This window comes from Aulonocara stuartgranti (genome assembly GCF_965226115.1).
Source record: "Aulonocara stuartgranti genome assembly, chromosome: 17".
In the NCBI taxonomy this organism is placed as follows: Eukaryota; Metazoa; Chordata; class Actinopteri; order Cichliformes; family Cichlidae; genus Aulonocara; species Aulonocara stuartgranti.
The window spans coordinates 35,554,893-35,699,071 of record NC_138953.1 but is presented as its reverse complement, the minus strand read 5'-3'; the positions used below and the strand labels follow the sequence as shown (position 1 = coordinate 35,699,071).

The window sequence follows — 144,179 nt, the reverse complement described above, 5'->3', positions numbered from 1 at the left end:
CTCCTAACGGGGGGTGGATCGGAAGACAGACAGAGGGGGGAAAAAAAATGAAAATGAAAGAAGTCTCCTCATCATTTTCAATTCATCACCTTTCTTCCATATTGCCCTGCAGATCACAGAGAATATTCACCTAATCAGATTTATGATTTATCCCATTTAAATTCAGTCGACTTTCTCAAACGCTGAGAGATGGCGGGTGGAGAAGAGGCTGAGAAAGAAAGGTGCAATTTATAATCTACAAAAGAAAGACAATATGTGGGTGACCTCTATTTGAATGAATAAAGATTGGCTTTTTAAAATGTTTCACTATTGCACTATTTCTAATGAGCTTAAATGATCAGCAGATAAGTGTCTCAGACTCAGAAATCACAAGTCAGTTTCTTCTGATATGTACTATTAAAGGAAGACTATGGGACTTCAAAATCAGCAATGCTGGTATAAAAGTAAAGCTATCATGCCATTATGTTATCACTGCTATCTTATACCACTGAGAATTTTATCATTGTGTAAATTCATGTTATCTCACAAAATGACTCAAGGACAACCTTCTACTATTTTAGATTTACTTCCTTCTAAATGACTGTGATTATGTTACAAAACTGTAACCCAGACAAAAGTGTCTGGGTTACACAATCCTTTAGCCAAATTCAAATAGAAACAACAATACATGAATAACAGGGCATGGTCTTTTTCAAGTCACTTTTATTAAATGTCAAATAATACAAACTTGACGCAGAAGAAAAATGAGTGTAATTTGACAAACTGAATGCACATCCATTACTTTGTGTACACGGCAGCACTTAATGTCTCGCGCACGTGCATGTTTTTATTGATTTGTAAATATCTGAACCATTTATTCAGCATGTGCATGAAATTCTAAAATGAATATGTAATCTCAGCCGCCCGCTGTAATTAATTTGTTTTGGACAAATCACTTCATCATGTTTGTTTGAAAGTAAAAAAGGAATGAATGTCAAAAACTTTGCTCCATAGTACCGCAAGTGGTTGAAAACTTCCCAAGGTAACTTTAAAAGCAGAATTCACCCAAAGAGGTTTATTTAAATCATCAAAATTAATGTGGTCTAAGGAGCTTTCTTAGGCCCCAGTCATGGCTACCGCTGGCCACTAGGGAATATTTGTTTTTCCCCACAGGTTATTATTGGGGAAGTTGTTGCTGGAAGTCACTGTGAAGTTAAAGACCAGTCAGTCGCCCCCTGATAAGGATTCAAGGATTTATTGTCATTCACATCACATGTTTACATGAGGTGGAATGAAGTTACATACACATGGTCCCAGAGCGAAAAGAAAAAGAATAAAGAAACAGAATTTTAAAAAGTAATAAATAAATAGTTTAAAAAATAGAATGACAAGTAATAAAATAATACAATAAATATTGTGCAACAACCCGAGTACCAGTATGAAGTATCCAGTTGTTGTTAGGTAAAAATTATGTATTGTTGGTGAGTGGCTGTTGGTTGTTGCAGGACATGCAATGGGTCAAAAGGAGGTATATGGTGGTGCAAAAAACAAAAAACAAAAAAAGCTCTTTGGTCGTTAGCAAGTTGCAGCAGTCTCCCATAGTTTGCATGGAAGATGCCAACTTGTCTGCAAACATTAGCAAACTGCTCACCAAGCAGTAGTGAAACTGCAAAAAGCATGACACAAATCTGAACTAGAGATTGTTCAACTTTAAAGTAAAAACTGTACATCACCACTGAAACAGACATGCTAGAAAAAGCACGACTTTTACTTCAAAGTTGATCGTTTTCTGTTTCCATTTGGCATCTCACTTTTTTCTTTTTTTTACAAGTGTCACTGCCTCTCGGTGGTTAGTTTGATGGTGTTTAGACACAAATCTGGATCTTTCATGCAAACTACAGGTGATCATGCCAACCTGATAGCAACCGAAGCGATCACAAGCAGGTTTGTGATGCAGCAACCTTTTTGCAACCAGTTTCACGCAGCAACAGCCTCATGCATCATGTTACCTTTAACGGCTCAAACTGAGGAATTGAAGAACTACCATAAAACTTTACAGGCACAGGCTTCCCAAATCTTTCTAAAAAGAATCACCTCTTTATATGAATTATTTTAAGAGCTGGTTTTCTAGCCTGATCGACAGCAAACACAAATTAACCAACTGGAACAGCTTTTTGTCTGCATTTGGGATCTACATCTGTGGATATCTGCCAGCTCATCACTGGCCTACCAGTCCACACACAATGGTTTGTTTGCATGTGTGAGACAGAATACCTGGATAATCAGCAGTAAAACACAGTGGAGGATTACCCCACGGATCATCATGGTGCAAGTCACCAATTTGTTAATTTGTTATTCATTGTAACTTGAGTACACAGACAGGGAAAAGCATAGGCAAAAATACAACAAGAGCATCCAAAGGACAACACACCTCTGGGACACTGGTGCTGCATTCACGGCTTTGCTGGCAACCAGTGGTGTTTCCACGATTTTTTAAATAGGTGGCACAGAGAGGGAATCACAATATTTCATCAGAAATAAAATGAGTGCAGAAAATTGGAGTAGAAAATATTTGGGCACAATTTTCAAACAGGCATTGCTGCATAGCATAATATAGTGTAATATTCAAAGGAGCTTGTGTAACATAGTTAAATAGAGTTGAAGTTAAATCCCGCTAAATGGGACATTGGCGCCACCTACTGTCGAAAAAGTGACCCTGCAATATTCACAAAGGGCAAGGGATTCTGGGTAATCCTCAGAATAATGGAGGATTCCTGCGAGGTAAGGAATGCGCAAATGTCGTGGGGAGGAAAAATCATATCGCAGGCTGTTAAAGTAATACAGTCTGACCCGATTATTTTTGTTGTTTATACATCATTTGTTGCGGGTCATTTCTCCAGTCTTTATGTTGAACTGAGTGCACGTTTATGTGAGATTTCTTTATTGGGAGGAGAGGAAACAAAATGGGAGCATAGTTAGCTAACTCTGTTGTTGCTTTCCCGTTTAGATTTTGTGCTGATTGCCCACGACATTAAAAAGAGAGCATTCTAACCATTGCCTTTTTGTTGTGAATGCAGGTATGTGACTGTGCCACACTGTTTAGAGAATTTACATTGTTTCATGTACAGCTTTAAAATATATTTCTATATTCCTTTCATTTGGGAAATTTAACATGCAATGTTAATGGTGTTGAAGTTTTTCTATTTTGGTTGTATAAATTTACCACTATACGATCACACTGCAAGTGGAAATGTAATCCTCAGAATAATGGAGGATTCCTGCGAGATTTTGTGCTGATTGCCCACGACATTAAAAAGAGAGCATTCTAACCATTGCCTTTTTGTTGTGAATGCAGACCAGAGAAGACACTACACAGAGGTCACATTGGTGCCGTGACTCGTTCGTGACGCTGCTGAATCGGGCTGGTGTCCTCTCGTCGCAGCATCATCGTGGAGCATCAGCTTCCTTATTGTTTAGTCTGTTGGGTAACGGAATCAAACTTTGGGGACTGTTGGACATACTTTTATATTGGCTTTGTATATTGCCATATTGTATTAAGTCCACCTTAGCTCTATTAATATTCTGCTAGATATGGATCTAAGTTACTCTGATGACACCCCAAATGTGACTCCCCTTGTTGTGGGTAGGGGCAAAGGGTTCACAACTGTTCCTTTTTCACTGGGTGACTGTCGGGTGGGGCATAGAGCAGCAGATAGTTCTTGTGAGCTGGTGGCTGAGTCGCAGTCAGTACAGTGCACTAAGTCATCTACCTCAGACCCCCCAATAACTGATGTGAGTCTAGTCGACCAAATGAGCGACATTGTGCAGCAAATTGGGCAACGCCTGGCTGATAGCATTCTGTCACACCTGACTACGCCACACACTTCGAGCCCTGCATCTGCTACATATACATGTCCTGAGGTGGCGCAGGAAACAACAGATCTCCCCTCCAGCCGCTCACTAGATCTCTCTCAAGTCCAGCTGGTGGCTCCACGACAGGTTAAAGACCCACCTGTGTTTCGGGGGGAGAGTTCGGACTCATTGTCTGTTGATGAGTGGCAGGAAGCCATGCAGAGTTACATAAAGAAGAGTGCCATTCTTCCAGAAAACCAAGCTGAGGAGATTTTGATGCATCCGAGAGGCAGGGCAAAAGATGTTGTGAAATTTGGTGTGAGGAATGGTGGAATTGATGTCCAGCATAATCCACAAGCTATCTACAGACTTCTGCACAAACATTTTAGTTCCACCCAGTGCTCGTCTGTGCCCCTGGCTGACTTTTATTCCACCCTGCCGAAGGACCGAGAGGATCCATATGAGTACTGGCTGAGGCTGAACAAGGCTGCTGATGTTGTTGGCAACTGTCTTAAGGAGCAGGGGAAATCTTTTGAGAACTCTGGTGTGGAGGTTGCACACATGTTCATCAGACACTGCCCCTGCAGAGACTTGGCTCTTATTTTTAGAACCAAAACATGTGATAAATGGTCAGCTCGTGAAGTTCAGGAGGTACTGGATGAGTATCACCTGGGTAAGGGGTTCCAGTCTCCTCCACAGACGGGTAACTGTGTCTATGTGAATAAGGCAGAGGTTAGCACAAATGGTACTCCTTGTTTGGCTGACCATGAGCAGAGGCCAGCTGTGAGTCAGGATGGCTCTGCTATTGAGAGGTTGATCAGCATGCTAGAGAAGGTGCTGCTTCAAGGCCCAGGCTATGCTCGAGCTAATGCCAGGCGACAGAGTGCCCGACTGCCGAGAATACCGGGCTTAGATGACACACCATGTTCCATCTGCAGAGATAGCTCCCACTCCACACTCACGCACTGTCGGGAAAACAGATTGTGCTTCATGTGTCACCTACCTGGTCATTCGAGACGTAACTGCCCAGAGGGCAAGTGTACTCCTTCCAGTGGTCATCAGGGAAACTGAACGATCTGCGTGGAGGGGAGGACAGCGCAGATCCAGCAAGTAAGCCTCCCATCTTGGATGTGACTGATATTAATGATTATGACACTTTGTATTCTACTTACAGTGGCATTGTCCCGCCAAATAAAACACTGATTGCACAGGGCTTGCATAGGCTCTCAAACACTGATAGTTTATTCTACTCTGCAGTGACTACTAGTGGTGGACAAGTTCTTAAAGCATTAGTGGACAGTGGCTCTATGGCGTGCACCATAAGTGAGACAGTTGATGAGAAACTTTCACAATCGATACCTGATATTGAGAGACGTTCAGCTGAAGACGTTGTCATTGTTGGTTGTGGGGGTCACCTCGTTACGCCTTCTGCTATGTATGATCTTACAGTGTCAATATATGGCTTTAAGGTGGTGATTCCTGTTCTGGTGGTTCCGGGCCAGGCTGATGACATGATTCTGGGCAGCAATGCGATAAAGTGGCTTATTTCACAGTTAAAAATGACTGTTGGTACCCAGGATGATGCTTTCCCTCATTTGGCAACTTTGCTGTCCTATTCTGATGACTGTGGTGGCAGAGCAATGCCTCCAAGTTTCGGCACTGCAAAGCTTAAGAGACGCATCACCTTGCAGCCCTTGTCTGAACATTTAGTGTGGGCTAAGCTGCCTGCTCCTGATGCCTCAGCGGTGGGAAGTGCTGTCATTATTGAACCCACTCAGTCTCGATCCAAACCTGCACAGATCCTAGTGGGGCGAGTTGTCACTTCCTTGTTTGGGGATGGTTGGGTCCCTGTTAAAGTGGTGAATCCCTCCGACAAGCCCCTCACTCTCAGGAGAAATGCTAAGGTTGCTGATGTGTCCCCCTGTCTTTCTGTGCAAGACTTACCTGAACCTGTTCAAATTCGATCCAGTACACAATACACACAGAACTCGTCGCCCGCACCGAGATCAGAAGCGGAGATGTCACAGCGCTTGTGTGATTTGGGCCTGCAGGACCTGGACCTCTCGTCCTGTGAAGTTTCCCCAGAATGGAGAGATAGGCTGCTGCGACTCATTGAGCAGTATGAGTCCATCTTTTCAAGGCACAAAATGGACTGCGGTGAGGCTGCTGACTTTGTCCACAGAATCCGCCTGGTGGATGACAAGCCCTTCAGACTGCCATACAGACGGGTCCCACCATGCCATTACGAGAAGCTTCGCACTGCCCTAGATGAGATGGAGGAGTCAGGGATAATCCGTAAGTCCCAGAGTGAATTCTCATCCCCCCTTGTCTTAGTTGTTAAGCCAAATGGTGACCTGCGCATATGCAATGACTTTAGATGGTTAAATGCAAGAACAGTTAAAGATGCACATCCATTGCCTCATCAGTCAGACGCCCTCGCAGCACTTGGTGGGAATGTTTTTTTTTTCTACAATGGATCTCACATCGGGGTTTTACAATGTCAGACTCCACGAGGACGACAAAAAATACACGGCATTCTCCTCCCCATTTGGCCTTCATGAATATAACAGGATGCCTCAAGGCCTGACAAATAGTCCTGCTACTTTTATGCGGATGATGATGTCCATTTTTGGTGATGAATCAGAATCAGAATCAGAATACTTTATTGATCCCTGGGGGAAATGAACTTCACAAGTTTGTTGTGTTATCTGGATGACCTTATGGTCTATGCCCCATCCGAACAGGTGGCTCTTGAACGTCTGCAGATGGTTTTCTCACGACTTTCTGCCAACAACCTGAAGCTCGCACCAAAGAAATGCCACTTTCTTCAGCGGTCTGTGAAGTTCCTGGGACACATCATATGTGGTGAGGGTGTGAAAACAGACCCAAGTAAAGTGCAGGCTATAGACAATGTGGAGGAAGCAGACCTGATGGAGTCTGACGGGGTGACACCATGTGCAAGGAAAATCAGATCCTTCCTGGGGATGGTTCTCTACTACCATCATTTTATCGAGCGGTGCTCTGCAAAAGCTAAGCCACTGTTTGATCTTGTGGCTGAACCAGCTGCGCTACACAAGAGAGGTAGAGGCCGTAAGCCTAAATTTAAAAGGGGCCACGTGAAGCTGTCTCCGGCTGACTGGACTGATGAGTGCAGGGAAGCATTCAAGGCCCTAAAACATGAACTTGTGCATAGTGTCACATTAGCCCATCCAGATTTTACTGTGCCCTTTCTCCTTGCAGTTGATGCTTCCTTTGACGGCCTTGGAGCCGTCCTCTCACAGTTGCCCCCTGATGGTAGCATCGCCAGACCAGTGGCATTCGCCAGTAAGACCCTGTCACACTCTCAGCTAAACTATCCAGCGCATCGTTTGGAGTTTCTTGCTCTGAAATGGGCAGTCTGTGACAAGTTTAGCCATTGGCTGAAAGGGAGCCACTTCACAGTGTGGACGGACAATAACCCGCTGACATACATCTTAACCAAGCCTAGGTTAGATGCATGTGAGCAACGATGGGTTTCAAAGCTTGCAGCATACAGTTTTGAACTGAAGTATGTCCCTGGCACCAAAAATGTTGTCGCGGATGCATTGAGTAGAGAGCCATTTGTCCAGTCGTGCATAGGCCACAGGCTAGTCACTGAACCTTATGCTGCCCTATTGAACCAAATGCACGGTCTGGTGGATGGGACTGTGCAGGATATGTTTCGGTGTGCTGCAAACTGCCAGTTGGTTGTGGATCAGTCTGAGGAAGGAGCTACAACTATCCTAGCTAACCCTCAAGGTTCTCTCTCGTCACAGGATGTTTCTGCTGTGTTGGCTGCACATGACACTGGTGGTATCAGCCATGTGAGAGGTGTGGGATCTGATATCCCTCAGGTTCCAACTATTGCCCGTCCACCCTGTACGCCGAGAAGTGAACTCGCTAACCTGCAGGAACAAGATGAGGTTTTGGGCAGAGTTTTCTTTTATGTCCGGCGTCACAAGAGGCCCACCAGGCATGAACGTGCTAGCGAGTCCCGTGGTGTAATGAAATTACTCAGACATTGGTCCAGACTCTTGATTAAAGATGGTATGTTGTATAAAGTGAAGAAAGACAGGAACATGAACGTGACGATTTACCAGTTTGTTGTCCCAGACACTCTGAAGACTGAAGTTCTCCGAGGCATCCATGATATGGCGGGTCATCAGGGCCAAGTCCGCACCCTGTCTCTTGCAAGGCAGAGATTCTTTTGGACAGGGATGGAGCGTGACATCATCAATCATGTGAAAGGCTGTTTTCGTTGTGTGGTTGGGAAAACCCCAGAGCCGAATGACCGTGCCACACTGGAGAGCATTTGTACCACTGAACCGATGGAGCTAGTCTGCATCGACTTCTGGACTGCTGAACAGACTGACAAGAAGTGCGTTGATGTTTTGGTTGTCACAGACCATTTTTCCAAATTAGCGCATGCATTCCCTTGTAAGAATCAGTCTGCCAAGCAGGTTGCTCGCCGCCTGTGGAATGACTTTTTCTGTGTGTACGGCTTTCCCAGACGTATACACTCTGATCAAGGAGCCAACTTTGAGAGTCAACTCATTAAGGAGCTCCTGGACATGGCTGGCATCCAGAAATCACACACCACTCCTTACCACCCAATGGGGAATGGTATTGTCGAGCGATACAACAGGACCTTGGGAAATATGATACGGGCTTTGCCCCCTCAATCCAAAGCCAGGTGGCCGCAAATGCTTCAGATGTTGACGTTCTGCTACAATTGCACTGAACATGAAACAACAGGTTTCGCACCTTTTTTTCTCGTATTTGGGAGAATTCCTCGTCTGCCTGTTGATGTTGTTTTCCAGCATGTTCTCCCTGATGGTGCCGTTGTTGACCACGGTGAATTTGTCGCCCATTTGAAGCGTGACCTGTCTGAGGCTGCCCGCATTGCCAGGCAGAACAGCCGTATTGCCCAGGCTCGCCAGGCGAGGAATTATGACCGCAAGGCTAAGGGTGCGCCCCTCTCAGTCGGTGACAGAGTCTTGCTTGCTAATCGTGGTGAGAGAGGAAAGAGGAAGATCGCTGACAAATGGGAATCCACAGTTTTTGAGGTGGCGTCTGTGAAACCTGACATCAATGTGTACCACATCAGAGACCCTGTGACTCTCAGGGAAAAAGTTGTTCACCGAAACCTACTACTTCCTGTGAGTTTCATTTCTGCAGGAAACGAGTGCATACCAGTGTCAACCTGCCCCTCGGTTGCGGATAGTGGACAAGGTGAACCAGAACTTCCAGGTGATGTGCAGGATGGTGAGACGAAGACGGTTCGCTGGCTCATGCAGATGGACCAAGCAAGTGACAGGGACTCTGCGGTTGGTCAACCTGGTTGTTCTCTTGGTGCGGCTTTCAGCGTCCCAACCTCTGAGGCAGAATCGACTGTGGCCCCGCCTGCTGGGTGTGACCCGTTGGTTTCCCGGTTGCCCTCCCCTGCCCCCTCTATTGAATCTGTTGTGTCCCGGAGTGCCTCCTCGCAGCTTCTGGCGGGAGATGCTCCACATGTCCTTTCCCCTGAGCTTGTGACTGACACACGACTGAGTACAGGGGACTGTGTAGTGCGTACACAGCCACCACCTCTTTGTACTAGATCAGGTAGACCTGTGAAACCTCCAACACGTCTCATTTGTGAGATCAATGAACAACAGGTTGATGATTCAGTGTCAACAGTTGACTCCTTGTTTTCATTTGTGCGAAATATGTTTTCAGGATAGATTACTAGCCGTTTTGCAAATGTGCTGTTACTCAGAACGTTTTGGGTAATACCTGCGTGGAGCAATGTTCACATCATGGGAGGTGTATACGGCATCTTTCATATCTGGGTTGGCAGGGGAATTGGCCGCTCTCTTGCTTGCCTTATTCCATATGGAAAGTTTTTTTAACTGACTTGAACTATCTTGTGCTCCCACGGTCACACTGTTATGTTTTATGCATTGGAAGTTTCTGTTTTTCTGTTGTCATGCCCCAATTTAGCAGGATTTAAGGGGGGTGTGTGTAACATAGTTAAATAGAGTTGAAGTTAAATCCCGCTAAATGGGACATTGGCGCCACCTACTGTCGAAAAAGTGACCCTGCAATATTCACAAAGGGCAAGGGATTCTGGGTAATCCTCAGAATAATGGAGGATTCCTGCGAGGTAAGGAATGCGCAAATGTCGTGGGGAGGAAAAATCATATCGCAGGCTGTTAAAGTAATACAGTCTGACCCGATTATTTTTGTTGTTTATACATCATTTGTTGCGGGTCATTTCTCCAGTCTTTATGTTGAACTGAGTGCACGTTTATGTGAGATTTCTTTATTGGGAGGAGAGGAAACAAAATGGGAGCATAGTTAGCTAACTCTGTTGTTGCTTTCCCGTTTAGATTTTGTGCTGATTGCCCACGACATTAAAAAGAGAGCATTCTAACCATTGCCTTTTTGTTGTGAATGCAGGTATGTGACTGTGCCACACTGTTTAGAGAATTTACATAGTTTCATGTACAGCTTTAAAATATAGTTCTATATTCCTTTCATTTGGGAAATTTAACATGCAATGTTAATGGTGTTGAAGTTTTTCTATTTTGGTTGTATAAATTTACCACTATACGATCACACTGCAAGTGGAAATGTAATCCTCAGAATAATGGAGGATTCCTGCGAGATTTTGTGCTGATTGCCCACGACATTAAAAAGAGAGCATTCTAACCATTGCCTTTTTGTTGTGAATGCAGACCAGAGAAGACACTACACAGAGGTCACACTTGCAAAGAAAAGCGTCTGGACTTCTTTAAGTTACTTGAAGACGTTTCACCTCTCATCCGAGAAGCTTCTTCAGTTCTAAGGTCAAATGGTGGGGAGTCCCAGATTTAAACCTAGTGGGAGTATCCCCCCACAGAGGGACAAAAGGACCCCCTGATGATCCTCTAATCGCCTGAGCCAAGGTGTGAAACTGGGTGTGGGTCCCAATCAGTCAGGTTTCACAAAGAGCGCACCCAAAACTCTGGCTGATTGGGACCCACACCCAGTTTCACACCTTGGCTCAGGCGATTAGAGGATCATCAGGGGGTCCTTTTGTCCCTCTGTGGGGGGATACTCCCACTAGGTTTATATCTGGGACTCTCCACCATTTGACCTTAGAACTGAAGAAGCTTCTCGGATGAGAGGTGAAACGTCTTCAAGTAACTTAAAGAAGTCCAGACGCTTTTCTTTGCAAGCTCCTTTGACTACGATGACCTGGATGACTGAGAACCTTCACAGACATAGTGTAATATTAATGTTAATGATTTAGGGGTAGCTTGAGCTAGAATACTTCAATTTACCAATAGAACGATGAGTAACTAAAATTTAAAATAAATGATATAGAGCAAAATGTCAAAATTTGCATTCAAATAATAATATAATAGAGTATAAGCTGAAAGTAATCTAACACAAAGCGACTTAGATACATATAAATATATATATTTATATGCATTTATAAATCTAAAATACCTATTTTTGATATATTAGTCTATACTTCAGTAAAGTACTTGGATAAATGTTAGAGGTGGGCAAACTGATTAAAGTATTGATACTATTAACTAACACTGGTTCTGTATGTAGCTCATTAAATTATGTTATACAGAAATAATTTTTAAAATATACTTATAACATGAAATATAAAAAAAATGACTAAACCTTTTTGTGTAGCTGGATAGTGTAGTGGTAAGACTACACACCTCTGGACCTGGAGACACCCCATGCTAAAACCCAAGCCCTGGAATGGCGTGGCTACATCTGCAGTTCAGACACAAGCATTTCACTACACGTTGTACTGTATATGTGACAAATTAAATTGAAGACTATCTCATATTTTTATAACCGTAGGTCAGATTTAAACAATTTGCTCCACAGTGCTTTAGAGGCAGGCACATTTACATTCCAGATGTGAATTGATGTATTAACTAATTATTATGGAAAGTGAAATGCTCAGTGATTTCGTGTTATTCGAAATTTGGCAAATTGATGATTCCTACAAATCACAACACACTGCCCTCTGCTACATATACTGCCTTTACCAGTTAAAATATTGATATCTGCATTGATATTAGCAATACTGGCCCTGTATTTACTTCGTGTTGAATCTATACCCAAATTTCTAATGTTGCACAGCTCTAGTAAATATACTAAGTTGCTTTCCTGCTGGAAGGCAACAAATCCATGCCCTCATTCAGTGTTGTTGAACATTGTAAGCTTAACAGTATTACTGTCCAATGCTATTGGTCATGGGGCACCACTGGAGCCAATCATTTTTCAGGGTTAGCCATCCTCTGCCCTTTGGACTGGCCCATACTACTGAATGTGGAGTAAATGACTGGGAACAAAAAATAGTGTAAGTATCTTCAAACATGAAAAAAGCCAGTAAATGAACCAAACCGCAGCAAAAACATCCTGTTTCGCTTTGAGATAAATGATAGATTATGTATCAGAGATATGTGACACCATCAGATTCTCTTTTTTTTGGACTAGTGATAACATTGAACAGCGTAACTGAGACACTGTGCTTATGTATGTGGATATATTCCCTTAATGATACAAAACTACCCTCTGAGCTGCAAAGCCCACTTTATGATTATAAAAGACACACTATAGAAAGACCGTGTTTCTTCAGTGGCACTGCATGACAGAAATCTGTTTTCCTAGTTCTAAATTGGATTAGTGAGACGTTCTCCCACCGAGTGTGGAGAGAGAAGCAGGCATGTGGAAAACGCTCCTCACTAAGATGAATCGTCTGTGCGACACAAATCATGCTGAAAGGCATAGCTGCTTTTATTGTGGGCCACCATGCGAGGATGACAAAACTAAACCCAGACACAAATTCATATACAAAAAGGAATACATGGGGACATGTGGCCTCCCCACGCAAGGAAAAAGGCAAACAGATACGGGGAGAGAGAAAAAAAAGAAAAAAGAGTGAGCGTCTACAAACTCAGTCACACAGAAATATCCCAAACTTAAATGTACACAAGCACAGCTGGGCTCCTTCACAATAGAAAGGGTGTGAAATTAGTCCAGGGCATGTTGCACTGTGGGAAGGCTTTTAACACATGCCTGGACACCGGCGAGAGGTCACAACCCCTTCCTGTGAGCTGGTCATCGCTGCTCAAAAGGCCAGTTGAAAACAATTAGCTTGGTCATCTCTCGCTCAGAACCACATCCCGAAGGAGCTTCAGTTCTGCTGGCAGAATCTTTGAGCTCAATGGGGAGCCGAACTTGGGTTCAGTTGAGTTAACGTTCACGTCAAGCACCAGAACGTGTATTGTGTTGGTGCCAGATGGGCCTATGTGAGTATTTCTGAAACTGCTGGAATTTTCAAGCACCACAGTCAGAAGCCACCTTGCTGATAAGAGGTCAGAAAGACTACAGGAACTCAGACGGTGGTGGTGGTGATGGTGTGAAGGTGTTGGGAATGGTTTCTTGGCACCATTTGGGTTTCACAAATTGTTATCTCCAGATGGCTACTTCCAGTTTGACAACACACCGTGTCACACATCTCAAAGGGTTTCATGACAATGAAGCAGATTTCAGTTCATGTGGCAGAATGGGAGATTGGCAGAATTTCTCAGAGATTGTGATCCATATTAACATGATAATATCTCATAGTTAGTTTTTCAGCTGTCCCAGATATGCTCTAATGGAGTGAGATCTGGTGTCTGTTGAGGCCATTTGAGTACTGCAAACTTTTTGTCATGTTGAAGAAGCCAGTTAAGGATGATTTGAGCTGCCATCGTTGGATGGGTACACTGTGGCCATGAAGTGATATGGTTAGCAGCAATACTCAGGTAGGCTGTGGAGTTTAACTTGTGCTTGTTTTGTACTGAGGAGATTAAAGTGTGCCAATGAAATCTCTCTCACACTATCATGCGAAAGTTGATAGTGAGACTCATCAGACCAGGCTACAGTTTTCCTGCCTTCTCTTGTCCAATTTTGTTGAGGCCATGTGAATTGTAGCCTCAGTTTCCAGTTCTTAACTGACATGAGTGGTACTCAGTGTGGTCTTCTGCAGCTGTAGCCCATCTGCTTCAAGGTTTGACATGTTGTGCATTCTGAGAAGCCCTTCTGCATACCTCAGTTATAACAAAGTGATTATTTCAGTTATTGTTGTTTTCCCATGAGCTTGTAGCATTCTCACTTGATATTTCCTCATTTTTGATCATTCTCTGTAAACCCTAGAAATATCTGTGTGGGAGAATCATACTAGATCACCAGTTTGTGGAACTTCAGCACATGATCTTGACATCTCAACATGGCCTTAACACATTGAGTGAACATAGCAGTTAAACAAGTATACCTAATAAAGTGGCCCTTGAGAGTATTTGCACAATGTATGCATTGTTTGCATACACTGTTAATATTTAACATATTGCAGATACAGTCTGTTTCTTATTAATAATCGGCTATATTATTTGATATATAAACTATTATAATGGTTATAAAGGTAATGGTTATAAAGAAATGATGTAATGGTAATGTAATTGTCAGTAAAAGACAATGTAATTCACTGCCACTGAAGATTCTGAGTATGAGATGAACATCATGTCATTTTTGTTCTGCTCCTCTCCTGTTAGCCAGCGTAATTTGTAAAATGCCACAACAAAGCAATGACAGCCATCAGCCCCTCTAAGCTACACAAATTTTATTAAAATCTAATCACTGGCATCCAAGTTATTGTGGGTGACATTTGGGTGAAAAGACCAGGGTCGATCCGTAGCGTCTCTCCTGATTTCATTGTGGGGGACAATTATGATGTTGATCTAATCCCATTTTGTGTCTTGCCTAGATGCATGACTGTTAGATTTAGCAAATGCTAGGCGTCCTTGAGGAAGGTTTTGAGCATCTACTTCAGGAATTCTCCAGAAACTAAAACCCCAGTATTGACAAAATAAAGTCACATGCTTTCCTCTTGACCCAAAAAACACCTGATACATGTTTGAAACCAAATATTCAGCACACACCTTTGAAGCTTAGACAATTCCAAATCACCTTCATTGAGTGAAGGTTATCTACTCAATCTCAAAGCGTAGAGTAGGGTTTTTTTTCCTGCACGAAAAAAAACAAACAAAACGTCCTGTCCTATTATGCATTTAGAAGAGGTGTTGGCTTGTAACTGCTGAACTGCTACAAAGAAGCAGATTTAAGGTTCAGATAAAAAACAGCAAAGGTGAACTTTGAAAACTAAAGTGCATAAAGAGAATATTTCATGCAAAGCTATCAAAGAGTTGCCTTCTTACAGTTCATTTGTGACGTTTAAAAGAGTTACAGTGAGAAGCCACGAAGTTCTATAAACATTTGGTTGTGGCTCAATAGTTTTTCCATTAGATTTAACACAAAGACTTAACATGATATGAGGCACTGTCAGCTGCAATACCAATCATGTAGTTTCACTATCGTGTTTGGTACACCGTTTACAGGGAGTTAATGAAACTTTTGAAAAGGGGCATTGAGGTGCATTGCTTTTTTTTTGTAAATAGTGTTTCAGCATAAATGTGGCTTTTTAATATTGATAATTTAGTTTTAGTCGCTTTTATTTTTGGAGTTTAAAGTTTTAATACTGGCTGTTGTTTAGAAGAGTAAATTCTCCTGCTTCTAGGTTAAATCTGAAGCTTCAGCCAGCAGCCAGGTTAACACAAAGACATTACAGTGCCTGGCATAGGACACCCAGCTTTAAGACTAATTGCTGTTGTTACATTTCGATTATGTATGGCTCAAACAAACCAGCTATAATGTGGTCGTTTGTGCTGTTTAACAAGTGGATTTTGTTTTTACCACTGGGTATAGCCAGGGTATTTTCTGCTTTTCCCATCTCTAGAGCTATCCAAGCAATTCTAACCACATACCACCTGCAGCTTCATGTTTAATATTTTATGATTTTATGGAAAAGCAGATTTTCTAAAGTACCATGCTATTTCTTTACATTCATAAAATGGTAAATGGTAAATGGCCTGTATTTATATAGCGCTTTACTAGTCCCTAAGGACCCCAAAGCGCTTTACATATCCAGTCATCCACACATTCACACACTGGTGATGGCAAGCTACATTGTAGCTACAGCCACCCTGGGGCACACTGACAGAGGCGAGGCTGCCGGACACTGGCGCCACCGGGCCCTCTGACCACCACCAGTAGGCAACGGGTGAAGTGTCTTGCCCAAGGACACAACGACCGAGACTGTCCAAGCCGGGGCTCGAACCGGCAACCTTCCGATTACAAGGCGAACTCCCAACTCTTGAGCCACGATCGCCCCATAAAAGGTTAAATGCTGGGTGCTGTGATACTATAAATGCACCAGAAAAGTAATAGTAATGCCTGCAGTTCACAAGCAGTATCAGACTCCTCCAGTGTTACCCACAATTGCCTGTTTGAAGTAAGTATCTGCCAGCTGCAAAGAGTAGAGTGCACATTTTGGGATTAAGAAGACAAGTAAAAGTCTTGAGTTGATAATCAAATCTCATTCAGCAAATTGCATCAGACTTGGCATGAAACAACTTTCACTATTTTTCTATATCTCAAAAATGGATATGTGTCTTTATAATGGGATATCTGAAGATAACTTATTGTTCAAAAGCTTAAAGTTTAACACTAAAGCTGCTTGAGCCTCTGTAGAAGCCATGCCTCTTATATTTCAACACAGTTGAAGAGACACATAAGCTACAGATATCTTAAACTAAGGCTATAAGATTGCATGAGAAAGGAAACTTCTCATCGTCACGCTCGCAGGAGATCGTGATTAGAAACAAATGATGGGACTGAAAACTTTAACAACAATATTGTCATTCACGTTTGTGCAGCAATATATACACAATGTCTTGCATTGCTAAACAAATGCATTCAGTGTAAAGCCTACAGTTCAGTTTTAATTTGAAAACACTTATAATAAAATGCATCAGGACACATTTGGGCATTAGAAAAAAAATTAAATAAATAAATAAATCTTAAAAACACCAAAAACACGCAACCTGAGCAGACAAAGAAATGTAAACCAGCCTAGCATTAACAAAAGCTGGATGGTTAGTGGTTTGAATGGGAGTGGCATTGCACATGAGATGTTGCCACAATTATGCTTTGTTTTTGACATAATTGCTTTGAAGACAGAAACCAGGTCTGCAGCCACTCGCTGTCAGTTGCTGTCCTCAAACTGACTTTGTTGACCATCTGCCATCACCTATTCAAAAGATCTTTTGTTTTACCCAAATCTACACTTGTATTTTTTTTTTATTTGTCTGGTGTTTTCTTTACTGTTAAATTTCTTCCACAATAAGAGTCTTCAAATTCTATTTATATTTGAGAGAATTACCAAAACTTGCACTTGAATATCTTAAAAGATATTCTCTTCCATTCCAAGAGCTGTCTGCCTGAGTCTATTAAACTCCAGACTTAGCAGGGCCTGTCTGACAGTGGAGGGCAGGTGGATTTAAAACCTCTCTATAACCCTGTCAATGAAGGAACTTCACTTTCCTTGTGTGTGCGCATGTGCATGTGTGTGTGAGGTTGTGTAGGCATAGGTGGTGTGTGCGCATTAGTTCCCATGTGCCAAGCGTGTGAGTGAATGACTCACCTCCAGTGACGGTCTGGGATTGCAGAAAAAGAAAGACAGGGCTGGAGGTTAATCTGAGGTTGGTACAGTTCATCAGATTCCTGAAGTGATGTGTGGCAGCTGCGGGAGCAGCAAGCGGAGCCTGGAGAGGTGAATACAGAACTGCAGAATCAACAACACTGACTAATAATAGCCATCCTCACTTTGCACAGAGGTAAACAACAAACTTAAGACATATCTGACAACTGGAAACACTGTTAAAGGTGCACTAACTACTCTGTTTCTATTTAAAAGGCAGAAAAACCACACAGGTTATCCAAGTTTTCTCTGCCACGTGAGCCTTTTGCAGGCAAGTACATGACTGGGAAGACAGTGAGTACAACAGTGATTTGACAGTTTCTGCCCAAACATTAATGCCATCAGTGACACTCAGCAATAGACTGACTATGGTATGCAGCAGCTTTTTTCTTTTAGCAGTGCGTTTCCATGAGGATCTTCAGGAAACAAAAGCAAGCAAAAGTTGAATGGAATCCATGAAATATTTTACAATTCAAAATCTACTTGCATTTTTTGTAGGAGGTTCCAGTTTTTCATTATAAGTTCATGACATGTAAATCCATTTGGCCTGCACAGTTTTAAGTGAAATAATGCAATATGCATTGCATTACATACATTATATAATAGCACTAACAAACCTAATGTTATTAGTTTTTAAAAAAAATAAAGTGTATATATATATATATATATATATATATATATATATATATATATATATACATACACATACATATATATATATATATATATATATATATATATATATATATATATATATATATATATATATATATATACATACACACACACATATATAGCCTACTTATTTTCTGTCTGTTTTACAGTATGTGACTGACAGACACGCACTTTGAAATTATTACTATGTTTATAAAAAAAATGGAACATTTCTGTGCTATTGAAATTAAAATTTAAATAATCATCCAGTTCTGTGGGTAAGATTGCTCATTCCTTAAAATCTTTGTTGGAATTATTTTTAAAAAATAAATCATATTGCTATTAAAAATATAGTCCTGTAAACACTTTTTAAATATACAGCTTTCTGTTCTCTTTCTCTTTATATAGTGAAAACAATTTTACTCTCTACTTACTCACCTTACCCACCTCGAGAGAGGGGAGGTAAGGAAAGCAAGAAGAGGCATTGAACTAGCTGTTTCTAAAAGAGGAGACAAAAAGGGAAAGAGCCAGCCTTTATGGGGCTGTGCTGGAGAGGCTAGCTGTGTCAGAGAGAAGCAGAAGGAGGCAGAAAAAAGTGTTTGCCCCAGAGTCAGAGCAGCAGCAGATAAACAACCTGCAAGCATAAAAGTCGGGAAGGCAGGAGATCTCCAGCATCACTGACATAGATCTTGTACGCGGGGTGGGAGCTTGTCCTCACTTGTACTTTGTGTTTAATGCTAATTATCAATGCTGGCATGCAATCCCACTAAAATACAGCGCGGGATGTGATAAACAGTATACAGTACCTAGCCTTTAGCTCAGAGCGCCTCTGTTTTTAAGTGCTCACAGAGCTGTTAGCGCTGTTGTTCCTAATCTTATTAACTGAATACTTACCAGCTAAACAACAAAAGTAAAAATCAATTATTACGCTGTAATATCAGGAGCGCACTTTAAGCCGAAAACCTCTTTTCACCATTAACCTGTAACAAAATAAAATAAAATAAAAAACAGGAATGCTGTTTGAACACTGTCAGCTTTTTGTTAAGCATGTGTGCAGCATTTATGGCAACAGCAGAAAATGAGCAAATGCAAAAAGCCATTCACAATAAGACTACTAAGCCTCCAGAAGCACAGCCTCTTTAGCCTCAATATGAAAAGACCCACAGTCAGACCTGGTATGTGCTCTTTTGGATTACAGAAAAATCCTAGGAAAAAAAAAAAAAAAAAAAAAAAGATTACTGCACCTCTTAGCCAACGTACATGCAATGAGAAAGCTGAATGAATGAATAATTATGGCAAAGAGGGCCTGAAGGAAGGTGAAGAGAATAATGGAGGGAGAAAGGGTGAGGTTGAAGGGGTGGTAGGACTGCAAAATTGGTATTTAAAGTGCAAACAACAGAGCATTTGTGAACTGTATGGTAAGATATGAGTTTGTCTCGGTGATGCATGCAGCTATCGAAACATTTCCCTTTCATATTTACTCAAAAGAGCCTTTGAAAAATCTGAAGAGGGAAGCTCAGTAAATAAGTTTTACAAGAACAGCAGTTGTGAGTGAAAAAAAAAAAAAACAACCCTCTCTTTATGACAAAGAATGAACACGCTGAAGTCAGTTTACAGTGAGATCAATGGAGCGTTCAAATAATTGACTAAAAGTTTGTGAAATAAACAGATGAACAAGGCTCATATTGAATTAAGATTTTTCTTCATTTTAATGCTTTGTTTACTTTTGGGCAGAAATGCTGCAGTGAAATCCTCGAGTTACAGTGCAATTCAGATTCCACAGGGAGCTCAATTATATTGATTTTACTGTGAGCAAAATGAAGAGTACCCCAAACACATGGTGGCATTCATGTTATGTGTATTCCAAAAGCGAATGTGGGAATAGTACATAAGAGCTTTTTTTTTTCTGTCATATGTGTACTGTGACAGTGGTCAGTGCTGACATTAAACATGGCTAGCCCCGCCCACCTGCTTTTTAAACCTTCTGTTTACTGGGACCAGCCAATTAGAAGAAAGTTGGCTTAACAGGAGGGGGAAGGACATTAAAGTGGCTTGTCTCAGATAATGGATGAACTGAAGGGTTGCACAAAGGCTCTGTACAAGATTGTTTTGAACTGCAAAGAGCCACACGACTAGAGTCTAAGAATAAAAATAATGAGCTGGGAAAGAGCATAATAACTCCCCTTCAGCAGCAGCAGCTGTGACTATCCAATTCAGCTGCCATTGCATACAAGTCATGAGAAGCAAGAATTTGGTATATAACTTCTACACCTTGTTTTGCAGACTTTATTACTTTTTTTCATTTTGATCAGATGTTTTCACTGATTTTATAAAATTAGCTTTTTTCCCCGACCATAAAATGATCTCCCTTATGAAAACTTCAGAGCTGAGCTGTCAATCAAAGTTATTTCAACAAGTGAAAAACAGTGAGTGCACATTCCAACAGGAAATGTTCAGACTTGGCTCTGTAATTACCAGCTTGTGAAAAATATACAGTCATGTGCAAAACTCTAAGCCACCCCTTATTTCTTAATATTATGCTTCCAACTAGGCCAGACTTGATGTGTTGTCTAGGCTTTCAAAGTGTTTCTTGGCTGTTTGTTCACTCAGTTGCAGTCCAGTCTTTGTTAAGTCTCTTAACACTGACCTATGAATCACGCAGGCATATAAAAGACACTTAACTCCAGGGATAAATCAGTATTGTGTCTACATGTAACACACAAGTTAGCAAAAGCATATCATTTTGTTCTTCAGTTTAATCCAAGTAAGACACAGTTTGCATAAATACATTAATATTGTTACTCCAGCAAGATTCTCAAAGTGCTATTAGTTTAAAAAAAAAAAAAAGGCATGATCTGCAGCATAAATGGTCTCAGTGGCTGTTAAGAAGCGTATTTTAAAGAAGGTAAACTGAGAGAAAAGGCTGAGGGATGCCACCTGAATGCAAAACACACTCATAAAATGAGTGGCAACATGTCTCATGAATCTAAATTTGAAATTTGGTTGAAATCAATATGTACAGATGAGGTAGAGAGAGAGGCGCAACAGCGAGTGTCTACATCTACAGCCATCTGTAAAATAGGGTGGAGACTTTCAGCCAGTGGCAGTGGAGATCTTGTCAAAGTTGATAGAATTATGAACACAGAAAAGTACCTTCAGATTTTTACCCACCAAGCAATACGACATGTGAAGCGTCTGATTGGCAGCATCTTCATTTTTCATGACAATGATCCCAAACAGTAAAGGCATACCTGAATAGAAAAAACACACACAATGGAACACTTTCAGTCATGGATCCTTCTCCCAGGAGCCCAAATTTCAACATTATTCAAGCAGAGAGCAAGTGGAACAAAAGGCAGCCAATATTTAAAGAAGACCTTTGAATGTGTTTCAAGAAGCCTGGAGGACTATTCCTGAAGACTACTTAAAGAAATGACAATAAAGGTTGGCTAAAAGAGTTCACGGCTTATTAAAGAATAAAGTTGGTCACCCCAGGTCTTTGCTTTCAAGCTTGTTAAGACTGTACAAACTCTGTCTTTGCCTTTTATACTGTGGTTTTATGTATGATTGTACATTTCAATAAATCTTTGCACCCGTTTCCTATCTAACCAAATATAAAGAAACATGGGTGGCTCAAGACTTTTGCACAGTACTGTATACTATATGAATAAGAGTATATATGGATGTAAATATTTGTTACCTATGCAGAGTTTGTACAATGTTGGCTCAATTCAAATGAACTGATCACTTCTAACACAATAACTATCAGTGCACTTCCTGCAATCAGCACGGCACACTGGATAATCTACTAAATGTGCAAAGCGCATCTTAAATGACAGGAAGTGTGCTTCCAGGCAGCCATAACAAATAACGTGCACAGTGCCAGAGTCAGAAAGCCTGTCACATTATATTCTAAATGCTCAGTAAATCTGCCTCTGTGAGCTTACGTCAAGCAATTGTAGATTTTTAACAGCAGCGTTATAAATCAATGACAGGGGCAGATCAGAGGGTTACCTTGAAGATAAAGGCCAAAATTAAAAACTGTTGAATGAATGAATCTATAGTACCAAATGGCAAACAATGCAAGCGCCCAGATTAGAGCCAACTTCCTCTGTATTTGTTTTGCCATAAGTGACAGCATAAATGAGTAATTGAGTTAGTTCAAGAGCTTTCGGTGCACTTGATATATAAACAAAAAAAAACTTTTTGAAGAGTCCACCCTTCACAGCTGGGAGCCTTATCTTCAAAAGAGTGCCAGCACTGGGGCGCCACTCTGCAGGGCAAGAAAATACCAGAACATCTTACACCCTCCACATCAAAATGCAACAAATGAAAGGCATGAAATTCTCTCTGTGAGGAGCCCCAACCCTCACAGACCACACCATCAGGTGAGGGTGCAGTCAAGCTGTCTGGTAAATACAACTCTGCTTCTCCTGGCGATCCCAGTCTTTCTGCCAAGAATCTTGTTCTTGGTTATTTTAATTCTGTTCCCTCTCCAGGATACACACCTCTTCCACACAAACAATCTTCACTTTTTTCTCACATTCACTCCCTCCGACACATGCCCCTCCTGTTTTTCTTTGCTTTAAAAAAAAAACCAAAATCAACCTGACGCCCCCCCCTCCTTTCTCGTCTATTTCTCTCTCCTGTGCATGCTGTAGTGTTTTGCCACGGCTCTTACCTTTTCCCCTGTAGGGCTGTGTGTCTGCTGTAATGAATTGTACTTAATTGCCAACTGGGACCCACAGCCTTAAATATAATTCTCAGGACACTTAACCCGGGTCACAATGAATGATAAACACACCTTAATAAATGGGCTTGTGCTCAGAGCAGAGAAGAAAACCATTTTTCTCTCAAGGCCCTACCACAGGTAGGCAGACACACAGAGGGTATTGTAAATAATTGCAGAAATAATTGGTACTTTTAAACACATAATCCAATTTTCACACTTTGAGGGCATATTCACATAACACTGCCATGCCTATTCACCTGAAATAGAACTGAAAATAAAGTGAACAAAGCTTAATTTAGCCCTCTGCGTTAAATCTATGTGGCGTCTACAACAAGAGCAGCTAACACTGTTGCCAACATATGCAGGTGCATGGTGTACCTGGGTTGCTGGGTGATTTTGCTGAGAAAGCCAGAACTGGTGGTGGAGTTCCTCTCTTTCAGGTCATGCCTTTCCTTTCAGTCAACTCAAAAAATAGCATCCGAAGGTGTTCTACCACTCATCGCCCAAAGAATCTGGAGTGTTTGTCATGTAACTGTGTGTGGAGCAGGCAGATAGGACCAAATGCAGACTTTCAGAGGCAACATGTGAACTCAAAAAAACTCCGCTTTATTGCTGGCACAAGTCAATACAGAAACTAAACTAGGACCAGAACACACAGCCAGGTATGAGGGAGATCGCAGCACTGGACAGAAGAAAACAAAGGGCTTAAATACACAGGGATTGACGAGGGAACAGGAAACACATGGGGAACACAGCTGGGGCAAATTACACTCAACGAGATAGAGGACGGAAAGCTAAACATAACACATGAGACGAGGTACCTTCAAAGTAAGAGAAGGAAAACAAAACCTGGTGCACACAGACAGGAGACCACCAAAGTAAAACAGGAAGTAACCGGAACACAGAAATGCAGACAGACACGCCGAGACATGACTGGGGAAACATGGATAAACATGACAGGCAGGGGGGAACAGAATGAAACATGAAGAGGGAAGCAAGACACAAAACTCACAAATACAAACACAGACACACAGAAAGAGACACAGAGGGCAAACACACGAGAGGGAATCTAATAAACAAAAGCTAAACAGAACAATATTGGCACTATAGAATAAACTCAAGACTAACAAAGTGGACTTAAACATAAATCATAATACAAAATGAGAAAAACACAAGAAAACTCTAAACCCTGGGTCAAATGACAGAAGACCACGACAGTGTTCACCTTTCCAAAAACCAAAAACTTTGTGAGCAAAGGAGCAAGAAATGGTTTCTCTGCTTTACCATAAGCCACAAATGTGAGCTGCCTACAAGTTATAAGAAAAAAATATTTAGTATTGAAAAATCCACTGCATTAGAATTTGATTACCTTAGCTTTGGTCCTGTATGCTATATTACACTCAATGACAGCTTCATTAGGTACACTTATTTAATTGGTTATTGACACAAATATCTATCAGCCCATCGCCCATGGCAACAACTTAATGCACTTAAGCATGTAGGTTCAAACTGGGAATTAGAATTAGGAAGGCGATCGATCCTAAGTGATTCTAAATATGGCATGTTTATTGGTTGCAGATGAGTTGGTCTGAGTATTTCAGAATCTGCTGATCTACTGGGATTTTCCCATATAGCCATCTCTAGAGTTCACAAAGAATGGTAAAAAAAAAAAAAAAATAGAAACTAGCCCTTGAGCAGCAGTTCACTGGGTGAAAATGCCTCGTTAATGCCAAATTTAAGAGGAGAATAGCCAGACTGCTTTAAGATGACAGAAAGGCAACAATGACTCAAATAACCAGTTGTTTTAACCAACATATGCAGAAGAGCATTTTTCAATGCACAACACATTGAACGCTGAAGCAGACTGGATACAGCAGCAAAAGACCAAACCATGTCCTATTTCTGTGATCTAGGAACAGGACCCCGAGGCTACAATTCACAAAACCGCACTAGAATTGGACAACAAAAGATTCGAAAAACATTGCCTGCTCAGATAAATCTTTCTGAATCATCCTTCAGAACGTAGGGTCAGAATCTGGAGTATTTATACACCACAGACTACCTAGTTATCGTTGCTGACCATGTTATTGTATGTCCATCCCTTTATGACCACAGAGTACCCATCTTCTGATGGCTGCTTCAGGCAGGATAACACACAATATCACAAATGTCAGATAATCTCAATCTGGTTCTTCGGACATGGCATGAGTTCACTCTACTTAAATGGCTTCCACAGTCCCCAGAGCTCAAGCCAATAGAGCAACTTTGGGATTTTGCTGAAACATGAGATTCACATCATTTCTCAAGTAACGTGGATACATATGGATTCAATGTACAAACAACAGAGCATAAATGTAGAATATCTTAGAATGATATTCTAATATTAGGAATAACTGTCTCTGTCCTGAAACAGAGATAATCCATGTAGCCTGTGTTCACTACCCACTATCTATCCACTATCCTGTGATGTCATGCACTGATTTGTTTTAACGCCTCCAGTTTGGCATTAGTTGCCCATCGCCATTTTATTTCATAACCAGATGAGGGGTGAATCTGACTGAAAAACTAAGGACTTGCCCATCACAATGTATCCAGACCCTGAAGCATACTTTGATTTATTAGTTATTTTATTAGAAAAGGGACAATCATTTACCTTAATGAGCATCATGCTCTATTGAAGTAGATGTGAATTAGCAATTGGGATCATAAAATTACTCTGAGAATGTTTTCTGAAGTATGGAGCAGTTGGTTTCTTTTTTTTTAAATCAGAAGTGTCATTGTAACCAGAAGTGATGCCACCTGCTGGCCATTAAAAGAGATTCATCTCACCTTCCAGAGCTCAACATTATGTCCACCATAGCTGGACTGGCCATCATGCCCGATGGTGATTTTTCGTTTTTATGGGCCGATGGGGGTTTTTTTCCGTTTTTTTCCGTAATGGTATAAACACTGAAAGGTGGTGGATTGGCCAGATGCTGGGAGGTGTGTAAAAATAACTCAATTGTTTGGTGGTGGCTATTGCGGAGCTTCCACAGATTCAGTAACATTAGCAAGTGGTGGAGGCCAGCAGATGCAACACGCTGGCAGGTGGATGACGGAAAGGCAGGAGGAGCAGAGACCCGAGGCGGTGAACTGAACTTCAGGTAAGAAGTTATGACCTGCAGTCTATCTGGGTCAGATATAAACCAAGTTTAGGTGGAGTTTATTTTCGTTATGCTCACTTTTTACAGTCAGTTACAATAACTCGTACTGCGTACTAGCTAGCATGACGGAGTTTATATACTGCTGGGCGGGTGCTATGATGTTATCGATGTTGAACTTGTTTTATCTTATTTTATTTATAAGGTTAGTTAGTAGAGTTTCCAACCGTCCCGTAAAAAACGGAATCGTCTCGTGTTCAGAGAAAATATTTCGCGTTTCGTATTGAGCTGAAAAGGAACACAGTTTGTCCCGGACTTCAGCTACAATGAAAAAGACACAAAGCTGGAGTTATTCTGTGTTTACGCTGCACAGCTGCCTCTTCTTCTCTCATTCTCTCCTCTCCTGTTTCTACTTCAATCATGAAACTGATCAATGATCAGCTGATCGGTTTTTCTCTCTTGTTTGTTTATCGCCCACTTTGCGCCGAAAGAGGAAACCAGCGGATGTCGCGCGAAACAACAGCAGCACTTTTAAGCTTGATCAGCTGTTGTTAGAATGTATTTAATATTAATTTCTAGTATCAGCTGATGTTTGCTGGAGCCACAGCTGTAAAGCTGCTGGTCATGATATCGGTTTGGTTATCTGGTGAGAGGGAAACATGAAGATGAAACCAGGAGATGTCCTTACTGAATCATCAGAGCTGAACAGGTGATGGAGAAACAGGTTTACCTTTTAGGTGACATGAATGAGTTGAAGGGAAGTTATGAACTGTTTCTGAGAGACAAATAACGCCAGGATCCTTTTTTAGGTAGCTGACAGCTGGTAACTGTGCAGGGGCGGGTCTAGCAAAGTTTTGCCAGGGGGCCAGGTAGAGCATTAACAGGGAAAGGGGGGCACAAAGAAATACTTTTCTTTCTTATTCTCATTTAAAATGTCTCGCTTTTAACAAATAATTATCTGAATCTTACAACAAACGTTTTCATCTGATGTAAAATGTATAGAAATCCATTACATACTAATTTTTTTAGGGCCCCATCATAATTTCTTCAGAAGTAGCTATGTACTGTATATGATGCCAGTATTTTCCCACATTTTCTAGATACTGTACCAGTACTGTGTGTAAAATGCCATCAAAAAGTCAATTTTTATTCTTTCTCACCTGTCTTTCTATCTCCTTTCACTTTTTAAAGGTTGCCATGTTAGAAAAAATATTTTGCCCTGCCATGCTGTTTATTGATGTGGCAAATGAATGGTTTATGAAAATATATCTAAATCTGTCATCAGTAATCAGTAATGATCATGTCTCCCCTCTAGTCTCCTCTGTCTTAATTTCAGGTTTTCACCATGTGTTGTAGATAGTTCAGGAGGTTAACTCGACCAAGCAGTCTACTTTCGGGTACTGTTTAGAATACCAGAATAGGGAGGATGGTGTAGGTTTAAGTTTATTAGACTGATACATACAAGTTTATTAGACTGTACATCACTGTGACAACAGCGTTTGTTTTCATTCAAAGGCTTTATGGTTTTTCCTATAATACCTGGTGGGCTGGTCTCTAGTGAAAATGCCCAGGCTGATTTTTTGTCCCAGTCCAGCCCTGATGTCCACCTGTGACATACAGTCTGTGTTATTCCAGTTTTCCTTCAGCACTTAAAGCTATATGACACCAAGCAGCAGTTATGTGGCTGTAGCTCAGGTGGCAGAGCAGGTCAGCCACTAATCAGAAGGTCGGTGGTTCGATCCCAGGCTGCATCCTGGCTGCATGCCAAATATTCTTGGGCAAGATACTAACCCCGTGTTTTCCTACTGGTGGTGGTCAGAGGGCCCGGTGGTGCCTGTGTCCGGCAGCCTCGCCTCTGTCAGTGCGCCCCAGGGCAGCTGTGGCTACAATGTAGCTTGCTATCGCCTGTGTGTGAATGACTGAATGTAGTGTAAAGCGCTTTGGGGTCCTATGGACTAGAAAAGCACTATACAAATGCAGGCCATTTACCATTTTATATTTCAGAAATGCGCAACCCTGGCTATGCTTTGAGTAGTTATCAAATCACTTTAAGATATCTCATCTTTCATGAATCAGATGACGACATGAAAGAAAAAGTAAAATAGAAGTAAGCTGAAAATGTAGATGTCAATAAGCTCACAGTTCTCTCTCAAGGCTGTTATTTGAATCTGTAAAAGCAAAGGAAGCTGACTGGAAATGAGAGGCACCGCTCTGCCTGTTGTCTTAAATGAAAGAAATACAAAAAGTCACCATGGATTTCTTTGATGTAACTGCCACTGTCAGCTTGAAAGGTGCACCACAATGCCAAATGACCACAACAACTGTAACAAAGGGGGGCAAGGTTTAGTGTGGTAATTATGAACATTTAGGAATTCAAAATCCTGTTGCTTCAAGTTGGCTTTTGTCCCTACTGTTAAAGTAAGCCCAATCAATCCTATGTGTTTGCTTTTCATTCATGAACAACCCCCTCAAACACACACAGACACACACTGCTTTGGTGAGGGTTGTGTCCACTCTGTATCTGTTGCCAGCACATAGATGTACTGGTTTTGACACGCATGCATAATAGAACGCACACTGGCCCAGAGGAACTGAGGAGCATAGAAAAGAGGCACAGGGAGCAGTTAGGATGTGTGGCCAGTAGGACAAGCTACCTCTGCTCTTCAGCCGCCCCGCTCTTTTCCCCTCCCGCCACCTCGTTCTGACACATGCTGCAAATGCAAAGCCAGATCAAAGTTAGTGTAGCCCTTATGAATAAAAGAGCACACCCCATCTGTGCAAGCTGCAGAAAGAGAGAGGTTCAACAGTGTGTCTGAAAGAAAAGCAAAACAAACTACACATGGGGTAGCGGGTACAGCCAATGCACTGCTGTGGCCCCGCGTCCATATGGGATGACCAAACCCTGAGAACCTGCCTTTTCTCTCTCTCACTCTATCTCTCTGCAGCCGGTGCCAGAATCGATTTGATTGTGAAAATACATGAAAAACATCTTCCTGATTTAATGAAGATAATAATGGTGCTATTTAAAAACTGGACATTCAGTGGATGAGCCGAGCAGATTGATTAGTGAAGTTTTATAGTTCACTGAAGGCAGAATCAGAGACAAGGCATCTCCATTTAACCATATAGAAAAGAAACTGACTTTTATGTTTTATGTATAGTATTTGTTGCACATTTTTAGGAGGATTTTCAGGGGGTTTTTCCCACGCGGGTACCCTAAATGGCCTTACTGTATATGTGTCTTCTATAAGCACCGCAATCTACTGTAACACCTGTAGCACATGGGTTTCAAGATGGTAGTGCAATGATCTTCATGTTATATCCTGTAATGACAAGTCACAGAAAAGTATGCATTCATCAGTCGATATTCACATGCTGTATTAGGTTTGCTGCTGTCCTCCACATCAAACTTTGCTTGCGCCTCACATATTTCTTGAAACCAGTATCTTTGAAATCTTCGCTGTAGGAACATGAGTTGGCTTCATGTTCGAATACCTCAAGTCCTTCTCCAAAGACAGGACAGCTAATACTCTGTCCAGTTCTTGTTTTGTAAGCACTATTTTTTTTTTTAAAAAAAAAGCATAGAAAAGCAAGATTTATGATGGAAAACTTAAAGCCACAAATCTCACACCAGGCATATTTCCCAAAAAGCTCTAAAAATTAAGCTCGACTAGACTTTGCCTGATTCAGCCTTGGCAGGAAATTCTCACGGTTGGCACAAATATGCCTCAGCATCAAAGCTATATTATCATTGCACGCCAACTGCTGAGGACACAGCAAGTGCTGGACCTGGGGAAGTTGTGTGAAGAATAACAAGCGAGACTGATGAAAGTATTATCAGTAGCAGCAGAGTTGTACACTAGAGTTAGCCTAATGATAAGGCTGGTAATCCTTAATTTGTTTTTTGCTGCGTTCAAACAGATTCAATGAGTATTTTAGTTATATCTAAAATATTAGATGTAAATGCTACTTTGCTCATTGCAATTTAGATCCATGACAATCCGGACTTGGATATGGAATGTAAACACATGATCAGTTTTATCCTGTTAAGCATAAGTATGAAATGTTCCTGAATTTTTTAATTGTTCAGTCCACGTTGACATTAAGAAGTGGGTAAATCAAGACAGTGACTTAAAAATATGCAGTAATAAAAGAACCTTTTATTGGAGCTGATTGCTCTAATAAATACTGCTGCCTGTAAGCTGCAAACACAATAAAGGGCATTTCCTATCATTCTTTTCCAGTGTGCTACTGTCATTGATGATGCTCAGCCAAACTTACAGTGTTCATTTCAATAACAAGAACTAAAGTCACTTAACATTTAGGAGTCTGCACAATATTGTTATATAATAAAACTGAACTTAAAATATTTTCTATCTGGGATGCTGTATCTTGCTTTGAGCTTTTTAATTGGTAGCGTAAATCCGTCTGTTTCCGTCTGTCCACTGTTTGGTCTCCCTTGTCATATGGAGCGAAGCTTGCAAGTGCTCCAGCGATGCCCAGTTCGGGGGGGGGGGGGGGGGGGGGGGATTAACTGGTGAAACAGGTTTGTTGCAGTGGTTGCTTCAAAGTCAGTGACAACTCATAAGTCACTGGCTGTCTTCAAAGCGACTTTGGTGCGTCAGGATGGAGTCAGTCTGCTATCAGTTTGTGATTAAACGGGGTCAGCTTCTCAATTACATACATTTTTTGCCATAATGCGATGATGAACTGTAATAAATTACCAACAAGAGTACTTAAGGGTAGGGGCTATACTAAAAACTTTAATTTTTTATGATGTTTTTATTACAACATGCTGATGTCTGACTTTTGACCTATGAACTTGAAGCATTACATGGTAAACTGGTGTATGCTATTTTCTACACCCATTTGACTGGAGCAAAATCGGCTGTCTCTGGCATGGATAAGCTGTAAAAACTTGAGATTTTAAGATGTATTCGTGCAGTGTGTGATTTTATAAAATGTTTTGGCGTCATAGTAAAGTTGTAGATTGCCATGTTGAAAAAATGAAACATGTGTTGTACACCTCTCTCCATGCCTTTTCATATGATATATTATTCAATAAAGTTTCTTAAAAAAAATTTCAAGGTCAACTTTGACTTTTGGCGCTAACAATGAAGGTCAAGGCGAAATGCTTAGCCAGCACAGGTACTCGTGTCCCTCTAAGACCTAGCATACTGTTGTGAAGACAATATACTAGGCCATAACAAATCTGGGTAATATAAAGTTTTTACTGATTTTCACATTTGGCATGTCCTTCACCAAAAAAATTTAATGCAACTTCCAGACAACCACCATTTTTTCCTAGTCACAAGAATGCTGGTAACCGACTTTTATTCTATTTGACTGAGCCATCAGCAGGAACAGTGTTCTTCCACATTTTACACAGTATAATGCTTTGTTGGAGGTCTGGCCCGACACACTGCTCTCACTCTCAGACATATTTGGGCTTGTTTCATTGTTATGCACTCTAGGGAACATAAATGCATGGCATCACTATATATCACGGTATTGTGAAACGACATAAAATCAATATTATTAAAAAAAATTATTCCGGTACCATTGTGGTTGGTGTGATATAGCATAGCCATGCTTGACATTTAAGTTAGATGTATGAAAGTTCCTCAAAGGCTTTTCTCTTATATATTGTTCTCAAGAATGAGACAAATGTCAGGCAGTAGTGACCTTTCACCACCAAAATCTAATCAGTTCATCATTGATTCTAAGGAAGTGTTTTTGCTAAAATTGTAGAATGTACAGTGTAAGAGAAATGCGAGCCATTAAAGTGCGAGAGATTGTATGTTGGTTGGGATATTTCCTGCTGTACTTCAATTTACACTGTATTGTACCTTTTATATCTGTTATATCAAACTAGAGTAGGTATACTTGTTTCATAGATCAGGATCAGTACATAGGGCAACTCTTTTTTAAACTTTATTTGTAACTTCATTTTCTAATCCTACCTTGTATGAAGCTAAAACGCAACTGGACAAACCTCAAAGTACTCTTGTGGTGTCTTCACTTAATGTCTTCAGTTAATTAAGATGACAAAAAGTTATTTTTAAAAGCATTAACAAACAAAAATAAATAAACAAAGTAGCCAACACCCCAACTTTTTGTGATATCACAGGATTTCTGGTACTTCTAAACTAAACTTCAGAATCACAATTTCTAGAAGTAGCATGGGTACATCTGTACAAACAAAAACCATTTGTTCTTGTTTCAGTGTTCTATTCAACGGTGCTTCCTCCAGGTAAACACCATTACCACAGCTTTATTCTCTTAGTCTTACCCTGAGGAAACGGGCCGAGGCAACGAAACACTCTCTGATGTAATATGCCCGGCACAGATGCGTTTACAGTGTGTTATTAATCACAGGAAGATCATTTGCTCCTTCGGGCCGCCCAGGAGCTTAATTTCATTTGTTCCCATCGATTTAACGGCCATTTCAGAAACGGGAGGAGGGGTTGTTGTGGTGAGCGTAGGCTCAATACAAACTATTGATCACAAACTGAATGACCTTGTGTACACAGTGACCGTGGTAACCAAGCAGGGGACGCAGAAGGGAAACGCATCATTCAGAGGTCTCGGAAGGTTTATCGTGGCAGTGTTGACAAGAAGCCCATCGGTCAAAAGGTCTGCTTCTTTACACATTTTGTTAGCCGAGACGGACCAATGCTGCCCACATACAAATGAGCAACAGACTACATAAACACTTGCCAACACAGTACTCAGCCCTCCCCTTCTAATTCCTGTTAACATTCACTCTCGGCATCACTTCACCCCCAAGGAGCGCCGTGATCGCAACCGCTTCCAGGCCAGCGAGTTAGTTTCCATGCTCATTTCTGTTTGGCACAGGGACTCAATTACCAACACCTTGTGACCTTTGACCCTTTTGCACACAAAGTACTATTCCCAGGTACAGCGCCACATCATAGCTAACTAGAGCCTAGGGGGGAGGGGGGGCTCTCTTGGTGCACAAACAAACATTGTTTACACGAATTACATGCTATAGGAGATGATTAACTACCAAGCTGAACCCGGGCTCCGCTTTGGCAGCAGTCCCACAACACAATTTATGAGCTTTTGTGCATTTCTGTGTGTGTTTGTGTATGTGTGTGGGTGTGGTGGGGGGAGGTTGGGTGGTTAATAGAATAATGAGACTGCTATTCTGTGAAGCCACCAAGCAAGAATAAGTGGCAGTAAATGAACTGCTCTTTTGTTTGAGGCCATTTGATTACTTGTGTGGCAGCAGAGGGTGTGATTTCACTCACATTTCTAATCCTAATCTTGTTATAACCCCCCCCACACACACACACACACACACACCCTCATAGGTAAGCATGTGTGCACCTGTGTGTGCGCGTGTTAAGTAGGTGAATGATGGATATATCTCGTTGCCTGGCTTACCTTATCAGCAGAAGGGCCAGTATGGGTTTCATCAGGAGGTAGATGAAGCTGGAGATACAGGTAAGCCAGGCAGCTTTTGAGGAAGAGAACACACACACAAAACAAGATTGGCTTGTCTTCACGGCAAAATAAATGGTGTTGCTGAAGCTAAGATAGTTAAAGGAGAAAAGGAGAGACTGCTTTAAAGCGCGGCCCACTTGATAAGAGCTCCGCCGTGATTAAAAAAGGGAAACGTGAAGCTCAATGCAGTTCTCCCTGATGGAAAACTGTCAAGAACTTTCTTAAGTGTGTATTCTTGGTAATTAAACATGTCAACAAACGTTGATACCCAGATGCAGAAGGTGTGTTGTACAGAAAAAGAAAAATAAGCCATCTGTTAACCGCAAATGCCCCTTCTTCACTACTAGACACAGGATATGAGTTTATATGAGTTTCTTCATTTTATTAATCACCCAGTTATTTTTCTGATGCCCTGCCACTAGACTATTCTGCAATCTTCTCCTGCTTTAATGTCTGTACTTAAAACAAAGTGCTTGTGACTTGAACTATAGGTCCAAAAAACCTCTCCTTGCCATTACTGTCCTGGTAAAAGAGGCTGGTTCCCAATTCTTTAAATCCCCCAAATAGAAAGCCAAAGTGTAAAACAGATTTTGAAACTTGCTCAACTATTTCCATCAGTTTTGGACCAAGAGCAGATCTTTCACAAAAGATCCCCCCACCCCACTGGTTTGACTGCAATGCATGGTATGATCTACGAGGTAAGCAAAACGCAGCGGACTCCTGAAGAAAGACCAGGTAGGCAAGGTGTTTTAGGCAGGAAAAGGATTATGGCCTGTCAACACATAAAGCAATTTATTTGTACTTCCAAGTCATGGATGACCTGCAGCTCTGTCTGAAATCCTTCTCTGTGGACACACGCAGAGTATCAGAGCTGCTGCTGCTGCTCTGCTTATGTGCTGTGAAGACAGGGCTTACAGCAGCACGCTTTTTGCCCCGCTTTCTAATACTGCAACAGTAAAGATGACCGACACAGAGCTTTGTTTTAGACAAGCATCTAACATCTTTTTTTTTTTTTTTTTTACAATTGTTCCAGGTGATTAAAGATACTTTGGCGAGCCTTTGCAAAAGAATGTGAGCAATGTATTGACTAGACGAGGGGCTTATCCTGACGGTAGGGCATAGGGTGGTACCGCCCCCACTGAAATATTATTAGCTTCCTCTGGTGAACCACAAAAATGACAAAAACCCATTCAATGGCAATTTGAGCTTAAAAAGCATTCTGTAAAAGTCACAAAATAACAGTCTTTTTAATGAGTGTAATAACTAATTAAGTCCCTACAGACCAGCAAGAATTTGCATCAGTTATACTATGCAACAATAGTTTAATTGGCAGCAACTTAAAGATTAACATGTAAAAAAGCTAGCAACCACAAAGACATCTTTTTAGGACATGCTTCAGAAAGGCATACCACTTTAACGAATGGTATGCCTGATCACCTAAGCTGTCTGTATCTCCAACCTCACCACCATTTGAAAGACCAAATATTTGTCTCGGGACATCAGGGACAAGAAAGCTGCCCTGCACATGACTGGAAAGAGAACATCAGTAAGCAGCTTGGTGAGAAAATGTTGAGAAAATAATCAGTGTTGGTGTGATTACTGGAAGAAAGACAAAAATCACTGCCAGTCATACTCAGTCTGGGATGACGTGCAAAATAGTTTTTGTTGTTTTGTGCAACATTAGTGAGAGTAAAAGCTACATAATAAAATAAATGGGAGGAGCTTTCTAATGACCTCAAAGCAGCCGGGAATACAGTCACCAAGAAAGCCATGGGCTATATGTTACATCATAAAGGTTTGAAATCTTCTAGTGCTTGCAATGCTTCAGGAAGGTCCTTGTTCAGGCCTTTCTGAAGTTTGGCAGAGAACATCTGCACGATTCGGATGAGAGTATTTAATGTGATTACATGAACCTGAAACTGAAACTGAACTCAGGCCGCTCTTCGTATGTGGAGTGTGAAAGAATGCTGGTGGAAGAATTATGTTTGCTGGGTGGGTCTTTTGGGTCAGAGGGGTGTGAGTCTAAGCAGAGATGCCAGACTCACACGGCCACCTCTTTAAGCTCATCAGGGGGAACACTGAGTCATTCCCAAATCAATTAATACTCTCCAGCAAGTCCTGGGTCTGCCCTGGAGCCTCCTCCTAGTACAACATGCCCAAAACACTCTGCCCAGGAGCCGTCCGGTAAGTATCCTAGTCAGATGCCTAAACCACCTCAAGTGGCTGTTTTCAGTGCAGACCAACAACAGCTCTACTCTGAGTCCCTCTCGAATAACAAAGGTACTCACTCATCTCTGAGGTAGAGCCCAGTCACACTTTGGAGGAAAACAAATTTCCTTTGCTTGTATCCTCTGCCTCATTCTTCCGGTCACTACGCAGAGATCATATCCATAGGTTATGGTAGGAATGTAGATAAATCAGCGGTTTTATGCTCTCTCTTTGCCAGAACAGGTCAGGCCAGTACAGCGTCCACATCACTACGGACACGACCCCAATCTGTTTGTCAATCTCACACTCCACTCTCCCCTTATTTGTGAACAAGACCCTGAGATACTTAAACTCCTCCACTTAGGGCAGCAATTGTTCCAGACTTAGAGTCGACATGTCACCCTTTACCACCAGATGGATGGATGTTTTTTTCTGGTTTGACTGCAATGAGGAAAGATACAGATAGAAAAATCTTGGATGAGAGCCTCCTTCATACAACCATAGCATTGAAAGTGTACTGTGGGCGAGTCTCCTGGCAATGAAAACAATGACCAAGTGCAAAGGAGGGGCTCAAAAAAAGCGCATTGAGATCAGGGATTGAGCTAGCCCTAATCCAACAGAAAACTAGTAAAAATAGCTGAAATGTTGTGTATCCAAGTAACATTCGTGGAACCTTTAATTTGGAGATGACTTGCAAAAATGGCAGGTTGAAATTCCCTTCTTAGATATGTCAAAACCTGGCAATCGACTGTAGAGAACATCTGACAACAGCTACTCCACATAACACCAAATCAAAGGGATCAAATAGATATTTCCCCTAATAAAATGCCTATTAATTTGTTACAGAATGCTTCTAACTTTATTTTTTTAATAACAAAGGTAGAGACAGTTTTTTTTTTTCCAATTAATATATCACTTAAGATGAATGTTTGGAAATAAGATTATCGGAAAAAATTAACTTAACAGTCACAAAAGCAAAGTTTGAAAATAATAATATGAATTATCTCTACCTTTGAAGACTTGGCTGTCAGGAATAGGCAAATATTACCCAGGAACAAGAAAAAAATGTTACTTAGTTTCTTTATCTGTGTTTTCCTTGTTGTAAATATCTTATTAAGTGACCAGTTGTTGGTATTATTCATCATATCACCCAACCTACTCACCACCAAGCCTAAAACCCCTTCATTTTACCTTTACACATAGATTCAACAAAAAGGTGCCACCTGAGAACCTCTAGAGCTGTCATGACCCAGAGTTAATGCTGAAATCCAAGGTGTAGACAGTGAAAAGGAAAGGTGACAGCAGTACTCTGCGGGGTGTCCTCTGCCTTTCTGAAGCATGTCCTAAAACGGTGTCTTTGATGCAGACAAATGGTGGCTTATCAAAGAGATGGTCCATAATCTGGGAAACCAGGCAGGTGTTGACCACCTGCTCTATTTTTGTGCCAGCCACTTCAGAGCTGCCATTCCAAGGACTGAAGAAAGAGCACCGTATGAAAGGAAGGACAGGAAGGGGGGGGGGATGAAACAGAGGAGAGGCGACAAAGAGCAAATCAGTAAGCAAAAAGACAAGAGCGATGGGGGGAAAGAGAGAGAGGAGAGGGAAATAAGGTGTAAAAATGGGAAGAAAGATACATAAAACTTGAGCAAAAAGGTTGGCTTAAGAGGCAAAGAACGAGTGAGTGAATGAGTGAGAGTAAGACTGTCGCACATGAGCTGACACGACGTCTCCTCATCTTGTCACGGGGATAGAAAGGCCTGGCTGGGGGAATTGGGAGGAGTGGTAGACGCGGGATACCAGGCCCACCGTGCCCATCACTGTCACTCATGTCTGGCAGTACAACGCATTCTGGTGACATACACAGTTCCCCTGAGTCTGAAATGGACAAGAGACCCTTTCTTTTCTTCCCCTTCCTTCACAATACTTCCAGTCACCCTCATCCTTTTCTAAGTCCTCCATCTCGCATTCCTCTCCTACGTATTTTCAACTTGATTTAACCCCTTTTTCTTATGCACCTGCTCACTTCAACACTTACAATATCAGCACCGATAGGCAGAACATCTTTGACTCAGCTTTAGTTCTTAGGTGCACTAAAAGTTCTTAGGTGCACCTACTACAGATTGGGAATTTCTGTTCAAAGTTTAGTTTTAGTCAGGACCACTTTAGTCAAAAGAAGATTATTATTTCCATCTGGAGCTGCACCTTATATTTCAATAGGGAGAGATCATTTGGAAAAACTGCACATGATTTATGGATATACAGAATTCATTTCAAGCTGCTCGGTGATTAGATTTCAATGACCCAACATAGCAGAACAGAATTTCAACAGGATTAGGACAGGACGCCCTGAAGTCTCGATGCTAGTGTTAATGAAGATGAAGACAGAGGCTTGGATGAGGCTCTGAGTGACCAGGGTGAGGAGGAGATGGGGAGGATGAGGGTTGCACGATTGAAAGTGTGAAAGATCAAATGAAGTCTGGCAAGAAAATGACTAGACAAGAGAAATTATGTCAGGACTGAGTTTGACAGCATCAGAAAATGTAAGTGATGTGAAGAACAGACTAGCACCTGAACACCCAGGAAGCAGGCGGATGAGTGATTACAGATCTTTTTTATTGAGCTTACGTATAGGCTTCATTTGGCAGCATGTCTAGGATGTCCTGGAAAGCCTGAAGCAGGAAGAGCCACAGCAAGACCCCCACTACTGAATAGCACAGGCATCAGTGGCAATAGATATGGCATCGATTGAGTCAGACAATGACTCAACCGGGAGGACCCGGGGTAGAGGTGGGTTGCAAGGTAGCTTGCAGGTGCAAACTCCTTAAACAGTATGGCTGTATGAGATTTCCTAACTGGATGCAGATGGTAATATGGGCTGGTACTGGGTTCAACTGTTGTCAGTTGATCTACCAGGAATCAAAAAAATCAATACAACAAAAGTTCTTATTATATAACAAGGAGTATATGATGAAATTACAATTACATTTAACAGTCTAAAGTAAAACCTGACTGTTTTTTGTATTGTAACTACGTAATGGTTTCTGAAACAAGATGAGCTCTCAACTCAGTGGTTATTGTACGGTGGCCGGGAGAGGTCAAACTTAAGAAAACAATATCATTGAAAAAGGCTCCAAAAGCAGAAAAAACAGAAGTTAATAAAGCACAATGAAAGTAGGAAAAACAAAATCACACAACAACCTTTCTTGGGGAGACAATAAAGTGACGGACTAGCAGGAACCAAAAAATGCAAAGAACTGTGACACGCAAAGGAAGAGGAGGACTCATCTGTGTTGTAAGGGAGAAAAACATGCAGATTGTGCAGATCAGTGGGACTAATAAACTTTTATGCATTTTTGACAGCTTGCATTAAACTGTGCTTATCATTGCACCATTTTATCATTATCTTCACATCGAAAAAAGAAAGTTAACTATAAAATAAACAAGGCAGTTCCAGTTAAGTTAAAAGAAAATAAATATAGTCAGTGATACGTTAAACAGCAGGCACTGACACATTGAGCATGAATTTACTCAGTTCTCTTGCTGCGTTCTCATCTCGTGCATGGACGTGAAAATACTCGTAAGCATGCGGCGGCCCTCCTACATCCACAGACATCACGGTTCGGCCGACCAGTGGCTCCAGCCTTATTAGAAGCCCACTAGATTGAAGAACCCAGACCTGACCCTGGAGAGCGGGAAAAGATGGCGAGAGAGGATGACGAGTGCAGTTAGAGTAAGAGCAGAGTGAACAGCCACATTATCACATTTCCTGCCGCTATTTTCCAATTAGCTCGGTATCGATCAGCTCGCAAGCCCCTTGACGCACTGTGCCTTTCACTGACTGGGCTCGAAGCCACTTTCTATCCAACTTGTGGGTGGATTTCACCACACAGTGAAGGTGAACAGGCAAGCTCGCCCGACAAACTGTCCAGGTTATGCCAGTATAACATGGAGAAGCTCTGACGTTGCTTTTATCCATTTCTACCTGCCTTTATAATGAAAGTTGGGCAGAGCAAGCAATCATTTTACCAATAAAAAAAAGCAGCTCTTTAAAAATAATCCCAGATGTACTTTTCCTGGAATAATAACAAGGTTACTCAAGGTTGAACACGCTGCATGATGTGAGGATGCTTCTTTATATAAAGTATTCACATATGTAGGGCAGCACGTGCTTTTTATTATTTGCATCTGAGGAGCCATTTCTCATAGTTAAAATAACTGAGTATTTCATCATAACTGTTCAGCACAATTACTGATCAGCTCCCAAAATGACTGTGTATATGTGACTCAGAGCCCATGAGTGATGTATAAGAGGAAGGGAGGGTTAAAGTCCTAGTGATCAAAAACAAAAATATGACAGTGCTGGAGATATCTCTCTTTAATCTGCTGCCTTTCTCTATCTGCACAGTCCATTACCCAGCAGCAGAGAGATTGTTCACTGTTGATAAACAACTTTATATAGAACTCAGCATCAGTTACATTTCTGGCCATCTTGTTGCATTGGCACAAGCTGTGAACCCCTCAGAAAGTGCATAGCGTGGTGTTATAAACAGGAACTATGTTAGCCAGCAGCATTTACTGATCACACACAGCAACATGAGCAATAATTTGGAGTTTCAAGTGTTTCTGGACAGCTGACAAACTCTAGTTCAGTTTTCAATCTACTTCAGGCTTCAATCTCCACCAAATCTGGCAGAAATACCTGACACGCCAGCCTCAAAAAAACACAAATCTTTCCTCACCAGCCAGCCACTAATTCTGTCTATCTGACATTTAGCACTGGGTAAAAAGTGTAAAATGAGTTTATCAGCATCTTTGCACTGAATGAAAACGGGGCTGATGAGAGAGCCGCGTGAACCAAAACAGTAAAACCAAAACAAATGAAAGACAATATGAAATTATGATGATTATAAAGCTCGGGCAGCAGAGTCTGGTGATAATTCTCTGTGGTTCATCTGGGTTTATTTTTGCTTTTTTGTTTTAATTTCTCAAAACCATAAACCACTTTCCAAACTGCATTCACACACCCTCAGTCGCTCCTGGCAAAATCAAACAATCACATCAAACCAGCTTTATCAAAACCAAACAACATTTTCAGTGGTACAAGTGACAACACTGCTGGGAATTCATTACACACACTGCATCAAAAAGAAAACAGTCAACTTGTAAATCTACAAAATTAAAAACAGTGACTGATAGAAGTTATTTTTCACAGCCTGGCGTCTGTATATGGCCAAAGTGATTTACTGCAACATTTGTAACCCAGCTCGTCTGAGGCATGCTCACATTGTTGTGTGTCCCATGTACCTCATTCCCAGCAGCCTTTACTGTCAAAAAGGCATTTCGTATCACTATGGAAGCAACAAAACATACTTGACCCTATATTGAATCTTTTAACAAGCAAATCCCTGCAGTGTCCCGTATATGATTATGCAATTTTTATTACAGTGATACATGTTTTTGGTAAGATTATATTGTATGATTATACTTTAATTTTTAAATTAGTTTATATACACTAAAAAGGCAACATTTACCAAAAAATATTCGCATGTGTAGGACTACTTCAAAACTGAATAGCTTTTTTTTTTGCAAATGAATCTGCTGTCAACAGGTCAGTTTGCATAAATGAATCTATTTTCCAGGTAACATCTAACAGCTTTAAAAATAGTAGAAGAAAAAAGCATTTGCTGTAATTTTGGCTAAGGACCAGCTGCAGGTCGAGCACACGAATGAGGTATTAGTGTTTGAGGCAAACAAATCTGCCTGCATACAGTTAAATTCTACATTTCCTCAGCAACTTCACATTTAGGTGTCCTGTTTTTGGGCTGTGGAACTGGAGCATTGATGGAGGCACAAGGAAGTGGCCAGCTGTAAACATCTGACTTTTTACATCGACAAGGTGAGGACTTGGAGGTACAGGCAGTGCACTTCGAAAAATTTCACTTTTATAAGTGAAGAAATCCAGGAATTACTTAAAGCATTGATAAAAAAAAAAAAAATTAAGTCTTAATGGGCAAAGAGTTGGTCAAAAGAGCCAAATGAAGCTCTAACACTAAAGTTTGGAGATCCGTGATGGTTGAAAAAGAAATTGTTGTAAGTTGTTATGTGGTAGGTGCAAGTCTCATGAGACTCTATTTTCATTTTCTCAAGCAAAAGAGGTATAAATAATTAACTAGAAATTAAACACGCATGTTATATAAGTAAAAGCCAACAAAAAACAGTTCATGAGATATAAAGGTTTTTTTAAGCCTTCTAAATAAAATGTAAACATTTATTAAATTCAGATTTTTTCAATATTTGATTTCTAAATAGGCCAGGCTGTAATGGTCACAGTTGCTTAAAAGTTTTCGTTCTGCACTCATATTTGATTATAATTTTAAAACATTCTGAAAATGAGGCAATGCTTGCTTAAAGGTAAAGTGTGTAAAATCGTATCACTCATTGGATGGCAGATTACAGTCAACTGTACTGACTGTTTCTTACCCATCCCAAATCAAGTGCGTAATCCTTGAAACACTGGCTGCCGTTCGTCTGTTGTGAGTGTAGACTGTCAGTCCACTGCCTACCTCAGCTGGCAGCCACGTCTTCTGTTGGTAGACAGCACAGTCAGGAGAGCTGTTGAGTATGTGCTGAACTTTTCTGTTGATAAGCGTTGCTGTTTTTGTCGCTCTTAGCTGCTGTTAGTCTCTGTTAGCTGCTGTTAGTGAAACTTTCTTTAAGCGGATCAAACATCACGTAGTAGATAAACTCTCACATGATGTGAGAATATAATCAAGCGGTTTATCAGTGGGATTTTTGGAGACTTAGCTGGCAAACGGCTTTTGTTGCTATTTAGCCAACTCATGATCGGAGGGTAACATGTCTAATATGCTGACAACGAGGAATAAGGAAAACTTTTCATGACACAACATTAGTTTTTCCTACTAAATAAACTAATGTAAGACTTTGGTTCACTGACACAATAAATGGGTTTAGGACACAGAATTTGAGTCACCAGATTGTAATTAGGTGTTTAACAATTCAGTGAAATTCTAGCAGCTCTCCTCACGTTACACAATCACTTTATGTCACTGCTAATATCAAAAGGTTTAACTTTATTTGATTTTAGTGATACTATAAGGAACAGTTTCACTGTTGATTTTCAGTGCTTAGGTTTTTACTACCACTGTCACGGTTTGCGGGGCAAGCCGTGTGGAGTTGTAGAAAAGGACCCAAAAGGCGGCAGCTCTGGTGCAGGTGAATATTTATTTACAATGGTGGGCACAAAACAGCACTGGTGGAAAAACAAGAAACCGGAAACCTAAACTGGATAAGCTAATAACACAAACCAGAAACGAGGATGCAGGGAGGTCCGGGGAAATACACAAGAAGAGACGCAGGGAGACCGAGGGGAAACAACACAGACGAACCAGCGATTACTAAGACAGAAAATACAACTTAAATACACTCAGAACACAGGGAGATTACATACAGGTGGGAGACACAGCTGGGAGTGATTAACATGACGAGACCAGGGAGGCAAACTGAAAACACTCACATAAGACGCAGACCTTCACAATAAAACAGGAACCCACGGGGGGAACAGGGTAAACACCAATTAGAGAACAGAACCAAAATCGCGAAGAGAAAACACAAAACGCTGGGTCAAAAGGACCCAGGATCATGACAGTACCCCCCCCCCCTCAAAGGCTGGCTCCAGACAGCCCAACAAGAAACAAAACAGCCAGAAAAAACAGAAAACAACCCGACCAGGGCGGGCGGCGGGGGCCCAGGAAGGAGGGCACGAAGCAAAACAAAACCGGAGCACCAGGCACTGGAGCTACTGGGGCCTGCGCTACAGGCGGCACTGGAGCTACTGGGGCCTGCGCTACAGGCGGCACTGGAGCTACTGGGGCCTGCGCTACAGGCGGCACTGGAGCTACTGGGGCCTGCGCTACAGGCGGCACTGGAGCTACTGGGGCCTGCGCTACAGGCGGCACTGGAGCTACTGGGGCCTGCGCTACAGGCGGCACTGGAGCTACTGGGGCCTGCGCTACAGGCGGCACTGGAGACTGAGCTGAAGGGGGCACAGGAGCTGAAGGGGGCACAGGAGCTGAAGGGGGCACAGGAGCTGAAGGGGGCACAGGAGCTGAAGGGGGCACAGGAGCTGAAGGAGGCACAGGAGACTGAGCTGAGAGTAGCACTGGCTGCGGGGGAGCTAACCGAGCTGAGAATGGCTGCGGGGGAGCTAACCGAGCTGAGAATGGCTGCGGGGGAGCTAACCGAGCTGAGAGTGGCTGCGGGGGAGCTAACCGAGCTGAGAGTGGCTGCGGGGGAGCTAACCGAGCTGAGAGTGGCTGCGGGGGAGCTAACCGAGCTGCCGGTAGCTGCACAGGCGATAAGCAGCTCGCGTTGACATCCGCCACACAAAACGCAGCCCCTGAATGAACAGTCATGCAGTCTGAAAATGAAGAGTCCTCACTAACCACAGCCGGCGATTTAGAAGCCCGAACGTCCGGCTGTGGGGTGGCGCGCTTGCGGCGCGATCGGCGTTTCCTCCCCGCAGACGGCTCCGACGGGCCGGGCAAGATCACATCCGGCGAGTCGGGCAGCGAAGCAGGAGTGGCTGAGAGAAGGTGAGGTGTGTGCCGGAGAAAAGCCTGTATGGTCGGAGGAAGTGAATTCAGTAGCCATGGCAGGCCGGAAAAGAGACGTTGTAGCCGACCTTCCACGGCGCGGCGAAGCTCGTACGGAGGATTCTCCAGCCACAGCCCGAGGAGGATCTCCACATTGTAGCCGATGTCTTCCTGGAGCTCCTCGGACGGATTGACTGCCGCTGGGTCCATGGTGGCTGGTTCGTTCTGTCACGGTTTGCGGGGCAAGCCGTGTGGAGTTGTAGAAAAGGACCCAAAAGGCGGCAGCTCTGGTGCAGGTGAATATTTATTTACAATGGTGGGCACAAAACAGCACTGGTGGAAAAACAAGAAACCGGAAACCTAAACTGGATAAGCTAATAACACAAACCAGAAACGAGGATGCAGGGAGGTCCGGGGAAATACACAAGAAGAGACGCAGGGAGACCGAGGGGAAACAACACAGACGAACCAGCGATTACTAAGACAGAAAATACAACTTAAATACACTCAGAACACAGGGAGATTACACACAGGTGGGAGACACAGCTGGGAGTGATTAACATGACGAGACCAGGGAGGCAAACTGAAAACACTCACATAAGACGCAGACCTTCACAATAAAACAGGAACCCACGGGGGGAACAGGGTAAACACCAATTAGAGAACAGAACCAAAATCGCGAAGAGAAAACACAAAACGCTGGGTCAAAAGGACCCAGGATCATGACAACCACTGCTTTGTCTTTGATTTCATTCCAGCAGCAAAAGGTGCCTCGCTGCAATACCCATCTGTAATGCAAATGAAATTACAAGGTTTATTTCAAGGCACAGTTACTTGAAAAACTCTCCTAACAAATGCATTTGCATTTGAAAGTAGTAAAAAAAAGACAATAGCAAACACTCAGGTGTTTGCACTGTTTTCCTATATATTAAACCAATGCCTGCACTATTACTGTGATGGACAGACAAACAAAGGCATGAATGGAGTCCAATCAATGCTCCCTCCCAAATACACACACACACACACACACACACACACACACACACACACACAACTTGATTATGGAGAGGGCATTCATCACACCACATTAGCACATTTTCTGTTATGTTTTTTTGTACATCTGTAGAGCAGAGTACAGGATTTGGAAGAGACAGGGCTTAAATAAACAAATCTATCAGATGCTATCTTTCTGTTTTATGTACTGCACCAAATTTTTCCTTCAGTTTTGTGGGGGTTTTGTACTTGTGTCACCTAGAGAAGCATAAAGCTCATGAGAATGAGGAAACAAAAGCTCCTGTCAGTGAGGATCTGTTTGTATGTCCTGAACGAGCAGCACACTCTTATCTGAGCTCAGCAAAAGTTCCCATCGATTGGCCCGCTGATTGTGCGTCTGTCAGCCTACCTGTCCACTCCTCCCTCCCACCTTCTCCCCCGCTGGCCTCTCTCCTCCATCCATCCTCCTAACTCCTCCTCCTCCTCTCTGCCCAAGGCCTCATTGATCAGTCGTGCCCTGGCTCCTGCCCGCTGATCAGTCAGCTTGATGTCTTTTGTGTCTGGGTGAAGTGAATAAACTATTGGGCCAATCGAACGGGAAGCAAGGGGCCAAGAGAGTCGGTGCTTGGCCCCTTGAATGAGAGACTGAGAGGAAGGTGAGAGGAAGAAATGAAGGTGGGGATAGAGAGATGAAGCGGAGGGCAGGAGAGGTGAAGAGACAAGGATGAAGGGATGAACTGCCTCCCTTCTGAGATCAGAGAAATGGCACAAAAAAGGGTGGAAATTGAAGAAGTATAGGATAACGGATAAAGGGATGGAAGGCAGCATCCCAACCCACAGGGCCCCTAAGTTCAGAAAGCTCAGCAGTCCTCTTCCACCAAATTGAAAGCAGAACATCCATCTCCAATCCACACACTGATGACAAGCTCCTCAGATAAACACTACGAGTGGCAACCAATCCTTCTTGAGACTGTCAGCGTCCCCGAGGCTCTTCAGAGCTGTGGACATACAGAATAATTGCATTCATGATGCTGCATAAATTAGGCACCACCATAGGTGAGTGGAAAAGGCCTGACCACGAGGACCACAAATTTCTGAGCCTTCAAGGCTCAGATATGCCAGATTGACACTAAATACCAGGATAAGCAATCATTTCCATTTCATCCCTGTCAATAAGCATTTGATAAAGGGGTAAAACAGGAGGAGGGTATTTGTTATTATAATGAGTGAGGCTTTTATGATCATATCTTGTAGCAAGGTGACAGAAGATTGCACTGATGGATGCACAGATAGATGATGCATTTGTGGGGTAATACGGACACTCGGTGGAAGAAAATATTGGCGCTTATCAAAATAAATGGTATCCCGAAGTGCTGTGTGAAGGCATCAAGCATATATTCACATCCGGAAAGTTCCAAGAATTTCTGCTGGCAAAAAAAGGCAATACAATGATTGTTTTCGTTTAAATATTCCCCAAAGAGAAAAAAAATATCCAAGCTAAAAAAAATCTAAGGCACGCAAATAACTTGAGCACAAAATCCACATCGTTTTTAGCCAACTCATAATTGTGGCTTGCAATGACAGCTGATGCATTTTTAATCCCTCTTATAAAAACTGAAGACACAAACAAACATTTACCCTCTTTGGAAGCCCCTGGTTTGCTTGGGAATTGGTGCATTTTCTTTCTGTCCTCCATGTTTTCAGTCAATCGGTCTTTAGATAAAAAGAGCTTAGAAAGATTATCCCCCTGGCTTGAATGCCATTATCATTAATCAGTGTGTTATTGACTGCTCTGTCCTTTCCTGTTTCAAGTTCAGGCCTCCCTTAATCCACAGATTTTGCCCAGAAGACACACACTCAACTCTGGGAGGCTCAGTGCAGCTTGAACCATGCCCACCCTCGCAGGCACGAATCGATTTGCGGCGAGGCTTCTCCTGCCTTCCAATCAAAATGACCAAACATTGTGACTGGAGATGTAAATTCCCCCCTTATGGTGTCTGGAGGCTCATTTAGAAAATCTGTTACAAAGGCTAAAAGACTTTGAAGTCCTTATGTAACATTCAAATATATTATTGCAGACTGTGCAAAAACCGCACACATACATCTTTTAATGTTAATTAATACAAAATGAGCATCCTCAAATATTTTCAGTAAATACTTTTAAGTTAACTTTCAGTTATCTCTTGTGTTGTTTCCTATTTCATTTATCATTTAGCTTGATTTACCTCCTACCTCTCCTTGCTGTGTTTGATTAATTCATTGCATACATTTAGTCTTTCTCCTTGTTGTCTGTCACACTGTCTTTCACCACTCCCTGCTTGCCCCTTTGAATTCCCCAAGTTTACTTTCCCTGTTTGGGCCACTAAAATTGGGGCTTTAATTTTTCTTTAGAATTTACTGCCTGCACACAGCCTTTGTTATGCTCTTTTCATTCAGTTTTATCAAATGTTTTTCCAGTTTTTTCTACCTCCAATCTCAATCACACAACATAATTCTTTGTACAAATATCCATCTTTGTGAGGTTAAATGCAACGCATGTTAAAAATCAACTGAAATTACATTGTACTGATGTCCAGTGCTAGAGCTAATCTCTGCTTACACAGGCGTGCCAGACAAAACCAGTAGTAGAGTACTGCTTACTGTACAACAATGATGCGCAAAACCAATTTAAACAAGAATACAGTACTGCCCAAAAGTCTCGAGTCATTTCTTTACTTACTTTGCTGAAAAAATGGGAGACAGATGCAGCAATTTATTGAAACATGGAAATACAGTGTATAAGTCAAAACAGAGTTTGTTCAGTTCTAACAAGGGTAAATGTACATTTTTTGAACCACCACCTTTATTCTTCAACATTCCAAGACAAGCTTTCTTTTCATTTCTTTAATTTGTCTTCAGCAGTAGTTCTCCAGGCTTCTGCAAAGACATTGAAAACTCTTATTTGGATGTTGGCTGCCTTTTGTTGCATTTTCTGTCGAGATGATCCCACACTGCTTCAATAATGATAAGTTCCAGGCTCTGATAGACTGATAGTGTTCCACTGTGTATTTTTCAGCAAGCACTGGGAAGATATGTGTGATCATTGTCATGCTAAAAAATTGATGTTTCAATCAGACACTTTTAGAAGTGGTATTAACCCTTTAAGACCTACCATAGAACCAAGTCCGCCAGAGCTTATATTATATTTTTACATGTTGTGGAGCCATTTTTGGGAGCATTTCAAGTTGATATACATCAATACAACCATTATAGCCCAAATTGTAATAATATGTATGCATTAAGTGTATAGTAATTACATAAATTGCAAAAAAGTGCAATAAACTACCAAAAAATTGAAAATCGTTTTTGTTTTTTTAACATATATTTCTAATTAGAGAAATTTAAGAGGCTTATCCCTCAAAACTGTAAATACAAAAAAGTTGCACAAAATAGTTTCCCACCACAGGAAATTAATTTTGAGTGTCTTCATATTTTTATTTTTGAAATACACCAATTTTTATATACTGCAGGAAAAACGAAAATAAATATTATAATGCAAATTTGCAAAAAAAACCAGCATATGCATCAAAATAAACTATTTCCAGCAGTGCAATTTGAGTCCTAAGCATCCCAGAAACGATACAGTTTCCCTTCCTTAAGAATGGCTTCTTGACAGCGACCAATGAGTCCATTTCTGATTAGGCGTCAGTGAACAGTAGATGGATCAGCTGGAGGGTCAGATTCATCTCTTAGTTCCTGTGCCATGTCTTTGCTGATTTCTTTCCTATTTCTTAAGCATATTACTTAAAAATATCATTTATCTGCTATAGATAGTTTTTTAGACCTGTCACTTCTTTGGTCTTCCACTTGTCCAGTTTCCTCAAATTTTTTTAAGTACACACTGCACACCGTTCCGAGATAGCTCTCTGGAAATCCCTTTTCAGTTGTAAAAATACAATTTTATGCCAAACTGTGTGGTAGTTGGCATTTTTTTTAAAGAATGGGAACAAATTAAGCGATTCATTTTTACTCTCAATCCCTTAAGATACAACTTTAAACAGCTTTTTTGCTAAGTTCTCTGTTATGTTAGATACAACACTGATTCATCCCGTGACTTAGATTCCTTTTTAATGCTTTAATGATACAAAGGTTAATGCTAATTCGCTTAGAAAAACAACACAAACATTTTATTGAAAATGGTCAGATAGAACCTCTGGACTGAAAATTAGAGAAAACTTTTGCAAAGACTTTGATTTGTGGTTACCTAGGCAAACACAAACCACATTAAAGTACCAGGAACTTATATAATCCACAGGGGAATGGATGACAGTCATAATCAGCACTAAACAAAGTGCACTTGAGTGAGGCGTTGAACTCGCAGCGGCTCACCAGCTGCGCATTGTGCTACAGTTTAACCTAAAAATGTAAAACACACAGTCACGGGCAATCCCAGGCGCTTCCCAGTCATATCACGGGAATTGATGTTGCCAGGCATGTTTGTGCTGGAGTACAAATCATGCTGTCAGTTTCAGTGCGCCTGTCAAAGAAGCAAGACATCAACACAGCCAGACGGGGACGACAGGAAACACACTGACACAGTATGAGTCAATGGGGAGGGAAGTAGCCTTGAGCGACGATTGGAGAAGCGTGTGTGTTTGTGTATTAAAGGAGCTCGTGTGCAAGCATTGATGTGGTTTCAGTTGTGCCGGACTGGCTGTAGGGGGTATTTATCTGTGCGAGCACATATATCACCTACAGTTCACAGTGTTGTGTATCCATCAGTAAATATGAGCCGTGTCTGATCAATAACCTCAACCGAAGAAAAGCTTAAGGCTTTACTTTATTAACTTTGCCCAGTTGAAATCCTGTGCCTCCCTTGTGTTCCGGTGTGCCTGCTCGCATGTTTTATGTCCGCAAACATGTCTGTGTGAGGATGTGTGCAGGCGTGTTTGCTTACAGGCAAGGCGTGTTAGCTTAACTGTGTTTGTGTGCGCCGTTGTTTACATTGTTTAACACGCGTTGGGTGAGGCTGTGTGCGTTTCAGGCTTTCGCCCGCTCCCTGCTGTTGAATACAGCTATTTACAGACTGCACTTTACTGACACATACAGCCTGGTCAAATAGATGGAGATAATCTATGCAAATGTAACACAGTCTTTTCTCAATCAAAAGCTATTTAGCTGCCTGTGTATCTTCCTGTACGTGTTCATTGAGAACAGTTCCCAGAGGGCTTCTAGTGAAGCTGGTTTGGTAATATGAGGCTGATTAAAAACATTACAAATTGGTTTGTTTAGTTGCAGGAACGCCAGACAAATTGGTGTTCTTTTAATGTCACAAGCTGTTTTTTTTTTCATGTTGTTGTTGTGAGTCACAGAATGTGTACCTGCAAAAGCAAAAAGGATCCCAGGTAGGCAGAGTAAAACAGTCAAATAGATGCTGTAGTCAACAGTTCTGTATGGGGGACTTTGTGTAAGGCAAAAAGTGTTGCTTAAAGTGACAAATCCATAGATAATTCGACAGCTTTGCAGCCCATTTTAACCAGCAGGCTTGCTTTGCATACCTGCTCTTTTATAGAAACACCTTGTTAACTGTCGAAAACACTTTCGACAGAGGAGGAGTTGGCCGTCCGACTGCAGTCTGGAGTGTGGGGCCTCCCTGCTGCTGCGGAGTCGGGGCGGTCTGCCTCCCCCCACCGCAGGGAAAAGGGTAACACCACCTGGGTCTGGGTGCAGTTCCCCCTCCAGGGGCAAGGGTACCTAGACCCGGTTTGTAGAGTACGCTTGGGGAGTGTGATCGTGTGTACAGCGTCTCTTTATGTCTGTCTCCACGTTGGTTGAGTGTGGAGTAAGTGCATATGAGAGCATGAGGGTGGGAATGGATGTTTGTATATGTGTGTGCCTGTATTTCTGTGTCTATATGTCAGGTTGGGTGTCAGGCGCCACCTCTCTGGGGACATCTCAGGCCCTCCAAGGTTTGGAGGCCTATCTCCCCCTACCACCACTTCCCCTGCCAGTGGCGGACTCCCTCAGACATCGGTGCGTTGGTGGTTCTTTGTGTCCGGGGGTGGGCGTCCAGGTACACACCGGCTCACTCCTTGGCGGCCGCTTATCGGGGCCTGGAGCCTGGGGCTCACTCGGGCCACTTCGGAGGTGGGGTGCCCCCGGCCTCTCGGCCTGGGGCTCGGTCACTCAGGCACGGCTGGCTGCCAGCGGAGCTCACGGGCGCGTCACTGCAACTCCCCCTGGCTTCTGCTCCGCGGCTGCTGAGTGAGCCCTCATCTGGGACTCTCCTCAGCTCTTTCTGGGACAGTGGCGCGGCTGCCCCTCTGTTGGTCTTCCTTGGTCTCTTGTGTTCTGGGGGCCTCTGGATGTCTGGAGTTTTGATCTCCTCCATACCTGCTTCATGCCCTGGAGGACGGGGCTGTGCCCCCCCCCCCCCCACACCCTCTAGCAGATCATTACATGAAGGAACCTTTTAAAAAAACAAAAAACAAGCGCGTCCATGCTCACAGGTGTACACACGGGTGATCACACCCACAAACTACACCCTTTTTGGCTCCTACCTCAAAGCACACTGTGTTCTGTTGATCTTATGTGCTGCACAATAATGTTTAATATTTAGTATTTACTGTCATATTCCCATATATCATTGTGATGTTGTTTATTCTATTACTCTTGTTCTCTTCTGCTTGTTTTCTTTTTTTTCTCAGCAGGTGATCCAGGTGATTGATATATGCATTTTTTATTTCTTTTTTTTTTTTCTGCTCATTCTGTTGGTTTTTGTCTTTTGCCCTTCTCCCCCGTCCCTCTTCTCAGCTGTTTCTCTTTCCCTCTTTCTTTCTCCCCTTCTTTCCCCCAGTCAAGTCTGTCCCGTATTCAGTAAGTGAAAATAAAATAAACAATAAAAGGTGAATCAAATGGACCATTATGGCAAGGCTGGGATGGTCAATTTGGTAAAGTAAATCCGTTGGGCATCTTTCTTTGCCTTTAGACAACAATTCTGATGGCAAAAGAGCCAACCGGGACAGGCAAAAAAAAAAAAAAAAAACTGTCGAAAACACTTATCAGCCACCTTATTATGTTTGTTTCTCATTAACGCAAATATTTAATCAGCCAACCTGCTGAAGTTAAAACTGAATGTGTAAAAAAGTACTTCAGAAACTGCTGATCTTAAGGGATTTCCCCACACAACCATCTCTCTGGGTGAAAATGCGTTGCTGGTGTTCAGAGATCAGATGAGCTTCCTGCTTTTAAGAACCTAATAGTAAACCACTCGTTACAACTAAGGTATGTACACAGTAAGAGAATTTCTGAATGATGAACACATCAAACCTTGTAGCAGATGGGCTACAGCAGCAGAAGACCACACTGGTGCCACCCCTATCACCTATGAGCAGGAAGCTGAGGCTATAGTTCACATTGCCTCGCTAAAATTGGACAATAGAAGACCGGAAAAACAGTGTCTGATCTGGAGTTTAATTTCTGCTGGGGACATTCACATGGTAGATTTCATATTCATCATTTGGCATAAACAAAATAAAAAGCATGAATCCAGACTGCTTTCTTGGTTTAGGTTGTTGCACGTGGTGTAATTTCTAGACACATTTTAGGCCTTTTAGTACCAACTGAGCAATGTTGAAACACCACAGCCTACCTGAGTATTGTTGCTGACGATGCCCATCCTTTTATGAACACAGGAGGATGTCACAAAACTCGAATCCTCTCAAACTGGTGTCTTGAACCTTTGGGGAATTCTGAGGAATGTTTCCAGCAGCTTTGAAAGCAGGCATTCAAACTGGTCTTAAAGTTACACAGTGTTACAGACGGGCTCTGAGCTTGATTTTGGTTTTTTACTTCCAAGTGTAAGCAGGTCTAATAATCCCAATAAGTAAGTCAGCAAGTAGACGATGAACACATTGAAGCATTTGGCTCCTAAAGTGCCAGATCATTTTCCTATGGATTACGTGAGACCAAAACAGAGTAAAAAGAGTAATGGCTTTAGACATATTTATCAAACCACCTGGACCACAATGACAAATAAATGATAAAATGCCCATGCACTTCAGTAGATGGCTGTCTGGTAACACATTAGCTGTAAAAGCACCGCTTTAAAAGGTGTTCAGTGCTATAGAGCAGCTTTACAGCTTGTTTAATTGCTCATGGGTCTCCACAAATCAACAGATGCATTTTGAAGAGGACAAATTTGTATTTCACTCTTACATGCAATGTGCAGGTTGAAAGACATAGTAGCTGTCCCTGTTTTCAGTGCTGGCCATGAAGGAACCCTTGTCAGGTACAATGGAGGATATAGTAAAGATTATAATTGGTTAATATGTAACATAGAAAGACTACCTTAGGTATCCTTTTCACAGAAATAGCATATAGGCCTGTTAGTAGTGTTTTCTCTCTTCCAAATGAAAAATGAAGAGGAACTCTGGATTTAAAAAGAATTTTTAAATACATACAACTGACTTGGGATATTAGGCCTGTCCGTCATCTCTTACGCTGGACCTAAATTAGAAAAAGATCACTGTTTAGTCCCATATGGCATATGAATACTGCTGGACTAATGCATAATAAAGCTGCCTCATGCCTTGTGATATTTTCATTAACAACAGCGTGTGATTTAATCAGCTAAAGTCAATGAAAAGCTATTCTGTTTTTAACATATTGCTCATAGCTGTTATGGATTTGGTGTTTTTATTCAATAAACATTTGATCGTGATGATACGGCTTTAACCCTAAGTGGTAGTGGTTCTGTAGAGCAGTTTTCTAAAGTAACCTCTATACATGTAGTGATTCGTTTAGTTTGCACTATTTTTAATTTTCATTAACTGTCATAGTCATCCTGAAAGATTTTTATTGATTGAGGTTCAATGTGTTGCTCAAGGGCAATCTGACAACATCCATGGCTGCTGATGGATACGTACTGCGTAACAGGATAGTTTTTAACTACCACAACGCCCTTCCGCATGTCCATGTCTTCCTTGTCTTTGCCGCAGTCCCCTCTCTGTCTGAAACCCATCAACACCATTCCTTTATGCACGCAAAAATTATTATTTTTTCATCCTACTTTCTGTACAGATTTCCTCTAGTTAACACATGGCTGAGTTCAGAGCCAAAAACCTGCCTCTCCCAAAAAGACCCCCACCTCCCCTCGCCCTGCTGTTCTCATCTCCCTCTCTCCTTCCCCACCTCTACTATCTCTCCGTCTCCTTGCCCTCCTCCTTCACTCTCCCCCTCTCCTCCCTTCCTGCTACGAACTCCAAAGTCTCCTAATTCCTGTCATGCTAATTGGAGCTGACAGACACAGCTAATTATGCGCAGATAATCTGCTGCATCTGACTAATTATAATTCCCATTAGCTGCCGATAATGCTCATTAGATTAACTTTCTCCAGGAGAAATTGGAAATAATAGGCCTGGCTCTATGCTGCATCTTTCTGGTAATAGGGGTGCATGTGGCAGGGAGGACCAGTGTTTGTCAAGGAGACGAGCTGTTTGTTCTCAATGGCCATGGTAGAAATGGATGCACCGTCTGATCCAAATGATATCTGATACATCTTGACTGCTGCTGCTGAAGCTGAGAGTGTTACAGAATAACAACATGTGTGCCTGTGTAAGGTCAGAGAAGAACAAGTGCACAAGAACATATATTTCTTTTCAGATATATAATCTTTAAGACACTGAAAATGTTTATAGAACACATCTGCCTTACTTGCTAAAGCTTCTTACTGATGAATCAAGTGATGCAGAGTAAGAAGTCTGTGTAGCACTGCTGGTAATGTCACTGCCACTGGTAATCATAACATAGTTGTACACATCTGTGATGATCCGTGAAAGTTCAAGACGGAAACTAGCTGGCTGCAGTCCATTAGCCCCTCTGCATCATGACTACTATAAACCACCAATCACACGCACTTCCCCATGAACAGGGAAAACTGTTTATTTCTTGCCCACTCAGTTTACCGCTGGGTGAGCCACCCTCACATTTGCTGCATGATATGGCAATTATTCTTCTTTGGTTCACTCAACACCAGTTATCATCTGCTTACATGTGCTTTTATGTACTTCGAAGAGGGATATTATTTACCCCTTGGAAAGTCATGCACCAGCATCAGCATGCAAACTGTAAAAGCAGGTCTATTCACTGCTGCAGCTTTAGTGGTGCCATCAGTTACACACAACACGTTCTCACTCCCAAAGCGTAACATTTTACGCTAGGTGACAAATTGTCAACATATTACGTTTTCGGCTACCCACCACGTTCCTAAATGACGACCTCGGGAAAATGACGACATATGAGAACCGCCTGGACTCAATCTACACATGTTCGCTCTTTTTCTTCAAATCGTGGGCTGCATTGACCTGACGTGTAGTTACATTTCTCTTGAGATGCACGTCAGGTTACGTGAAAGGTTACGCGTAGTGTTAAAAGGAGTTAATTCTTACGTCGTAAGTTATGATGTCGGTTTACCACTGAAGCATAATTCAGGTATCACTGTATCACTCCCTGCATTTATGTAGTGAAAAGAAGACCTATACAGTTTTTTTAACCAGTTGCCCATAAAATCTAAAGTGTTAAAAATATAAGAATTTTTTTAAACTAATTTTATCTGCTTTTGGTTCATTTCAGTTCAATTTGAAAGTTTTTGCCTATTTGCCTCTGCTCCCTATTGCACCACACCTCTCTACTGCTCTGCAATGAATGTATCATGGAGATAAAAGATGCACACAGATGAAGTGGACAAAAGGTGAAAGCAACCCAGTAAGAGCACTAAAAGACCTGGTGCCAGGAGAATAACCTCCTCCTAAACATCAGCAAGACTGAGGAGCTAATCGTGGACTTCACTACAAAGCAGGCGAGGAATTACAAACCCCTCATCATCAGTGGCCCGCCAGTGGAGAGAGTGGACAGTTTCCGATACCTGGGTGCCCACATCACTCAGGACCTGTCATGGTCCTGCCACATCAACACCCTGGTTAAGAAAGCCCGTCAGCGTCTCTTCTTCCTCAGAAGACTTAGAGACTTCCATCTGCCACTGAAGGTGCTCAAGAACTTCTGCTCCTGCACCATCGAGAGCGTCCTGACGGCAAACATCTGCACCTGGTTTGGGAACAGCACCAAGCAGGACAGACGAGATTAGCAAAGAGTGGTGCGCTCAGCCGAACGCATCATTCAATCAGAGCTCCCTGACCTGCTGTCCATCTACACCAAGCGGTGCAAGTCCAAAGCTAGGAAGATTATGATGGACCTCTCCCATCCCAACAATGGACTCTTCTCACTGTTGAGGTCTGGGAAGCACTTCCGCTCCCTTAAGGCCAAAACAGAGAGAATGAGGAGGAGCTTCTTCCCCCAGGCTATTCGGGCCCTGAACCAGGTGTAGGACTGGACTCTCCCAAACACGTCACTATAAGACTGGACTCTCACACACGTCACCACACGCACCACCACACATTTCCTATAATCCTATAATTCCTATAATTTATAATCTTTATAATCTCTTCTGCTATTTGCACATTCTTTACTGTAAATTCCTAAGTTAATTTGTAAATTCTGTAGTAAACTGTAAATTGTAAATATTGTAAAACTTGTAAAGCTTTTTCTTCTGTCATTTAATGGTCGGGCATTGTACAGCTACAAGCATTTCACCCCCATGTCATACTGTGTATGGTTGTGTGTGTGTGACAAATAAAATTTGAATTTGAATTTGATTTGAAGGTTCCCAAGAACTGTTATACTGTGTATGTGGGGACACATACATGGTGTATCTGAAAATCACGCCAAAATATCTGAATATGAGTTGGTTTGACTGGTATGCTAGCTTGTTTCTGGTCTGAAATGCTTCAGTTTTAGTAAAACATCCAGCTGCCCTGTCTGATAGCAAAGTGTACTAACAATGTTAATTTTTTTGTTGAATTATCAATCTGTCATAATTCTGGATTCATACATTGGTTTCTTTTGCCTTACAGTGGTTTCTGGTATACTGATGCATCACTATACATGGAGATATTTTCTTTACTTTTACAGCTGATGAAATAACGCGTTGTTTGAATTAAATCTCAACAAGAGGATGCTATTGAGTTGGCATCAATGCCTTTGGAGTACAAGAAATAGAGAAATCCTCTGTTATGGTTGCTAAAGCTATGAGAGCAATTGGACACAGAAACCAAATGTAATTTATTGATGCAGTGTGGGGCCGAGGAGCCCAAAGCCTGGGGAACACACAGGCCCTAAAACCCACAAATGGGATATTGATCGCTTTGAAAGGCGAGAAGAAAAAAAAAGTTGTATTTAACCATGAAGGGCTCACTTACTCTATCGAGTGGTTAACATTCTCTCTTTCTGCCTCTCTTTTTCTCCCATAGCAATTTACACACACATACATTCAACAGAGTATGTTCCTATGACAACCCATCAATCTGCCCATCGGGAGCTGACAGCACCTCGGGGTGTATAAGATTCTATAGTGAACCTTTGTCTACTGTACTCTTCACTGGTATGGGACAAAGGGAGAGCTCAGTATCCTTTGCTCCAGTTGTGTGTATTCATCTCCTTACTCAGCCCCTGGGGACAGCTATAATCCACTATGTGTGTCTGCTGCCCACATGCCCGCTCGCCTCTGGATGTGCACTCACATTTGCAGTGTCCTGATTTTGATTATTTTCCCCAAAACAAGTACACATAATAAGAAAATAAGCATCAAACAATGAGGAAAAAGAACATCCACTTTGTGCGAACTACTGCCAGCTACAAGCAAGATCTGTTGGCTAATCGCAAGCTTTGCTGCATTGCTCGCTGCCATATATTTTAAAACACAAGTCAGGGCTGAAACCATAGCAACAATGCTTAAGCAACAAGGGAAACAAAACCACACTTATTACCTGCATGAAAATGTTCAAACCTACCGAAACTCTGCTGTCTCCCTGTACATGTGCAGAGAAATGCCCCTAAGTGGTGTTTTCCAGAGGGGGGGGGGGGGGGGGGGGTAAAAAAGAAACAGGGTAAACAATAAAAGTGTGATTACAGGACTGCTAAGTCAGAGCTTAAAAAAGGAAAGAAAGAAACAGCACACAAAAGGAGTTCAATTTCATTTTGTATTTCATGTTTGGGTAGCTTCAGGCTGTCCAGGTTTCTGTGGTGCAAAACAAAAACAGATCTTGAAAGCCATCCGGCACATAACTTCTACTTTGAAGTGAAGATAAAAAACAAACTACACTTATTCACCTTAACATGTCATGTGGTCACAAAAGTCATGTTTTTCTTACCTAAAACAGATGAAGCCATGCCATACGTGAAAAAGAAAGTTTCTACAGGAAGTTCACCCTTACTGTTGCCATAGGAATTAAGAGGTAGCAGAAATATATTGCTAATCAAATGCACTTGATTAACTGATCAACAGGAAGTGTGAGCACCTCTATAAAAGGAGAGGTATCTGCAGTTTGTAGGTCTTGCAGAAACCCTAGCATGTCCATTATTACAGCCAAGAAGTTCCTTGGAGCCGCAGCCCTAATCTACCACAGTACACACGGCTACACGTCCCTACAACCTGGTCTTGAATGCAGTAGCTAACGTCATCTGCACAGGGATCCAACAGGCCAAGCACCAGATGAGATCACAGCTGGGTGATGCCTTTATCGAGGCAGGGTCCAAACCTCCATATCAGCTCAAGTGCTGAACAGGCTTACTAGCCTTGGCTGGTGATTGGAAGCTACAAGTGGACCTGGGGAACCAACAAAAGTTTTTGGAGTATATCACCACAGCAACACTTAGATCAGTCTTGTTTTTATCATCTGTCTCTCCCAAGCAAGTGTTGCTCTTGGGACTCACAATGCTCTTGGAAGACTGGTTTCAGGAAGCCCATGAATGAGAAAGAAGGCAAAAGACCAGGAGCTTGTTGAGATCTGCAGGGGGAATGAGTGGACGGCCCACTGTGAACCCACTGAGTTAGGCTGCAGGGTGTTCCCGGGCAGTTTCTACGCTGCACACTTGGTACCAGAGGGTTGCATGAAAGCCAAAAAGAGAGCTTCCAGGTAGCTGTGGATCAAAAGAGAGGGGAACCATGGTGTAGAACGCTACTTGGACTCAAGCCGGGACCTGATCAACTCTGGTTGGGTCACCCAGGTGAGGGTGTCTGAAGATCAAAGACCTAAAACACCTGATAACCCTGGGATCTTCACTGATGATGTGTCCAAGCTGCCCATCTGCGCAGATGGTGTTTTTTTTAAACTTCTTTAAACTAGGAGTGTGTTAACACAATGCCAAACTCTCCCAGGAGTTGAAATCCCAGAAAATCCACTATACAGGGAGTGCAGAATTATTAGGCAAATGAGTATTTTGTCCACATCATCCTCTTCATGCATGTTGTCTTACTCCAAGCTGTATAGGCTCGAAAGCCTACTACCAATTAAGCATATTAGGTGATGTGAATCTCTGTAATGAGAAGGGGTGTGGTCTAATGACATCAACACCCTATATCAGGTGTGCATAATTATTAGGCAACTTCCTTTCCTTTGGCAAAATGGGTCAAAAGAAGGACTTGACAGGCTCAGAAAAGTCAAAAATAGTGAGATATCTTGCAGAGGGATGCAGCAGTCTCAAAATTGCAAAGCTTCTGAAGCGTGATCATCGAACAATCAAGCGTTTCATTCAAAATAGTCAACAGGGTCGCAAGAAGCGTGTGGAAAAACCAATGTGCAAAATAACTGCCCATGAACTGAGAAAAGTCAAGCATGCAGCTGCCAAGATGCCACTTGCCACCAGTTTGGCCATATTTCAGAGCTGCAACATCACTGGAGTGCCCAAAAGCACAAGGTGTGCAATACTCAGAGACATGGCCAAGGTAAGAAAGGCTGAAAGACGACCACCACTGAACAAGACACACAAGCTGAAACGTCAAGACTGGGCCAAGAAATATCTCAAGACTGATTTTTCTAAGGTTTTATGGACTGATGAAATGAGAGTGAGTCTTGATGGGCCAGATGGATGGGCCCGTGGCTGGATTGGTAAAGGGCAGAGAGCTCCAGTCCGACTCAGACGTCAGCAAGGTGGAGGTGGAGTACTGGTTTGGGCTGGTATCATCAAAGATGAGCTTGTGGGGCCTTTTCGGGTTGAGGATGGAGTCAAGCTCAACTCCCAGTCCTACTGCCAGTTTCTGGAAGACACCTTCTTCAAGCAGTGGTACAGGAAGAAGTCTGCATCCTTCAAGAAAAACATGATTTCCATGCAGGACAATGCTCCATCACACGCGTCCAAGTACTCCACAGCGTGGCTGGCAAGAAAGGGTATAAAAGAAGAAAAACTAATGACATGGCCTCCTTGTTCACCTGATCTGAACCCCATTGAGAACCTGTGGTCCATCATCAAATGTGAGATTTACAAGGAGGGAAAACAGTACACCTCTCTGAACAGTGTCTGGGAGGCTGTGGTTGCTGCTGCACGCAATGTTGATGGTGAACAGATCAAAACACTGACAGAATCCATGGATGGCAGGCTTTTGAGTGTCCTTGCAAAGAAAGGTGGCTATATTGGTCGCTGATTTGTTTTTGTTTTGTTTTTGAATGTCAGAAATGTATATTTGTGAATGTGGAGATGTTATATTGGTTTCACTGGTAAAAATAAATAATTGAAATGGGTATATATTTGTTTTTTTGTTAAGTTGCCTAATAATTATGCACAGTAATAGTCACCTGCACACACAGATATCCCCCTAAAATAGCTAAAACTAAAAACAAACTGAAAACTACTTCCAAGAACATTCAGCTTTGATATTAATGAGTTTTTTGGGTTCATTGAGAACATGGTTGTTGTTCAATAATAAAATTATTCCTCAAAAATACAACTTGCCTAATAATTCTGCACTCCCTGTAAGATAAATTTTCTGGGATGTCCAGAGAAACTGCAATGGATACTTTAATCCTTCTGTTGGGAAACTGTATTATTTCTCAGTTTCAGAATTTGAGGTTCTCTTTTTGTATCGTTTTCAAGTAGGTACACAGTTGAAATTTTTGTTGAACTCTTTTGAACTGGGTTATGAAACAAATATCTCCCGAGTCCTCACGACTAGACCTTTCCGTTCCACCTTTTTTGACTGACCGCCTTTGTGTCCAAGATGGTTTTTTTTAATCAGCAGTTTGAGGGCAAGCAGCTCATTCTCCAATATCATCCCAAAATTCAACGCACAATTACCAATGTTCAAATCTTCTATATTTTTCACCACAGAATTATGAAAAAAAAGCACATCAAGTTTGACACAGAAAATTTCTAATTTTCACAAATATGAAACACTAATTTAAGTCTTTTAGGTCTGACATAAGTATCTGGGCTTAATCAGCTCACTGAAAAAGGCAAGACTGTAAATTAACAGGGCAGATTTCCCTAATGGAGTACCGGATCACAACAGCTATTTCAGCATTGCTTAGTACAGAAACAGATGTGTCAACTTGCATTTGAAAGGCTATGATACTGTAGCACTCTCTAAAAATCAACTCTTTAGCATCTTGTTTTTCACCAACATTCCCATCCAGACTGATAAGAGTGCAGGAGGAAGTGAGATGTAAGCGTCTTAGTCAAGGGCAATTTCATGGAACATGTGATGGATTCTGTTGTTTCCTGTAAAAATGGCTAAACTCACTGTGTGTGTGTGTGTGTGTGTGTGTGTGTGTGTGTGTGTGTGTGTGTGTGTGAGTGAGTGAGTGAGTGAGTGAGAGAGAGAGAGAGAGAGAGAGAGATTTGGAGAAGGAGTGTGTATGAAAGGAAGAAAGGATTTTGCTTTGTTGATCATACAAAAACACTAATAAAGCAACTCGTTTTCAAATGAGTGGAGGTCTGGTGAGAAAGATAACCGCTGCACTGAATGTGTTTTGTTTACATCTTCATCAAACCAGCCAAAAGTGTCCTGTGGATGAGGAAGTCACATCCCCACAGACATGCAATATGTGCATGTGGATCATTTTTTAATGTTTGAACTGAGAAATTCCTTTTTTCTTTTAACAGATCGCTGTCATTTAGAAGCATCAAAGACTAAAGCGATGTCTTGAAATTTCTCAACTTAAAATAGTCCAAACCAAGAGGTAATCGGTTTAAGGCTTCTAATACACTTTTAACAATGTTGCAATGTTCCCTGGGAGCCCAGGATCGCATGAAATCATTGTCATGTCCCCAAAACAAGCAATTAACATATCGATGAGGTGAACAGAGAGAGAGAGCAGTTTTGAATCGACGCAACAATGGCGGAAAGTTTTGAAGAAAACATCTTATTACAGCTGTGTCATGTTGCCACTTTCATTTTCTTTGCTGCGTTCTCACAATGCACAATGTTCTAACTACACAAGTACAACCGTGACTTCCATTTACCTCGCGCTAAACCAAACACGCATAAACAAAGTACTCTGTTTTCAGCAGGAATGATTGGGTCGGCTTCAGACCCCAAGTGGGAACAGAATGTGAAGCTTTGTAATAAGGTGTTAATACCCATCAATTCGTATTTATGAATAATAATAAATATTATTATTATCATATTTATTAATTTTGCCCATTCCAGCAAGAGAAGCAGGAGCCTATCACAGCTGTCATGAAGTGGGAGCTACGGCACACATAGAGACAAAGAACTTCCAATCAATTTATAATATAACATATACAGATGAAAGTAAAATTATTAGCCCCCCATGAACATTTCATTTAAGCATTTATTAAATCGCTGTTAAACAGAATGAGGAATTTGGAAAAAAAAAAAAAAAAAAAGGTTTTCTAAACATCCTAATTTTATTTTGGATGTTTGCGTTATTTACTTTGCACACGGAGACAAAATGACCACACAAAACTAGTATTTAGAAAAATTTTCTAAAGTAAGCTGCCATGTTTAGTGCTAATAATTTTATCATCTGTATGCAGCAAGCCAGAGTACCTGGAGAGAGCCCGCTCAGATAAGCCCCATCTTGGATTCAAACCCAGGTCTTTCTTGTTTTGAGGTGCTAACCACCGTACCACTCTGTGGGTTAATGTGGAAACAGAAAAATACTGGAACCACATGGAGCACAAAGCCCAGTCCTCAGCATGAAAATCACAGAACCAACAGCAGAACAAACGTATTCACATTTAATACTGCGACTGTAAAGAAAACACTGTTTACTGCATGTTTCAAATCTGGATAAAACATGCAAACGCACCAGTGTGGTCATTTAAGTTTAGAAGTATTCCAAAGATTACAAGCAGAAGGCCAATACAGTGACCAACAGAGAGGCCGCACTGCTAACAGACTGAAATACCAAACTATTGACAGGAAATGCAGAGAAGGTTTGCAGACAGAAAAATTGACATTTGGTCAGAGAATCAGCAGACACATTCACAATCCACTTATGTGGCATTCCTATTCTCATAACTGCCAGATTAGAAGTATTTAACTACTGTGTATCTCGTTGTGGCTGCAATTAAAAGCTACACAGCAACACTTTAAAACGCAGCAATCATTTTCACATCCCCTTAAAGAATAGAGCATGAATTCAGCTTTTATATGTGCTACACCATGAGTTCCAGTTGCTGGTCATCACAGGGGTGGTATCTGAGCCTGTCGTATAGGGGAAACTGTCAGTTTATCAGCAGGGAGGGTCCTCTGTGTTCACGCATGATTCACATCTAATGAGTATTCCCGTCTCTGCCTGGCTCTCGTCCACAGTCGCTGCGTAGTCGGCACACTGCGCTAATGAGAGGTACAATAACCACCTTGAGAGGTGCTTAGCGGCTCTAACGACGAGGCTGACAGAGTGCCGCAATAAGAGGACAGAGAGCAGGCCGTGGGAGTGAAGGACTCTAGCCATCAAATCTAAGTAGACCCCCAGCCCCTTGGTGTTGTGCAGCACGCTTTCAGTCAAACGTGCATACATGCATGGACGTGCAAGCACTCAATGTCAAACTTGCTCTTCATCAAGAAGGCCATTTAATTTTTCCTCAATCTGTCCTCTCAACACTCCATCTTCCTCTTCTCTTCATATTTCTTCTTTACTATCAACTTGAATGTAACAAGAACCGTTTCACACTGTCCAGTCAATCTGTCTCTTTTGATGTGTTCCTCTTCCATTTGCCTCATCTCCTGATCTGGATCCTGGCAGGGAATGCTGCAGGAGAGACATGGAAATTTTCAAAAGGAAGCTCAACTGTCTAAAATTAACTTCCAGCAAGAGAGAAAGGACCATAGCGTCCTATGTGCTTGAGCAGACAGAAGGTTAATAACACGAGCCCTGCTGTGGCAAAGGAGAAAAAGAACATAGAGCAGGTAGGAGGGATGGAAAGTGCTGATCCTCCACTTCCTCCATCTAAGACACAGGGGGAGGGGCATGGACGTAATTAGAGCCCTGGATATATGATGGGTTCTATGTACATCATCACCTCCCTTTTTTCTCTGTGGCACCTCATATCCCAGAATACACGCTGAGATGGGGCGGCAAATCACAAATTTGCAAATGCGTGCGATTTCAAACCAAAGCTACAATCGCAAACTGATGAATTTGTTTTACTTCATGTTTTTTTCAGTGCACTCTCTGATTAGGACATCAAATACTGGCATGTTGACAGAAGCTGCAGGCATCACACAAAAGGTGTTCTTTGGCATCAGTGTGATGACGCGCTCGCTGCGATGATCTGTTTTGAAGAAGCCTCATTAGGAAGCACAGGCGCAACAACTCTGTGATAGGCTCCGGGGCAGACAACTCTTTGGGCCGTTATTGCCACGGTGTACCAGCAGCATCTCTCTCTCTCACACACACACACACACACACACACACACACACACACACACACAAACAAACACTGTAAATGCAAAAATAGCACACAGCAGAAATCAGTAATATCGAAAGTATCCAGCTTTTGATCAGCACCATGGACAGCAACTGCAGTCTGAGACTGGGAGCATGGACACATTTGAATAAGCCTATGCTACAAATTCATGTTATCTTCTTAAGCTAGGCCCCACAAGCCCAGAACAGATTGAACCTTGCAAGAAAGAAGGAGCCAGGTCAGAAAGTATAAGTAATATATTTCCCAGCATGCCCCTACATCATCAAAACTTTTCAGAAAAGGTGCCTATTTTAATCAATGGAGTCGAAAATGACCAAGTAAAATATATATATACTGCATAAAAAACTAGGTTTTGGTTCAGAAAATAGAACCAAGACTTAAACATATAAATCAATTCAATTTTTCACAACAGCAGTCACCTGAAGGCACTTTACATTGGAAGCTAAAGACTCCACAGTAACACAGAGAACAAACTCACTTTTAACAGGAAGAAACCTCTGACAGAAGCAGGTATAGGGAGGGGCAGTCATCTGCTGATATAGTGGAGAAGTCCCTGTCAAAGTCATGTTGACTGATCCCCTCCTGGCTTCTGTGCCTTGATGTGCTGTCCTGGCTGCATGCTTTAAGTTTCATAAAGTTTCCATGCATTGCTTGCAACACCTGCGGTAGTTTAAGAAAATGTAAGTATCGGTTCTGGTGACATGCCTAATATGGAGTGTGTTCTAAAAGTTCTTGATAAAAGATTACAATTGTTTTAACATTTTTGAAAATTTATTTTTAACATACTTGAAGTGTGGTAGGTGATGGATGTGTGGGCACCCAAGTGCATCTGATACCGCTATAGGGATATGTTAAATACAAAAAATAGGAACCACTGTTTTACATGATACAGGGGAAACTGATGAAAGTTGTTCTTGGTGGCAGGGAAAAAAGCGAGTGTGACAGGGATGCGGTAATGTGGGAAGTGGTATCAAATCAAATGTCTTTTTTGGCTGTTTGTTTTAGGGTGGATACGGAATTACTTCTCGACAAGAAAAGGCTCTTCTAGTCGAGGCCGTCAAGTACAGTTAAAGGAGAAGAAGGGAGGCAACGAAAAACAACCAAACTAAAAATCTGACATCTGTTTATGCAAAGCGAGCTGTGACTGCAAAGTTGGAGGATGTTCTTTTATCCTCTGTTTTCCTGCATCGTGGCTTTAGACTGCAGTTCAGAAGTCACCAGAGGGAATTGATTATCAACAGGCAGGGGCTGGATCCTTCTCTGCTCCGGCATAATGAGGCGCTCTATTTCAGGAATATCAGGTGTTTTTCTTTTTTTTTCTTTTTTAGGCTTCTTGTCGCTACATCTAGGCTCACTTTCCTCTTCTCTGTATCCTCAGATAACACCAGCCCAGATATGACTGCACTGGGAATACAGCATGAATACTCTTTTTTTTTTTAAACTCTAATTCAAAGTTAGAGAGATTTTTTTTTCCTGTCTGGCGACAATGCATTGTGACTGAATCCGCACTGCAATAGTTTGGCTTTGACAGTATTTCGACTGCGCGACGGAAACAAACAAGAGAGGGGGGAACAAAAAAAAGGCGTGTATGCAAACACGTACACAACTTCCAACAATTAAACACACGCACACACGCTTACAAGAAACAAACCCACACAAAGACACGCAAACAATCTATAAATAGCAGAGATCCATGGCAACCTGAGATTTGTTGTTTGCCGTCACATGCTGCTGAGAGCGAGAGAAGAGCTGGGACTTAAATAACACTGGGAGATTGGTTTGTGTGAGAGGCAAAGTCAAAACAAATTACGCCTTTTCTATCACCGCAGGCCCGCCGGTAAAGCATCTGAAATAGCTTTGTGCCTGGGGACGTTTTACCACTGAAAGAATATGGCGGCAATATCCTCTGAGGACCTTTAAAAAAAAACAGAAAAAACAAAGGGATGAGGCGAAGGAGGAGAGGATGGGGAATGAGAGGGTTTAGTTTTACTGCGGATCACAGGTGGCGACTTGACCACCTAACTCTTTTCGCTTTATTCTTGGCCGTCCCTCCTCTGCTCGCCTGTCCCTTCCCATCTCAACACATACGCACTGCTGTCACACTGAAGGTGTCCTCTGCTGAAAAATGAGAAACAGCACCACTCTAACTTCTCTCCTTTTTTTTCTGTTTTTAAAGGTGGTAAGGGCTTGAAATTACAACATTCAAGCATAATGAATATGGAATTCATACTCTTGAGGGGCAGCCCTGAAGGTTTTATCCAATTTCTATCCACTCCAGCTTGTTGATTTAAGTTGTTTTCTAGGCAAACACAAAGTTTTTTCCCCCCATCCTTTTCTCCATTTACGCTGACCTTCAGCAGACCCTCCCCTTCTTCTAATGCAAATTAAAAAAAAATACATGCTTTGCTCAGTTCTCCTTAGCAACACGAGCACTGTAGCAGCATGAGGTGTATATCGGTGCTTTAATTGATTTTTTTCATTTTCCTTGGTTGGAGGTGGGGGTTATTCCATAGATAAAGCAATCTGGTGCGACTGTTTCGTTTTGGCGGTGTATTTGCACTCGCTCTCATATGCTGTTCATTAATTTGCAGCTAGTGGGTGATTTATCAACCCATTACACTTGGGCCTGCGCCCTCGCCACACACAGACATGCAACGGCATCTCGACAAGGCATATATGCGGCATCGTGTTGGTGGTTGGTGCTAAAAGAGTTGGGAGTGAGCCAGTGCGTGACAAATAGCAGCTGGATGGATTCACCAGCTGCACCTGCACACACACACAGGGTTCCTGCCCTGGTCTAGACTGGACTGGCCTATTTGGGAGCAGCAGCGAGGCTAAGTGGGGCAAACAGGCCCATGAGTAAAGTGAGATGCTAATATCATAAGATTAAAATCACTCCAAGGGAAAAATGTGCCCCTCTGCTGTGGTGGGGAATACTTAGTGCCCTATATTAATTAATAAGCCATGAATAGGTGTTAATGAATTGAAAAAGAAGTAATTTCAGGCTGCAATCTTGAGATGCTCATGAGCATTCATATTGTTGCTTTCATGATTGCAAAACAATAATCAATGTGGAAAAAAGAGAGTAGAAACTGTTGGAGCCTCCTGGTGTTTCCACTAAATACACACACTAACATGAAGTATGAAGCAGGAGGGAGAAGGAACAAAGGTTTCAGGCTCCGAGACAACCGAGACATAATTTGTTAAAATTGGGTGACGCGGCTCAATAACAGGACTGTGGTCTTAATATCACACGGCTCTAATTATATTTCCAAATATATTTCATCACCGGTGACGTGTATGGCATTATGTAGTGCTAACCACTGTGCTAAATCCCATGCTGTTGTTTGTGAGAAGCGCTGATAAGGGAAGGAAAACAATTCTGTAATTGTGATTGCTTTGGAGAGCCCGCAAAATGAATTGTTGGTGTTTTTCCTCATTTTTTTTGTAAGTGGCATTTATAGAATTGCACACTGAACAATAAAGCTGTCCCTGGCTGTGATGAGTTTCACGGGTTTGCAGAGTTTCGAAACATGGCGAGCGGTGGCTTTTCAAAAGTGTGTGACACGGCAGACGTGTTTGTTGGACTGGATATCAAAGCCGACTGCCAACAGTTTGCAACAAGTTTTGAATCTTGAAACTAAAAAAACAAGCATCATATGATGGAAGTAAAAGTTTAATTGTGTTATTTTACTGTAAAGGCCTCAATCTTACCTTTTGAGCCGGATGATGTTTCCATAGCTGCTCTGCTCCTGAACTCCTGAACTCTGTCTTGAGCCACTTTCTGTTAATTTCACTGCAAAGACAAGGTTTAATGGAAATATACTGTAGGCAGGTGTAGGTTTGTCAGGTTTATTTACATATTTCTTCATCGCATTGTCATAGTGGTATTTCCAACTGAATCATCCAAATTAATAAAGCAGGAAAATGTATCCATACATGGACTTGGATATCACATCGACTTCGGGATTAACCAAAGCTAAAACAAACAAACAAAAACAAAAAAAAACTGCTGAAAAACAGTTCTAAATCCATGCATTTTTATTAGGGATATGTGCGACTAGCCCACTAGCCAACAATTCGTCGCTGTTGTCACTGTTAAAATTTTAAATTAAGCCCAATGTTAGCACATTATTGTGTCCTACATGTTATGCCACCAGGTGGTGGGTGGTGCATCATTGTTGAGAAACGCCTTTAATGTAGGCCCCATCTTTTTGTTAACATTATTAGATGAGATCACAGACACTGCAGGCTCAAATGAACTTTCTCCAAAAAGCGGATGGGTTCTCTCTTAGCGACAGGGTGAGGAGTTCAGTCCTTCGGGAGGGGCTCAGACTAGAGCCGCCACTCCTCCGAAAGGAGATGGTTCAGGCTTTCATCTCCTGGGCAAGGTTTTCCGGCCATGTATGTCTTATCGGGAGCAGGCCCCGGTGTAGACTGGGACAGATTACATCTGTCGGGTGGACAGGAAAAGGCTCGATGATTCCCCAGATAAGCTGAAGCTGTGACGAGCGGCAGGTCTAGGTTTCCCTGCTGCTGCTGCCCAACTTCAGTTAAGCGGAAGAAAATGGATGGATAATTTATTGTTTTGTTATTTTAGGTTTTAACTTCTACTGAAGTGGTTGTTGTGAAATTGCGAACAGCACCACACTTTTCAGTCGCAAGTTTTTCTGATGGTAATTTGTGAAGTAATACCTGAACATCTTTGTAGTAGCGGGTTTTCCTATCATACGTAACATCATATATTTTTTGAAGTGTTTTTCGTCTTTGTCTGTCTAGAGCATAACGAGGAATTTTAATACACAAGATGTGAGGTGCCACAGAGTGAAGTGCCACGGTTTACTATGATTTACTGAAGAATGTGATAAATGGTTTAAAAAGCCTTTGTTATTAGTTTTTGACATTTTCCACTAAACGGTTCTCAAATGTAACTTAATATCTGAGTCTTTCTTACTTTTAGACTAGCCAGGAACAGAAACATCGCTACTTTTTATAGTATATATTTTGCCTGTTTCCTCTTTTTATGGCTTTAAACCAATTTTCAATAATTTACGACAAATTTATTTGTTTGACAAATTCCTCATTAAGCAGTTCGTTGTCCTTTATAGTGGATGTCTGTATAATGGGAGGAGAAAAAAATAAATTGTATACTCTTCTTGTTTAGGTGCCTAACTTACTTAGGGTTACCACTAGACACTCCCTAGTAGGCCTTGTATCAGATGACGACATGCCCAGCCAATCCATGCTGGTGTTACACTGGTCCATTGGTAAATTTACTGGATGTAGACAACTGTGGAATTAGACTGGGTGGATTGGTGGACAGGTAAACTGCACACACATGATGGGTTTATTCAAATCTTTCCTATTAGGATTTTTTCCCCCTTTATGTTAATGAAAGTCCTGTATATAATGCAATTTAATTCTCAATGAACCTGATGAAGACCGAGACATGCTGGTCTTATGATAAAACTGTTCTATATACTGTAATTGTGGCTGGAGCTTCAACCTCTGAAAACAATCCCAGTAAAAAGATTTACTACACATAGTTCCCACTAAATTTAACTCACATATTTACATAAACAGTCGTATGATACTAACCACCAGACTCTGGGCCTGATGGCTTGTATCACAAATCAAAGTTTGTTTGGAAGATGAGGTCCAAACTTTTTAGACAGATATTTTAGAAGAGCCAACCGACAGTAGATCGTCAGATAAAGCCAGAAAGAGTTGAACACTGAAGCTAACAAAAGGCTAACAAAGCCACCCCTGGATATGACTGTAACATCTCCCATCTGCTGGGCCTGTTGATTAGCAGGGCCATAAGGGTGTGATTTACATTCAGCCACCTCTTCCGGTTTTGTGTTTTCAGGTCACCCCCCAGGCCCATTTCTGAGAATCTCAAGATGGCTCAAAGCAATTTCTTTTTTTCTGTGCATTGCTCTGTCTTTTTTTCCTGACGCAGTTGTAGAACAGACGGAGGACTTTCTGAAGATGGAGCTGCTATAGGCTCCTTTGTCAAGTTACTTTGAGAGCTCTTCCACAGACACATCAAACACGGAGCTACAGCTGTGTCCCGATGCATATGCATAAATCTCCACGTGTCCGTTCGCAAACCTTTGTTTGGTTGCCCGACGGGAGCAGAAGATTCCTGCAGAAAGCCCATGCTTTCCAAATCAATGGGGGAAAAAAGAAAATGATTCAGCTTTTTTCTACTGAGACAATCCATCAAATGTAATGAAAGCATTTACTAGGATGAGAATCCTGTCACTGCTGTATTGTGTGTGACAATGAATAACCTTCAGGTAAGTGCAATGTACATTCTCGGCGAGACTTCTGAAAACATGAGAACCAGCAGAGACACCTCCTGACAGATTGCAGAGAGCTCCACAAGTCATTTCATTCTTTCCTGGCACAAGTCTGGGTCTGAGGACATGTTTGCTGGGTCCAAACATGCCATCTGCCTGACAATGGTGTGCTCATGGTGCTTGTCTTGCATTTTCTGGACGATGTTAGCGAAACAGTCCACACAGTCTCTTCTAAACTCAAACACAAGAAAAAAAGCTTGGATTTTCTGTACACAAGCAATTGTGTGATCTTTCTCCACAATCCCTTTAAGGATTTTAAATATTTCAGGTGAACATTTGGCTTTTACTCGTTTTTGTCCAGCTTGATCATCTACATTTGAATGTAAATCTATTAATATTATAATGGTTTCTCATGTTGCAATGTTTCATCACATTTTAAATCAACTTCGCTGTGATTACCGAACTGTGACTTTGCATTACCTGTCTGAAAAAAACTGCAGTTGGATATTTCCCCCGAAATCACCGTTGACAGTTATTGAAATGGAAATGTACTTTATATCCATGGTGAGTTATTCATTACCTTCTTGAGCAGAGACAGGTCTTTACTGATGAATATCATTACAGGCTCATCTGTCCTGGAGATGCCATAAAGAAGAGGGCCAACTCATGCCTCTTCAAGCAATATGTTCTAGGATTTGTACAGCACTCTGTAAAAGTCTTCAGCCAACCCTCGTTTGCTGCTAAATATTTTGCTTCCAAGGTGCAAGACTTTCTTGTACTTTTTTTAAGTTGTGCAATAGTTCTCTGCGCTATTTTCAGCATGACAATGACCCTAAGCACACTGCCAAATCATTAAAAACACACAGTGGAACACTAACAGTCTGGGATTGACCTCCCTAGAGCTTGGACCTGAACATCACTAAAGCAGTGTGGGATCAGAGAAAAAAATAAAAGAAAGCCAAAATCCAAAGAGAAGCTTTGAACAACCTTTGAGAACAATATTTAAAGAAATGATAAGAAAACTTGCGCAAGAGACTTTAGGCTTTGCTGAAAGATAAAAGTGGTCAAGACTCTTGCACTGTACATCGACATGGCAGGCAAAAGCATGATCTACTTCCTTGCTGATAAGGGCCACGTTTTCTATTCAGTTATTCTCAAAAAGCTGTTGAAGAATCAAAAATTTCTTGAACAAAGTGCACAAAATCTTGTCCACTAGCAGGGGTATTAAGGAAGATTGCACGCAATGCTTTGAGCACTTTCTCCAGCTATGTGGAGCACATGCAGCCCACAGCTCTCGAGCACACACATACAGCTGAGCACCTCCGAACGCCTCTGCATGTTCCTGCTGGAGCAACTCAAAAACCTCCAGCTAACACTGGGTCTGTCTTTTGAGACTAAACTCATATTTCTCAGGTCAAGTAACTGCAGACATTCCTGGTATTAAAAAAAGATTCAGACATTAGTCATACAGTCAACACATCTCAGCTCTGACATTCTACCTCAAATTAATGTTAGACTTAAATAAATGCCATCACACACATAAAGCAACACGATCAACTTATGTTATAAGGAAACAAGAATTGCAGCTTTCGATAGCTATAGTGTGGGAGCCATTACCAGACATACGCTGTTAAGCTTCTCCAGGGCTGTTTATATACTCTATTTTCACACTTTGGCAGGTAAACAACCAGACTCTCTTAAAATGCAATTTAGCTGGTAGACTAATTAAAGTGTCTGGCGAATTAATGAATCTACCAACTACTGATGCAGCTAAAAATTCAGTTTTGTGCCCTTGCAATAGCTGTTCATCACTTACCTAATTAATCAAGCTTGCCTAAGCAGTACACTAATGTACATAAGATATAAGTTAATAGATAGAGTGATGAACAGCAAACTTACTGTGAAACACTGAAGTCCTTTGTGTAGTCTTGTAAGCAATGACGTACATGCAGGTCCAATCATGTGCCTTTAACTCTCCGGTTCAGTGTCTCGTTAAACATGTACTGCTTCTATTGACTTAAACTCTTTTTTTTTGTATACAGGGCAAATCTGAATGTATCTCCAAATACGGTCTTGTATTTTCATTATTAAATATCTGTACAGCCTCTGAGCCTGGAATGTTTGACCTGCACGAACAGTGGCTTGTCATAGTACACATCACCCAAATGACCTCTGCCCTGAGAGCTGGCATAGAACAAAATGTTCAGACTTTGGATTTTCCAGTGTAAAATCTGCGGTAGCGTCCGTGTTAGTAGAGGAACAGTGTGTAGCAGAAATGAACATCTGGGATCTGCTGACAGACCTTTTCATACTGTCAGTGCTTCCTGGTCTGTATGTGTGATACCACCGCCGTGATTCGGATAGTTCCATTTCTGAAATACATTTAACACGCAGCACAGAGTAATTGAGCGAAACAAACACCAAGAGTAATAATTAAGCTCAAGTCATTTGCTAAGCCTGTATTTTAACATTCCCATAAAGTAATGATCAGTGTGGATGCAAATGCCCGCCTATTCCCTCTCCAACAGCCTCCTCACCAAGTAGGTGGTGAGGAGGGATTACCATAGCAAACATTCCACTTAATTGGGGAATCATCAGCTACATTTTTTTTAGGAAGGGGCACAGTGGAGGAGTCCAGGATGAAGCTTTGTCATGTCAATATCTTTTCTTAAAAACCTAAAACAGTGCCGTTACAGAGTTTGTCTTTTGTTATCAGTACTCTCAGCACTGTCTACAGCACATATATTTGGAATGTTCTATTTGAGTTTAGTTTTCTCCTGAAAATATTTGGATTTGCTGAATGAAATTCTAAATCCTCTATTGCAGGGCAGTTCTGCATTGTTTCCAAGCACCCTCTAACAACTAAAGAGCCACCCCCTGTAGAGCGAGTTGCTGCGAATGACTGTAATATCAAATCAAAAGTTTCCCTTCGGAGAATCTGAATCAGACATCAGAGCGGACAAATTGCAATTATGTGCTCCATGAAAAAGAAAAATAGTGTAGTGCAAATACCTCACAAATGTCTGAAAGTACACAAAATCCATTTTGACGCTTTGGTAAATCAATCTGAAATTGCAGGCTGTGATCATATATTCTTATTACCTCAGTGAGATGGCCTTCCTTCAGCTAAGCAACTGGACATTGATGTTAAGCCCAATAGCATCCTCCTCCACACTACCTTAAAAACCTTCCAAGCCAATTCATACAACACAAAATGCTTTAAATGCTCAGGCAAAGATACCTCTAAGCCAAAAGTTCTTTTATTCCTTTCTGTGTAAATTACTTGCAACAGTTTAATGAGCCTTTATTATTTTTGGGGTTTTTTAAAGACAAAATCTTACGCCCAAACAACTTCCTTGCTGGAGAGTACAACCTGTTTCACATGTGGGTTCTAGTGACAAGGGCTTCACTTTCAGCTCCTAATGCATTATATAGAGTAGGATTAAGCCTCCACCACAGATGTATAGACACAGCGGCCCAGTATGCAGATGGAATCATAACTGACATTAATATGTAAACACAACAAAGTAAATAAACTCCATTAAAAACCTGGCATGTTTCATTTAACCCAGCCCCCCCGCATCATCTGTTTGGCTTGTGGAGAGAGGGCTGGTGAAAGGATGTGAGTAAAGAGTGAGGACAAAGCACTGCAGGTAATTATACTCTGCACACTTGTAATGCGGGGGTCAGCCCAAGTCCCTCCCCTTTGTTCTACAATCAATAGCCACGAAGGAGGGTGGCAAGCAAGGAACGTGGACAGGGAGAAAGAGGTGGGGAACGTGTTGAGTGAGAAAGTTGGTAGGTCCTTATATTAAGTATTAATCATTTAACAGTATGAGTGTGGGCTGCTGGGAGTGTTAAAACACAGTAGTACACAAACACTTAAGGAGTCAGGTGCAACGGGGAAATATCTAGTGGCGTTAACAGGTCCCTACAGGAAAAACAGGTAGTACACTCTGCAAAAGGATTGGCTGGAGGAGGGGTACAATAAAAGAGCTGAAGAGGGCTACAAAAAGAGAATGAATCACTTTGACTTAATCCAGCAATCTGTGGGAAAAGAAACCGCAGTGGCTTTATTGTTACCATCTAGCAAGATAACTTAGTGCGCTTATTTGACAGGAGAACGGTGCCAGATCCAGTGATAAAAAAAACAACAAGCAGAGCATGAAAGAAAGCACATCGCTGGTCCTTCTCTAACGTGTCCGACAGACCATCCTTTATTTTTTAACAATCTCTGACCTGAGCACTGCATTCCCCTGAAGCGGCACCCTGAGGATTGAAAACCAGTGGACATTCAACTTATAGCCTATCCAAAGTATAAAACCTCACAGCGTAGCCCTCTCTAAATGCCTTCCATGTAGAATGCAGAGTTGTTTTCTGATTTTCATGGCCCAAGTCCTGCAGTAGCTTTTATTAAAAAAGAAAACCAATTTTTTTTTGTCTACTGTTAGATTGTCTCAATAATACTTTTGGGTCAAAGTTCTTAGTAGCCATTAACTAGGCCCGTTGCATTACAAATCATAATACGAAAAGTGATAATATTGTTCAAAAATTTTATATCATTGCGTTTCCTCAATTGTACAAACAAGTCTCTGATGATGATTCAGTAAAAAGTGCAAAAAAACTGTTCCAGCTAAAGGAAGAAACACAACTTACTATTAGCATGTTCCAACAGGTGTATTTGCATCACACAAACCTAGAGAACACTCAGCAACCGCTAACAACCGTTGGTTTCTAGGGAAAGGTTTGTATTCTCAAACTAGTTGGTAAGTGGTTGCTGGAGGTTGTTTGGTGAAATCAGTCACAAGGGGGATGCTGCACCAAGAACCTCCTTTTGATTGCTTTGGTTGTTAGCAAATTGCTGTTTGCATGTAGCAAATGCCAGTAAGACTCACCAATCAGACATTTTTTCTCTCACAGCTAGTTGCTAGATAGTTGTTGACCAGGCTCTAGGCCTGCGTGGCTGTGGTCTAAGTCAACCTTGGTCCTTAGACCACACTGTGTAGTGTTATGAACAATCCAATTATTTTCTTAGTTAAATAATTCAAAATAATAATATCTTAAAAGCTAATATACACAGTAGCAGCAGATTTAATGTAATAACATAGAAAAAAGAAAACAAGATCTTGGTGAGTAATAAAAAACAAAGTCCAACCAAATTCTTCAAAGAATGCCAGGTTCAGTTTTAATATGAGCTTTAGGCTTCTTCTTCATCCTGCCGTTGTTCTCGCTGATACAGGGTCCGCTCTTCCGCAAAGGTTTCTCCATTTGGTTCTGTCCAAGGCGTCCTCAGGTGATGCGTTGACAGTCTTAATGTCTTCCTTAATTTTGTCCATCCACCGTTTCTGTGGTCTGCCTCGAGGCTGGCATCCTTCTGGGTCGATCACCATAGCCGTTTTTGCTACAGAGTTCTCATAGCTTCGAATTACGTGTCCATACCACCTCAGACGGGACTCGAGTATATTTTCCTTAATTGGAGCTACACCTAGTCGCTTCTGTATGTCTTTGATTGTAACACGGTCCCGTCTTGTAATTCCCAGGCTCCATCTGAGCATGTGCATCTCCATGGTGTTTAGGGCCTGTTCATGTGTGGTCAATGCGGGAAAACATGCGGAGCCATATAGGGCTACTGGGTAGACCACCGTTTTGTAGATTTTCAATAATCAATCTGTGTGAACCGTCCTCCACTGGCGTAAGTTATCAGGTGAGATAGCCGCTTTTTGAAGTAGGTGTTCGCTACGATGAGGTTGTGGGCTTTGGCAAAATCCAGGATTCTGCAGCCTTCTTCGTTTCGCATACCGTGTCCTTGTCCACCATGGTGTTGTTCATAACCATCTCTTCTGGTCCCACATGACCATTCAGGTCACCGCCTATGACCAAGCATTCTTCTGGCCGGACTGAGCAAAGATGATCTTTAAGTTGTACCCAAAATTCATCTTTGGACTCATCTGAGCACCGCACTTGTGGGGCGTAGCAGCAGACCACTCGCAGAGTTGTCTTTCCAGAGTCTATTTCAATGAGACATGAGACGATCACACAATCGGTTGACGGTCACGACGCTGCCTTTGAGTTTTGCAGCAATCGCGATACCCACACCATTTTGGATTTTTGTTTCTCCATTGTAATAAAGCTTGTACCCTTCACCAGTTTCCTTGGCTTTTGCTCTGCTCCATTTTGTCTCTTGGACACAGGCAATGTCGATGCAGCGGGTCTTCAGGGCAGCAGTCAATTCACGACTTCTTCCAGTCATGGTTCCGATATTGATTGTTCCAAAACGAAGATGGACTCGTCTCTTTAGCCCACTCCGTCAATGAGTGGGTAGCCCTCGCTGATTTCCCATGTCGTTTGGGCGACGCCTGTGGGGGACGCCCTAGCATTTCCCGAATTTTGACATTCCATTGCCATTTGATGCGACAATTTGAAGCTTTGATCAACTTGTCACACCGCCTGACATCGAAGACCATCACCATTGGTTGGTTATCCAGGAGGCACCGCGAGGAGGTGGTGATTGGATTTTGCCTCCCTTAATATGAGCTTTAGGCTAATGCAGAGAAATGTGGGGCTATACCTAGTTTGACCTTTTTTTGTGCCAAATTGCAGGTATTTAAAAAACATCCAGGCTCCTAGAACTTTCTAGTTACATTGTTTACATGGAAATTCCAAAAGACCAATCAATGTATGTATGTATGTGTGTGTGTGTTTGCTATGCTAGGACGCAAACACAGATTAAAAACAGCTCATCACACTGTGCCTTCATACATGAGAATGGATAAAAGATGGCGCTTCAGCAGTGCCTACACATGAAACCATTGTTTCTTTTCTTTTTTTCCCCCAGATGAAATAGTAGTCTGTCTTGTTCTGCATTTTCTTCCTCAGCCTCAGAAACAGATAAGAAGGGACACTATTGCAGTAATGTCAGTCTTCAGCCAAATGGATAAACCTGGATGGCAGGCTTTTTGCTGCAGATAAGGATGTTACCACCACAGATCTGCGGGAGACAAGAGTCAGCTATCTAAAAGCCGGGGAGAATGGGGCCCCGCTGGTTTGCTCACAGCTTCACAACATGGAGACTCATGAACTGATGCTACTATTGTGTATCTAAGCGGTATCACAGTGACAACAAGCCCGAGGTATCTTTATTCTCGCCGTCTTCTGGATTAATGATAGCTTGGTATAAAATGTAGATTATTTACACATATGCTGACAGCTAATGTGAATGTGGAGACAGTTCAGATGCCTCAGACTCAAGCATGGCTTTATTTCACATACGTGCTGCCTTTTATGGATATGATTAGGCCTTTAGGTATAAAGAGTAGGGAAAAGTTTTTGGCTGGTTATGCAACCAGTTGCCATGCCAACTCACCCTAGACAGAGTGGGAAGGTGTGGCGTTTCCGACAATCACGCCCCAAATCGACGCTTTTTTCCATTTCATCGGTGCTTTGAAGCACGATGCGCCAGCAGGGAAAGCACGATTATTCGGCTAAATTCTGCGAGGGAAATTACAGCTTTGTGGCAGCAGGTGCATCTACGATTCCCCCCACTCTTGTCCCCAAGTGTAAACAGGCATGCAAACGAGTACAGGGAGGCACATATTCTACAACACACACCTGTACATAAAATATATACGCAGGCGTCAAAACAAGCTCACAGAGTCACACCTGCTCTTTGTTTTCTTGCTTGCCTGTTTCCACACACAAATCCTCCCCTTCTCCTCCATTGTTGGGAAAAACACACAAAGCACTCGGCGACACAGATCCGTACATGATCTTGTCACAATGCAGCAATCGAACAGGCGGGAGCTCCAGAAGAGGCAATTCTGCTTCTGTTTGTTTGACACGGAAAAAGAGAGGGGGGAGATAGAAGTGTGTTGGGGGTGAGGGTGGGGAGTAAATCTAACATAGGGGGGCCTCGTGGCAGAGTCCCCAGGATCAAATCCAATTCTGGCAAGATACACATTAAGCCCTGTCTATCACAACAGTGTCCTTGGAATGTGGCAGGATGGTGATCCCAGCAGTGGGGGGCTCTGTTTTCCATAAGAGCCAGGATGAACCTGCTTAAATGTGTGCAGGCACATCCAAGATCCTGCATCACCTTGTAAGGGTTCTTGTTTCTAAAGGGTTTGTAACACTCTGTGAAACAAAGTTTGTGACCTTAACATTTCTTCTGATGGATAAAGAAAACCAAATGCTCTATTTAGACTCTTAATACAGTGGCGACAATAGTCAACTGGCTCCTTTAAAAGCATCAATAGAGCTGAGTAGGTAGCAGCCTAATTTTAGCAGAAAGTAATGTTTTGACAGCAGGAAAGTATAACAGGCTTTACCTCATCCACAGCATGAGCAGTGACACTAACACTGTAATCCTGCCTGCTGGTAATTTACAAATGGCTACAGCACGTAGCTCGTCCAGCAGCGGGCTTCGACTCTGAATTTTACAATACCTTCAGCACGTACTGCTTCATATGCAGCAGGCACAAAATCGCAGCCGAGAAGGTCGTGTGAATATTGGCCCATAAATCAATACCGCTTTTGTTTTACTCCCTAAAAATGGATGAAAATTTCACAGACAAAAACTCAGCGTTGCTGTCCATACTTTGCATAGGATGGAAAGCTAAGGAACAACACCCAAAAAGAGCAGAGCCTGTGATGCAGCTCGTGTATTGATACCAGTGAGATTATCGAGTCGACTTAAAGGTCAGATTCATAGTCGATTCCTTTGTTGATTCCCAATCAATTTTTCTGTTTGGGAGCAGAGGAGAAAAAAAGGCAACTTTTTTTTTAATCATCTCAAAGTTCGCACACAGGGTAGGAATACGGTTGAAAAAACATATGCACATAAATCCTGGGTGCAAAGGCTCCACTGATAGATTAGGGAAAAGCTGCTTTGCGATGAGCAAGTGTCATAAAGGAGTAACAGCATTGATAAAGTAGCTCAGGAGCCTGGAGGGCATAGAATTTCAATGGATTGGATGATCTGAAAACTGTTCTCGATCCTAATCCTGACATGGCGTCTTCTTTTTTTGTTGTTTATCCCTCAAATGTTAAAACACGGATAATGCATGACCCACCCTGCAACCCTATTCCCCATATAACCATCAGATGTGCCAATAATGGCCAACAATCAATTTGTTGAATTTACAGATTCTGCCCCAGCTGAGGTGACTCTAAATAACATCACCTTCTACAACTTTTATGCAGTTTCAAAGCACGCATCCAAAATGCAAATGCACACAATACACACCGCACAAAGTCCGAGTGCTCGTTCCGAATCTTATTTCACTTTCAGCTGTGAGGAAAATCACACGCTGTTTGCCTCGCAGCTTGAGTTCATTCAGGCTAGAGTGGAAGCGACAGTTAGCCTATTTACTTTTATTCTGGACTTGTGCTAATTATCTTAACTACACAAGTAATTATCTTTCACATCAAAGGGCTGTGCTCCGAGGCCTGCTGATCCCCCACCTCCCACCTTCCCTCCCCCGCAACTCACCAACCAGCCAGCCCGCCCCAGACGCGCGCCATCATCGGCACGTTTCCGGAGCCAGCTGAATCATGACATTAGCAGATAATTAGACGATCGCCTGACTGCGTTTGATGGGGGCACATGTGACGAGCAGCCGTCTGCGAGCTGAATTATTGAACGGGATTCCAGAGAGATATTATCCCCCAGATTTAACCGTAGCTATTAGATCTCAGGTGTTAAGCTGCAGCCTCAGTGAAAAGCCTGCATAGCATTTTACAGATTAGCAGTAAATAAATGACATCCCAGAGGATCGTTGATTTTTTTCTTCTTTTCTTTTTTTTTACTCTCTTTGGTTTATTCCGTGCTGAGCATCTCTTTCATCTCATCCATTAGCACTGTTGTTTCTGATCACAGTCCACTCTGATCAATGAATAATGCAGCTGCTGGTTTGACTGCTGCCCAGAAGCCATGACTTAATGACATAACCTTATGGCTAGGAATGTACGGCGCATGTTTGTGTGTGCATGCTTTCATTAGCTTCATCTTCGCCAGTGCCTCTGGGCTCCAGCTCCAGCAAACAGACAATAATCAGGTCATCTGGCATCAGGCGCAAAATCCTTCATTAACAATATAACGATAATCTTTGCAGAAACATGTGACTGTGGGAGAAAATTTACATGAACTGCATTTAAATTCCTTTGAAGTTGTTTGTTTTGCTCACCTTGGAAACACTATTTCTACTTGTCCTCTGTGGTAAGAAGTAAACGCACCCCATAAATATTTATCTACCTAGGGCCCGTGCTATTCTGGCCCAGTGTTTTGAACATAGCCACTGGAGACTGGGCCTATCAGGGACCTGCTGAGAGAGACCGAGAGAGAGAGAAGGAAAGAAGCAGGGAGGGAGCGGTGGAGGATAATATTTGTGTGTGTTCCAAAATGGAAAGTGGATAGTTTGCGCAATGTTTAATGCAGGAGGATCGGGGCACAGTTCATAGTGTTTCCTTTACGAATCACCTCACACACCTCTGAACTTTCAGTCACAAACAAGATGATTCTCATCTGCATTTTTGAGGCTTTTGTGCTGGTTGGAGAAATATTTTTGCCACAAATTCACAGTAAAACCCAAGATTTTTAACCTCTCCGGCATGTCTGGCAATGTGATTCAAAAGAACTTTAAAGCGTGACTTTTGAATCGAATGTCATTTTGAGCCAACACTGAAGCATGCCCGTGCTGACATATCCATTTTGCCAGGTATTTAAGAGCAGACCAGAGCACTTATTAAACATCTTCTGTTTAAAGAACAATCACAAAGCGCCGTTTAAGAAAAGGAATATTATCAAAGATTCCTTTAAAGGGTAAATACGCATGGAATGAAGATTTGGAAACTAAAATCCCAGCAGAGGATTGGAAATCAGCTTGTGATGGGAGCACTATGTTGGGCAGTGCATAAACGCTATAACATTTTAGGAAGCGGTCAGAGTGACATGAAAACATCTCAAAAGAAAGTCACTCCTGCTTAGTTTCACAGCTACACAAATGTGATGAAAATGAACAAAAGCTATTAAACTCGAAATTAAAATTTCATGCAAAAATACAATTATTACTACTTTTGCTGAAAATTAATCAGCTACTCTTCAAAAACTGCACTCAAAGAACTGTGTGACATGTGGCATGCTGGCTGGAACCTAACCAATTTCTTGGCAGACTGATGGTATTGCCTGATATTAGCCATTTTTATCAGCATTCATAACTGCTGTTAAATGAAAACCTGAAAAGCAAATAAGAAATGGGCAAAACACCCTACACAATGTTAAGAGTGTTGACATTGCACTTTATTCACTAGGGGGAACATCTGCGACTGCAACACGTTTGAAACGTCCCAAACAACAACCAGCTGACTGTACATACACATAACAAATGTTAGCTACACATAATAAATATTAGAGGTTTTTTGTTTCATTTGTATGAAAGGAAAAAGGATTTTTAAGTCACCAAATATCAATTTCAAAAAAGCTTAACTAGTAGAATTTACACTGGACTTCATCTTTGCTTAGTTTTTAGAGGAGTCACAGTAGTCATGGCTGTGCTTCTCCTTTTACTAAGTAGCATCTAACCTCATCACACATGCTTTAACACGCCACATCTGGTAGTTAGCAGTGAGTACTGCCGCACTGTCCCCGTGGTTCAAATTCCCCACAGAGCTCATGATAATGCAGGATTGTTTTTGTTTTCATTATAGTGAACTTTCTTTGGAGAAGAATTAATGATAAAGTACAGACTCAATCTCCATAGACTCCCATGTTATGTACCCCCATGTCTTGAATTCACAGAACTGAAAAGTATGTTAGCATCCTGGGGCAAAAACAGTATGGGCATCTATAGATAGTTTACGTTTTCATAACAACTCTGAGTAAGTTGAATTCTTTTTTAATACCTCAACACCTGGATTCTGGCATGGAAGGCATGGCTGCACTGATTGACCGGTGTCCTAACATTAGCAGCTGTAGCTTCTATGTGTCTGCCGTGCCTCACCTTTGCTAAACTAGATCATTCCATTGTGCTTGTGCCAGTGGTGCCAAATGAACTATGTTGGTTTCAGCAGCTTTTACTTTATAGGCAAACATTCACCATTTCTCCCATCGTTTAGAATATAAAATATAAACAACAAACAAACAACAACTCCTCACAGATCAAGTTGATCAGGGGCCTCTGTGTTATGTTCTTTACTGTTATAAAAATACTCATGGCTGCCAGTGATACCCCTCAGCATTCTAGCAGATGCAGCTAATTTGTAAGTCCTCGTTGACTTCCTTCTTGAGGTCACAATCAAGGTCACAGGTCAAGTTTTCTGAAAATCACCTAGGACTTTGAGGTCAAGGTCACTGAGGTTTGAACTTGTCAGAGGTTTTTAGTAGAGGTGGGGATTTTCAGAAAGCTTGACCTTTGACCTTAACCTTGAGATCATGGTCACCGGGATTTTAAGTCATCCAAAAATTTTGCAGATGGGCCTACGGTATGAATTTGAAAATCCTACGTTGCCTCTTTCTCCAGTTACCGTGTTCACTGCTCTTTGTATCCGCGCCGCACACCTGGGTGATCACAATGCCTCATCGGCTTTTTTTAAAACAATTAAAGTGTGAGTGAAGTGCAGACTTAAAGCTTTACAGCCAAGGAGTAAAATCTGATATGATTAGCCAATTATCAATTAGCCGTTGTTTTTTTCTTTTTCCTCTGCTTGCTTTACCTTAACTTCATGAACAAAAAACAATAAAAATATCTTCAAAGCCATAAAAAGGCAAATGCCAAATAACAACATCTCTGCTGTGGGTTTGCTGACAGAGAACGTGCGACACCAGCTCAGATACAAGATGCATCTGCTTGACATTCTTCCTTCTTGATCTGGTGAAAGAAGTCAAAAATGCCAGGCGCCATATTCTACCCCCCCTCCCCAAGAAAATCTTGGCGGCAGGGTGGGAAAAGTTAGTTGCCAGGTCTGACACCTGTGTGCAACGCAGGCAATTCTTGCTGTCACTTGCTGACATGGAGCCAGGAAAAAAGGGCAAAAGAAAAAAATAAATAAAGCTGGTGGCACAAGCTCATAACAATCGGCTGCATGACTACGGGATGCACATTTACACCTACGAACTTGTGCTGTTCCTCACGCCTTCATGCAGAGGAGCACGCCTATGTGGGGAATGTGACATTTCCTCCCTGAACCCTGTTGACACTTCTGTGAGGGCTGGGTTTGGGGAGTGGAGCTTGGATTATACATCCGCAGGCCTGTTACCTGGTGAGCTCTGCAGACTTCCAGAACATCAGAGCCCTACGCCTGGATGTTATTGCCACCCGCAGCACCCCTGCCTGAACCACATCTCTAATGAGGCCTGCCTTCAACTCAGTCAAAGTCATCTGATGACACTGATGTGGGGAGATTGATATTCACGCTTGACTCGCCGTCCTCTCCACTTGACTGCCGTGTTTACCTCCCCGCGCAATTAGTATCTGGTGAAGACAGACAGACAAAAGAGAGGAGCGAGGGATGGAGTCAGACTCTGCTGTGCGACTGCATTAGCTCCAATTGTTTATGAAGATGGGAGATGTCTTTCAACAGCGGCTTGAAGGTGGCCTTCTATATCACAGGGCCATTACTAGCTCATTTAATCCCCATAAAACTGCTTTACCTCTCTGAATGTCAGGAGCCTGAAATATCAGAAACTGTATTGGCTTAAGTAAAATGCATATTTCAACAGTTTTTCTGCTAAATTTGCATCGAAGACGTGCCTCGCTTTGGCCTTTTAAGATGCACTTAGGAAAAAAGAACCCACAGAGCAAAACTCCACAAGCGTGACGGTGCAGGTTCAACTCCAGCCCACACAAAGCAGTTTACATGCCCCCCTCTCTGTGAGCTAACTTCATCGCACTATTAGCATATGAACAAATAAAACACTTAAGATAGAAATTGTCTGCCCACTCGCTGTGGAAAAAAAAGGAGAATGGAGTTAATGGTAGAGATGGACAAGGATTGGCATTAGCAGACTTTTTATCTGAGCTGTTGGAGAGAAGCGCCAAACCCATGTCTTCGAAGTGATTTAGCGTTAATTGACAGTCTTCTAATCGGCCGCATTCACCATTTGAACACAGTAATAAAAAACTGTTTGTATGCTGAATACAGATGCCTACCCGAGAGGAGAAACGACCGGAGCTGAGCAAAGCAGGTGGACACTCGGCTACGCCGGGTGTTGTCACGGCGGAGGGTGTTCGGATGTGTGTGTGTGTGTGGAGCAACAGCGCCTCCCTGTGGAAAGTGGCTGCCTTAATCAGAACAGATGCAAAACTTGTATCCACTAGTTAGCTTAACTGCTAGGGACTCCGACTGTAATTTAACTTTTTGTAAATAGTACTTTAGTACGTTTCATAGGTAATTATATAACTTTTATTACATTTATTTATCTTGAGCGTTACTTTTATGTTATTTTTAAGTCCCATGTTTAACTCCACCAAGGAGAGGAGATACAGTGTGGGACTTTAAAAGAGACAGAAGCTAAAACAGGTAGCTTAGGATAGAGAATTGTGACACATTAAGGACGAGTACATAAGTGCGCTTGATTTTTAACTGTTGGGGCCATAATTTGTTAGAAGGCGAAGCAGTTTTTGTCGTTTTTTCCTTTGTATATCACCACAATGTATTTTAAATCAGTTAAGGCGTGAGTGAAGTGCAGACTTTAAGCTTTAATTTGTATATTTAAATTAACTGCTTAGGACAGGTATATCAAACATAAGGCCCAATTGGCCCCTGGCCCCCGAATCGATTCCAAGCTGGCCTACTGGACAGGTTTGCCAAATCTGACGGCATGTGGAAAATGGATTTTGAAATTTCATCTGTATTTTTGTAGGTTTCATTTGTGGCCGTTTGTAGTACACCAAAGTAAACAATTAAATGACAGAAAGCTTCCAAAAAAGGACCTTTGTTGTGGATTAATGAAAATCTTTTGCTTTATAAATACAGGACAGTCTGCACAATCTTCTGTTTCTTATATTAAGACATCTCAGGGATAATACATTAGTTAAAATTCTTTGCACTGGCAGAAGAGGCAGCTTCCAGTCCACCCCACTTACACACGGCAATTATTGATGTGGAAATTATTTCTATGGTTAAGAAAAACACAACAGCTAACATTGTGCGGGGCATTATTATGCCATGGGCATGTATGTCTGCCAGTGAAATCGGGTCACTAGTGTTTATTAATGATTTGACTGCTGGTGGAAGCAGAAGTAGTCCCAGTTTCTCATGGCAAAGAAATGGGATATTTTTCAATGCCCAAGTTAAGCCACAATTTCAATCCACCTGACGCAGTAAAGGCCTTAAAGAATTCAAAGGAAGAAACGCAACATTTGGTGAGGTTCAAGATCAGAAAATGCAAAAGGATTTCATTCAACAATTGAAAACAGCCATTATGAAATTATGCTAGTCTAAGCCTCTGATGTATTAAAAGGTTGTAATTAGTTGACAGTCAATACAAATTATTCTTAATCCCTTGAATTCAAGTCTTTAAAGTCTGCACATCAATCTTTGATTTAAAATCTACTACGGTGATTCACAGAGGCAAAACTACAAAGATTGTGTCTTTATTCAGCAAATTATGGATCTAACAGTATAAATGCACTCCAAGAGAGCTGAGAGCTTCATGTGGACCAGCAGTAAAACACCACTTACACACTGATGTATTAGCAACAATCTAATAACCATATCCACGATGGGCAACTTTTTCACAAGCACTTTAAGTGTAACAAATAATTAATTTTACTAGAGAGAGCATAATAAAAGGCTTGTTCAAGTAGCTTTAGATTATTAAACAGGTTTATTACCTAAATGACTGTACAGTATGTACTAATATACATCCAGAAGCTGCATAAAAATTAAATTGATAAAACTTCTTGAATGCAATTTTGTACAGCAACGGATTTTTTTTCAGTTGCAGATCAATTAGAAAAAACTGAATGAGGCTTTAAAAAAATAAAATAAATGTGCACTAGCTTGACAGTATACCTAAAAAAAGAAAAAAAAGGCTAAATGAGTTCTTATTTGTATGTTTTATTTTTTGCTTTACTACAAAAAACAAAAACAAAAAACAGTCCCAGCAATATTTTTTGCATCATCTGATTAAAAAAAACAAAACAAACAAAAAACTACTACAGTTAAATACAAAATGAAATATACCAAAACTACCCAATGCTACCCAGAAAGAAAGAAAGAAAAACAGGCAAGAGTATAAAATAAAATATCTGGAAGTCTACAACTACAAAAAAAAGTTAGAAAAACATTACTTAAAAAGAAGGCAAGTATCCACCACAAAATGTGCCACTTTACCACAATCAGCTTGCACATCTTTCCTCGAATATAAAGTAATGCAAATACTTTACAATAAGTTAACGCAGGCGCATCTCCCTATGACTACAGCAAAACAGTCTAATGTATCACATGGAAATACACTTTTTTTTCTCCTTTTTTGTTTTGTTTTTGGCAACAGTTTCAACACATCACACAGAGAAATCAATCTAAGACTTCTGGGTAGCAATGTTTTTGTTTTATGTTATTTTCTTGTTTTTCTTTTCTTCTTTTGGTTTCTTGAGAACATATGTTGTGTCCACAACATCACACACTGCCTGTATGAGTTTCAGAGGCTTACAAACTGTATACTATGTATTCAAATCATATAAATATATAATATAATATATATATATAGATATATATATATATATGTGTGTGTATATATATATATATGAACAAAAATATACTAAAACTATTTGTAATACAAAATGATTTAATGCCAAATGGAAGCTTACGATAGAAACTTCAATAACTTAAAAAAAAATGAATAGGTTGATACTTTTCAGAAACATGACAATTTAGCCCTAATCTCCTTATTACAAAGGCTTTTGCGTTTGTTTTACTTTTTAAATTCTTGTTCACACAGCACTGGCAAAACAGCACTCCCCCTAGTGCCAAGAATGCGTCAAGTATAAATACTAAGAAAACACCTGTACAGTACTGATTCCTGTCAAACCTACAAAATAAGTTAATGTCAGCCAACTGTACACAGTATTTACATTTACAATACAAATGGAGCTGACTTGAGAATGTAAAGATAAGCATAACATCAACACAGGCTTTGGCCACAAATTTGATGCCAGTAAAAAGCCTCTGTGAAAGCATGAAATGTACGATCTCGACCGCTTGAGAAGTTTTGCGGCCCACTTTTAGCATGAGGACGACTGTGGCTGGATGCCAAATTAACGGTTTAAAGTTTAAGTCAGTGTGACAGTTTTCGTTTTACTCCGAGTCTTGACACCACAGACTGATTTGGTAAAAGGCTACCAAAAACGTATGAAATTAATCACTGACACTTTTTTTTTTTGCCTTGAAATGATAAAACGACAGTCATGGGTGACTAGAGTGAGGGTGGCAAGGTGGGATGACAAAAATAGCAGTCTCTAAGCATGGAGGTGGTGAGGAGAGATCGACACATTCATTTCAGCAGCAGCCGTATCCCGTCGGGACGTGGTAGTAGCGTGTACAGACAGGAATGGATAAGGAAGAGACACCACCTGTTACAGCAGGTGCCCAGTAAACATTTCAGTCTCCTGCAGAGACAGAGGGGGTCCGGGATGGGTGTGAGGGTAGTCACAAGCTATTTGGTACAGGAGAGGTACAAATCTGTGTGTGTGGCAGAGAGTCAGAGTCAGTCTACGTCGCTGAGGTCGCTGACTGGCTCGTCCTGCACTATGCTCAGGTGGTTCATGGCACGGCTGAAGGCGATCTGGACAGCCTTACGGATGCTGGATGTGCGTCCTTCCATCATTTTAATCTTGTCTATGGTCTTGTCTATCCCCAGAGGAACCATCTTGGATCTAGGAAGCCATTGCCTGAAGGGGAAAGCAACACTAGTGTCACATCATTGGAAAAGCAGCTAGAGGTCAATATTTCCTATGATTCTTGACAGGAAAATAGCACCCTGCTCACAGGAAAAAGCAGAAGAAAAGCTAAAAACACAACCTTAACATGACAACAACCATATATATTCTGGGTTTTGTTGATTTATTTTAAAGTAACTGACCACAAAAAACTCTTTAAAAAAAAGTTTAATATTTATGGAATACAATAAGCATCTATAATTATTTTTCCCTTCACAAACAGCTTTAATTATGACCGTTTTATCATTATTAGAAATGTTAATGTCTACACTGGCCCTGCGACGCATCAGCAAATATCTTGGTATTTACCAGCATCAGTGGAGACTAAGCTGTTGTGTCATATCAACTTTGTGCTTGGTTTAAAAAAAAAAAAAAGAAAAAGAAAGAAAAAGATGTGATGAACAGCTGAAAGACTAACACAGGTCAGTTCTGTCTAATATAGAAAATGTTCTTGTAAGAAAGCACAAAAAAATACATTTTGCAATCAGTGCATCCCAAGTGTACATACAGGAAAGCTAAAAGGTTTTCTGCACGGTGACGGGAGTCATGCCAAAATAAATGTGTGTGTTTAGGAAGGTGTGAGGTTTTGGAGGGTTTTTTGTACACTATTTAAATGATCCAACTACCCACTTTACTGACTGATAAATACAGACACTGGCACTCACCAACTGCGCTTGTTGTCGAAGAAGAGGACGAGGTAGAGTTTCTCTTCTGCTTTGTACTGCATCTGTTCTCCAATGCGCAGCACGTCCAGGGGAGGCATGGGGATGGAGACCCCATTGTGCTGGCAGCCCACACGTGGCATGTGGGGGTCGATGATCTATTTGCAGTAGGGGAGGTAAAAAGGGACGTTACAAACACACACACTTATAAAACATGCAAAGATATAGCAGAGAGACGTTTGCAATTTACACACACATGCACCTCCACTACCAGCTTGTGCCACTAAAATTTTGCTTCCTCATTTGTCCCTTCATGCAAAGCTCAAATTGCTGGTTTACAGAGAAATGCTGCCACCTAGAGCAAAAACTGAATATTTTTACAAGCAGCAATCTAGCCACGTTGCTGCTGAAAACAACAGCTGTAGTGAAAGGATTGCTTCGTCCTGTGGATAAAAGTGTCATAAATTTGCTATCAGTGTGTCCTCAGACTGGGAAGGAGGCAAGAAAACGTCAGAATAAAAAGATTACAGTCAGCGACTGTCATGCTTTCTCTCCCACAAGCACTCACCAAGGCAGGGTAGGAAGGGTATCCACTACATTTGGCCCAAACTAGCTTTAGGGGTTCCAATGCAACAGTTGCAGCACTAGCAGGCATCCAAATATTGCTGTTGCCAACCTCTATGGAAGTGGGAACAACACCAGACAAGTTATGTGTGAGAGTTTAAATGCACACAGAAACACATTTCAAAAAAATAAAGCCATGCTGCAAGTGCAGGGGCACCAAATCAGGGTGGGAAATTAACTTTGGGAGCCACGGTGAGAGACAGATATTAAAATTTACCAGCCACCCTCAGCTGTTAATTAACCAAAAGGGAATTTCAGATGAGGGCCGAGTCTCCAGATGCTGACTGGTTAGATGCCACGGTGGCAGCAGCGTATAAAGACTAGCCAGTCAGTGCCAAAATTCACAAGAACTTGGCTGGTAGCTGCAGTTAATTTCCAACCCTGATTTTATATGTATGTATGAATACCAGGTGTCTGCTGGTTAAATCAAGTTAAACCTCTGAGAGTGCTTTGACACACAGTTGCACAAAAACACAGTTCAGCCACATTATTTAATTTCAGAGACGTTTTGAAACGTACGGGACCAGCAGACAACTGGGAGTATACATAACGATGTTACTTATTAGTCGTACCAATTCAAACAGACTACAATACATATTTTGTTAATGTTGTTAATATAATCCCATTTTCACATATTTACACTGGATTGTCACGATACACACTGTATATTTTGGTCAAGAAGAAATTGGAGCCTTTTAACCCTTTAATACTAAGTTAATCATATTTTATGCAGTTTTTTTGTGAAACTTTGGGACATCTATATCATCAGGGTAATTATTTTTCCTGAGAAGGCTGCAAATTCACACGTTCACATATAATCAACCATGTCAACGACTCATTTTGAATGCCTTTTGAAAAAGAAAAAAAATCCATTGTTATTCAGTATTTTTTTTTGCACCTGCCTTATTAAGAAACGGTTAATAGCCAGGAGGCATGGCCGACAAGAGCAAATATAAGAAATTCCCTAAATGTAGGCTGTCAAAATAACGTGGACAGTTAACCTGCCATTGTCTGTCATATGTTTATTATAATAATAATAATAATAATAATAATAATAATAATGGATTGGATTTATATAGCGCTTTTCAAGGCACCCAAAGCGCTTTACAATTCCACTATTCATTCACACACTGGTGGAGGCAAGCTACGGTTGTAGCCACAGCTGCCCTGGGGCAGACTGACAGAACCGAGGCTGCCATATCGTGCCATCGGCCCCTCTGGCCAACACCAGTAGGCGGTAGGGTAAAGTGTCTTGCCCAAGGACACAACGACCAGGACAGAGAGCCCGGGGATCGAACCGGCGACCTTCTGGGTACAGATACGCTTCCCAACCCCCTGAGCCACGGTCGCCTGTTTAGTTAAGGGTAACGTTTTAATCCAATAAAAACAGGAATTTTATCGCCACTTTTTCAAAACCATGTTGATTCTCATCCGATTAGTTTGTTTGCTTTAATCCCATCTGGTTGCAGTTTAACAATAAAATCTGTCTTTAATATTTGAAATGAATACTAGGATCCCCAAACACCAGCTTCGTCAAAAATAAACTTCTCTAAAGGGATCTTATTTTCTGCTTTTAAGGTAAATGACCTGCTCGGCATTGTTTTCAGCAATATTAATCTTTGGCTCTATTCTACAGTGCGTCTTTTTCCCCGTCTCCCTCCCCTCACCACCAACCGTTCACAGCAGCCTGGACCTGCCAGAGGCTTCTTCCTGTTAAAGTTTTTTTCTTCCCACTGTCACCAAGTGCTTTGCTCACAGGGGGCAGTCTGATTCTTGGAGTTTTCTTTGTATAACTTAGAGCAGAGGTTGGGGAAATCCAGGCTTCAAGGGCCGGTGTCCTGCAGGTTTAAGATGTGTCCTTGATCCAACACAGCCGATTTAAATGCCTACATTACCTCCTCAACATGTCTTGAAGTTCTCCAGAGGCCTGGTAATGACCTAATCATTTGATTCAGGTGTGTTGACCCAGGGTGCTATCTACACTGGCCCCTGATGACCCCTGACTTAGAGGATATTTATCTTACAATAAATCACCTTGAGGTGACTATTTCTATGATTTTGGATATATAAATAAAAGTGAACAGAACTGAAAAGACTGATAATAACCAAGTTTAAAGACTACTCGTAAAATCTGTTTACACCCTAAAGTTGTTTAAAAAAAAAAAAAAAGTTTCCTCTCTGTTGTTAACCTTGCATTTACCTCAAAAACCCAGTTTCACTATGGTTTTAATAGATTTTGTTTGCAGGACTGAGTAAGTTAATAAAGTATATTACAATTTAAAATAGTTAATATTTGTATTTCTGTGAAAGATGTCTACCCACTCCCCACACATGCATAAAAATTATTTTGACAATCTGGTCACGTTACCAGCAGCGATTCGTGCAGCTTTTGCAAAATTCCCAGTTTCGATGCAGGCGATTAATTCGCTCTTGTCATCCACAGTGTTTCTCCGGACTAAGGCGGGTTTTCCCTTCCCACATTTTGGAAGACTGAGAATGGTGCTAAAGGAAAAACACAAGAAAAACACAACACAAAGTCAACTTTCAAAAATATCTGGTGGCACGCATGCTTTGATAATATAGATCAGATACACAGCTGCCTAAACAGGCAAACTGCCTGCAGCAGGCCTGTGTTACATTATCTGCTCCTTCTTCATTTGTATTCAGCTGCAGATTATCAATGGGGAGGGGAACAAAAATTTTTACCTGGTGTTTCCTTGCAGACTGCTACATGAGGATATGGATGACTCAGAGGCGCAGCGTCTTCGAGGCTCCGCAGGTCTACTAGTTCTGCTGGTTTCTTCTACTTTTTTCTGCTCCTCAACCTGAAGAGCACCACTTGGCAGGCCTAAAAGAAGCAGAGCAGCGAATTCCAAAAATATTAGACTGAGATCTAAAGGCCACAATCAAATGACGATGATCAAGCTACAGATTGTTAAGCCATTCTCTGATTAAAGCCAACAGATAAAAAGGAGTAAACAAGGGAAGTTAATTAGGACTGACTGAGATGACTTTTATGACAACTCTCTGCATTGTTTGTGATGATAGATTAAGAGGTTGGAGGTATAGCTCAATATTAATGTAGTAATTTAATCAGAACCTTTCTATTTGTTAAATACCAGAACACAAAAGCAGAATTTACCCCATGTAAGAACGTTAAAACAAGAGACCATATGCAGAATCAATCAATGTTTATTTAAAATCTTGTGTTTTCAGAGGACTTCCTCAGTAAACTTCTCACCAGTGTCGAGTCGTTTAACTGGAGACTCGCCTGACTCTTCACGCTCTTCCTCTCCACCCTCCTCCTCTGCATCCCTGCTGCCGCTGTGCTTCCTCTTCTTGCCATGAAGCAGAGTCTCCAGCCTGGGTATGACCACTGACAGGAAGGACTTGGAACCTAGCTGTGCGTCATCTTCATCTTGCTCCTCCTCGCCCTCTTTTCCGTCAGTCCTGTCGGACTCTTCGTCTCCGCTCCTGGGTAGCTTCTGCGGGCTGGCTGCCTTCGACTTGCGGAAGAGAACGGCGGTTCTGCGGTTAACTGCGCCTGTGGGCTCTGCGAGGGTCGACGTTGCCACCACGCTCACATCACCTTCTAACAAAGGGTCCTGGAGGCTGTTGTGTGCGTGGCCATTGAGACATGCGGGAGAGGAGAGCAGGTCTGGTATTTCCCCATCCAGCTTGGCTCGCTTGCCATGAACCTTGTCTTCACAGTCAGGGGCGGCATCTATTGGTTTTAGGGTTGGGGGTTCGGGATCTGTGTCTGAGTGGATGAGGGGAGGAATGGTATCCGATGGCTCCAGTTTTGGAGGAAGAGACTTATCTCCTGTGGGGCAGAGAACAATGAAACAATAAACAGTGGTGAGCTTTATCATCACACAGGGTTCTAACAGTGTAGTGGTAGCTCAGTCGCCTGCCAGGCTTAAGTGAACCACTAAGCACAGTGGATATTTTTTAAAGACCAAAGCAACTACTATTTAGTTAGCTATTGTATAGGTCTCTCTGTGTCTCTCCTCCTGGGTGCAGGACTGTTCTGGTTGAGGCACTGCACAATTACCAATTAGCATTACAGTGATGGAGGGCTGCACATGAGTCAAATACAAAATTAAACTATATATGAACCACTAGCGCTTCCCAGTGCTGCAGCAGCAGACGGGTCTAACAGTATTCCTTGTGGAAAAATGATTTTAAACATCTAAGTTTTATACATTGTATTTAATGTAAAGGAATGTTAAATTACTAACCACTGACACAATGAGTTCAACTTACATCCTAAAGTGTCCATGACGGAGACCTTTCACTAACAATAATTTGCTGCAGTGCCCACACTTTCTCCTTGTGTTTGCACAAATGCTGATGTTGCACATTATTATATGACCTTTTGTTTATCATACAAGTAAAACAAGCAGTGTTTAGCATAAACAGGGTGATCTTTATAAAAAAAATGAACAATGAATTTTTCCTTTGCACTAGCAAAGGATGTAATGCCATCTTTGAATTGCAAACTCTTAATTTCAATAAGTGGCTTTAAGCTTGAGAAAGCCACTGCAGTCACACTCTGTGTGTGTGTGTGTGTGTGTGTGTGTGTGTGTGTGTGTGTGTGTGTGTGTGTGAGTGTGAGAGTGTGTGAGAGAGAGAGTGATCATGTCAAAATGCTGGAAGGTTATTTTTCCATAGATGTGGACAATGCCACTTCCTCAGACCCATTAGGGGTTTGAGTTCCAAGAGGGAACACGCTTGTTTTCGGGATTTAGCAATAACACCATTTATCTGATGCTAAAGCACAACCACCACTGACAAGTAAACCTCGAGTTGTTCCGATTTGGTTCAGCAAGTCGGAATAAAGACTTCGCAAATCGCTTTGTGTATCAGAAAGCACTTTGAACAATTCTAGTTTTAAAGTTTAGCCATCCTTTACAGAGTATAGATCAAAGCTAGTGAGTTTTGTTTTTCACACATCTACAGTTTTTTTTAACCACCTGTGAAACTCTTCCTGAATAAAAATGAAACAATACTGTATTTTTATACATTTTGTTTCTACAGTCAGACTCGTGGGAGTCTGCAGTAACTATTTAGTGTTTTATTTCATATTATTTATTTATCAAAATATACACTCATGGTGTCCTTAAAGCAAGGAACATTTCTGTGACTGAAATTAGAGGGGAGAGGGTGCAAAGGTCTGAGCATCTTTTTTCTCCCCTTACATTCAGGTCAATTTTTATGCACCAATTTGTGGCTTTTCTGCTGCAGTCTTTTTGGTCACATGTTCCAAAACCCTGGACTTTAATAGCTTGTATTGGTTTCTTCGAGATTGCTGCTCATGTTCAAAGACGTTTAGCATAGTAACAAAATCCTAATCACATGTTTCAGATATGTTAGTCAAACTATTATTTTACAATTAATGAGCAAATAAGGAAGGAACCAATCCAAGTTTGAAAAATATCACCTAATAGATAGCTTTGCTGTATTTGAATTAGAGCTGGGCGATAGAACGATAACGATATGTATCGCGATATAACTTTTACTCGATAGAGAAATTAAGCTATCGCGATAGACCTCGCCGCTCTTGTCCTCTTATAAAAAAAAAAAAAAAAAAAAGGGTCAGCCGATCCAAATTCAGTACCGCAGAACCGAACCAATCACAGCCGCAGCGTCACGTCGCGTGACTTGTTACGTACAGCGCAAGTGCCAAGCCGCACGTGTTTGTTTGGGAAGCAGCCAGCGGGTAATGGAGCCAGCGCATAATGGAGGAAATGAGCGTGACCGAAGAGAAAACAGATGATGGTTCCAACGCCGGAGAGATTGTCGAACGGAAGAGCCATAGAAGTTCCGTAGTGTGAAGGTATTTTGGCTATTTCAAGTCTGACAAAAAACAGAGTAGCGCGCACTGTAAATTGTGCCGAAAGCAAGTCTGGAAATACAATAAACTGGTGCATGCGTCACACTGTGCGCCACGTTATTGTTTCGGTGAAATGAATTTCTACAATACTGTTACTGTTAATTCTACTCTCTGCAGTGTTTAAATGCTTACATATGCACACAGTTACTGTCCGTCCACACATACGACTCAGTTCTGCTTCTATGCCGCAGCTTTGTTTACTTTTTCCCACCGAGGCTTCTAGACTTCTGATTGGCCAACATTTCTGCACGGTTAGGAATCTAGCGCCACCTGCTGCTTTGGCATGTTCACAGCACCGTTTTCCTTCATTTCTGCCTTTATGTGTGGACGGGATTATTTTTTAAAACGAAAACGGAAAATCTCAGTTTTCAAAAATACCCGTGTACGTGTGGATGTAGCCTCAGTCTCTGACTGGAAGCGCTAATTCGTCATTCGGCTTTTGTCAGACTAAAGTAACTGTTTGAAAAGCTAAGCTATACAATAAGGAGAGATTGAGAATTTCCTTTTAGTTCTCAGTTTATTTGATATTGACAAAAGTTAGTCTGTTTCGTTTGTTCTATTTTGAAACTTAAACGCTTTAGCGGCTGCCTTTTGTGTAGTTTGCAATATTTGCCTTTATTTATCTGAAAAAGTCTCATGTTCCTTAAGTACATCTACCCTGTTGAACTTATTATGGGAAATAAATATTTAAATAAAAACAAGCTGCTGATTATTTCACATTTTACTTGTGAGCAACGGCACATTTAAATCTTACAAATATAGTTATTTGGCTTATATCGTGATAGATATCGTTATCGCCTGAAATGAAAAAAACATATCGTGATATGAAAAAATCTCATATCGCCCAGCTCTAATTTGAATGTTTTATTATGGATACCTATGATTATACAAAGCACATACAAATGTTATTATTAAATGAGTAGGGAATATTGGTCTCCTGTGGCTGTAAACATACATAGTTAGCCATCATCTTGCTGGATGACAGACTGTTTTTGGGATCAAAATTCAGATAAATGCAACAACACATGTGTTTTAGTATTATAGGTAGCAGCGTATGTATTGAGCCTGCAGTTCTCCTAGGAAATGACAGGGGCCACCTACACCTTTAAGGAGTCTAATCTAGCCTCACAAAATTAAGAGGGAGGGGGACACCACAAATAGTGTAGATACCACAATAGCTCCACTCCAATTTGCTGATAACAAAGACAGTATGAAAATATTTTTCTTGTTGTCCATTTTGTTTGTTATTGTGAAATCTGCTTTGTTCCATAGGCTAGAATGTTTGCAATGCCTAACAATAGTTTTTGTTGGGTTCTTTGCAGCCAAGTGACCGTGAGCCATGTGATGTTCAATTGTCTGCCATTTCGATGAGTGTGACAGTGTAGTGACAGAGAATAAAGTGTCTGTTACACAGAGTAGTCTGGTGCATGACCATCTGGCAGCTACTGGTCGCTAGGAAAAACATGTACTCTCTGACCAAATGGGAGAAAGCCTCCCTGGGATTGTTTTGCTCACTTACAGATATCTGCATTTACCTGCCACTAGCAGGAAATATGCAGACTTGTCTGAGAACGCTTGTCACACACTCTGAGTGATAGTGAAGCTGTAAAAAAAAAAAAGAAAAAAAGTTTGACTTCAAAGTAAAAGCTGTGTCTCGGGGCTGCAGCCAACACGTGCAACTTTTACTTTGTAACTGAGTTTTCTTCCTTTCTGGTTTGTGTGACATTTTTTAGTATCTCTCAGCTAGTAGTTAGAGAATGTTTGCAGACAAAGGCTCATCTTCCTACAGGTGACTGGAACAAAGCAACCACGTGGAGGATGATTGTATGTTTGGGGATGTGTAAACATTCTCCAATTCTACCCAGCAGCAGACAGCATCCTCCAGGAACCCACCAACCAGTCAGGGAATGCACGTTTTACCTTTGTGGTTGCATCACATCCAATATTAATTAAATAGTCTGTCACCAACATGTCAGTGATTTAACACGAGTAATTACTACTTATTTTGATACTGATTACTACACCTGTATTGTAACCTCTCTACTAGAAGTATATCTATTTATCTGTCCATTTATGAATTTGAAAAAGCTTCCTGGGTGGAAAAATTACCAAATTTTACTCTAAACTTGTGTTAAACATTAATATAAAGTAGCTACTTGTTAGAAAATAATATAATAATCAAAATGCTCTAAGAGTTTTCACCTCATCAACATAGTATACAATTTACAAACATCACCATATCTGAAAGTAATGCTCACTTCCGTATAAACAGAGCAGGTTTCATAATCATTCTTAAAACTAAACTGTGATATTGTGATTTTCCCGTCCTCCCGACATGCTTTATAGAGAGAACATCATGGGACTTTCTGGTTGTGGTTAGGCTAGGTTAAGACTTAGGTCTGACCTTTGACCTATACTCGTGATTCTCTTTACAATCGCAGAGACTGTGACGACCAGTGGGTCAAGCAGAAAACCAACTTCAAAATAAAGCATTCACACATACCGTCATCCTCGGAGAAATGCCCATTGGGCTTCAGTCTTTCTTCCTTAGCTGTAACCAGCTCTGGGAGGGAGAGAGCTGTTGAAGACGATGCTGAAGTTGTTGGAGATGACGAGGAAGAACAGTGGTGGTGAGAGGGTAGAACTCTCTTCAGGCTCATTTCGTTGCGCACATCATTGATGGTCTTTTTCAGCAACTTGAGCCGCTTGCTGCGGGAGGGGCTGGACTTCATGGCACAGGTGAGATCAAACTTCTCAAGTAGCTGCTGCAGCTGCTTGTCCAGAGGCAGCTGCTCCCGATTAGCTGGTACTAGTAAACGGTCCACTAAGAAGATAATTAAAACAAAAAACAAACAAGGAATCATTAGAAGATAGATTGACCATAACTACTTTATAACTAGTTATTCAGAGAGGCGTGCTCTTCCCTTACCATCCTCCCAAGAAAACGATGGTGGTGCTTTGACTTCCGGAGCATCTGCAAAATGCATGCCGCTCTCCGTGTCAAAGCCAATTTTCTCTGCATCTCGACGGGCCTTTCTGAGCAAGGCCCCACCCTGGTCTCGGAGTCGCACAGCAGCCCGATAGAAGTAGGTGTCCTTTGAGTTATATTTCATACAATTTTCAATAATGAGGTTAAAGTCATCCTCAAATTGATCAAAGTTGTTGTAGCCTTGGGCATCGATGCGTTTCCGCATGGTGGAAAAGTCCATCGGGTGTTTGATGTGGTCGAGATAATCAGGCACCTACGAGAAAGCATCAGAAATATGAATATTTTGTAAATTACTTTTAATAATGTTTAAAAAAAAAGTAAGCAATGTTTGAACTTGGCTTTTTAAATTAAAGATTCTTGACAGCAATTCAACCATATAGAAATTCCACCCACCCAATATCAGAGTCTATTCCAAGAATCAGGAACCTACTCAAACAGATTCAAGATCAAAAGCTGCGCCCAACGTGGGGCTCGAACCCACGACCCTGAGATTAAGAGTCTCATGCTCTACCGACTGAGCTAGCCGGGCTTATGAGGAAGAGCACCCTTCACCTCTAAGGCCTCCCGACCATGCAGCAGACCATGAGCTCTTGTTACACATTCACCCTAACAGGAAGTCACATTGCTTAACACTTTTGCAGAATGGGGGGTGGGGTGGAGTAATGTCTAACATGAGTCACAGAGATCAGAACATGTGACTGGAGCAAGCAGTTGAGCGCTGGTTGCTTGCGTGAAGCTTCTAACAAATGTTTGAGAAAATGCAGAATAGAAAATTCTTTAGTAATTTTAAAAAGTCTTATTTTGTGTGCCGACGATTTATAGTCAAGATGTTCACAGACATAAAATGTACTTTCCCAGAGTACAAAAGTGATCAAATTGACTTCCACAAATAATTTATGTCAATGTACCATTTCTGGTACACTCATCTGACAGTCAGGAAAAAGAACTAAAGGCAAAACACAAGGGAAAGTGTAGAAATCTGAACCAATAAGCCCTCTTTATAGCCAAATTTTACAGTTCTTTTGACCAATAGTCTTCTGGCATCTTAACTCCCTCTGTTCTCTTTTTTTCCCCTTCAGCTTCAACAAGTTGCAGCAGATGGCTGCCCCTCCCTGAGCCTGGTTCTGTCAGAGGTTTCTTCCTTTTAAAAAGGAGTTTTTCCTTCCCACTGTCACCAAGTGCTTGCTCATAAGGAGTTGTCAGATTGTTGTGGTTTCCCTCTGACATTGTAGGATCTTCATCCTACAATACAAAATGCCTTGAGGCAGCAGTTTTTGTGATTTCGTGCTATATAAATCCCAACCAGCACACACCTTAACTATCTATCTGTTGCCAGATATTACAGTTGTTCCTACAAGCATGTCAGCACTTTTTCTTATCCACTATTCTTCTTCGAGGAGCTGGCATAATGATACATGGCACATCCCATGTGTTAATCAGTGTTTGAATTGTATGTGTCATTAGTGAAAACACAGCAAGGGACTTGGCAGAAACAAGGCAGAGCCAGAAAGAAGCTTACAGTTTTAAACTTCTGCACAGAATAATTGACAGTACTACAGAGTGAATCAAAGTACAATCATGGATAGAATAGATGGAAAGTGTTTGAATATTTGCTGCATCACCTCAGTGACATCGACAGGCTGGGTGAAGATCCTGGCCTGATCTTTTGCCTGGAGCTGGTCCAAGAGGGCTCTGAGCAAAATGCTAAAGGGTGTTAACTGCATCTCTAGAAGAGTCTCCTGCAGTTTAATCTACAAACAAACAAACAAAAGATAACAGTGAGCATCATCACATTTTTGTTTTGTTTGAACTTTTTCTTAAGATATTAAGACAAGCACAACTCTGTCCAACCATGCATCACTCCCCTGTCCTTACCTCTTCCCGCTTGAGCTTCTCCCTCTTGCGAATTAGTTCCAGCAGCAGTCTGGCTCTCTCTAGGTCATGTCGGAGGCGGTGCCATTCCTTCAGCTGTTCCTTAAGTGCCCTGCTTTCCTCTTCACTCTGCCTCTGGGGAACGCATGGAAATAAAAAAAATATAAAGGCACATAAAAGAACTGAACACCAGAAAATTATCAACTTGCACAAATTCTCAACAAACAAATGCAACAGCAACTTCTTTCATTTGGCACATAAGATGCCCATTTCACAGCAAACTGCTATTGATTCACACAGCATGGTCAAAAATCTCATTAACACAAGCAATAAAGTGTTGAACGAAAACATTAAATTGTAACAAAAGCATAATTTATGACTGTGCAAATAATGAGACAACATATTTGAAAACCTTGGGAAAAAGATAAATGAAGGCTACAAGTCTTGTGCGCTTAACTGACAGAGGAACAAACCGGTTGCACATTCTTCTGTGACTGCAGTCTTGTCTGAAGGCGTCTGATGAGGGGCAACCCATTCCTGGACTGCCGTTTCAGTCTCCAGTAACTGAGGACCAGCTCTACAAAGACTTTCTTCTTCTGTATTGATACTTGATTCAGAATGGTTTGTAACCTAGAGGGATGAAAATGAGGGATTTTAGAAAACCAAAGCCATTTCCCACTTAAGTAGAAGGTTGTAGAAAAATATACCTGTGAGCAGGAAAAGTAGGCACAGTAGCAGGCGGTACAGCTTCACTTTCCACATCAGGCTCGGGCTTCTTGCTCTTACTCTTCCGTTTCTGTTTTCCTTTGGACTGTCCTTTGCCCTTGTCCCCTTTCTTACAAAGTCCATTTCTGAGTTTGGCTTCATCATACATGGCAAGAGGTCTCCTCACACACCCGTTAGGTGTGTGGGCGCCACAATAGGCCGTCTTTTTCACAGAGAAGGTGGGCTCTCCTGTTTCTGTCACCTCTTTGATTGGCTCCATCCTCATGAATAGACCAGCCTTTTGGGCACAGCTGACATGGAAGGCAGTGTAACAGTTGGCTTTGTGGCACTGGATGCAAGCGCCGACCCCTTTCTCCTTGCAGAGGTAGCACGTGAGCTTCCAGCGTGCTGGAGGAATGTGGCTGATGCCGTCGATGGGCTCAATGAAGGTGGTATTGGAGAAGCCCACCTCTGGGACCCAGAGGGCACAGACTACATGGCCCCAGCGGTCATCATCAGTCTTTTTTACTGCTCCGCCCTTATTAGGGCAAAGGATGCACTCTGCTGGCTGAGTCGGCAACTGAAGGCAGTGTCTGCAGTGCCACTGACCCTCGGGAATGTAGGGCACTCCGTAACACTCTTGGTGTACGGCCACGTTGCACATGTCACAAAACAGGATCGCGTTGCTGTTGTGACACTCTCCGTCCATGCAGATGCAGCAGACAGCATCATCATCGATAGGAGCTTGCCTTTCACTCCCTTTGTCCAGACTCTCCAGGTACAATTCTTTCTCAAAGCGATCAATAAGGAACTCAAAAACATTGTGAGACACCTGACTAACCCCTTCGCTTCGTCGTTTTTCATTGACCAAATCCAGCCAGGCGTAATCTTCTTCATCCATGTCATACTCTGTTTCCTCATCTAGTTCTTCCTCCGTCTTATCTATATATTTATAAAAGGCAGATGGGCGTTTAGGAACAGCTGGAAGATTATATTCTACAGTTCGGAATTTAGGCTCTGGAAGTTTTGGGCTAGCGTGGCTACCAGCGTGGTGTCCTCCTCCCTCTACATGGCCTGCGATGGCAAGTGCGGCATTCTTCTTCTCCTTGTTTTTCAGTCTCACTGACCTCAGGAGGACCTGCTGTTTCGATTTTTCCGCATTCTCCTTATTGCTGGTGCATTCCATTATCTCTTGCACCATGGGGTCATCATCCGAGATCACGTCCAGCTTGTCATATATGCTGAGCCGGTGGATGCGGCCATCGAGTTCGAACTCTACCATGCGCTGCGCCTGGGCATAGGTCAAGATCTGCTTGTTGGGCGAGGGCTTGATAGGAGATGGCGGCCTCTGCACCGCAACCCGGTGCTGCCGAGCCTTCTTCTTCATCTTGACGCTCCGTGTTGCTGTGGAGATACACGACAGGGATAGCGGTTAGACATGTGTATGGGATGCCTGGAAGCATCCCAGTTGAATTTTCAAATAAAGGTAATAACAGTTACATTAGAAAATTAGGTTATTTACCTAATCACAGTAAAATACAATAATTTCACTGCAAACTTAAAGACAGACTTAATTCTCTGATACAGCTTCTTTTATGCTCAACATTGCGACGAAAATAAAGTGTTAATACGCAAATAAGACGTCTGGTAAAAATCAGTGTACCTGTTTAACTGACAAGCAACATCTTCTTATTCCAACTGATGTCTTTTAAATGAGAACGGGAGGGGGGAGTTAAACACTCTGCGGGTTAAATGTATTAGAAAGTAACAGAGTTTTGGTGACTAAGAGGGCAAAAGAAACTTACAGTTTTCACCGATGCCCCCTGCCCCCCCCCCCCCCAAAAAAAAAAACACAGATTAGCTGTTGTAAATTAGAACATAGCAGCCAGTTTTTACGTTACAATTTTGTCAATGAGCCCATGCATTTAAATGGGGGAGGGAGGCGGTTACACGGGGCAATATGGGAGCGCAGGAGTTAGCACTTGCCCATTTGCTGCAGAGGTATAACGCCTTTTCAGCAAGGACTCGCAGCCAAAGTGACCAAGGTGCTAACAATAACATTAGCTAGCCAGCTAACTAGCAGACGGAGCTAACCGTCTGCTAAAACGGAGCGAATCGCGTAAAAAACAAAAACAATAAAAAACAGTAGCCCTTAAAAGGCCGCACTATAGCTAGTTAAGCCTATACATATTTTTTTCTTTTTGCATTTGCACAGCATGTCCCCTTTTCGCCAACGCACCGACCACAGCATAGCAAATAAAACCCAGCACATACCTCAAATTCACGAGCAGTTTTGCTAGCCAGCAGTCCTACAAAGCAATGGCAATACGGCCTACTAAGTGGCGCTAATTCCGGGCACAATGTTCTCATCCAACGGGCGATACGGGGCTCTTTTCAGTTGCTAATAAAAGAGGAAGAGGCCGCTTTGTACCTTGAAGTTTCGATATTAAACTCTACACAAAGCACACAAGTATTTGCTGTGTGGGCCATTTACTGGCTAGAGTCACTCGTTAGCCACAGTCGAGCAGAGGCAAATAGCAGTAAGAGCAGCAGCCGCACGAACGGATCATCCCCCAACACAACAATGCGTTTCAGCAGACAACTCCCACCCGTACGCACCGGTCTACGTGTGACGCTGGAGGTCATGTCTGTGGTGAGTCGTAGATTTCACACAAAAGCCCATCTGTCACACAATCAGTGCGTTGCCTTTTGTAATAACCATACTAGCATTGCAAAGACAAAGCTGCAAACCTAACAAAGCGCGAATACGGACAGTAGCGCTATGTAAGGAACGCTGAGACATGTCTGTTTTGACTCTGGGGGCCGTGGCTATCAAGTCATAAGAGCAGCGGATAAGACGACTTTCAGAGTGTCATGCTCTGGCGTTATTATTTGCTCTTGTAGTAATAGAGGACAGGTTGGAGGACACAAGCAGAACATGCCACACCCCAGTGACCGGTCCGCTGGGCCCAGACGTCTTTTTTAAGGGCAAGAACCCCCCTCGGTTTAGCGCAGTTATAATTTGCATTGATTAAAATATTTTGCATTTACTTTTTTTGGACCCCAACGTGGCACTCCAGACCGTGAACGCAACACACGCGAAAAGTTATTTATTAACTGATGTATTATTTCGCAATAACAAATGGATGTGTTAGTTTTTGGTCCTGTTACACCGGCAGCATGCGTAAATTTCTAAAAAAAATCTAATTATTTTAATTTCTGTGAAAATAGGTTATTAGGTCGTGTAAACGGGTCGACAAGTTAACTGAATATGCAAATGAAGTAATTGAATCTATCATTAGAACGGACTAGTTAAACATTTCTGTTTATAATTAGTGAAACGTCAAAGTAAAACACCGTTTTATGCAACTTAATACTAAAATTTATTACCCCCTTCGCCATACTGGAGACCCAGTGCCCGGTGACATCATTAAAACCTGTTCCTTCCGTCCGTCGCTGTGTGGAGCTGCTTCGGCCGAACGCGAACTGCTAGCAAACCAGGAGACAAAAGCAACAAAAGTGAACCCCCCTCCGGATCAATCAAATGTGTCATATTTAACCGTTTAGGAACCGAAACCCAGTGAACAAGTCGTCGTACTCAACAGTAAGTATACTGAACTCGTATGTGTGTGTGAAAGGGGCTGAATGTGGTGAGGACGTCGCGGTGAGTCTAGGTCTGATTCGGATCCCGTGTGGTTCGTGTGTCGCCACGGCTGGGTTCTGCCTCGCCAGGTTAGCTAGTGTGTCCTGTGTGTGGCCTAGCTGGCAGCTAACCAGCTAGCAGTCATGGTGTGGTCCGAAATGTGCTGAACGTGTTCCTCGGGGTAATGCAAGGCTAATAAGATAGTTGTAAATGCTGTTATTTTTTGTGATACAAATCCACGCCACACAAGTGTTGTGTCTGCGTGGTTTTTTGTCTGTTATTAGCCTTGCGGCTAAGACAGTTAGCACCAGGATAGCCACCGTGGTGTTTGCTGATGATGTAGCGTAACTGCCAGTAATGTTTATTATAGAACGTATTGGCATATATTGGTGGTGCAAGTTTAATGGTAAGTGTGACTTTTTGTTCGTTAGGGGTCGAGTCGAACGCCGGTGTGTAAATACCTATTCACAAGTTCTCTGCTAAGAGAAGATGCAGGCTAGTTAGCGTTGGCTATTTCTGCTGTCCTCTCGCATCTTCCTGACTAGCGCTTTAGCCAAACCCGGAAAACTGGTTTGCCACTGCTCACGTAGAAAATTACTTGGTTACATTTAAAAGCCCCATCTCGTACTAGTATTTCGTTTTAAAGTTGGTTGTTTTTGGACACATTTTAATGTGTGATTTATGTCTAATCTAAATTTGAATTTTAGATATATTTTTCTCTTTTTTTTGTTTGTTTTACTTTGTATTAGAAAGCTCATATTTAAAATAACCAGATTTACATTTGAGCGAGTACTTAAGCTAATGTTCTCAGAGCTGATGTATTTTTTTTAGTTGCACACATTTGGGTGTTAACACTGAGTGAGTTTTGTAGTTAAGGAAAAATTGCTTCAACACTGACCCTAGTTTCTTTTATTTGGTTTACACAGCATTCTCTCAGTTAGCTGGCACATAGAGGCACTATGTTATTATATGTTATTGTAAATTTGGCAGTAAATATTACTGCCAAATTATGGAACAGAGGCATAACATTAATTTGTCATTCTTAATGGACCACATTAGACCTGACCCCATGGCCTATTATGTGTCTGCAGTTAGGTTGAATTATATTTTTTTAACACCTTTCAGAATGAAAATGCCTCCACCAATAAGGCTCAAGAGGCTCACAGGAATGATTTGAATATTGAAAGTATGAATGAATCCTATGCTATGGCTTTCCTAGTAACAGAATATAACACTCGAGGGAGATTTTGTGCTGATGTGATAGAAAGCTACTGTTATGAAAACACCAAATGGCAGCACATATTGGACAAGACAATAATAAGAATTTTTCTGTGTTTTTCCTTTAATTTTTCACTTGCTTGTTGCACCTGGGTATATAAAATTGTATTATATCAGATTATCATACTTTTATACCAAAAAAGGTTATTACATTGTTGGTTAGTACTCTCAAAAGTGTTTTGCTTGCAGTTGTACAGGTTTGTTTTTGCTCATAAACTGCTCAAGGATTTCAATACAATTCAATCTACATACTCAAGAATGTACTTGAGTAAAGTTTTAAACAGCTTGGCTGTTGTGCAGCATATTTTTAGTGGTACATAAATGTGATGTGTTACTTAATACAATCAGACAAATGGTAAATGGCCTATATTTGTATAGCGCTTTACTTAGTCCCTAAGGACCCCAAAGCGCTTTACACTACATTCATTCACCCATTCACACACACATTTACACACTGGTGATGGCAAGCTACATTGTAGCCACTGACAGAGGTGAGGCTGCCAGACACTGGCGCCACCGGGCCCTCTGACCACCACCAGTAGGCAACGGGTGAAGTGTCTTGTTCAAGGACACATCGACTGAGACCGTCCGAGCTGGGGCTCAAACCGGCAACCTTCCGATTACAAGACGAACTGCCAACTCTTGAGCCACGACCGCCCCGTATAAGCCAGATACGGGGCGACGATGAGGAAACTGTTCAAATCATTACATGTGTCAAAAGATTTTTTTATCAAGTCTTGCGCTGTGGAAATACGGGATTTTGCAACTTGGAACAATGATCGCGTGAAGCAGCAATTCAACGGAATACACTTTGAGCAGTGCTCTGCTCATGAATTTCCTAGGTAGCCAAGTGCATTTAAAAGCTATGACGCAATACTTGAGCATCACAATGATCCTTAAAAGTGCAAGCTGCACCTGAATACTGCAAGACTAAGCCTCAACCCGTCTGTCTATTCCGACAGAATGGTTTACCCCTTACAAAATCAAAATTTCTATGTTTACTAAAACTGTGCTTGCAGAGTCAAATCAATTAGCAGTCCTTCTTGTAAATTGTACGTTTAATGAAACCTGATTTTACTTAAGTGCTTTTGTTTTTCAATCTCTGTACTTTCTTGTGGCTGTGTGTGGCTAAATGAAAGTACAATCTGCTGTTTATGGCACAACATGTTGTGTTACTGGTTTTTGGAGTCGTGTTTATTTTTAGAATACCCTTATCTGATCTATTATTTCTCTCGCTTCCTATCTTTCTCTAGGTCTTGTAGGGAGGAGTGGAGCTACTCCAGTCATAAATGGAGAGGGACGAGCACACGCTCTGTGTCCTGGACGGCAACACCCACATCCCAACACCTGCTTGAGAGCTGCTGTATCGATGACCACAGTTGAAAAAAGCGATTGCATTTGACACCGCAGACCTGACTATTCTACAGAAACACTTGGGCTGCTGCCATGGATGGGGAGGAAGAGGTCTCACATATGGGCGAGGAAATGGTCAGTGAACCTAATGGCTCCATAGAACGCAGAAAAAGAGAGGCAAAGGGGACCTGCCTGAAAATTGAAGGGCAGGATGGCTATGTGTTCAAATCCTACAGCATTAGCCCCCGTGAAACTGCTGATGCAAAGTCACCTGCTTGCTCCTCAATAACACTGGATAAAGACTCTCTTCCTTGTTTCAACTTTTCTTCTCAGGGTGACGGACTGTTTGAGACAGACATGGCAAATAAGAGTGCTGCAGCTTCTCCCACTCTTTCAGACAAATGCCTAAACATTGACACCGAGGGAAATGGAGAGAGTGAAAAGTATGAAAATGGCAGCGAATTGAGTGAACATGGCAAAGGGGAGATCCAGGATGCTAATGGAATGGAGGAAGAAACCCAGGATGATGACAGACTACCCTTTGGCAGCTCAGTTGGCCCTTTTGTAACTAAAGATGGCGATGACTATAGCAATTTACTAAGTGGATACACAAGCACCCTTTATGATGTCGCCATGGACGCTGTCACTCAGAGTCTTTTGTCATCTATGAGGAGTCAGACCAACCCACGGAAAAAATCTCCAGCATGGAATCATTTCTGCATATCACCACGAGACAGTACCAAAGCAATCTGTTTATACTGCATGAAAGAGTTCAGTCGGGGTAAGAACGAAAAAGACCTCAGCACGAGTTGTTTAATGAGGCACGTACGAAGGGCTCACCCCACTGTGCTTTTGCAAGACGGAGCCGACGCATCCTCAAATAATCTGACTAGCCCTCTTGCCTCATCTTTGATACCTCCCTCCCCAAACTCACCAAAAAACGGAGACTTGACAAATAGCATTGTTAGCTCTGCCTCAAAAAACACTTCACCGTCCACCTCCTCAGCTGAAAATTCAGACCTGTCATCCAAAGAAGTGTTACCCAAAGTCGAACCAAAACTAGAACCGTATGCCAATGCCGACGCTGTTTGCAGCACCCTCCCATCCTCACATTCCAATGAAAACAATGCCGAAGACATGTCAGACGGAGGGCCTGAGCGCCTTCCAGGGACCCCAAAAAGCTCTAGCTCCCGTCGCAGGTCAGCTGTATGGAAACATTTCTACCTGTCGCCTGCTGATAATTCCAAAGCAGTATGCATTCATTGCATGAATGAATTCAGTAGGGGTAAAAATGGAAAGGATCTGGGGACAAGCTGTCTTATCCGGCATATGTGGAGAGCCCACAAAGAGGTTGTAATTGAGGAGAATGGACAGGGAAATCACATTCCGCCACCCTATACTAACCCGCCCTCGCTGCTGTCCCGCACTCAACTACAGGATCCACTGGAACTCAAAAAAGAATCACCCCTTCTTCCATCATCACCAGAAACCATATCAGATGAACTACCCCAAAGCATGGAGGAAAGCATGGATATAAAGGAAGAATCTGATGAGGTGATGCATCTCTCAGGGCAGGAGACCACACTCAACCTCTCCTTCAAAACTCATGGGGAGGACACACCCCTGACTTCATCACCATGTGACCTCTCTGAAGGCCCCAGCCTCAATCAGGATCATTCAGTTTTTCAGCAAAACAAAAAGATCATGAAACGGGTTAAATCAGAAGTGTGGCACCATTTCATAGTGTCACCTGTTGACCAGTTAAAAGCACTGTGCCGTTACTGTCCGTGTGTCATCAGTCGGGGGAAACGGGGCGATTTTGGTACAAGCTGCTTAATGAGACATCTAATGAGACGTCACCCAGATGTCCTCAAAAACCAAAAAAGCACAGATGATAAGGAATCTTCCCCTCATCCCTACACCAATCTCACTGCAACAGATCCAGTTTCAGCCAAAGAAACTGAGAATCCCCTTAGTGAGAAAAAAACACAAACCATGCCTGTTTTCAGTAAAAAGACGTCAAAACTGTGGAATCATTTTTCCATTTCGCCTGCTGACCCTACAAAGGTGGTTTGTTTGCACTGTAGCCGCACAATTAGCAGAGGCAAAAAGACTACAAACCTCGGCACAAGCTGCCTTTTCAGGCACATGCAGAGGTTTCACGGACATGTTCTTGAAAGTAACAATACTATCTCAGGTGATGTGCCGTCTGCTGAAATTCATGTTAAACAAGAGCTCATGGACACTTCTGTTTATGAAACGGAACAGAATCGTGAGAGATTTGATGAACACCACCCGGTTGCCAAAAAAATCACCAAACTTATTGCAGAAATGCTCGCACTGGATCTTCAGCCATCAGCTATGGTGGAGAATGCTGGACTGAATCGACTGCTAGAGTACCTCCAGCCTCAGTATTCTCTACCACCCTCTTCTTACTTTACCAGCACTGCCATACCAGATATGTACGAAAGGGTGAAGGAGGTTGTGTTGACCCACCTGAAAGAAGCTGAAGGTGGTGTTGTCCACTTCACAACTAGTATTTGGGTCAGTAGCCAGACAAGGGAATACCTAACCCTTACCGCCCACTGGGCGACGTACGAGTCAAGTGTCAGACCCCAAGGTCAAGACTTTCACTGTTCTGCTCTCCTAAGTGTCTCACAAATAGACTCTGATCACGATATGCATGACATCCCAAAGCAGCTCGAGTATCTGTGGGATTCTTGGATCAACTCATCAGGGCTGAAAAAGGGGTTCACTGTAACAGACAACACCACCATCAAAAACACTTTGGAGGACCACGGTCACTTCACCATGCAGTGTTTTGGACACACCATCGACCTCATTGTTAGTGAAGCCATAAAGAGCCAGCGAATGGTTCAGAACCTTCTGAGTATTGCACGAAAGATCTGTGAGCGTGTGCACCGCTCAGCAAAGGCCAAGGAGAAGCTGGCTGAGCTCCAGAGGGTCCATCAGCTGCCAGAGAACCAGCTCATTCAGGACGTCCCTTCCAAATGGATGACCTCCTTTTTCATGCTGGAGCGACTGGTTGAGCAAAAGAAAGCCATCGACGAGATGTCGATCGAGTGCAATTTCAGGGAAATGATCAGCTGCGATCAGTGGGAAGTAATGTTGTCAGTCTGCAATGCACTGAAACCTTTTGAAGTTGCCTGCAGGGAGATGAGCAACCGCACTGCCACTCTGGGACAAGTGATACCACTCATTCATATTCTCAACAGAAAAATAGACTTGCTGTTTGACGAGACCGTGGGAATAGACAACATGCTCAAGTCTCTAAAGGAAGCGATGGTGAGCAGGATGTCTGCAACTCTTCACGACCCTCAGTACATATGGGCAACCATGCTGGACCCACGATACAAAACGTCATTGTTCACAGAGGAAGAAGCTGAAAGATGTAAACAAGACCTGATCCGGGAGCTGGACATGTCCTGTTCTACCTCAGTTGCAGTCAAGCCTCTGCTGCACAACGGCTGCAATGAGGCCAACGTTTCATCCAGCACCGCAAATTCAAACAAGGACAACCTCTGGTCCTTGATGGCTGACATCAGGCAAAAGATAAAAAACGAGGAGAAGCCAAAGTCCTCAGAGCTGGCAGTGCTGGAGTATCTTGAGGAAGACATACTTGATCAAAGCTGTGACCCCCTTGACTACTGGAACCTGAAAAAGTTCCTATGGCCTGATCTTGCCAAAGTAGCCGCCCGCTACGTGGGTTGCCCTCCGAGCATTGTCCCAGCAGAGACACTGTTCAGCACAGCTAGTGTCAACTGTGCCCTGAATCAGCCCAGGCCTTTGCTAGAAAACATGGAGGGTCTGCTGTTCCTCAAGGTCAACCTCCCCTTGATTTATTTTCAGTACTGATCATAATTATTTTGTTGAGCATTAACTTGAAAACCCTTTATTTAAGGACCAAGTTGCATAGCTGTGAAATGGGGGGTGGGGTTCTGTCGGGCAAAATGTAAAATATCATTGAATACACTGATTTTCAATGCAAAGGCCAGATCGAGGCTTTATTGTATTCTCTGTACTACTGTTAAAACACTTTGGAGCTGTTGTGATGAAAAGTCTCAGAAGTGTATCAGGGAGGGAAGGTTTTTCTAGCTGTAGGGGTTGGTGATAATGTGTTTGCTTCTAAATCAATGTTTTTCCTTTGTCTACTCTCTCCTTGTGCCTTATCCAAAACTACTTCAGGTCAAAAACGCTGTAAATATTGTTGAAATTGCGCAGATCACGTCAGGATGCTTTTTTTTTAATATTATGATTAAAGATAAGAGTTGTTTTCTGAATGAAAACATGGCCCCCAAAAAATAAATAAATGCTGTGACTGAAAGATATTTTAAGTTTATATTATTTAATTTCCATTGTGAATTTGTGGCTCACGGTACTGTCATTTAGAATTAGTTTTTTTTTTTTTTTTAACTTGCTGATATGTTTTTGAGATCATGTATAATATTGCTGTATTTTCTGAATAATGGGGTTTGTTTGGAATATACAATTTGTCTCTCAAGCACAATTTAAGTTTATGTCCAGGGGTTTAAATTATGGGTTTATTATTGAGTAAAACAATGTACTGTACATTTTTATATTAAATGACTTCTGAACCTAATTTCATAAATGTTTTAGCATTGAGACTGGAAACATGCAAATTTTAGTCATTTGTAAATAAAGGTTTTCCTTACACAATATCGTAGTCTTGTTCTTATCAATGAGACCGAAAAGCTGGTGTTTAGTGTGGAGCCTTAAGGCACACGAGTACAAGAATTCAATGTTTTCACTTCATTTTAAGCATCTCCAGTGTTCAGTGAACTTTATTTTTTTTGTTATCCTCTGAGCTAAAAAATAATAATACAAAGATTTATTCAGAAGACAAAATAATTTCACGGAGAACATGTGGTAGCTCGTTTCCTTGCATGAGAGCAGATAAGATTTAGATTCATGACTATGTTAATGCAACACTGATAATCTTTTGTAGTGGAAATGTGATACCTGGAGAGATACTTTTTATTATTCTGTAAAAGCACTGGTTTCACAGTAGTGGTCAGCAAATTTAAAGAAAAAAATCCAACACTTGTTTAAGTCACTGTTTTGATGGCCTTTCTCTCCATCAGCACAGTTTTTCTCTCCAAGTGCACTCTGACAGGAGGGAAGTGAAACACACTGAAGGCAATGTTGCGGTAACCTTCTATGAAGGTCAGAGGCTGATGGGTGTCCTGGAGTAATTCTATCTTGGTCGCATTAGCCTCCATCAATAGGTGCGAGTACATCTGCATAGCTGGGCTCGTGGGGCTCAAGTCCTCACGTTTGTCATATCTGTTGAAAACGGGAAGTAAAGTGTTAAAAATGTTTAAAATAATATTTTAAGTTTACTTAAAAAGCTAAGATAAAAAAATAAAGCTGTATTTATTTTTGTCACTTTGATGATGTAACCTGCTTCATAAGGCTTTCACAGACATGTTTATTGAGGTCCAGCATGTCTGACCTGCCTTTCCAAAGTATTTGTACTGCAGTACCTATTCTGAGATTGTAACAATTTCCCCATTTCCAAATGTTACCCATGTTATAATATTTGAAAAAAGCTAAAACTGACAATACAGATACTGAAAACTGAAGTGAGGCCAAATTTTTTTCTGAATTCTAAGCTTAACTCAAAACACACACAAAAAAATAGAAAATTTAAAACTGTATATAAAAAAAAAAAAAAAAAGAAGATTGGTGGACAGATTTCAGATCAAAATAAAACACCAACCTCCAGTTTTTGTTTAGTTGTAGGAAGCGTGAAACTCCAGTCTCAGCAGTGTAGGTGTCAATGTGAACAAATACATCTGAGGAAAGACAGCAACAATGAGAGTTCACTAGAAAACCACGATTCTTTATCTCCTGCATTTCTGACAGACTTTTAAATATGTAACTGTGTGAGCGCTCCCTTCAGAAAGAAAAAAAAAAGCTTGATGTGATTCCAACCTGCTGAGGCTGGCAACAGCCGGTGTAGTTCCTGCATTCCTCTGCCTCCAGGGTAGTTGTGGTGAGAAACATAGAGGCAAATACCAGAGTATGCCGTGTTTGCCAACAGCTGGCCAACCACAAATGCAGAACCCAGTTTGTATATCCAGGATTTCTGGTAGTTGCACAAACTAAATCACATAGAAGGAGGAAAAAACAAACAAAACAGTAAAAAGCATGACAAACAGCTTCAGCTCTCCAAATTTCAATGTCAATTTTAAGAGAAAGGAAACTTTTTAGGATCATTCACTCTTCTTTCAATATAAGGACAGGTGCCGTACGTTTCAGCTTACATGAAAGAGCAACCACGCGCAGCCACCAAACTGAGCACGGGAAAAGTGTATATGATGAAACGCAGCTCTTTGTGGGGCAACAGTGAGTAGAGCAGAATGAAGCCCACTGTGGGCAGCAGCAGTGCTCTCATTCGCCTGTCAAGGAGGCCAAGGGGGACAAAGAACAGCGTGCAGCCCAGGGCGCGAGGTACAGCAGAGTAGAAGTACCAGAGAAATGGAGAGGTTTACTGGGGAGAATAGTCAAGGACTGCTATAACCAACCAACAATAAACCAACAACAATGTCATAAAATTACCTGAATTTTAACTGAGCTAGAATGCTAAAGGAGACTGGACTCATACAGGAATATTTTAACAAAGGGCATCAACATGCTGTTCATCAACACGCTTTTAAGATACCATGAAACTAAAACATTTATTAAATTAACAGTTATAAACTAAGAAATCTGTTGCTGTGAAATTGTGCAATACAAATAAAATGACTGAAATATTCAGTCCAACAAGGAAAGTAATTTTTCCACAGTCAACAAAGTCCTAACTCTAACAGTTATCCTCTCCTACTATTTCCATAAAGTGAAATGTCACATTTTCTAATACATTGTGTTTTTCTTGTGGTTGTCATTTCCCCCCCATAGTTTCCCAACTATCAAACAGCTAAGCAAACAGGATGTGCTGGAATAAATCAAAGGATATTCCCCAGTTGGAACTTTTGTTGAGAATGGTGTTGTACCACAAAACCTGGCCTTCAGGCCACAGGAGCTTCCTCCAGAAGAAGGTATCAACAGCCACTGTCAGAGCTGCAGGAGACAAAGGAAAGCAAACACAAACAGTGATCAGCACGTTTTTAATATTGTTAGACATACACTGTATTTATTATAGATGAACCACTAACCTAATGACAATATCCCAGCAGGAACAGTATATTTCAGCAGCTGCAGCAGCCCCAGCTTCCTGCTCAGGAGCGACATCAGTAACATGAGGCCCATAAAGATGCACAACTCTGACCGGAACACAATGATGACCAAAGCAGACAGGGAGATGAACCGGCCATATCTCTGAGCCATCCATGATGTGAATGCTATAAGAACTGGGCCGAGAATTTTACTCATCATTATAATGCTCGATTATTTAAGTTCCAAAAATAACAAAGAAAGAAACTAGAACTCAAATGAGAGCTGATGGGTTACCTAATGGCAGGGCGAATACATTGGGCAGTGTCCTTGTGCTGTAGAACATTAAATGAAACTGAGATGCACATATAAGGCAGAAAAGGTCTGCAACTGTGGAGCCAAACTGCCTCCTTGCTTCTCTCTGCATGTGCCACAGTGCACCGATGACGCACACTCCCAGGGAAGCTCGGACTGTGCAGAAAGAACAGCACATTAAACATCTCTTTAGAGCTTTTAATTACCTTTACATCTCAGTGGTTTGGATACTAAACAACAAAAAGTGAGATGGTACGCTACCTATAAGCTGTGTGTAGAATTTTGGTGCATCCAGCAGGGAAGAAAGAAAAACAACAGGGGAGGAGAGCGTGGAGAGGAAGAGGGGGCCAAGGAAAGTCCGCGGCACCACACCGGGGAACTCATGATGGTCATACTGAAAAGAAAAAAAAAAAAAGGTACTTTCTAAGACTTATACAGCCACAAATCACTGTGATTTAAAGTGATTTAAAATTTATAAATGTGATTTATAAGTGATTTAAAATCCTTTAAATCACCGTATAAGTGATTTAAAGGAGCTCAAAAACAAGAGTAGATAAAACAATCTAATCTCTCGCTTTCAATCAAATCACATGACCCTAAGCAAGACCTGGAATTTACCCAGATGTCATGGATTTTTTTCTCCCTTTTTATCAGAACAAACAAGTAAACTGTCTAAAGCATCTCTGTTATGTTAAAGTCAGGACTCTCTTGGCTGTTCTAAAACATGGATTTCTCCTTTCTAATCATCCTATAGTTGGTTTTTCATTGTCTTGACTCTTCTAAGCTTCAAATCATGGAGTGATGCCCCAGTATTTTACTGTATGTATGTTTTTGACTGAATTTTGAATTTATTACTCTCTGCATGTCCAGATATCCAGACCATAAAAAAACAAAAATAAAAAGCCAAACCATGATCCTCCCTCCACCGTGCTTTACAATGTCTTCACAGCATTGTTTCACCCCCTACACTGTACAGTGCATGCTTCTTATAAAGGTAAACCTTTGTCTAATCTTCCCAGAGAAGATTTATCTAGTAAAATTGAGCAACATTCAGGCATTCACATGCAAATTTGAGATGTGTTGCAATGTATTTTTAAGTCATTCTCACAGTTACTCTGTCATCTGTGGAAGGATACTACTGACAGCTCTGTACCATGTAGTGTAGTTCATCTTGTAGTGAACACCTAATTAAAAATATCACAAGCTGTAAAGACTGCTGCAAATATTTTTGCTGTCTATTGGGTTCGTTTTTGTTTTTCCTTTTTGGGGGGTCCAAGTTTCCTAAGCCCTAGTCCAGTCCTAAGTTTCAGGACTGCTTACTGTGCTCTTGACTTATTATTTTTCAGGACACCCTCATCACAGGGAACACAACAGTCCTGCATGTTATCAAGTTGTAATATATTGTGATAAGCAACATTGTAATAAACAATAAAATAGAACAAAAGCATTGATGCCACAACAGAACAGAATAAAGCCCAATAGATACTGATATTGAGTAATTTAAAAATTCCGATATATCAACTTATTGTTTTTCTTTCAGGCACACAAAACATAATAAATGTCAGGGAAATCTGTTTATGTGTAGTTGTTTATGAGTCTTTACGAAGGTTATAAGACATTTCTGTTTAAAAATGTTTTATTGTCATAACAAGATCAGCTGGTTGTTGAGTTTGTGGCATTTCAAACAGGTTTTGCCAGGCTAGCTTCAGAGTGCCCTCTGGTGTACATGCAATGCAACATCAATACTCCGAAAGGTGATTCTCCAGTCTCTTCTTTGGATTTTTTAAATTTTAAATTTCTTATAAATCTTGATAGTGATATATCAGAGCACTACAATGAAGGCAGAAAAGAACTGCAAAGCAATGTTAATGCTGAAAGCCAACACTGTAGGTCAAGTCTAGTCAGTTACAAAATTTAGTGACCCTAATATTAGTCCTCATTAGGACCACAGTTATTGGTGGCCTCCATGGCATAAATCCAATAGGTCTCTCTTTGTTTGAGGCTTTGATTTTATCCCCAACCCTGGCATCAAAGCTCGTAGTTCCCAGTAGGGTCGAGTTACTCCCATGATGTGCTTATGTGTAGTGCGTTTTGCCTTACAATAAATCCGGTTAAATAGGAACAGTATACCTATGTTCAGCCACCCTGTCCCTCAGTTTTGGTCATATTTTTCCCCATGTTTCAACAGAGCTCCTGTTATGTTCTCTTGTTTTATTGTGAATGAATGTATTTTTCTAATATTGTGACGTGAATGGGTGAGGATAAGACCACATTTATTTTTTTCTTGTAGCTATAGGTTTACGATGGAACAGTCCACACCGCAGTATAGCTGTCAAACTACTGGTGTGTATGATTTTTATAGCAAGCATCAATAGCAAGCAGAATGTTTGGGACGTAGCATTACATCAAAAGTAGGATTTAAACTGTACCCGCAGCTGTCACATTTTTTTTTCATAATGTACCTTATATTTAACATCTTTAGGGCCGTAAGAATGATATTCTATTTTTTAAAATGACAAAAAGGGAAATTGAATATTACGAATGTTTTATTTACATCCACGGGTGCTTTCTGTGTCCACTTAGCTTATTAACACATCAAATGGCTGCATGCTTACCTTGTCAAAGTCAAGTCTGTGATACAGAAGGTCGTGTGCCGCCTGTAAGTTGAAGCTCTCCTCAACCTTAGTGAACGGGCAAATAAATAAATGCAAGAGAGCCACGGAAGCTAATAAAAACAACAGTGGTAGCCCCAAAACAGTCCTCTTTTCAGCCATGACAGCTGAAAAAAAAGAGAAAAGGCTAGTTTTCACTTCCGGCAGTCACAGGAAGTGAACGATGCAACTTTTACTTTGGCTAAGACGTTGAGGGGTTTTTATTAGTAGGGCTTTTGAGAAATATTATTGAAACCTAATTTTAAAAAAATGAAAAAAAAATTATTTTGAATTTACCTGCGAGCTTCCTGAATTTTCCACGTGGGGATGGGTTTTTTTTCTATTGTCCCGCGCGTGGCGACTCACGATTGGTTTTCCATTTTATTGACAGGCGGTTACAGCCAATCACCACAAGCCACAATTCGATTAAGACGCTGACGCGGAAAACTAGAACCGCTTCAGGGTTGTTGTTTTTTCCCCATGTAACCGGCATGTAAATACCATTTTGTCACGCTTTGCATAGATAACGCTATTTTTCATCTAATGTTAGGAACACCTCGCATAGATGTGTCCGACCGCTGCAGCACTTTAACATCAGTGAAAAGCTTGCGTGCTAGTGGCTGGAGCGCTCGTCTCCTGATATGAAATTGTGTGAATTGATCTGCTGAGATGCTGTCCACCGGTCCAGAGCTGCGGCTGCTGCGCCTTTTGTCTTGCTTAACTCTTGTCTTACTTTGTCAAGTTACTGACGCCAAGAAGGATTTAAAAAGCGCCTGCAACACCTGCCGGCAAATCACCGAGAACTTCAACAAGGTCAGTGAGCGTTTGCAGACCTTCTTCCTTTGTGTTGTTTTTCATTGTGTTGACATGAACATACGTCAGTCTAATGTAAGATGCCTGGGTGTCCTTTACTCAGTGCAGGGTCCTTCTTATTTCTGGGCTCAAAAATTAAAATGTCTGCGTTGTATGTCAGGGCTTCGAGAGAACAGCAAACCAGAACTTTGGAGGAGGAAACACAGCCTGGGAGGAGAGGAAATTGTCTAAATATGAGACGAGGTGAGACAGCCAAGAGCCCAGCCTACAGGTCACCCTGCCACAGGTCCTGTGATCTGAGCTGTTTACTTGTTTACTTTTCACCAGACCTGCTTTCCATCAAATGAAGTTGTTTTCTTTTCTTTTCATGCAAATATAAATCTTCTTGTACATTTTGAGATGTATGTTTACAATCTCAAACTAACTTGTGCACTTGTCTCGTCTGCTGCTTTCCTTCCACCCCAGCGAGATTCGGCTGATGGAGATCGTGGAGGGGCTGTGCGACAGCAGCAGCTTTGAGTGCAACCACATGGTTGAGGAGCACGAGGAGCATTTCGAGACTTGGTGGTTCAAGAGGTGGGTTGATGCAAATGACGTGGTTGGATTTTAAAGGGGACCTAATGAGTGATGGACACATGGTCAGGCAGGCTGGCAGATGCTGATCAGGGTTGTTTGCGTTGTTAACCTGCTGTTAAACCTCGTCTCTTCCTGCCTTGTTTTCCTGTTGCAACACAGGAAAACGAAACATCCCGATCTGCACAAGTGGTTCTGCATAGAGACCATCAAAGTGTGCTGTCCAAAGGGAACATTTGGACCCGACTGCAATGGTGAGAATTTACAGATACACCCCCCAGTGCTCCAGTTATTCCCCCCCCCCCCGTGTTTCATCTTAATTTTAGGGCTTCCAATGTTATTATGAAAACAGGTTGCTTGTGTCATACAACTTTTGCATTTTTCCAATGCTGTCCCAAGTTGTCAGATCTGTAAAACATCTACTTGCAAACAGTCCATTTCTAATTTGCGCCTCCTGTCTTCACCCAACTGTCACTCAGGAATAAATGTCGGTGTGTGTGCAAGTGGCCCTAAACATGAGCTATGTCATGAGCAATGTTACACCTGACATCTTAAAGGCAGTTTAACAAAACAGTTTACGATGCATCTGTGGCACACATCTTATTATACTGACATCACTTTAAAATGAGGCTCACTAAGATGTGAGATGAGGAGTCAGGGACAGTATAGAGTGGGGGGCCATATTTGCAACTTATCAGCCGTATTTGAGCCTCCTTTCAAACCAAATTAACATGGACAACGACTACTTGGCAACCACCTACAGAAGTGCAACACATGAGGAAAAAGGATGTAATACAAATTTATGATTTCACACATTACCGATCTTCTATTTGTTGTGCCACAGGACCTTTAAAGAAAGATGCTTTTATATTTAGTGAGAGTTTTTGACATAAACATTACCATTACTGAACTATAGTGTTCAAACATCAGTGGTCTCTATATTACTATGTATAGAAAAACAGTGGCATTGAGTGTTTTTGGTTTTTTTTTGTTTTTTTTAAAAGAAAAAAATCTACCAAAAAAGCTGCAGAAGCTACCGTGCACAGAAAAAGAGAGATCCCAAGAGCGAGTTGTAAAATTTGGTTTAAAAGCACAAAAATAATTTGTCTGTCTTCATTTTTAAGCCTGTGTGGGGGGTTCTGAGCGACCCTGTCACGGGAATGGTGCGTGCGATGGAGACGGGACCCGTGGGGGAAACGGGAAGTGCAGCTGCCACCACGGTTATACGGGCGAGTTCTGCCTAGACTGCATCGACGGCTACTTCAACGAAGTGAGGAACGACAGCTTTTCTCTGTGCACAGGTAAAAAATAATAAATAATAAAAAACTCAGTTTACCTAAATAATAGAGGTGGGGATCACCATACATCCCACGATACGATATTATCACAATACTTAACGCACGATACGATATAAAAAAAAATTTTTTTTAAATATTTTGTGATATTCAGATTCTGTACATAAAGGTAAACTTTATCAATATTCATTTTATCTAATATCAAAGTCTCACTCTCAGTCTTTCTCTCATTTCAGTCAGTTTTATTGTTGACAAACTGAACGGTTTGTATTACAGTCTAGTCCAACTTAACTGAATGCAACCATCTGGTACAATTATAGCTATTCTGAACTATGCAATTTATGAAAACTATGCAGCCCCTTCAGCAACTGAAGAATTTGAAAGTAAATTAAAACAAAATATAATTTTACGTTAAATAAAAAAGTTTTAAACTTAATTAAAATAAAACATGTCTTAAATTAAAATAAGTAAACTGTCATGTTGGTGCCAAAAAAAAGTTAAACACATTTGGACAGTGAAGGAATGTCAGGATTCTTGCTCAGAAAAAGGAGCTGATCAGTCCACAAAAACTTTTTTTGTAACAAAATATCGATTTCTGCTGTCCCTGTAACGATACATTATTAGCAAACAAAATATCACGATACTACACAGTATCGATTTTTTTCCCCCACCCCTACTAAATAAGTTACCTGCTGTTGCACCAGAAACTCATCACCAACATGAACGTACTGATGGAAATTTGGTCTTCACTTCTGCAGAATGTCACTTCTCTTGCAAGACCTGCACTGGAGCAAACAATCAGGACTGTGATGAGTGCAAGGAAGGCTGGGAGGAAGACGACCAGGAAACTTGTGTAGGTAAGACAACGTGTACTGGCTCTCCATGCTACATGACATTCTCTTAACAAAAGTACTCAGATAAAGAGGTCATCTGAGCTATTGTTCTTGCTGTTTGGGTTCCATCATTGTTCCAACTTTGATTATTATACCACTGGTTGGATAAACCTGCAAATCTCCGATCTTTTTGCTGTTTCATAACAATTTATTGACTACACAAATTGTTGCGAAATCAACCAATAATGGACGGGTTAGTTATATTTTAAACTCAGAACAGTACCAGACCTCGTAAATTCTTGAAAATGTTATTTTTAAGTACATTTATGTTCATTTTAAAACTTGATGCTAGTAGCACAAGTCAGAATGCTAGCACAGGTTCGTCCAATTTAGCCTCAGTTTTCTGTTCTTGGCTAATACCCGGTGTGGTCTTCTGCTTCTCCGAGGTTTGATCTGCTGTTTTAGAGATGCTCTTCTGCATACCTTGGTTGTTTGTTTGAGTTAATCTTGCCTTCTTGAAGGCTTGAAGCAGTCTGAGGGGTATATTATGAAGTGAGATTAATGGCCATGTCAAGCTAAAAGTGGACTAAAAGGCTACATGTATAAAGGCCAATTTATACACCATGGAGTCCTACTTTAAAGAACTGTCATAGGTTTAACATTGTCTATTAGCCTGGATTTAAGAATTAAGAGTTTAAAATCATAACTCAGTGGAAAAATGAGACTAAAACTAAAACGTGGTGTTTCATGTCTACTTTAAAGCAGGGTGACGCGCCTTCACCCGTACCTCTGCCAACCCCTGCTTGATTCGTTCCTTTATGTACATTTTCCAGTGTCTCACACACACTCTTTTGGCTGTGTACACAAATTATGGGGGCGTACGCCATAATAAGTAGGTTTGGTTGAGCACAAGAATGACAACATTACAGGGCGCAAGTTTGATAACATCATGGAGAAGCTAACGGCTCTCCAACGGGAGATTTAGAGACCAGTGTTGGACTGTTAGAATTGCTTTGAAATTCATATGAGCTGTTCGCACTAAAGTAAAAAGCACCATCACTTCATGTGGATACCCTTTCAGCGCCAGCTGCGGTCGCAAGGCTGGAGCCGAACAAAAACACCCTGATAACGACTGTGTTTAGACTGTTCCTTCCCATTCCATGCAAGGCCACCTGGGTTGGCTGGAAGACTGTTTACTTCAATACTTCGTTAAAATGCTACACTAGTGTAATTACAATCAAATGAGGTGTGTGTTAAGTTGCCTTAACCAGATCCTATACGTCAGCGGTCCCCAACCCACCTGTTGGGGACCTGTAGTGGGTTGCAAGAGGTCAGGGTGTGAAATTTACCGCTGCTATGTGTGGTGTGAAAATGAATGTTGACCTTTTGGCTGGGGTCAAAGAAGGCATGCCCAAGAACATCCAAGGGTTCGATCCGCCGGTTAGCATCCAAGTCCAGCATTAGTTTAATCAGGCTTACCAACAAATGCTGATCACTGTGGCATCCTGTTCTCATTTTCAATCAGGTCAACAAGACACTTAAGCTTTAAGTGTCGGGTTTCTTGTGGGTGAGTCCTGTCTGATATTCAAATTATTCTTTTGTTTTAAATATATTCAGCAGTGAACACTGCAGCTTTCTTCTTTTTCTCAAGGACAGTCTCAAGGATAGCCTGGTGGCTGGCCCTGAGTGTGTATGATGAACCGGATTACCCGGGTAAAGCAGCAGCCTCGTAGCACGCTCCAAAGCTATTTAGCCCAGAGACCACGTTTCAATAATTAAATTTAATCTGAAGCATATCCTCTGGTGGCCTGTACCAAAGAGCCTGTGCACAGACACGAGGAACTACTGCGGACACATGACATGATAGGCCAAAGTCCATAACTTTGACTTTGATGGGACACTGATAGTGGTCCACAACCATTATGTTATCAGGTTTGCAGGCAGCACGTATGATTCTCATAGAACTCAAGTGGGATAGGTCAAACGGGTTTTATTCCCGGAGTTCATAATTTAAGAATATACATTGCTCAATGTCAAAGGAAAAAGCCGTCTCACTTTACAACATTGGAAGTGTCTGGATCCAAGCGTTTCAACTTCTCCAGGATGGAAATGTCACATTTTACCTGTTTACAAAAGTTTCATGGTGATTCTTGCTGTATTTGATAGTCACACATTGTGTTGTGGCATTTGGTTACAAAACAAAGTTGCCTTCTGTAAGCAAAGCCTCCACCAAAACGGGACCTTGACACTGTCAGGAGAGTGACTGATGTCCATTTGATCAGGTTCCCCTGGAGACGGGCACCAACTGCTCTTTGAATGGTCACAGGTGAATCTTGAGGCAGTGTAATAGTCAAACATTTTTGCTTTCACCCTCATTCTGCACCCACAATAGATAAAGCCAGAAGAAAAATGTTTTTGAACACAATTAAAATATAATGATCTATATCATATATATGATGCATACAAGAACTCTTTGAGGTTTACAGAGAACGGTCTGAAACATAGAAAATGTCCAGTGAGCTGCAGTTCTCTTGATGAAAATGCCAAAGTTCAGAAGAGAATGGCCAGACTGCTTTGAGCGAGTGGAAAGGCAACAGTAACTCAAATACCCGCTTGTTATAACCAAGATATGCATAAGAGCATTTCTGAACGCACAACACATTGAAGTTTGAAGCAGGTGGGCTACAGCAGCAGAAAACCACACCGTGTGCTACCCCTGTGACCTAAGAACAGGAATCTGAGTTCTCACCGGCTCACCAGAAGTTGGAAACTAGGAGTTTGGAAAGATGTTTCCTGGTCTGACGAGTCTCAATTTCTGCGGCAACATTCAGATGTTGGGGTCATAACTTGGTGTCGTAAAATGATAAGTCCTCAGTATCCACAATGTTCAGAAAACCTTGGAAAATACTGATACTGAATATGATCGCAATTTCATATTGGCACTGATGGGCTGCCCCAAACACACCCATGTGAAGACTTAGCATTACCTATTGACTGTGATGATCATCAGTTCATCATTATTAATAGGTGGATTTAATGCTAGTTCAGTCCCTCTAAGTGTTATATAGGAAGCATTTCCTATAAACAAAACTCAGGTCGGTCAAAATGAAAACCTACGTGACAGTTTTATAAACTGCCATTTTTAAATAGTTATATAGTATGATTCATTTTGCATTCACTCAATCAAAATTAATTTCCTATCTTTTTGGGAATACAGTATAGCATATGTACACACAGAGCCTGAATCAAAACGCCTGGCTTAACAGGGAAAGTTGATAACCACAGAGGTAATACTTATTATGTCCAGCCAAGGTTTTAATTTTGTCAAACCATTCCCCTCTGACCTCCACCATTAACATCCAGTTTTGCCCCTGAGATCTAATCTGCAGACACTCACATTTTTTTGTGTTTTCACTCTGTGGTAAAGCACACAAAGAATGATCAGCAGATGGCGCTGTGTGGTTGCCAGCCTGTTTGATGGCTCTCTGTCTGATGTGTTGCAGATGTAAATGAGTGTTCCAAAGACCCTGTTCCATGCAAAGAAGATCAGTACTGCCTCAACACAGAAGGTTCCTACTCTTGCAAGGGTAAGAGGTCATATGCCAAACAGTAGCTTTTGGAGCAGTGTGGAAATTTGCTTCCAGTGAACTTATCGCTGTTAGGTGTTTCATATTACAATGTCTGATTGTTATCCATTTACTGACAGTTTTGTGAGACCTATCTAACTTTATTCGGTATGTTTGTTCCTCAAAGCCTGTGATAAAGTTTGCTCCGGCTGCACTGGAGCCGGTCCCGATAACTGCCAGGCTTGTGCCAGCGGGTACCAAGACACAGAGGGAACCTGCACAGGTATTATTCACTATTTGAAAGATTTCTGACACTACGTTAAAGTATCAGTCTCCACTTTGAGTTTAATACAAATGAAGCCAAAAGAAGCAGTCCTTGGAAGTAAATTCTTAGTGCTTCCATGCTGGCGACCTGTCCAGGGTGGACCCTGCCTCTCGCCCTATGACATGTCATTGATGTGCATACTGTAAGCATGAGTCTCTCATCACAGTAGGATGCAGGCTTAACTTTAGATCACTTTATATTTGCATATTTACATCTTCCCTTTATGTGTCTTTAATTGTTGTAATAAAAAAAGATATTGTGAGCTCCAGACTGCTGTGGATGGACAGAACCTCTTAATTCTACCCTTGGAAAGTCTGTTTTAGTTCCCCTTAACTGATGTCACATTTGTAAGGATAATGCATTTTTGGGTTGCACCCATGAAAAACTTCTCTATACATTTTATCTATATATTCGATTTTTATTTTTTTTTTTTTAATGTATTTATTTAAATCTTTGCCAGATGTGGATGAGTGTTTGCAGTCAGAGCCAGTGTGCACAAAAGAGCACCAGGAGTGTGTCAACAATCAAGGCAGCTACACGTGCATCTGCTCTGAAGGCTACGAGGAGCAAGATGGGGAGTGTGTGCAAACACAACAGCCAGGTGAGGATGAGTGTTGGCATGAGGTAGCACAATACCCATTCTAACAAGTTTTCAGTAGTAATGTAGGATGTGAGGATGTTATTTAAGCAACATGTTTACTTTGTGTGCTTCACTGACTGCAGTGTGATTAATTCTATAAGTTTTCCTATGTTAGATACAGCCGAGGAGTCGGAAGCATCTGAGGCAACCGCGAGTCCACACGGAGAGCTTTGATGTCACAAACGGGGACCAGGAAGAACAAACTGTTGACATTGCTGCACATTCGAAGCCCCTCCTTCATAAAACTGTCAACCACATGCACTTAACGAAACAACGAGAGCCGAGAGGACGTCGATTTCCAGCAGAGGATGATTAACAGAGAAAAAAAACACACACCTTTTACGCTCTCACCATGCTGGGTGTTGCTTTTCTCCAGTGTGCTCAGACTCGTTGTCTTTGTCTTATATGGTTTTAAAAAGCAACGATGTTTCAATAAAGATTCATTATGTGAAGTTTATCAAAAACTGACCGACGTCATCGGAATGCGGACGCTTTCAGCTTTGGGAGTTTTTGTGTATGTTGCAGCAATCATGCATTACCACAGGATGGCAGTATAGTCTTATGAAATAAAGACGCTCCAGCTTTAAACCATCTGGACAGGACTAGACGGTGCTTCTCTTGCCCTGATATCGCATAAATATTTTGAAGCTAGGCCAGATCACAGCTGTGTATTGTCCATTATATTCAATATCAACATCATTCTTATTTCCACCAACATTAACCCTCACTTATACCACACGGCCCGGTTCTACATGACGTCTGCTTGGTCTTGCAAACCCGAACCATCACCTACCCTTGATTGGCATGCTTTTTGGAAAGGCCCTTCCTCTGGCCCTGTGGGGATCAAAACACATTTTTCTAACCTAAGTCTCACCTTGCGGTAAATCTTCCCAGCTTCCTCTGTGATGATGTCAGCTGTTTTGACTGCAAGGCCCTCTAAGACATAAGAAAGGGCAAGTAAAGGCCTGTCTAATCTAGCAGTGAGGTAGCAGAGAGCCCACCTCTCTGCCTACTGTTAACTCCACCATATGGAAAGGGGTTTTCTGGAGGCATAGGAATATGGGGTTCACCAAACATATATATATATATACATATATATATATATACATATATATATATATACATATATATATATACATATATATATATATACATATATATATATATATATATATATACATATATATATATACCGACCAATAACCTGCCTCAGTACTACATGGAAGCTCCTGTCAGGCATCATATCGGCTAAGATGAACAGGCACATGGGTCAATACATGAGCGGGACACAGAAAGGAATTGGCAAGAATACCAGAGGTGCAAAACACCAGCTACTGGTAGACAGAACAGTCAGCCGAGACTGCAAGACCAGACTGACCAACCTGTGCACTGCCTGGATTGATTACAAGAAGGCCTATGACTCAATGCCCCACAGCTGGATACTGGAATGCCTAGAATTGTACAAGATCAATGGGACCCTAAGAGCCTTCATCAGGAACTCAATGGGGATGTGGCGTACAACACTAGAGGCCAACTCCAAGCCCATAGCACAAGTTACCATCAAGTGCGGGATCTACCAAGGAGATGCTCTGTCCCCACTGCTGTTCTGCATAGGCCTGAACCCCCTCAGTGAGATCATTAACAAGACTGGCTACGGATACCGACTACGGAACGGAGCAGTTGTCAGCCACCTCCTGTACATGGATGACATCAAGCTGTATGCCAAGAGTGAACGAGACATCGATTCACTGATCCACACTACCAGGCTATACAGCAATGACATTGGAATGTCGTTCGGACTGGAGAAGTGTAGTCGGATGGTAACAAAGAGAGGGAAGGTAGTCAGAACTGAGGGGATTGAACTACCAGAAGGCAACATTGCAGACATAGAGGACAGTTACAAGTACCTGGGGATCCCGCAGGCAAATGGGAACCATGAAGAGGCCGCTAGAAAGGCTGCAACCACCAAGTACCTGCAGAGGGTCAGGCAAGTCCTGAGGAGTCAGCTGAATGGTAAGAACAAGATCCGGGCCATCAACACGTACGCCCTGCCCGTGATCAGGTACCCTGCTGGGGTAATAGGCTGGCCAAAGGAGGAGATAGAAGCCACTGACATAAAGACAAGAAAGCTCCTTACCATGCATGGAGGGTTTCACCCCAAGTCCAGCACCCTGAGGCTGTACGCTAAGCGGAAGGAAGGGGGCCGGGGACTGGTGAGTGTCAGCACCACAGTCCAGGATGAGACAAGGAACATCCAAGAATACATTGGGAAGATGGCCCCAACTGACCGAGTGCTCAGTGAATACCTCAGGCAGCAGAAACCCAAGAAAGAGGAGGGAGACGAGGAACCATCATGGAAGGACAGGCCCCTGCACGGTATGTACCACCGGCAGATAGAGGAGGTGGCTGATATCCAGAAATCCTACCAGTGGCTGGACAAAGCTGGACTGAAAGACAGCACAGAGGCACTAATCATGGCAGCACAAGAACAAGCTCTGAGCACAAGATCCATAGAGGCTGGGGTCTATCACACCAGGCAAGACCCCAGGTGCAGGCTGTGTAAAGATGCCCCAGAGACAATCCAGCACATAACAGCAGGGTGCAAGATGCTAGCAGGCAAGGCATACATGGAACGCCATAACCAAGTGGCCGGCATAGTGTACAGGAACATCTGTGCGGAGTATAACCTGGAAGTCCCGAGGTCAAAATGGGAGATGCCCCCAAGGGTGGTGGAGAATGACCGAGCTAAGATCCTGTGGGACTTCCAGATACAGACGGACAAAATGGTGGTGGCTAACCAACCGGACATAGTGGTGGTAGACAAACAGAAGAAGACGGCCGTAGTGATCGATGTAGCGGTTCCGAATGACAGCAATATCAGGAAGAAGGAACACGAGAAGCTGGAGAAATACCAAGGGCTCAGAGAAGAGCTCGAGAGGATGTGGAGGGTGAAGGTAACGGTGGTCCCCGTGGTAATCGGAGCACTAGGTGCGGTGACTCCCAAGATAGGCGAGTGGCTCCAGCAGATCCCGGGAACAACATCGGAGATCTCTGTCCAGAAGAGCGCAGTCCTGGGAACAGCTAAGATACTGCGCAGGACCCTCAAGCTCCCAGGCCTCTGGTAGAGGACCCGAGCTTGAAGGATAAACCGCCCGCAGGGGCGTGCTGGGTGTTTTTTTGTTTTTTTATATATATATATATATATGAGATATATATATGAGATATATATATAGAGATAGATAGATAGATAGATAATTGCCAAAGCAGAAAATTAGTAGAAGGAAAAAAATGAGCAAACTTGTCCTTCTTTAAAATTCATGACTTATAGCTCTAGCAAGACTGTTTTTTCTTTAGGAGAGCACCAGTATGAGTCAGCGTACTGACTAATACATGAGTCAGTGTACCTATTATTGATGCTACAACACCCATCTAGGTGAGTTTAGCTGTTATGAGATGTACACTGTATTTGTTATGATGCTTCCACCGCCGCCTCAGCCGCAGACCAGCTCAAGCGGGGATCATCATGTCGCGGCGAGCTGATGCAGAGTGACCAGGCACCATGAGTAATCACTTGTTTTTTTTTTTTTTCTCTGACGCACAGGGCTTTTCTTATTTATTGCACTCCGAGGCAGTGGCGCAGCAGAGATTTTGTGATTCACTCACAGCGCCCGTCTTATCAGGCTGTGGCACAAAGTGGGATTCATTTCACTTATCTAAGATGCACAGTCACTCTGTTTGGACTGCTGACTTTCTGGAGTCGGGGGTATTTCTTGAAGCTGAATGCCAAAATGTGAGATAATTTTCTGCGATTATCAATGTGGTTCTTGTTGTCACAGTTTGTGAATGTTCTGTGGTTCATGCTCACTTTACTTCCCCTGGAAGTTAATCATCAGTGTCTCAACAAAGTCAGAGAAGCAAGTTTCACAGGTCTGAGGCTATCTTGTATTACATCTGTAGACTCATTTCAGATTCTTAGTACCCTTTCCTGTAGTAGGTTTTACACGTCATGTTAAATACTGTGCAAAAGTCTCAACCCGCCTATCCATCCATCCATCCATCTTCATCCGCTTATCCGAGGTCGGGTCGCGGGGGTAGCAGCCTAAGCAAAGAGGTCCAGACCTCCCTCTCCCCAGCCACCTCCTCCAGCTTGTCCGGGGGAATACCAAGGCGTTCCCAGGCCAGCCGAGAGATATAATCTCTCCAGCGTGTCCTGGGTCTGCCCCGGGGCCTCCTCCCGGTGGGACATGCCTGGAACACCTCGCCCAGGAGGCGCCCAGGGGGCATCCTTGCCAGATGCCCGAACCACCTCAGCTGGCTCCTTTCGATGTGGAGCAGCAGCTGCTCTACTCTAAGCCCCTCCCGGATGGCCGAACTTCTCACCCTATCTCTAAGGGAGAGGCCAGCCACCCTTCGGAGGAAGCTCATTTCCGCCGCTTGTATCCGCGATCTCGTTCTTTCGGTCACTACCCACAGCTCGTGGCCATAGGTGAGGGTAGGGACGTAGATCGACCGGTAAATTGAGAGCTTCGCTTTTACACTCAGCTCCCTCTTCACCACGACTGACCGGTGCAGCGTCCGCATTACTGCAGCCGCAGCCCCAATCCGTCTGTCGATCTCCAGCTCCCTTCTCCCATCACTCGCGAACAAGACCCCGAGATACTCTCAACCCGCCTATCATTTCTTAAAATATTTTGTTTCCAAAGAGCCAGACCTTCTTCTCACTTTAAAAGTGGCTTTGAGCAATAGCTCTCCAAAGGTGTCTGAAGGTCTTTCAAAGTTTTCTTTGTCCATTGGTTAGTTTTTCACTTATGGTCAGGAACTTTGCGTTTTTAGGGCTTTGGAAATCGAAGTGAGTGACGTTAGGTTGAGGGTCTGAGGACACCTGAGGAATGGAGAAGAAGTGTACTGGTGTGTGAGCATCATTCTTGTCTCAGGAACAAGAGTGATTTGAAAAGCTGTAGTGACTACAGAAGGTTTTGATGAGCTGTACCATGAAGACATGGGAAAGAGTTTTCCAGGTTAAGAAGAGGTGACGAGTTGCACTGTGTCTTTCTGGATCTGTAGTACTGTAGTGCAGGGCATTTTTGAGGACAGTGGTAAGGTGTGCAGTAGGAGTGATGGATGGATTCGAGTTGGGGGTGGGACTATATCAGGGATCGGCTTTGTAAGAGAGTGCCAGGAGGGTGGTGACTGCTTGAAGGATAGCAGATTTACAAAGACGGTAGTGAGAGCTGCTATGATGCATGGTTTTGAGATGTTGGTCAGATTGAAAGACTGAGGTGGCAGAATTGAAGATGTTATGGTTTTAGTTAGGAGTGGGCATGACAGACAGGATGAGAATTGAGTACATCAGAGGGTCAGCTCAGGTCGAGCAATTTGGAGACAAAGTTGCAGAGACAAGGATGAGATGGTTTGGAATGAGAGGAGAGATAGTGGATATGTTGGACAAAGGATGCTGAAGGTGGAGATGCCAAGCAAAGGGAAGACCACAGAGAAGGTTAATGGATGTAGTGGGATGATCTGATATCATCGTGTTGGTGTTGTTCCCAGATCATCATGAAAATGTTGTTCCAGGTTCAACATTGCAAGTGACCAATCACATTGTTGTGACGTTATTCTTTTGCGCACCAAGCTATTCGTGCATTTATGAAATTCCAATGTTGCAAGGACAATATCAATTCTGCTTACCGTTTATTAAAGGGTTAGGGTCAGGGTCCGTTGATCGGCGAACAGAGGCGGTTTCTCGCAGTTTAAGTACAGTTTTTTTGTTTTACGGTGGTTTTTCTCGAAGTTGCAAAAGTCTGACGTCACAACATTCTGATTGGTCACTTGCAATGTTGATCCTGGAACACCATTTAGTATGATGATCTGGGAACAACACCAACACGACGATATCAGGTCGTGCGATGTAGTGAGGCGGGATTGGCATGATACAGGAAGATATTGGGGATAAGGTGAGGCAGATATATCGCTATGGTGACCCCTAAAGGGAGCAGCTAAAAGAAGTGTCTCTAGGCACTTTATTACTAGCAACCTGTTACAAAAAATCATTGTTTTCTTGTCACTTCTTTAGTTGAATCTATGAAAAGGTTTGTACACTAGTACAGTAATAGAACATTAGTTCAGTTGATAAATCTACTGTTCACCGAAGCCTCATCAGAAATAGTTTCGGTGAAAGGGAAGAAAACACTGAGGAACACTGCCTCAGTGAAGACCTGTTGTCACTGCCAAATTGTCACCAGTATGTATGTAGGAGGTCCAGAGTGATGTAGAACAGTGTCTATGGCCATCTGTAAAGCACAGTGAAGGCTTGTGATGGTTTGGTACTGCAGTTCAGCCTGTGGTGTTGGGATTTGTCAAAATTGATGGAATTCTAAACACAGAAAAATAATACCTGGAAAACACCTGATTGGCAGTGGCTTCATTTTTCAGAGTGACAATGCTGTCAAACACACTGCCAATGTGGTAAAACCATAGAAAACCATAAAATGAACCACTATCAGTCATGGATTGGCCTCCCCAGAGCCCTGAAGTCAACATTATTGAATCAGTGTGTGATCATCTTGATGGAGAACAGAACAAAAGTCAGACAACATCAAAAAGAACTCAGAATGTCCTTCAAGAAGCCTGCTCACAACTACTTAAAGAAATGCAAAAAGAGAGTTCAGACTGTGTTGAAGAATAAAGGTGATCCTGCCTCTGATAATACATAACACTTCAGGTCTTGATGCATGCTCAATCATCCAGGTAAGTAAATCCATATCTTTTTCAGTGGGAGAAACGTTTCGTCACTCATCCAAGTGACTTCTTCAGTCTCAGCTGACTAAGCCGGACATTAAGGAGTGTGCAGAATCTCACACTCAACTTTTACCTGGTACCTGGTGGCAGGAGCACCTGTTCCAAACACTTTTTTGATTGGAGCAACATTTCAGTGTTTTGCACTTGTGATCTTTCAGATACAGGCTTTCTGATCACAGGACTCGCCCACTTGTCTGCTGTTTAAATGAGGGTATTGTTTATTCCTGATGCTGGCCTTCATTTTCGTGCAGTGTAGTGAATCCCTGGTCAGTCTCCACACACACACGCAAGAAAAAAAAAGAACTAAAACGTGCATCAAGATGTGTTTATGTGTCTACTCATGCATGTGGACCAATCCTCTGTGGTTGGAGGGGCACCCTGCTCAATTTTCTCTCGACTTTGTGGTGGTTTTTTCTCCTGCCAGTAAACTCAGCTGTGAAACACATGGTCCGGCTGTAGCGGGGTGACTGCGAGGACGCTGACGGGGTTACCGAGAAAGCCTAGCATCAAGCAGAGCAGGAAAATACACTGACAGTAAGCTGATGGCACCAGGATCTTCTACACTCAGAAATGCCTTTTCTTTTTCTTTTTTTGTTTTAGCCTGCCAGGACACTGTGCCCTCTATTTCCTGGCATCTCTGATTCTCCTCCTCCTGCTCATTCATCAGCGGTTAGATCGCAGGGCTGCTGTTTCTAAAAGCTATCCTTAGACAACAATCTTCATTGTTCCATTGTAAGGCAGTGGGACAGCGATAATCACAGTCCTGAGGTACACTGAGGGAAACTGCATGCTTAACTAGAAGCCAGATGTGGCACCATATGTTTTTGTTGTCTGTTAGTGGTCTGCGCCGCCTCTGATGTGAGGCACTCCTTAAACTTGGTTCCCTCTCTGATGCGGTTGGGTTTGCCTTCCTTTTACCCAGCTGGATGCTCAGCCGCCAACAATTAAGCCTGACAAAGTGGAAACTCTGCAGGGCTGACCCAAACTGGATGCAGGACTCCTCAAGGTGCCGCTTGGTTGGTCACTTTGAGGACCCTTCAAAAGATGTGCAATGAGCCTGAGTGAAAGAAACCAGCACTCCTGCTTTAGTATGCTTCATAAAATGTAGGCTTTGGAGAGAAGTGAAAGCATGGGATAGATTACAGAGAAGCAGCTGGGGCCTAGCTATAGCTGTTTGCTTCAGGTGAAGGAGGGGGAAATTAGAAATTTGGTCTGTGTGAAACAGAGAAATAACGCACTGACTTGCAGTCTGTATGACCCTTGAAACACAAATGACCAAAAATCCAGTTTGGCAGTTTATTATAAAGTCTGTATCCGAGGCTCCAAACAGGGAAGTGTGTGCACTTTTGTAACCAAATAAAGGCTTTAGATGAGAAGGTTTAATGGTTTAAAGTATATTGGTGATCTAGACTGCAACATGAAAGACTCCTGGGATAGCTCATCTGATATGAAATATATAAATCTGAAATTAACTTAGTTTTCACTCGTATGTACTTATTTGTAGGGAGCAGACTATCATATTACACAACAATACCAATCCAGCACACAGTGATATTTAGCAGTCAGTTTAAACAGCTCCCATTTGAATATGTTTATTTGTTTCATATACTTTGGTTAATCTCCCCTTCAAGTTTGCCTTTTTTGTTCACCTTGATGATTGGATTTTCACTGTGTGCCTAAACTAGAGCCTGATGAATATATGGTTTGTAAGACCAACACCCGATATTTGTTCCTTTCCAATGTTCCAATACATTGGCCAATTTTTATTTCTAGACATATGAACTGTAAAAATATTTACCTAACCTTTGTTTTTTGACTCATGTACACTGCGTGACTGTGCTCTGATCAGCTGCTTGGTGTGTTTGTGTTGTTCCAAATATGTGTTGTCATCAGGGACGAACTAGACAACATCAACACTTGTAACATGGCTGAAGCGTGTTTCTTCTTTACTCTTTAAAATTTTCATTTATCAACTGTTAGAAATGCTGATATCAGTACATCAGTAAATAGTTGACGTCTGAGTGTGCCGATAAATCAGTTAGACTCTAGCCTCAGCTTCTGTGTCACACTAATCGCACTGCTCATGGGAGCAATTTTGGTAAAGAATTCAAAGCATCCAAACATGAATGTGGTGCATCAGGTAAGAAACAACCTTGTCTTAATCCTCAAAATGCAATTAAAACACCCACCATTTTGAGAATGGATGAGTTCCAATGAGATTCATCTTAGATGCACCAGTGCAAATGCTCAGTGGGCTTTGTAACTGCACATCCTATGCCATCCATAGCATCTACTACAACTGCCTGTTAAGAGGAGCCTGTGTGGAAGTGTAAAGTTGTATCGTTACACAAAAACACTAAACTGGAAGACGCTAAAATGCTGATGATAAAAATGTAAAATCTGTTTATATCAGGGAGAAAAAGTGGGAAATTACCACTAAATTTATTTTAGTGGTACGTTTGCAGCCCAGTCTAAAGATGAATGTTGAAATGTCACCCCCAAAATACTTTTGTTTGTGTACCAAAAAGCCATCCTTTCATTTCCTGCTTTTCCAATTCAGGATTTCGGGGTTGCTGGGGCGTGTCCCAGCTGCCATAGGGAAAAAGGGGTCAACCCTGGACAGGTTATCTGTTTCTTGTAGGGTTTATACATGTGCATGGACATGAATCATCCCATCCATCCATCTGTACATCCATTTTTTTCCCACTTATCCAATTCTGGGGCTGGAGTCTATCCCAGCTGTCGTACAGCGAGAGGCTTGGTACCCTCTGGACAGATCGCCAATCTGCTGCAGGGCACGGCCATGAATGAATCATCCCTACCATCACGAATCATCAGTTTTTGTTTTTTGTTTTTATTTTAACAGACAGCTCAGCTTTGAAGTGAATGTTTCAGTTGGCAGGATGTTTCATGTTCGTGTGGTGATGGATGTTCTTGAGACTCCTTATAGCGCTGTCACACTAGTATGAAAATGCCCTGTAATGAGGAAAAATTAGTGTTTGACTTTGAATGCATTGCAATTTTTCATATTTAGAAACCTAGTTTATAAACGCAGACAGATTTCCAACATGTTACAATCAATATGAGTCAGTCTGGACCGATGAGTGCGTACCTCCTTGCAACTCAGTTGATTGCCACCCAGGTTTCTTCTAGTTAAAATAGTATAAAACCAAGGTTGAAGAGCGTGTGAATCTTTCTGCAGTTGAATATCAACCAAGTCAATATTTGTGAAGGAATTTCAGAATTTCTCTTTCAAATCTATCAGGTTCTGTCTGGTCTCCAATTGTAAGTAGTTAAAATGAATTTTTTCGAATGTAGCTGACCGCAGATTTGCAGCAGATGGCAACAGATTTGCGATTTTCACTGATTTATCACAGTTAATTGCTTTATTATCACAGATTACATATAACTGTCATTTTGACCCCATGCTCTTTTCTTTTATTAAAAGCACAATGATAGCACGAGTTTAGGACTCATCATTTTCTCACTACATCTCAGAGCTGCGTTTATCAGCCGAGCAGGAGGAGGATGAGGAGGAGGGGAGGGTGGGAGAAGACAGGGAGTGGAGCTGCAGTAGCAGGAACACTCTGTGCCGTGCAGAGATTTCACAGACAGGTTGAACAGACTGACACTACCCACCTTTGTTTGATCTTGAAGCCAGCGCCCATGTCTGTTTGTGTCTTTGTGCGCATGCAGGTATCTGTGTGTATTCTGCGCCTGCATATAGCAGTATGATGAGATTTGGCTTGCGTGCGTATGTGCGCAGCACCACCGTGCGACTCGGTCGTCTGGCCTCTGATCTCTCGCGCCCGTCAGGAATGAGAGGAGACAGAAGGGCGACTTTGATCTCGTTTTAAAGAGATCGCTGAGACGGAGAAGTCAAGAGAGAACGAGCACTTGAATGAATCTCCTCCCTGCAGTGTGTTGTCTCGTTTTTCACACTGACTCAAATCAAACATTCAGATTAGTGGCTGGCCAGATGTGCACGTGCGACACATTCTCGCTCCCACCTTGCCACATTCTGATGCTTGGTCTGAAACGGCTGCTTTGTTTCATTTTAAAGTGTCACTTAATATTAGCCTTAAAACACTCAATTCCTATCATGTACCAATGTTTTCTTTGCACTTCCACTTGTCACTCATTCTCTCCCCCCCCCGTTTGGTTAGGTATGGGCACTAGGGACATTCAATTATGCATGTAGGCTATAACAATAGAAACACAGTGGTGCAGTAGTTAGCACGATAACCTCATGCCCAGAATAGTCTGGGTTCAAATCCAGGTGTGACCATTGTTGTCTTCCACACTTCAAAGATGTGCATGGGATTAGGTTATGTGATGGCTAGGTTTAAGAGGGAACTCACAGTTTTGGTTCAAATATGTACTTTCACTTCATTAAAGACGAATGGCTAAAAGATAAACATGTCCTGTTTGAAGCATTCATTGGTTATCACAGTGATAACCACGGGTCTCGCTGCATCCATTTTAGATTTCCTATCAGGATTGTAGTTTATCATCCAGGAGACCGCGGTGAAGAATCTAATGTTATAATGCTGTGTTTAGATCTATTATTTTAAAAATGAAATACATAGCATGCAAATATAGCAAATTAAAATGTAACGACATCGTGCATTTGCTGAGCCATATGGCCCCTCTGTTGAAGTCCACCATATCACTTCATAACTAATCGAACAGATTTTGATGCTGAAAAGATGACTCGTGCTTGGATATCTCCAGAGCCTAACAAGAAGCTCGCATAAGTAAACCCAGCTGACAGTTCCAAGCAGATGTTCAGCACCTGGTTGGTTAGATAAACGCAGGACTCCACAGTGAGGCATGTGCTTATTGCTGGGAGCTGCATACCATTTGAATGCTCTTTCCCCGTTAGTTGATCAAAATGATCAGTTTAAAGGTAAAACCTAAGCCTGACAATAGGCATGTCACTCACCTGTGATAGCACGACCTGCTTCACACTGAGGCTGTAAAACTTTTTGCTATGAGTAGGCAGAATTTTGCACTGTTAACCATTTTAACACCTGCAGTAACATAAAACATGAGCTAGCAAGCCACATCAAAGGCATTTTTCTCTCTTGCTGTTGGACCCGACTTCAAAGTTGTTTCTTTTTTTTTTTAACCGGCGGAGGCTGGTGTTCCTTTCTCCTCACACTGGTGTGTGTTGCCATGGTGCTGAGCCGGTGTTGACACTGGAGGGTGTAAACAGGGAGGAGAAGGAACAAGGTGGTGGTGTGTAAGGAGGCGTCAAAAAGACGATACAGTCTGGGCGCTAAGGTGGAGGGGCGAGGCTGGAAGGTCACAGGTTTGATTCTGTGTTTAGCTTCAAGCATTTTTTTTCTTATGTAACTGATTTATGGTTAAACTCTAACAGCATGCACAGTGAATACTTCTGTACTTTGATAATCGGTGAGCATGTATACAAAAGATGGCCATCATTGAAATACCTTATTTTCTTTCTGATGACCAACAGAGAGCAACACCTCTGGTTTCAAAAATGAGTTATGACCTCTGTAAACATTTTGCTGATGAGTTTATAGACGAATCATCTTAGTCACCAGTTCCAGCTTTTATTTAGTACACCAAGCATTAAACACAATATTCAGCTCATAAAATTACTCAACTGGGCCATTTCTGCTGGTTCCTTTTCCAGCATTGACTTAAATGTCCACATTTGTGGATCATTAAATCAGGATCAGCAACAGCATGGCTTGAATCTCCGCCATGTGGACTTATTAAACTGGAGCAATCTGTTGTATAGTTGCATGATGACAGTTTCGTGGGTCTTTTAGATCCTTGCAAAAAGTCCCTTTTACAAAGATTTCTTGGTACTTTTGGGTAAAAACGTGGCTCGATAAAACAACTAACATACACTGTGCTTTTGATCATGTTGTTATCTCCACCATTTCCATAGAGAGTTATGTTGCATTTTAAGCTAAATGCTTTACTTTTTGAACCATTCACTTGTGTGTATTGACTGTGTATCACAATCAAGTTGTGAGTCTGACTATAGATAACATATGATAACAACTAACAGCTTTATCAACTATTTTTTGCTTGAACATCATGTTTTGCTAAATGAGTTTGAGACCATAACTAAGGTCATAAATCCAGTGGGCACGCCCCATTATACTACAATACTAAGGAGATAGTTGTTGAGGTTTTGGAAACACGTGACTGAAAAGGTGACATTAACATGTCTCATTTGGACGTGGAAGAGTGTGCTTCACCATTATTCCAATCCCAACATCACCAAATACATCTGCAACCATCTATTATCTACAAAGGAAAAATATACCACAATGACATCTAAAAAATGAAAACAAACAAACATCACATGAACCCAAAGATCCCAAGCAGCTTTAACGTACAGTGAAGATCAAGATCTAGTTGCAATGGAGATCATCATCTAGAACCAGATATCATGCAGAAAAGCCTCCCCAAGAGCCAAACACACACCTACCAAGATCTAGCAGAGGCGAGACAGCTCATCCTGGACCCATACTGGCAGCACAGACAACCAGGAAACAGATCCCACAGCACCAGAACCCAGGAAGGACACCAGCTGGCACAGCCCTGGTGGCACCACAGGGCATCCACCCAGCCCCCGATGAAGCAGAAAGGACACACTCAACCTACAGGGGCCAGGCAGTAGGACCTTAGGCACGCACTGCCAGGCCAGCACGACTCAAGGAGGAAGAACAAGGGAAGTGAAGAGACAGTTGGCAGGAAGCTGGGAACAAGGAGGATGGGACCAGTGCGACTGACCCAGAACCTCCACCAATGAGCAACCCTTCTCATAGCATATGCAGCTGTTTGATCGATTTACTCAAAAATATTTAGATTCATGCAGCTTTGACATTTGTGTCATTTAAAGCAGCGGTCCCCAACCCCCGGGCCTCGGACCGGTACCGGTCCGTGAGTCGTTTGGTACCGGGCCGCGAGAGTTGAGGTGTGAAATGTATGGTTTTCAGGGTTTTTATCGGTTTTCAGCATCATTTTGTTATCGTTTTTATCGTTAACTCGGTTTCCCTGGGTCTTTTCATGTGTGTTATGAATAAATCTTCTTTTTTTCGGTACCGGTACTAGTTTTATTTTGTTGTATTTATCCGCGACACCTTAAAGGCCGGTCCGTGAAAATATTGTCGGGCATAAACCGGTCCGTGGCGCAAAAAAGGTTGGAGACCGCTGATTTAAAGAAATCATATAAGGGTGAGAAAACACCCTTGGCTCCTTGTTGCAAACTGTGATGGACTTGCATGTTGATCTGGAGGCAGGCTTTTTGGCTGATGAATAGGTTGCTGAATGACCATATGTATATATAACTTCACTTATAAGTCTAATTAGTGGAGTTTTTTTAAATGTCAGAAATGGACTCAATTCCCCAGACAGCTGCAGAGTCAAAATATGGCCTTCTGCTTCTGGTCGGTCCCCAAATCACTGTCACATCTTCATCCAGCTTCCTAAACGTGACTCAAGTTGATCCATGTTTTATTGGTCAGTTTAGTGGATTTGTCTCATTGCGACATAATAAGAGAGGACAAGAGTCTCTTATGAATCTTCAAAGCCACGTGGCCACATGAAAGCAAGCAGCAGCCTTTTGCAACAGCCATCAATTCCATTTTCCCCTTATTATAATCGCCTGGATATGAAACAGGCCCGGCTTCTGTGTCGTTCTGTATGAAACTCATTTCCTGGCTGTTATCGGTTCATATGGTTTTGTTTTTTCTGGATGGGAACCCTAGAAAAGAGAGAGCAGCGATCACAGGAGGGCTAGGCAGCTTAGCCACGCTGACCACCCCACTGATGGCAGTTATGCAACCGGCAGGGCTACTTTCGGTCAGCGCAATGGGTGATTCACGTTCAGGTCAACAACCTCAGGGTAAAAGCAAAAATCCTCGCTTTGTGACTACAGCTCTTGTGAAGGAAACGGTGCCTGCTTTAGGCTGAAGGTTTGATGGTTTATTAATACCAATCACACTCAGTCTTTTTTTTTATTATGAAGTGTGGCTCAGACAGTTTGCAGGAAACCTAACTTTTGTGCATTTTGTATTGAGGGCTATGCTTGATGAGTCTGCAGTCAGACAGAGTGAGGCGGAGACAGGGCAGCACTGCTGGGTCAGCTAAGCGCTGGCTGTCACCTCTCTGTCAGCTCAGCACTTTTAGACGTATATCTGCCACATAGAGCCGCAGGTTCAGCGACATGCCACTCATTCCCCACTTAGGCCTGCTCTGCTAAAGCCTCTTACTTCCCGCATCGCTCTGATGATAACTCTGCTATCTCTACAGTTTTTCTTTATTATGGAGGGCAATGTTACTTATTGGACATAATGATGCTAATTGGGTACTGACTGGAGAAGAAGATAAGACACCTTAACTTTAAATCAGCTGAAGCACCTACTTCACTTAAATGAATTATTTGTTTCTTTTTTGTTATTTCTTTTAAAAAAATATTACAGAAAAAATATTGAAATTATGCAATTACTTATAAAATCTAACAAAGTGTGTCCAATTCCCATGGTAGGTATGTTAACTGCCTCATTTTTATCTCTTGATTGCTGATATTGTACATTTGGACCAAACCCCTGATGATTTCTGGGAAAGCTGCTCTTCCACCTAAGCCACAGCAGCTTTAAATGTTCCAAGTGTAATGATCTTATAGATCAGAATCACAAAACACATGATTTGAGTGTACACTGAGCGAAATTAATTTTATGTGCAAAATCAGGGGAGTGCTGCTTTAATGGAGAATGGCAGATTTTCCTCAGGGTGCTTTCCGAATACCCCTGTCTTTGTAGAGCTGACCACTAGGGGGCAACCTTTTTGGAAGACGCAGACTGTCCGCTGTCCCACTGTGGCCCAGAGTTAATAGCTGGGAACATCTGGACACACATGCAATTCAAAGGCTGGACACAGCTGTAGACAGAAATCATCCAGCTTTACTGCTCTGTGTTGCTGCCTGCACGAGCTTCTTTGCCTGAGGACCTGAATTTTTTAGTTTACAACACGCTGGTAAAGGACACCAAGAACACCATGACTTCCTGTTATGTTCTCTTGTGTTAGAACATGCCCTTGGGGTAATGATCTTGAGTTGGATAAGTCTTGAGTTTGTGCTCGTTTAAAGAGGCACACGTAAGGAGTCTGATGTGGCCTAACTGAAGCAATGACTGGATCCTTGCATAAAACGCTGTGCATACGAGGTGCCGCTTTGGGTGAAAGGTCTTCAGTGTTATCTGGTAACAGAGGAAAAATGTGTATTCTGCAACCAGTTGGTTAGTGGTTGCTGGCTGTTGGTAGATGACATCAGTCAGAAAGTGGGTGCTGCATCAAAACACTCCTTGTGATTTCCAAGGTCACTAGAAGATTGCTGCAAACCATTTCTGCAAACACTTGCCTTATAACGACTGATCAATAATGAAACTGGAAATAGAGAATGTTTATTTTCAAAGTCAAAGCTCCACTTTACCAGCATGTTGCAAAAAGTGTGGCTTTTACTTTGAAGGGGAACGATATCTGCTTCTGTTTTTTGTGTGATTCTTAGCAAGGAGTTGGCAAATGTTTGCAGAGAAGTCAGCATCTTCCATAAAAACCTCCTGGCTACCAAAGCAATGGTCACCAGAGCGGTTCAAAGCTGCACTGTATACCTCTTTGCAAGCAATTTCAGCCAACAATGGGCAAGCAACTTCTGACAACCACTTGCCATTTAGCTGGAGAATACACATTTTTCCCTAGCAACCTGTGTTTGGTGGCAATAACTGGTCTCTAGACCAACACGATTAGGGTCTTAACAGTCAATTTCACAGCGAATGCCAGCAACCACTTCAGGGAATACACAGTTTGTTCCTGGCAACTGGTGGTTTCAAGGAGCGTTCAACTGGTCTCTTGTGAGATGAGTTTGTCACCACTGGATTGAGCTGTTAATGAAGCTGTAAGATGAACTGAGCATGTGCAATTGAATTATACCTTGTGGAAAAATAAAGCTTTTTTTCATTAGGTTTGATTGGTGATACTATATGTGCACTTTTGACAGCTAAAGTTTAGAAAATTTTAGATGGGAGCTTCTAAATACCTGCCCAGATACATTGCCAAGATGGAGTGTGGTACTGCCTAGAGGAAGTACTTCTAGAAGGAAATTCACTGATTAAAAAAATTAACAAAGAAAAAACGATTAAATTAGGTGTGTGACTACAAAGCTTTAGCTGGCAGGTTTACGTAATGCTTGAATCTAGGCTGGCTCCTGCGGCCAATAGCAGCTCCTGTTTGGCCTACATCCTGTTTCTGAGGCTCTTTAGTGATAGCTGTGAATGGCTTTGGTAGAAAACGCAGTGGAAGTGATTGTGAAGAGAATGGAAGGCAGTGAACAGCCCACTCACCAGCCTGCTGCTGCCCCCGCACACAGAAGCGCACACACAAACATAAAAAATACATACACGCGCACGATGGAGTATTTGCATGCTGGCAACAAGGATGACGCTGATGCTCGGCCATTCAAATCGTCAGGTGGAAAATTAGAATTAACTAAATTCAATTCTGAAGTGAATTTGATTTAATCGATTGGACTCAAAGCAGAAGGGAGCTGGTGCGCACACACATACACAGAAGCACTCTAAAAACACACACATTCACTCACTTGACTCTTTCCATCTTGCTGTCGCCCACACACTGACACACTCTTGCACATGTTTGTACGTGCCAATACAATAGTCCCAGATGGACTACTACCAGAGCAGGGATTACATAACATGAGCCTGTTTCAAACGGCAAACTTTAAACTTAAACAGCGAGAAGCAGTAAGAACATTTTCTTCCACGTGAAGAAACATTTATCATTAACAGCTGACACT

The 144,179-nt window shown here is 42.0% G+C and overlaps 3 protein-coding genes and 1 long non-coding RNA gene across 8 annotated transcripts; 2 read left to right on the top strand and 2 right to left on the bottom strand.

The window, feature by feature from the left end:
* Positions 1-38,663: 38,663 nt before the first annotated feature.
* On the bottom strand, positions 38,664-85,927 carry LOC309692790. Of its 2 annotated transcripts, XR_014272456.1 has the most exons (5): positions 85,508-85,927; positions 84,615-84,829; positions 68,776-68,857; positions 65,540-65,721; positions 63,693-64,382 (listed from the first exon to the last, which is right to left on the bottom strand). It is a non-coding gene; the product is annotated as an uncharacterized lncRNA (long non-coding RNA). The 2 variants fall into 2 exon arrangements; XR_014272455.1 differs by lacking the exons at positions 63,693-64,382; positions 65,540-65,721 and adding an exon at positions 38,664-39,371.
* Positions 85,928-87,156: 1,229 nt separating this feature from the next.
* Positions 87,157-118,654, bottom strand: LOC309692688 (bromodomain-containing protein 1-like). Of its 2 annotated transcripts, XM_082511418.1 has the most exons (21): positions 118,449-118,654; positions 116,095-116,227; positions 115,816-115,989; positions 115,521-115,715; positions 115,323-115,425; positions 114,630-114,854; positions 114,298-114,467; positions 114,083-114,158; positions 113,516-113,646; positions 102,050-103,451; positions 101,804-101,972; positions 101,346-101,477; positions 101,093-101,221; positions 99,411-99,723; positions 98,985-99,305; positions 93,827-94,408; positions 93,292-93,433; positions 92,954-93,087; positions 90,530-90,639; positions 89,965-90,119; positions 87,165-89,251 (listed from the first exon to the last, which is right to left on the bottom strand). In XM_082511418.1, exons 1-21 carry the CDS (start codon positions 118,605-118,607, stop codon positions 89,068-89,070), a joined length of 5,139 nt encoding a protein of 1,712 aa, XP_082367544.1. In that variant the 5' UTR covers positions 118,608-118,654; the 3' UTR covers positions 87,165-89,067. The 2 variants fall into 2 exon arrangements, with proteins under 2 accessions (XP_082367545.1, XP_082367544.1); XM_082511419.1 differs by lacking the exons at positions 115,521-115,715; positions 115,816-115,989; positions 116,095-116,227; positions 118,449-118,654 and having other exon boundaries at positions 87,157-89,251; positions 114,630-114,851; positions 115,322-115,419.
* On the top strand, positions 104,322-113,019 carry zbed4 (zinc finger, BED-type containing 4). Of its 3 annotated transcripts, XM_082511422.1 has the most exons (3): positions 105,444-105,651; positions 108,222-108,456; positions 108,655-113,019. In XM_082511422.1, the coding sequence occupies exons 2-3, from the start codon at positions 108,415-108,417 to the stop codon at positions 112,195-112,197; spliced, it is 3,585 nt and encodes a 1,194-aa protein (XP_082367548.1). In that variant the 5' UTR covers positions 105,444-105,651; positions 108,222-108,414; the 3' UTR covers positions 112,198-113,019. The 3 variants fall into 3 exon arrangements, with proteins under 3 accessions (XP_082367547.1, XP_082367548.1, XP_082367546.1); XM_082511421.1 differs by lacking the exon at positions 105,444-105,651 and adding an exon at positions 104,322-104,700 and having other exon boundaries at positions 108,222-113,019; XM_082511420.1 differs by having other exon boundaries at positions 108,222-113,019.
* Positions 118,655-118,880: 226 nt separating the features above from the next.
* Positions 118,881-127,131, top strand: creld2 (cysteine-rich with EGF-like domains 2). Its single transcript, XM_082511423.1, has 10 exons — positions 118,881-119,297; positions 119,458-119,540; positions 119,763-119,873; positions 120,033-120,124; positions 120,995-121,171; positions 121,924-122,022; positions 125,502-125,585; positions 125,752-125,847; positions 126,350-126,490; positions 126,645-127,131. The coding sequence occupies exons 1-10, from the start codon at positions 119,154-119,156 to the stop codon at positions 126,701-126,703; spliced, it is 1,086 nt and encodes a 361-aa protein (XP_082367549.1). The 5' UTR covers positions 118,881-119,153; the 3' UTR covers positions 126,704-127,131.
* Positions 127,132-144,179: the final 17,048 nt, after the last annotated feature.

Excerpts from the sequence above, each read along its gene's own strand:
- creld2 (XM_082511423.1), top strand. The coding sequence starts at position 119,154 with ATGCTGTCCACCGGTCCAGAGCTGCGGCTGCTGCGCCTTTTGTCTTGC. Across the intron at positions 119,874-120,032 it reads GAGACTTGGTGGTTCAAGAG|GAAAACGAAACATCCCGATC; the intron begins GTGGGTTGATGC and ends GTTGCAACACAG. Across the intron at positions 126,491-126,644 it reads TGTGCAAACACAACAGCCAG|ATACAGCCGAGGAGTCGGAA; the intron begins GTGAGGATGAGT and ends TTCCTATGTTAG.
- LOC309692688 (XM_082511418.1), bottom strand. The coding sequence starts at position 118,607 with ATGGCTGAAAAGAGGACTGTTTTGGGGCTACCACTGTTGTTTTTATTA. Across the intron at positions 115,990-116,094 it reads ATTCTACACACAGCTTATAG|TCCGAGCTTCCCTGGGAGTG; the intron begins GTAGCGTACCAT and ends CTTTCTGCACAG. Across the intron at positions 101,222-101,345 it reads AGAAGCTCAAGCGGGAAGAG|ATTAAACTGCAGGAGACTCT; the intron begins GTAAGGACAGGG and ends GTTTGTTTGTAG.
- zbed4 (XM_082511421.1), top strand. The coding sequence starts at position 108,415 with ATGGATGGGGAGGAAGAGGTCTCACATATGGGCGAGGAAATGGTCAGT.